The following is a 144179-nucleotide window of genomic DNA, read 5'->3' on the forward strand; positions in this document are numbered from 1 at the left end:
TTTGGCATATGTCGAAGGATATCAAATTCATTTCCCATTCATAATAATTTAATTCAATAATCCTTCAATGGGAGATGAAGTTCAATTTCCATGCATGATAATGATAATCAATCTGTAAATAGGAGATCCAGTTCCCAAAATGCTCAGTCACTTAGTTTGTGTTGGTGTCAGGACTCTGGCTTATTTCCCATTATGTTGTATCACAAAAACAGCAGGTATTGTAGTGAGTTCCCTCAGAGAAAATCCTCACAGTCATGGACATCACACATTTCCACCTGCTCTAGCCACACCTGTTCTATTTGAGCTCTCAGCCAGAGCTTCCTCTCACTGCTATTAATCAGAGTGACAGACCCAGGCCTCAGATGGGAGCCACATTCATGATTCATTAGCACTCCTAAAATAAGGCTCTTCACCTTTTCACAAGGGGCGGTTGTCTACATTTGTGTGTAGCCTTTAAATGTATATGGATTTTTGCATGCCATATGTAAGGACCTGCGGGTGTCAACATGGCTGAATGCAGAAAGAGCTCCGGATAGTGGCTACTGGTTCTAGTAACTGATCCTGGATGATCTTACCTTTACCCCAACAGCCCTACCAGCTCATACTGACCTAGCCAAGGCCATAGGTGAAAGGAGCTGTCCCCAGTACAGGCTATGGTTATATAGCTGCTATGGCTGCTATCTACATAGAGAAACAACTTGCTACAAAAGAAAGCCAGGTGATACTTATGAAAAAAGTCATGTCTAAAACGGAAGAGCAGATGCTTTGACCGCTGAAGGGTTAATAACCCCGGACTGATGCTTTCGACTGAAAACACACTGAGTAGAATTCATTGAACATTGCACACGCCCTTTTTCTCCTCAAAACAAGCTAAGCCATGACACTTTGAAAGCAATGTCCTGCTCTGGAGAGGGTGAAAAGAACTCTTGGGTTCCACCTCAAGCCTTGGTTTCACAGCAGTTCAGGTGCAAATGAAATCCTTGGTATGACTCAATGAGAAGCTTGTTACGTCAGCTTCAGACCTTTGGCAGATTTTCGAAGTCTTTATACTCCATCAGCCCTTTATACTCCCATCAGTGCTAATCCAGAAGAGGAACCAAAGTGCCAATTAAGTGCAATATTGAATACACCCTTGCATTACAGAGGCGGGTCTCACGGGCTGTCTCTCGGCTGCTCGGGTTCATTACAGTGCTGACTCTGGCTCCTTGAACCATGCTCCCATGATCCCAGGTAGACAACCTGTTAAGAGTATTGAAGAAAGCAGCCAGCATTTTTTTTTTTACCATCCAACATCACACAAATGGCATTTCCACAGCTGAAATCATTTAATGAAGAGAACAATTCTCCTCCAGCTGACTCCTCAGATGCATAATTGATGAGAACTGCTCTGTGTAGTTTCTGTCTTGCTGGCCTTTTCTGGAATGGAAAAAAAGGAAACAGAGCATTACTGCCAGCCTTGCAGCCCTGCCTTAGATTTCTCCTCATCACAGTGGTTTCAGGCAGCAATGTGCCTTCTGTTGAAACCAATTAAAGCTCAACCTATCAGAAGGTGTTAAAGCATGTCTGAAGGCTCAAAGGTTAAAAAGTAACAAAATAGCTGTAAGAGTTAAAACTGTTTAAAATGTGTTCTCTTGTTAAATGTGTTAAAAGAGCTGTTATCCTGAAGGGATGTTTTGATTAGTTTTGTGTTGTGTTCTGGGATAATTCAATGCTGTCTAAAGAATAGTTGAGGGAGATGGCTGCTCTTTATATTCCGTGTGCTCAGGGCAACTAGTTGTTTCAGTAAACAGCTGAAAAGAATCTACAGTCTCCCCAAAGGTTTATCTGGTGTAGCACACAGTCTTACCTGCAACATAACCCAACGGCAACAAATATTACTGCACATTTTGAGGGGGGATGCGTAGTCCAGAAAAAAGGAAAAATAATGTGTGATAGTAACATTATGGTTTAGAAGCATGGCCTGCTTATTAGGAAAGTGAAGAAGGCTTGTTTATTGTGTTGTCTGAGCTCACGGTTTTTCCAGCTGTGGCCAGAGGAAGGACGGGTGCTAGCAGGACTAGAGCCGACAGGGGGAGCACATTGGGAGGCCAGAGGACCTGCCCAGGAGATGCACAGACATCCTGCCCTGCCTGACAGCCCATTAGGAGCCACTGTCACCGCAGCCTGATAAGGCGTCCCTTTAATTACAGCTGTACGAAGCAGGGTCACACTGGTCGATGTCTAAAGAACTACTGTGTCCGTCAAGCACAGGGACCAAACTGTGAGGATCTCTACCCGGTCGCCAAAGCAGTCCTGAGCTTTTGCAGCGTGGCTTGAAAATCCTTCACCAATTGCCTTCTCTTTGACACCAGCTATCACAGTATGTTTGAATTGAAATTACGATACAATATAATATAATAGAACTATAGCTTTTTTCTGCGTTAGTGTTTGAATCGTGAATATGTGGAATTATGAATAAAGAAGAAGAGTGTGCTGCAGTTATAAAATCCTCAAAAACATTCTACAGTACATGCTCAAATATCCTGATGGAGTGAATGTTAAAGAGTTCATATTTTTTCAAGATGTCATGCCTTTTACATGACAAATGTTGAGTCTTGTTTTATTTTGATTTGCTTGTGCATTTTACAATAACCCTATTCCTTAAATGCAGCACAAAATATTTCCTGCACCAGCTCTGTAGCTCCTCATATGGACTGAGTGAACTGGAAGGCTGTTTGGAGATTAAGAAAATGGTTCTTCTTTAAACCACATAACCACATAAAACACTTTTCACTCATGAATCTGAAGGCAGTGCTGCTAAAACAGTACGATCATGATAGGTTTTTACCAAATTACAGGCCAACTGAACCACTTAGTAGTTAATCTTCAAAAAGCGGCCTAATTACAACAATGAATTTTAATTAGAAGGTCACAATACCGCCACATTCAGAGGCTGTAAGGCACAATTACGTTTGACACACCAGCTATCAGCATTACATTCAGTGCTTTAAAACTCAGAGAAAGGATATGTCTAATCAGTTGAAGACTGTTATTTAAATGCATTAAAAAATGAATTGAAATGAAAATTGAATGTTTATGGGGGAGATTGTTTATTTTTATCTATTTATTCATTCTTTTCAAGTGCTGAAAACGCGCAAGTCAGGCCATGAGCTGCAGTCACCTCTTCCACCATTATACTCATTTAGGAAGTCTGACTGGATCGCACCGCCTCTCTTCGGCCTTGAGAACAGTGGACTAAAGCTTGTGATTTTGAAATGAAAACCGTTATATGCCGGTAACCCGAGGGCGGGCTCCCTGTGCTCAAGCAGCATTGTGCATACAGGAAAGCTTTCAGATGACGTCTCATGGTGGCCAACACTTGCATAAAAGGTCGCAGGGGGTCAGGGTCTGCCTCTCAGCCTGTTAAACTCAGCTGGTCTGCAAGGAGGCACGGTTCAACATCAACCCAAACTGCACCGACTCCCGAATGACCCGTGCTTTTTCTCAAAGGCAAAAACATTAACGTTTGCAGCGGCCAGTGATGAGAACGGCGGTTAGGAACTCAAGGCGTACTGTCATAATGTGAAGAATGATGAACATGCAGGCTGACGGATACAGCCAGTCCAGGGACTGTTTCTCAATTGGTATTTGTGACAATTGAAGCAGAGAAAGCCTCTGGTGAGTGACAGCTGGAGTGGCCAAGATCTGTGAGTCAGATGGCATTCAGACCCCCCCCCCCCATTCTGAATTAATGTACATACAGTATATTAATGCATGTATTATTATTATTATTATTATTATTATTATTATTATTATTATTGTTATAGATCTTTAGTCAAGCTTTTGACAGATAATGTTATTAGTTTTATGAATCACCATTTGTTTACTTGAAAAGTTACAGTGAAAAATTGTGCAGTTTCTCCCTGTTTTCACATAGTGTCACATGCTCTGAAACTGGAACCGTAGCTTAAAGCAAAGCTGCACACAACAGAACACAGTGCATGTCAATGCCTGCCAGCCTGAGTGTTTATTTTATTCGCAGGCATCTGCAAAGCTCTGTCACTAAAAGGCCTCAGAAACATCATCAGGTGTGACGTGAAAGATGAGATTCAAACCACGCACAAATAGTAGGAAATGTGATTAAAATCAGTCAGGAATAGAAATTATAATTAATGTTTGAATTCACATTTGCCATGGTTTCCACAAACGTTTCATCCCAAAAATTTTGTTGGTCACTAGGTGCTAAGATGGCACTGAGTGAATGATGAGAGAAAAAGATAAGCTGAATGTTATGTGTGTGTGTGTGTTTATGTGGGTGTGTTGGTGTTGTAATGTATAGTATTTTACAGTACATGGAAAGCTGCAGTGTATTCCATGACCTGTTTAAACTGTGTTCATGAAAGTAGACATATTTTGTATATTTTGTAATATTTAAGTATAAAGTGACATACATTAATTATATTTAGGATTTTCACCCTTTAGATTTTTTCAGAACGTTTCATATTTATTTCAAATTGTTTGAGCTTCAGAACAAAGTAATATTAATAAATTGGGTGTACTACACTCTAGAATTAGAAATAACGTAACCACATATCCTATTTTCTTAACAGTCACATGTATAAATAATGTCACATGAGCCCATGTGTTCTTGGGGATGTAACTGTATGTGTCTATGTTGTTGCTTCTTTCAGAATAGCCTTTTTGTGCAGCCAGTATGTAGCAGGCCTGCATTTGTGTGTGTGTGTGTGTGTGTGTGCACGTCTGCATCTGTGTGAGTGTGTGTGCTTGGTCCCTCTGTTAGCATGCCAGCAGTCTCCCTCAGAGGAGATGATAAGGGGGTAGAAGCCAGTCCACAGCAACGCTGATGGCACAAGCAATTAAAAGGCACTCCACAAAACCTGGGTAAGTCGTCAGCTGCAGCAGGCGCTGGGAAAGGATGCTTGCCAGGGTAACAAAATGAGGGGGTGCATTTATTCCCCATAAGAAAGAACCGTAAACAGCTCCGTCAAATGTGCAAGTGGCGATGCCGTTTGAGATCCGCTCAGTGATAAAGTTCGTGCTCTGAGAAACCACAGTGTGTAATGCAAAACCTCTTAAACTGCATTGCCAAACTCCTGCTGTTTCCAGTGTGTCAGTGGGTAGCCTGGAAAAATGACAGCCTGCCAGAATTAATTTTTCTGAGTCACTGATGCCACTTCACACTATCCAACCGGGCACTGGCAGGAAAATGAGGGGTGGGTCAATTATCTGACCTGACAGCCAGTATTCCCACAATCAGGCTTATGTGACAAACTTGAGGACATGAAGTACTATACCCATGCAGAGAGAGCAGTAGAAAGGGGACTCAGACTCTGTCTTTGGCTATGTGAGGCACAAACAGATTTTTCCCTCAAGCACCGACCTTGGATCAGTTTCAGCTTTTGTCGGATGGTTATGGTTTGGATGAGGGGTAGATAAGATGCTCCTGGATTAGTAGTTGAGCCTAAGAAGGACTCTACATTGGTCATTAGTGAATCAATCAGCTCAGCTAAATACTAAGAAATAAAACTATTGTAGCATTAGACTACACCAGCAACTGTTCTGCAAATTTCTAACTGTTAAAGGCCAAAATTTAGTCATAACATTTACCCAATAACCAAACAGAAGAATACTGGTTTAACTTGAACAGAAACCACTAATATTTGATATTTGATAGAGTTTGATACAATTTACAATCTGAGCTTTTATTTTGTGGGATCCCAAGATGATGCGATATCATAAATAAACTTGTAAATCTTTTTATAGAGGATGTCAAAGCTGGAGCTGTCACAATCATCACTTGCTTCAACTGTCAGGTGGTGTGAGTCAGACATCCCATCCCATTTTTATCAGAACCTCTTTTGCCATTTAAAGTGTCAGGCATCTGACATCACACAGAAAGCTAAAAATGTGTACGGCATTTTGTGGTGTAGTATATACATTTAGGGGAAATGGGCCTTTTGAGAAACGGCAAGCGAGGAATTACCATACTTTCGTTTCTTCTTGAGCTGAGGCTCCTCTCCGGCAGCTGGCTCAACTTGAGAAAAGTTTACTTATGAATAATTACTGTAAGCAACTATTTGTGACCGTTCCGCATGCATTAATATTAGATATATTTGTTGTCTTGATGGCAGAATTGTCATAAAAAATGCAGAGATGAGATGGTGGCAACCGGAAAACAGGACCGGGACCGAAAGTCAGGATATCTGGCGGGAATATTCCTGCGGCGCCGATACACATCCGCAGACAGGAAGTGGAAAATCCGTTCCCAGATTCCTTCTTCCTCCGCTCCCTCTCATGTCTCTCAGCAGTGGTTGTACAATATACTGACCTGTAATGTTCTCGCTGTGTTTCTGCAATGTGATAACGTCGGAACCTCACCACCTAAGTGTTCTCTGGCTAAACTGCCTCTGATTGCTACCCCTGAACTGTCCGCTTTATCCCTCTCCCCTGGCAGAGACTCCTCTAAGCTCATTTCCATGCAGAAGCCCTACTTACAGTATTCAGAGGAAGTACAATCCTTGCTCCTCAAAGACCTCCAGTCTTGCAGTTCTTCTGCGTTTTCTTAAATTAATGCCTTTTGGAACTGAGAGAGCAAACACCAGCCATGCTCACAGTTATTGTTCCACACTGCGGATTTCACCCCTGGGGTAATTTCCTATAAACCTATTGAACTCATAAATTCATTCCCAGCTATGTTCTTTGACAGGCCTCGAGCAGTAAAGTAACAGTCTTCTCGGTCCATGCTCTCTGGAATCTGGTTACTCACAAAGAGAGAGGATGGAGCACTCTTTTACCACAGACCACTATGACTCACTGTGCAAAGTACACTTCACAAAACTTCTAGGTAGAAAAAAAAAGATTTGATTTCCCTGTCATTTCTAGTAATGACTTTCTACAACAGAGCCTGCCTGTGGGAAATAGACTCCTGGCTGCAATTTTAAGTGGTTGAGGCTTTCTTTCCTATATCTGCCTAAAGCCAAGATGGGACTCCCGAAGCTGCTATGGCATGCCCCCCCTCTTCTCAGGTGAACATCAATTCCATCTTCTTGTGCTGACTGAAACGTATTCTGCCCTTTAGTGGCAGAGTCATCCTTGCCCTTCAAGTCGTGAAATGTTATCTGGCTGCTTTCTGCTTCTCATCCATACTGTGTAGATCCATTTGTACACTCCCCTGTAGCACACCCGTGCTTACACTTATCAGCCACGGGGAACAGGTGATCACCTGATTCAGCTCCTCTCTTTGGTAAAGTGAGAGCCTTGACTCCATTTTGTTCTGTCCAAAAGCAAACTCTGTCCATCTTTTTCGTACAACTTATAGATAATGTCACGCCCTGGTTTAATGATTGAGATTCGCTATTCTGTTGGATGGGAGAGAGTTAATGTGTCTATTATTAAAACTAATCTCACTGTCATATCCTGTGGAGGAAAAAATTAAAATCCAGGTTTAAATAGACTGGCTTGGGGAAAAAGTATGAACTGCACACAGAACAGTCATGTCTGTGAAGATATTTTTGTTATTTGCAGTAAAATGGGTCCATCGGGCGCTTCCAGGAGTGATGTATGTTGTACTGAGTTTGACACAACAGCACAACAAAGTTTTACAAGTTTACAAGTCCACGATTCCCTTTCAGTGGTGAGGTGTTGGACTGACAGGGATCCAAAGCATGTGAATGGCTGCCATTTGTGTGGGACAGGTAGAGGTGCAGATTCATCCAATTAAACACCCTCAAATACAGCTGACCTGTAAGAGATATCAAGGTTAAGGTTTGATGAGGAGTCTTCACTATATCATGATTTTTGTCTATTTGCTCTCAGTTAATCAGATTTGATAAACCAGATTGACTACAGTTCCGAATTTTACATCTATTAAGACTCTTTTGTGGAAATGTGAGGCTTATGTCTGTAACATAAAAGTAAAGATATGTATAAATGTATTTGTTTCAAGCAAAAAAATAATTAAAATTAGTCATACAAATTATAATCGGTGTAATTAATGAGTACAGGGCTTAGAACAATGTATTCAACACCATATAAAGATGAACTAATTATAACTGCTGGGTAGACAGGATACTACATACAACTATAAAATGAAACTTTTATCTGTTTTGTAGCACAAAAAAATCCACACACATCTCTCACAGAAATATTAAAGCAAGACATGTCAAATCCATATCAGTTTATGGTTTACAGCTACATCAGTTTTATTTAATGAAATTAATAGTGCAGTGGATTGCCTGGACCAGGATTAAGAACCACTGCTGCAGGGTGAATAGAGCTAGAAAAAGATGAGCCTACAGAGGCAGCAAGGTGTACTAGGCTTCTGTTTTCTTAAAGGCCTCATGGCACACCATGCTTCAGAGAGACTGTCATGCTTGAAGCTGGCAAGCATAGACATAGGGCCTTTCTTTTTGGATCTATGCCGCTCACATTGTGATTCACTAGACTTTGCAGCATGTGGATAAGCTGATTTAATGAGCAAGGTGAACAGAATGAGCCATCCAGATGATTTAAAGATTATTTGGTCTGTGCAGTATTGATCTGAAAAGAGACGACAAAACAGCTGACGGCAGTCACCTCACAAATAAAAGTGATGCTGGAGTGTTTCTCTTAACACCGGCAGTCGAAGTATGGCGGGAGGAGGGGACACACTGAGAATGACTGTAATTAGAATCAGTACTGTATGTAGGAGAGGCAATAATTAACATCGCAATGACAGACTCACAAAATATCAATTCTATGGATGGATCAGGCGGTTTGTTGAGAAGGTCCAGTTGGGTTATCCTGGTCACAGTCAAGCCCAACCCAGCAAGGTCAAATAATGCGGTCTTAAATCACTGTTGGTCTGCTTATAATTCAGGTGAAAAAAAGTTAACACAACATATTGGAATTTCAGAGGGATTGTTTATAATTTCTGGGTCATCTAGAGTTATCTGTGGAAAAAAGAAGATCACCGACTTGAAAATGTTGACTATTGACTCATTAAATATGGCTACCCCCCTTGGTTTTGCACTATGAATGCAAAATTCACAAAAGAGATGAAGCTCAGAGTTTTGCTTTTTCCTCCATGATGTTTGTTTCATTTTCATAGTTTTGTAGACCTCCTATTGCAGTTAGAAGGGGATACCTTCTGCAAACGTTGATCTCTAAAACCTCCTGACTGGCTACGACCAAGATGCACCTCATTTCTGAGTTCCTGGAGTTCAGCCACACCATTTCCGCAATGTCATTTTTTTCATTCTGTGGTTTCAAGGTGTTGGATATTTCCCTGGGATTGACTAACCTTAAATTCAAAATGAAATTAACTTATATGTTTACACAGACTGACTGGTGTGGTGACCCCACTATAATCCTAAACCCTGGTTGTAATCAACTTCATTTGAGACAAATGGACAAAACATCTCAAACGCTCTCATGATAATGTGTACCTTTTGTATGTATAAACTGTGCATAATAGTGTACATTTTCTAGAAAAAATTATAGATTGTAACTTTGTAAACAGCCCCTAAAAAATCACAAATGATATAAAACAATACATCAGGAATCCTAAAATAACACACGATTTATGGAAAAGACAGGTGAGTAGTGAAATGTAATTCTGAGAATAAAGGTTTAATGCCCTGCAGGTGATGAGGAGGTGATGCTGCCCCCTACTGGCTAAAGGCTGCCTTGTCTTCAAATACAACAGACACAAAATAAAATCACACACACAAAGAGGAACAACACAAATGTCCATTCATTTACAGCATCACGGTTTTCAAAGTGGAAGGTTCACTGTTTATTACATTTGAAAAGATCACAACACTGTGCATCATTAAACGAACACGCAAAAGAGAGGAAACTTCAGTTTCCCTCTCCTGTAACATTAGTGATACGGGTGCATCAGAACGAAAGCACACACACTTCAACCTTCTCCTTAAGATGCTATCTGCCTGTTCAATCCCAATACTATTTTAAATAATTTGACAAATGTTTCCCGTATCCAGCCTCCTGTGGAAAGTACCTCAAGGCCAAAACACATGGCCTGACACCACCTTAGTCAAACAGACAAAGCAAAGTGCGGTAGACTTGTTTATGAGACAAAAAGTTAACTATTTCATATATGTACAGCTGGGTTTATAGGCTACATGGAGAGTGTTAAAAATAATGACCAGCAGACCAAACCTACCTTTAAAATGGAGAAACTTTCTGAATGGAAAACTGATTATAGCCCAACTGATGTTAATACTGAGTAGTATTTGTATAGGGGATACACACAACAAAAGACCTGGCATTAAAAATACAAAGCAGATGAAAACCCATCTGAAAATCTCCCCGCTTGAACTCCCACACTGTCACAATACAAAGTGCTAATAAAAGCAAGAGACAATGACAAAACAGGAGCCCCGCACGTCGCAATACATGCTGTTATCTCCAGTGACAGCAGTAATAAATAACAGAGGAAAGATAATCTAAAGTGAACCAAGGGGGGAAGCACGGCCTCCTCAATGACACTCCTATAATTCCTATAATGCCTATAATTCAGATTTAGCGCCGCGCGATTCACAGAAATTTATGAATAGCGGAGTCTCTATTACACCCTAAGAGCAAGCCGCTCTTATTAGTGTGGGTTTTTTGGAGGGGGGGCCTTTTAAAAATATCCATGCCATCATCAAAAAGGAGCAGCAACTTGCGTGCAGCAGGTCACAGGATGAAAAACAACAAACATACCCTGTCATCTAGAGAAGAGCAAACAGACTTCAAACCGGCACGCAATACAGAACTTTTGAGTCATACAACAGTCCAGGGAAGACCTTTCCTAGTCTGCTAAAACATACTGGGAGACACACAGACACATGCCATTAAGCTTATTGAGTGAGGCTGCTACACATCCACACACATGCACAGACCCACAGGATTTGGAGGATCCTGCTCCTGTGTTTGAGAGCAGACTCCATGTCAAACCCTTTTCTGCAGGGCATGATCAACAGGAAGAGTCGCCCTGAAACCACCCTGTAGCCATCCAACCAACGAGGTTCTGCCAAATCTCTCCTCACCTAGGTTTAAACCCATAGTATTATCCTGATAGGCAACATTAACCAATATCTATCTGTACATACATTCCTGCCATCTAACAGCTGTTCGTGTCATTGTCTTCTGTCAACGCCTTGAGCAAACACGGACAAGAAAACCAAATCCTCAAGATCACCTGACGTCCCTCCCAGGTGGAGCAAACAAGAGAGCCCAATGTGGCGACCGCAGGCTGCGCTCAGATACTGGGCCTAGGCTGTCAGGGCAGGCCCCGAGACATGCAGCTCAGACACCCGCAGCAGGTGCACAGGCCCAAGGCGGCAGAGGCGAGAGCGGCCAGCCGGGACCTCCGCTTGTACTGCAGGGCCTTTTTCACCTCCTGGATGGACTCGGCTGCGTAGTCAACAGCACGCATGACGTTGTACTCCACACGGTCCAGCTGCTCCTGCTGCTCAGTGGCGATGACCGCCAGGGCGAGAAAAAGGCCGTGGAGCTCCACCACTTGCTCCTCCAGGGCCAGCAGGTGCCGGTGCCTCTCCTGGGCCAGGGCCAGCTGCCGACGGGCCTCCTCCAGGGCCGGAATGTCGGTGCCCACTAGCCGCAGGGCGTGGGGGCCCTCCACGAGTCCCTGGATCTCCTCCTCGCCCAGCTGCAGCCCGGCCAGCTGCGTCTGCCGGGCGATCTGCTCGCGCAGCCGCCCCACGTACTCCGTTTCCCAGGTGTAGTGCTGCGCCACGGCCTGCGTGTGGCGCCGCAGGAGGGCGTTGAACTGGCACTGCCGGATCCGGCCCTCGGCGCTGTCTTTGTGCGGGCCCACCCCCGCCCCAGCCCCCGTCCCTGCCCCAGCCTCCTGCTCCTTCATACGTACCAGAATCTCCCTGACGCCCCTTGCGTGGCAGGAGAAGTCCCCTTTCAGCTGAGCCAGGACCTGCTTCTCCCCGCACACCTCCTCCTTGGTGGTGCTGCACAGGACTTGGTCCTGCCGCCGGTGGATCTCCTCTGAGAGCTGGTCCAGCTTGTCCAGCTCGGCTGAGAGCCGGCACACATCTGTGAAGAACTCCTGCAGCCGGGGCGGGAGCTCCTCGCTGTAGGCTGGGTTGGCGTAGCCAGGGATGTAGACGTCCGCATCCAGGTAGAGCTCGTCGTTGTCCTCCTGGTGTCCCCTGAGCTCCTCCAGCCTGTCCTTCATCTCTGCTGGGATGGGTGGTGGTCAGTGGCTCCGGTGCTCCTTCCTCCTGGGGCCTCTCTCTCCCCGGCGGGCTGGTTGAGAGTGCACGCCGCACCTCACCAACGTCCTCCATAAGGCGGGCACTCTCCGCCTCCCGCTTTCCCACATTCCAGCAAATATTGACAGATGCATACGCACTCAGGCAAGTTTGCTTTCTGCGTCATTCAACACAAGCTTATCAGTTTTCTCTCAGGCAGCATGTAAGGAGGGCACGAGACCGGCGATTGGGCAAACATGAACACGTCAGCGTGCCCGCTTTGGGCAGATGGCACCCTCGTTCAATGATCCAGGATCAGTTAACCCCACCTAGGCCAGCTTTCAGCCACTTTCAGCTGATCCAGTATACCAACCACAGCACCATGCTAAGAATATTCAGACATTGTGCACCCTTATTTTCTCAGCTAAATCCCATCATCTCCTTAAATGTTACAACAGGATGTTTTTTAAAAATACTTTTAAAACATAGCAAAAACAAAAAAAGATGTGCTTGTATCAGCATATGAGTAGAGCTGTACCCAACCATACGAACACTCACTGTAATTAGCAGAAACATTTTGTATATGTGATCTTTCTCTTATCTACAGAAAAACACCACCTTACTTGAAACTCCCATTTGAAACTCAATAGGTTCAACTCAGCACTCAACAGATTAACAGATTAGGAGGAGAAAAGGTCAGCACTAAGACAGCGCATAATGGGACAACAAACATCTCAAAGAACAAAAATCATAAATGTATTAAGTGCTTCATTTTAATGCAGACTTGATTACAGTAACAATTTGTTTTCGTTGAAAGAATGAGCAGCTGAGTGCAGCGAGCGGTATTCATTTTCATAATGCACTCAAATCTGCTTCTGCATGCTGCTTATGAGGAAGTTTCTGAGGGATATCAGAGCAGGTGCAGAATGCAAAGAATGAATACTTTTGTCAACCAATGAGACTGCCTCGGACACAGGACTGCATGCGCAAGTCCATCGTGACCTCACCCAAATTTGCTGACACAGCCCTTTTTTACTTTTACTCAACAAATACCGCCATTTGTGAACCAAATTAGCTACATCCCAAAAGATCTAATTAAGAATCATTTGTGAAATGTTATGCAGGAAGCGCACCTGTTTCCTCTGTCTGCTGAAAATGGGCAGCATAACTATGAAAAAAAAATTCACCCTCTCCTCACTCACAAACCCTCATACTATGACACACTTTGGTGCACAGGGAGACCTTCCTTTAAATTTATTTGAATGCCCAGTGTGATCAAATCTAAACCAACAGGACAGCCTACTGTTCTCAATACATTTAAGCCCCATTCTGTCTTCAGTGTTGCTTCCTCGTGCCCATACCAGTACCGTACACCTTGAGTGGATTCAGATTTGATGGCATCCCATAGACCTGTAGAAGTCTGTTTAATGATATTTCCATATTGCACCCTTCAAACAGACCAACTCATGGAGGTCATGTTTTTTGTACGCATCAACTGTTCATCATCATCTGTTTAGCTTGATCATGCTAAACAGATCTTGCATACAGAACTGTATCGTAAATTAGTGACATCATTGTTCCTTGATAATTTCACTTGGAATATGGGCAGAGATGAGCACATTTAATGTGAAGTTTTGCAGCATTTTATGAGAAGATGTTTTGGCTAATTGATAATCTTTCAGAATGGCAGAAAAATCCATAATGGCAGAGCCAGCAAATGTGGTGACCTATGCGTTCGAGTGAGGCCTCAGATCCAGCCCACTGGTCTCTCCCAAAAAAAGTGTGTGTTGGTTTTAAGGCCATTCTTCAGCAGTGGCAGAAAAAAGAAACTTTAACATTACTATTGGGTACCTTGCACCTTCAGTGTTTTGGCACCCTATTACAGATAATCTAACAGTTCAGAATTGTGACTGCACAAAAAAAAAAAAATCACTATCTGACTTGATGACTTGCTCTGTACCTCTAAAACGCAGTAGGTGGTATTTTTGTTGCCATTTATTTCATGCCTCGCATTGAACCTGGTGCCCTGGAACTGGTCACGGCCTCAGTCTGTCAAAAGGAGTCACGGCCTGCGCAAGAACTGCGCAGATCCACTCATCCCTGATATCTGGATAGGCCAAGTGCAGGTGCAAAGCATGAGTCATCCATATCATTTAAAGATCAGTGAATCTGCACAGGTTTATCTCCGGGTGATAAACTGTAGTCACATTGAGAATGTACTTTGGTACCGCAATAGCGGGCTCAGTTTGAGGCACATTAGTGTGGGTAAATGAGCACTGTAAAATTTAAGAGAAACATAAATCATGATTTGGAGGGGAAGCTTCAGTTTAGTATACAGAGCTGTTCATTATAAATTTCATTCTAAAAAATAACTCATACACATTACATGAAAACCTGACATCACAACCAGCTAATTATTATCCCTGATTTTGATTTCACTTAAGTGGGTATATCAAACCCTGATCTGTATTTAAGGTACGACACTGCAGCAAACAATGTTCTATCTATACTTTGGTAGCATTAAAGAGGGGTTACTTACACAACTCAAATGGTACTTTTCCTAAATAAGTAAAAAAAAAATTAAAAACTTTTAATATCTCAGTTCCCTGGGGTTGCAAAGGTATTACATATCCCCGGAGTCCAGTTCATCTCTTCTGGGAATCAGCTGTATGAGTATATGACGTACTGCAGCTGAGTTTCCAACCACCTGGCACAGTTCAGAACAGCTCGTGACTGCTGGCCCAGACAGCACTCATCTCCAGGAAGGACTTTACTGCATTCGAGGCCAGTGATGTCAAGGTGTGCTTTTGGGTCACAGGGCAGGCCGACCCTGCAAAGTTAACAAAAGGGCTGTTGGCTCACTGCATCACTAGAGCTGTGAGTGTATGACCAAGATCCGTAGCTTGCGAGATAGAATGAGGTGGAAAGCAGAGTCTAATTTCAGATCGCATTGTTTCAGTGGCATTGTTTTGACACTGTTGCATGCTTCGGTCGTGACTGTTCTGTAACCCAGGAAACCAGAACAAAGAAATGCACAACACACTATTTTAGTTTGATGCTGACGTTTAAGAGCTCTAGAGGGTTTTTTTTCTTTTATGGACAGTATCAATACACAAAAACACTCTGACCATGAAAATCCGTGTTAAAGTTACAGGTGTTTCTGGAGAAAAAGAAAACAGGAAAAGGAAAAAAAAAAAAAAAAAAACAGGAGGCAGGTCCACAAAGTGCTGTGACAGTTTACCAGTTTTATTAGTCTACCAGTGAACATGAAAACCAGCTACAAAGTACATTATACACTCAATTAATCAGAGCCTCTATCAAAATGAAAACTTTACAAAAATGTACAGGTCATTTGTCATTTGTCCTTTTTTGCTTACATTAAGAAAAAAAAACCCAACAACAAAAACTCAAAAAACCTAAAAGCCACAACCCTCGTTGCATATAACTATTACATTTGGTCTGCCGTAATGGCAATCGAACTAGATTCCCTGAACTTTTGATTTCTACTAAAGGGTCCTGAGAGATGGGCAAAGGGGAGAGATTTTGGCAAACTAATGTCACCTGGGACGCGGCCCTCCTCACAGGTTGCTCTGGGAAACCCCTGGGCAACTTTGCACCAATGAGAGATGGGAATCATCTGAAGGCGCAGAGACAGCAGGACCTGCACTTCAAAGACAGAAAGCTTTATTGCTTCCGGGAACGTTGGCCTGGAGAGGAATTCTGTCACAAGTGAAATGTCTTGGGAGGGCGCCATCTAGAGGCTGAATGTTCGCAGCCAGCCTGGAAGCTTTTATCTGGTGAAGAGGTCTGCCAATGCAAGTCATGTGTGATTTACGTAGGGGAATGAGAACTCTCAGGTCTGACCCACTAACTAAATAAGCATTAGACCTATGGGAGGTTTAGGAAAAGCCGGTAATACTGGGAGAAATGGAAGAAGCTCATGTTGTACATTCTAAGTGGCTTGTGCACTGCTGATCACAATTACAGGAGTTCTAACAGCTTCAAGTGGAGGTGTGAGTGTTCTGATGCCTGGCTGCTCTGGATTACACAGCGTAAGGCTGAAGAGGTCACATGGCTCAGAAAATGGACGCTGCTGTCGTGTTTAGCACCTTTAACAGAGGGTGAGAGGGTGAGCCTTCGGAATGACCGTCCAGTTGTGGTATGAGCCAGATTACTCAGTCTCCAACGTGTTTAAGTTTGAGCTAGAATCAGGTCTGATTTCTTCCTCATTACAATCACCATCACACTGCCTCACCGCCTTCATGAAACAGAACGTCTGCTACAAAGCAATGTCAATATAATGTCATTATTGATGCCCAGAATGGTATAAAGTCAAGCAGTATCTGCTTTGAAACCAGAGTAACAGCAACAGCTTATATTGTGCTTGAAGAGCTGAAGAGTTCTGCTTGCATGAGACAGCAAGTGAAAGGATGAAACTTTTCTAATCTTAAATGTTCTTCTGCAAGCTACTTACACTGTACTCCATGCAACCCATCTACCGACTGGCCCCAATGCAAAACACCTGGAAATCCGAGGAGCACGGCCATTCTCCCAATATTATTCTGAAGCATGGATATCTGCTAAGCACACTTTTTGAAGATGTCATCCACCAAAAGGTTTTAATAATGCTCTGTTGTTTAGTACCTCTGAAACACTTAGAGATGCATGGAGAGCTCTGACTTACACCACACTAATCATGGCCCTAACAATGACACATTCTTTTCATGGTTCTGAGTGCTCTCACTAACAGCTTTGACTCTGCAATGAATTGTTAGAGAACTACAGAATGCAGCTGTGAAGATAGGCCAACACAAGTTCCAGTTTTGGACCAGCTAAATAGCACTTCAGCTAAGAGATTTTCCATGCCTAGATCAGACAGTTTAGAGGAGACCTGTGTAGTTTACAATTTGGGCATTCTGGATAAAATCATTTGCAGAGTACAGATGGCTTTCAGCTGCCTCTCTCAAAGGCAATTTAGAGCTCGTGGAGTAGATGTTACAGAATTGGACATTTATTCAAGAGTATAAAAAAGGCAGACTCTGCAGGGCATTTTCCTTCAACAAACTTAGATCTTTGACTATATCAGCAACCTTATGATACTGAATCAGATTTTGTTCAAGCCAGGGATTCTGTAAAGACAAACCCTGGAACATCAGGGTAGCCATATTCTACTATGCCAAAACGTGCTGTTAGTCATGGAGATGCTTGTGAGGATATGAGCACACATTATAAAAGCATATATACAGACATGACAGGAAACAGCTAGCAACTAGGCTACTATTTCTGGAACACCTTTTTCCTGTTTCCAAGACCAGTGTATTAACTGTCTCAAAGGAGCTTGTCTTAAATTTGGAGAAGTTGCCTTGAAAGCGTTCAGTTCAACCGCAGAGAACACAGCCCTGGGCCAGGACCTTCCTGAAAGCAATTTCAAACGTGTCCCTGAATCACAGCACATTTGCAATCCGGACGGGCAGCACTGGAGCTACAAAGAGCGAACGAACAGCTGGGCAGGAGTGAATTTAAACAGCGACTTCAACAGTCCAAGGTCAGGCTGGAACGAGGAAGATTTCAATCTGCATTTAGTCCTTGGGCATCAATTCCGTCCCCTCAAAAAGCTCCCCTCCTTTAGTCCAAACAGAAACCCATGCATATTCCCTGAATAACCAAACAAAAAAGGTCAAATATTCCTTTGAATAATACATAAAAACAGCTGATGAAAAGGTAAAAAAAAAAAAAAAAGTTACAAAAAATACAAATACTCTTGATTCAAATACACGCACATAAACAGTTGTGTAAACAAAGTGACTTGTAATGCTTAGATCCTAGAAACAGTCCGATTGTTCGAGCAAGCTAGCTCAACCTCACAAAGCATGTGGCCTGGCCTCCAACGATTCCCCTTCCGGCGGGCGAAAAATGCCCATCACAAACCATACAGCTACATACCAGTATTTGTGATGACCGAGATGGCACACAGCCTACAACAAATGCGCAAATCAGCAGGCCTACGGATACTGATGTTGATGGAGTTGTCAGACTGGGTCAGCGGCCCGTTATGTCCATTTAAAAACAGTGCAGCAGTAACCCTCTCACCCGAAGGTCAACTTGAAAGGAAATATCATTTTCATCACGACCCCATTTTCACCTTTCCCTTGGTCTCAAAGCCACTATGGTTTAACATACGATGAACTATAATCATTCCTCACATCAAGCAATGGTTCTGTCCAGTTCTTGAAGGGTGTCCCCCACATTGCACACCTTGGCTCAGAGCTAGCATGAGGAATGCCTCAGCCAATTTCACAGGCAAGAAACGAGAAACTACATCCATGACTCATTCGGTCCAGAAGCAAAACACTCGAATCCAGGCTAAATGTGTATTCAGCGATTAAACTCCTAGCCATTTCTGGGGGCACACTCTTGCGGTCTTTCTCAGCATGCACCTCATCCAAACTGACTGTTTCTGTACTTGAAAGCAGACACTTATGCGCTCTTCAAAATAATCATATGTCAGCCCAAATAAGATTCTTAAAGACATTTCTGAAATCAAGCACCGACTGTAAATATTAACATAGCACAGCATAGAAAAAAAACAAAAAATGAAACAAAAAAAAAAAGCCATTGTGGAAAAAACAGGATTGACGGGAAGTGGAACTCGAAGGTGTCGACTCTCTGATGAAACCTGCGGGCAGTCCGACTCCGTGGCGGGCAACCTCCATCCGCGAGGGCCGCAGGTGCTCGCGGTTTTCAATTCTCCCTCAGGTCGGGCTGCGTTCCGTCACGTCGCTGGAAGTCATTACTTCGACGGCGAGGAGACGACCTGCAATTCCCTGCCTCTAATCAGCCGCTGATTGCGCGCGCATCTCTGACGGCACAGGGCTGGAGGGGCCACCCTGCCGCGTGTGTGAGACAACAGGAACCACGCGAAGACTGACGGGCACCGGACGGCAACAGACAAGAGACAGTCGTCGGACTGGAGAAACCTGTTCTTGCTCCTTTATTTTTTTGTTATTTTTAATAGTTCAACAAACCACAAAAAAATGCGTGTAGAGAAAAAAATGAAATGACAAAAAAAAAAAAAAAAACCAGAACGAAAAACCTCCCGTACAATCTTGTCATCCCCAGAATGCTACTGCTGGACTTGCGCCCGACTGGCGTGGTGTCAAGAGGCAAGTCCAGGCAGCGCTTATTTCTGAAAAAAAAAACAGATCCCAGAACAAACATAGTAAATTAGGGATAAAAAATACTGGCCCAATATTTATGTCCTTTCCAGCCCCCCGCAATCTTGATAGTGGGGGGGGGTTTGTAAGATAATGCTGGTCCTGGATTGGGCAATGTTAAACATGCTGGTTGGATCGTTTGTTCCAAAGTGCGTGCGACTCCGACTTCTGCGGGGGAACCCAGCCCAACTGACCCCAAGGGGTGGCTGAGGACACACATACGCCCTGTCTACCAATGCTTCAACCTCCGGCAACTGGAGCGGGCAGAGGATCCGAGGGTTTTACAAAGGAGAACCTGTGTAACGAGCACCTTGTTGCTGAGGGTGGCAGGAAGGAAGGAAAACCACCCCGCGCTCCACTGGGGAGACAGGCGGCTGGACCCCACCCACTCTGAGGGACATCCGAAAAACGTCGGGAAGCCGATTGCGTCTTCACTGCTCGAGGCCAAAGTGAAAGGGTGGTATGTACAGAGTCAGCCCTGAACAGGCCCTGGGGCTGGGAGTTGGCACCGTTTGCCAGAAGTAGCTCTCAGTCGCACAGATAACAGTCCGTTGCTGTCGGGACAGCCTGTGGATATTCCCATCCCCACAGCTTCCACTTGCCAAGGAGTCCCGACCCACAGAGAAATAAAAAGGCAGGATGTCGCCGAACCTGACTCAGAGGCTTCTTTGTGTTTCAGCTGCCACAAACAGTTGATAGTATTGTGCAAACTTTGTCTTTACATTTATTATTATGATAGGAACTGATTGCAAAGTGTATAATACAATAGTGTAAAAAATATAAATATTTCTATAGTAAAAAGTGTCGGTTTCAGCATGTGGAAGTGAGAAGTGGCATTTGGTGGGCCTCTTCTAAAAAATCCCATGATGCATCATGCTACAGGTTAAAAATAACAATAAAAAACAATAAGGAAGAGTGCAGGTTTTAATGCCAGTGCCACAATGGAAACGATCTGAGTTTCGATCAACCAGAATGACATCGATTACCAGCACTAAAAATGGAGCTAAGCATTAATTCCTTTATAAAAACAACCACCTCAAATTGTCTGATTCTCCATGATTCAAAAGGGGTTTCAGTCTCAGGGCAGCACACGTGTACAAGTGGCATGGAACTGAGAGAAGTAACAGTAATCAATTAGCATGTGATGACCCTTAAAAGGAAGGATTAAAATTTTTTTGAGATTCTGCATTTCATTCAAGGAATGCGATAGGGAAAAGACTTAAAAGCACCTGGCCTGAGACGTGACGTTAAAATCTCTGAGACCCATTAGCGCACACAAGGGCTGCAGTGACCTAGGTGGCCAAGGGGCTGGGGGGTCACTGTGGGAGGAACAGGCTCACATCCAGAGACACGGGCAGCTAAAGGAAGCACTGACACTTGGAAATGGACAGGAGGCGGCATAATCCTCCCCACTGGAAATAAAGGAAACCAAATAACTGTACTAAGATTTACAAAATAAATAAATAAGCATACATTTTTGGTATCCCTGGGCCTTGTCCGTAGAGGAAGCTGAAGGGTGCGTGTGTGTGGGTGTGATGGTGTTGCGTGGGGGAGGGGTGACAAGTAATGGTTTTAAGGCCTTGGAGTGCAGTAAGGCGGGCGTGGGAGAGTTGGGGGGGAGAGGGGGGTCCACTTTGATGAGGAACTCCAAAGACCTGCGAGGGTTTGTCGGCGAATATGTGAGAGCACCATTGCCGGCTGAAAGGTCGTAAACAGTTTCCTACACAAGCAAATAAAAAAAAAATAATAATAAAATAGAAGAAAAAAAAATCCCTGCAGTACAAATGTAGTCAATCCATTTTTGATTAAAGTGTCTGGTAATCACAACAGGTTGGTAGGTAAGGTGGCAGGACAAAGAGAGAAGGAGTGGGGAGGGTGGGGTCAGTGGTTCCACCCCATCAGATGGCTGACCCGAGCTTTTTCGGTCATGCGGCGGACCCTGCCCGAACGGGACATGCCCAAGTTTAGCGGGTCCTCAGTGGGCGCCAGGCTGTCGTCCTCAGAGTCGTCGTTGTACAGCACAGTCCGCCGGCCCTGGTTGCGGGTGTTGACCCTGGCGGACTTCCGCTGGCCGGGCCTCTGCCTGCCCTGCGGCTTTCTCTGTGCTCCGCCCTGGTCCCGCTCCTCCTCCTCCTCTTCCTCCTCCTCCTCCTCCTCCTCCGGCTCCTCCTCTTCCTCGGGCTCCTCCTCCTCCTCCGGCTCCTCCTCATCCTCGTCCTCATCCTCATCTTCCTCCTCCTGCCGCCTGGCCTCGTCTTCCAGCCGTGCTCGCTTGGCCGCGCCCCTGGTGGCCCCGCCGGCCTCTTTCCTCTGCCTCTTCCCGCCGGCGGGTGCCGCGCCCTTGGCGTTGTGCCGGGGCCGCAGGCGGGGGGCTTTGCTGTAGTCATGGTCTCCCCCGTCCACAAACTCTCCGACGTCCGACTCTGAGCTGCTCTCGCTCTCTGACGAGGAGGACGAGGACGATGAGGATGACGACGACGAAGAGGAAGATGACGATGATGAGGAAGAGGAGCTGCTGGATGCTGCGGACGGTGCCGTCTCCTCTGTCCGCAGGCCCAATCGCCTCCGGGTGGACATGCTCAGGGCTCGGCCGGCGCCGTTGGTCAGGGGGCCATTGCTCTGCAACTCTGCGGAGGGAGGGTGGGGAGGGAAAACACGACAGATTCCACCATTTCACTTCTGTAGAGTTCTGTACTCAGCAATTCCTGACAACCAGCCATTTCCAGTTCACATCAGTGTGATAAGAGTGAAAAAAGTTCACCCTGACACAAATTAGGAATGAAAACCAATACATAATGTCAACATATCAATCAATAACTATCACTCTGTTACATCGGAACAGTGTATCATTACTCAAACGGATGCCACCAATTCAGAGGCAGATTACTTACTGCCTCTCTATTCAAAACAAAAATAAACAAGCACAATGTTCGAGAGCCGCAGCTCAACATTACGTGCGCTGAACAATCTCGGCTAATAGCTGAGCTCTGAGATCCTGTGCCAGGCTGAAGTGCAGTGACGCATGATGCGTCCCCGAGTGGGTGGTACCTGAGGTCTTGATGGGTGTGGCTCGGCTACGTGTCACTCTGCCCGCGCCGGGGCCCCTGCTCCGGCTCCCGGTCCCTGAACTGGAGGAGGGCTGGCTGTCCCCGTCATCCTCCGCCATCGCCGAGCCGCTCGCCTCCGACGCTGTGGGACATCAATGTCACCGTCATCACCGCTGCGGCGGTGGCTTTTCATTTGCAATCCCGCAGGCATCCGCCGGCGGAAGAAAACCGAAAGAAAGAGATCGATTTCATCTCTCACCTTGAGATGACCTTCTGGATCGGCTCCTGGACGCAGGGAGGGAGGTTTTGGAGGCTGACTTTGAGTTAGTCTTCCCTGACTTGTGCTTCCCTTTAGGACTGAACGCGGACAAGAGGGAAAAAGAGCACATCACATCAAGTGTCCAGAAATCAGCTACAGACTTCTAGTCAAACAGGGTAGACAACACCCTGAGGAGTGACGGAGGGGACATTTTGGGGGAAAAAGAGACAGTGCTCATTAGAGGTTGGTAGCGGGGTCTCATAACTTCATTACAGGAGGCTACAGCAGGAGTGGGTGGGGTATATGAAGGTCATTATGGGTCGTTATAGCAGCAGTGGGGGGGTTTATGAAGGTCATTAGTGGTGGCCACAGCAGGAACTTTCCTTTTCTATTGACAACATAACTGTGTCAGCATCCCAAGCCGCCAGGAACCTGGCTGTGGTGCTGGATATAACCTGACCTTCAAAGACAATACAGCAGCAGTACAGAGCTGCAGACTCCTGCTCTGCTAACATCTGTAGAATATCTCTGTTTCTTACTACCGATTCAACACAGCTCTTAGCCCGAGCCCTGACGTTCTCATAGGTAAGCAGTTTGGTGTAGCGGTAATGAGTCGGGCTCATAACTGAAAGTCGGCCGGTTCGACTGACGGTCATCGGGGAGTAGCGGGGGTGGGCTCGTACCTGGAGGGCCGGCTGGTGGGCGGGGAGCTGCTGCTGCTGCGCAGACGCTTGCGGTAGCTCAGCCTCTGCCGGCTGCGCCGCTGGTTCTGCACGGCGGACTTGTAGTCCGAGATGATGGACAGGATCTGCGTCTCGAAGAAGGCCGACAGGCTCAGGGTCATGCTGTAGATCTGGGGGACGAAAAGGGACCCAAACGTCAAAACATTCTAAAACAAAGAGGGGGACTCCGGTGATCCAGTAAGTATGGCCTCCAAATGGCTACCTTATGACAATGAAAGGGGCCTTCGTGGACAATGTAAAGATAAATGTAAACGCATGCTCTAGAAGCTAAAATGCCAATGATGATTGAAAAATTTGGAGAAACTGAGTGCCCGTTGAGACAGCAGAACCAGCATTGGAAACAATTTAAGATCCAGCAGAAAACATGACAGCCTTGGTGCGGGATGCTGGTGACATTAACAGTTAGTACCAAGACAGCCCTAGTTCCAAGCTAAACCTGAATGTCAAAGACAAAGTGTACTTTTATGAAATACATGAACGCATCTCATGTTTTAGGTGCATGTGATGTTTTTTCCTCAAGTAATTCATTTTTGGTCAGCACCTGTTTCCCGAAGTCCTGGAATACACCACTTCATTTGCAATGTTATTTATGTGGTACGAAAATATCTAACAATGAAGTGCACGGTGACCTGATAGCATCCATTTTGTTGGCAGAGGTATTCGTGATTTATTGTCATCATGCCCCGGATCTGTGCGAGACACTTTGAAATAGTGAAGCTATGTCATTTTACTTTTAATTAAACTAACCATAGCAGCAAAACAATTTCCACTCTAATGGATACCTGCAGCAGAAAGGAATTAGTTTCAGAAACTAAAACAGACATGGGATCAGTCTCCAAACAGAAAAGGCCATGACCCTTTAAAACTGAGCTACAACTATACTGAAATGGACATGAAAGTAAAAAAAAAAAAAAAAACAGAACAGAGATAAGTTCATTGCACAGTACGATTTATATCCAGTAACTTGACTGCTGCATTGAGTCTTGGTGCTGGCGGTGTTGCTAACCAAACTCTCTGCCTGTTGATAAATTACATTTTTCCCCCATATGGATTTCATTTCATGACCCACCAGTGCATTAGTTTATTGGCAGAGGCTTGCAGATGCTCTATTGCGTATCTACGACGGTCGCAGTGCATCGATTCAGCTCCACACTGGACGGGACTGACAAATTTCTCTTCAGGTTAGACTGTCCAAACAGTCAAAGCTATGCTCTTTGCTGTGTCAGCCCTTCTTTGCCCATTACTCCTGACTTTCCTCCCTCACATAGCAAGGCTCAGCAGCTCTGACTCTGCTGTGTTTGACTGACTCACACACTCTGAAAGTGTGAGCTTTTGAAACAAAGCAAACAACCCCCCCCCCCACCCTCTGTCCTCCACCCCCTCTCTCCCCCTCCTCCACTGCAAGCCTTTGATCCACGCACTGACTCACTGCGGGATCAAAACCCCGGTCCATCAAAGGAACAGAACCGTAGCATCCATTTTAATGAACGGCTTGTTCAATCAGGTTGCCTCTTCAGAACACACTGAAAGGCCCATTGACGCATGGTAATGTGTCAGCAACTCTAACTCTGCTCGAAACAAACCAACTGGCAAACAACTGTTCCTGTCAGGAAGCCTGCCCGTCTCTGTCCCTCTGTTAGCCTGTGTGCTGGTCTGAGTTCCCAGAGCTCACCCGAGACTTCTTGTTGGGGGTGTAGGCCTTGGAGTTGCTGAAGATAAGCCGGACGTCTTTGGAAAACTCCATAGGGTTCTCATAATTGCCGGCGGCCAGAGTCTCGGACACCGTGCCCAAGTCCATCGGCGTGTCGATGATGTCTCTGTAATCCTGGGAGAGGGGAAGGAGGACCGACCATCAACCACTGTGCTTCTGCTCACAAAACAGATGATTTAAATATTAACCCCCCAACCACAAACACAGATCACTAATGAATTATATCACATTTTATGTGTATACAAGAAAGGGACACTTCCGTAAACTGCCCCTACTGTTAACAATCTTGACAGATGATTAAAATGACTGTTTAAATTTAATATTGCTCTCATCATCTGAATGTACACTTATACAAGCACTGAACAATTGCAGGTTGCTGGTTAGACTGCCTTGGTTGGCTAGTTTAAATGCTAACTAGGCTGAAATGAGCACTTTTTAAATTTCAATTTACCAATAATTTTCATCAAACATCCCCAGTGCTGCTGCACAATCTTGTCAGCCCACAACTACACCAATCACATTTAAGATTGTTTATGATATTACTTATTCAGTTAGAAGCCGATTCAGACTTGAGATATGTGCATGCACACCCTGCTTATGTGCTTCCATGAAGGGTTACAAGACTCCTCCGGTTTTCAGACACGGTCTGCATGAGTACCCATGTGGGAGATGTGCATTTGGGGTGGAGTCTGCCCAACATGAGGGCATGAAGCTCAAAATGACGAATGACACAAGACAGACTGGAGTGTTAAATCAAAATACGTGTATTTTCTCTACACAACCCTTATAACATTGTTGGTACCTATGCAGGTAAGGTCAGGTGCAAATGAACAGAAAATGGAGCTTCCGTATGACAAAGAATTACCGGGTAGGCGAAGAGGTCGACCGGCTGGCGGAAGGGCTCAGAGTCCTCGCTCTCCAGCATACGGCGGAGCAGCTCACGGCACTGCCCGTGCCACGCCTGCACATCCAGCACCACGCCGCGCTTCTTCACCGTGGGCTGGGCCCGCTGCCACAGGGAGAGAGAAACGTCAAAACACTGCGAGCGGAAACACTCCCCCGTCTTCATCAGGGACCAATTACAGTGAAGTACTCCACTCCCTCGCTGTCCCGTTTTCCTTCTCCCGGGGGCATTATAACCCACGTCTCCCGCGTGCAGACGAGACCCTCAATGTAACAGCATCGGTGGGGGGGGCGAGGCGCTTTAATCTATTCAATCCCCTCAGCTAATTCTCGATTTGCATCATTGTTCTCCAGTCAAATGAAATTCACATGCATATATTCATTCTGGAGATGAGAGCCTGAATTAGAACTGACAATTCCATTCTGAAAGTCGATTCCGTCAATTTGGCCATTTGTCGCAGCACTCAGCCTGCTGTCCCACGCTCCGGGTCTGGCATCAATAATGAAGACTAAATGAATGGATTTTCTTCGCAGACGCGGGTGCATGAGAGGATTTTTGAGCACTTTTTTTGAAAACTCACCCGGTGTCCAGTGGAGGTTCCGGGGGTGTCCGAATCCACGTCCACTTCCATGTCCTGCTGACCCCGGAGACATCCGCAATGAGACCAAGAGAGAGGTGATCCCCCCCCCACACCATCACCACCCTGACCCCCCCCCGCCCCAGCCAGCACCATCAGGCCCCCTCACCTCATCCTCAGCACCACTGCTCATTTCCGTCTTCACCTTATGGTACAGGTCCAGAATGTCTGTGCAGCTCTGGTCCCTAAAGCGCGCGCACACACACACACATCAGACTGGACTGTAGCCCATATTTGTATTACCACCCGTTTCACATAGTCTTTATGGGGCAGCTGCAGAGAGATGTGTCATATGCAAGACGATCAAGACGGGGCGAAGGAGGAGTCGTCTTACCCAATGAATCGCAGCAGCACGTCCGTCACCATCTTGGCTGCCGTGACGATGGGGCTCTGCGGCTCGTTGAACGTTCGGGCGTTGTGCTCAATGTAGCGCACCTCCCACATGAGGGCCGATATCCGCCTGCAGGGGGGCAGAATAGATATGGCGTGACGCCAAAGACTGCGAAACGAATTGGTCACTGTCGAATGGTGGTTCCACTTCTGAGGGGAGACCGGGGATACTGGGGTGCCACATGGGGCGGGACCTAACGTGGGGGCAGGGGGCTTGCCTGTAGAAGCGGTTCTCCAGCCTCTTGCGGATAGTGCTGAGGTCAGTGGGGTAAGCCACCACAGTGCAGTACAGTGGATAGTCCCTCAGGTCCACTGGAGAGGCGAATGCTTTGGCCACTTCTAAAGGACAAACACAGACACAGGGATTGTTGCAAAGGGCACCCCTCACTGCCGCCCTTCCTGTTGTCCTCTTCCCAGGTTCACATTTAACAGAATTTTCTTTATACTGCTTTCACTGAATGGAACACTTGGGCCATGTTTAAAGCTGAGTAAAACAGAGGCGGCACGGGAATTACTACACTGCTGGCAAAACTGCTGCACTGTAGAAGTTCAGGACCTTTTTTTCCCCCCAATTTAAAGGCAAGTTCTACCGCTTCCCCTATTTGCAATTTCTCTTTCATTCTTTTAACAGGGAAGGCCCCATGTAAATCGCAGGGGGTAGGCTTACCCAGTGTCAGGAGGTCGTCTATCCCGCGGATTACCCTCTCGCAGTCCTCGTCCCGCGTGTGTAGGCCCCACTCGCCCTCCTGCGGTCTGTACAGGAGGGCCTTCAGCTCCTCCTCCGTCACCGGCACCCCGTCGCCCACCTCCTCCGGGAACGAGGCTGGAAGGAAGAGGAACGGAGCAGATTAATGCACCCAAGAAAAAGACAGTTCACCTGCCTGAACCGCTCCAGTAACCGTAAATGAGCCAACATGGGAAGTGTAACTGACGCCAGCCTAAGAGGTGCCAACAAGGAATGTGAAATAACTGTAGAAAGTGTCAAACGTAGTAGTCTGTTGCTCCGTTAAGTGGTTTCCACTGCGCAGACTGCACAAACAACACCCCCGCCCTGCACAACAAATGCAAATTACAAGCCAAGTTGGTGCATCTGAAGACATTTCAAACTTTCACACTATAGCAATTTCAAATTTCCATCAAAATCCCGACTTGAACAAATTAAAAACAAAAATACAGTTGTATCATTTTGGTCACGTCACATTTCCTGGGTAAACATCATTTTACACGTTATGCCCGTAACTACAGCCTGCTGTAAAATCTTTCACGCTTCCTTAAAATTTTAGATTCCCATCAAAACACCGACCTTTAACTATTTCACAATAAAGGACATAGGTATCATTTTAGTCATGTTACATTTTATTGAGTCAACACTCAATTTTCTTGGTCTACGTTCACACACAGACTTTGGCTCTATTGCAGTAACTTTGCTCTGCGCCATTTTGCATTTGTTCACATGCTCGCCTGTGACGAGCGGGGACGTTCCCCATGTGCACGGGGCACAGATCTCACATTCCAACACCCCTGAGGGCTGTGAGAGTGCCAAGCCAGAGTGGCAGCACTTCAAGAAGCAATCCATGATGCCATAAAATAAGCTGGTGGACATATCACATCAACATATTTTGTGTTTAAATGATTTATTTGCAGGGCTTAGCATCTCTGCACCCTGCACACAGGCCTCAGGTAAGCAGGGTAAATGTATATATCTCCACTACACACAAAAGATGGCTGAAAGAAATGTATCAACACTGTGTATTACTGCACTCCTACATTTTACATTTACTCAGTTGGCAGACGCTTTAATCCAAAGCGACAGAGTAAGAGGCAGCAGTACAACACAAGCAAAAGGCCATAAACTAATATTACATTTGGAAACATTTTCTTGCAGCACAATGCCATGTGTGAGCTCAAGCAACACAATGCCACAACAGTCACTCTTTTCCACATCTACTGGCCCAGTGCGTCTGAGTCATCGACTGGACTCTGTCAGGATCACCCGCTAAGAGACAGCGCTAACGGATGCAGGCAGAGAAGCGGCACGCCTACCCTCATCAGGAATGGGCTCCATGTCCCAGGGGCTCATCTTCTCCCTCTCGCTGTTGTCCCACCTGTGGAGTGCATGGCTGAGTTACTTTTGGAGCCCATCGATCCCCGACGGGCCACTTTCATCACGGTAAGACACGCTCCAGAAAAAAAAAAACACTTTCGTCTTCGCATCATTAGGACATGTGCGAGATGTACACACCCTGAAAGTCTTTTTTAGCTTTGGTGCAAAGATTAATGAGCAACTGAAAGCTTTTTGTGCAGCGGAGATCAGAGGAAGATTCCGGTCGATTAGCAAGGAAGAGCAAAAATGCTTGAGATCAGAGACGAGGGGCTCTGCTGGGGAGGCGTCTGAGAGCCCGGTAATGGAGACCAGGGACTCAGCCAGGGGGACGGACGGAGAGAGAGAGACAGTGTGTGTGTGTGTGTGTGTGTGTGTGTGTGTGTATGTATTCTCTAAGGAGACCAGGAGATACCATGCAGGAGATTTTTTTTTTTAAATCAAGCTGTGAGGATTAGGGTGGGATCATGGCTGGAATTGTGAAGTATCAACGAAATTAGCTTCTGGGCTTTAAAAATGGATACAGGAGTGAGAGTGCACTGTGCACAGGTATCTGTGTGCGTGTACGTGTACAGGTGGGCAAGTCCGGTGCATGAGCACACAGGTACACGTGAGCGCATTCCGCACTGCGCAAGCCTGCGCTGATGTACGTTTGTGCTTGCACTGCGTGTGCCCGTTTGTGAGAGAGACACAGAGGGGGAGGACTGTCCCCCGAGACTCACCGCACAGCGTAGCACTGGAACAGGCTGTCCGGGTACTCCGGCTGGAAAGGCTGCTGGCTCTCCACGGTGCCGAACCACCAGGCGTCGTCGATGATGCTGCGGAAGCGGACGCCTTGAGGAGGGGACGACACACATGTACGCACGCCGGTGAGTTCACGGGCAGCTCCATCCACACCCACCTCACCCTCCCTATAACGAACTGCAGTACCACCAACCGCCACCACGGGCGCTCACCTGACTGCCAGTTGCGCTCCTTGGCCTCATTATAGAACTGCTGCAGCACCAGGAAATCAATGACATCGGGCATGTCGTGATACCTGAAAGAGCAGCAACACATATGTAGTGGTTTTGAGGTCTTGCATTATAGCACAGGCATTTAACACTCTCCATAGCTTGAGAATGCTCATAATTATTAGCATATTTGATTAGAAATGTGAGATGGAACAGTAAAGATGTAACACCATGCCTAACATTACATTATTGGCATTGAGCAAGTCATTTACCAAGGCAAGTCTGGGTTAAGTACCTTGCCTAAGGGTACACAGCAGCAGTGCCTCAGGGGAGAATCAAACCAGCAACCTTTCGGTTACAAGCCCTGCCAGTTAGCCCTGTTGTACTTCAGTCTGATTATAACACACACACATACTGCTAGTAACTCCGCCCCCCACCGCTCCACGAAAAAGCAAGAAATTAATACACAGAAGTTCAGAGGAACGGAAAACGGGGCTGGAATGCGACTCACTTGAGCGAGAAGGACTCGCCGGTCATTTTTCCTGAGATGCGGTCCAGGAAGGCCAGCTTGAGGCAGCAGAGCGTGGGCGGCCCCACCTCGTACTTAATCCCCACCACCTTCACCGACTCCTGGTCCTGAGGAACACGCGTGCAAGCAGGCATGCACACATACAGCGAGACAGACAGACACACACAGGCATTAATTCATACAAACTGACAACTGTGTCTGTGCTATTTTATGTCCACAGTGCAATAGTTGTATAACTAATAGTTGTACATACAATAGTTGTACAGACCCACAGCACTCAAGCACACTTAAACTCATGTTCATTGTTCATATATACCTCATTAATCCTTACTCCCTGCATATGTCCCGCACTACTGTTGTTGCTATAACACTACTGGAAGCAAAGTCAAATTCTGACTCTGACTCTGAAATGCAGCTTCCTTTGCAGGTCCCCTGGAGTAAACCAGTTCCTGTGCCAGACGGAAAAAGGGGCTCAGGCTCTTGTTGGTGTGAGCTCAGCTAAAGTCTTGAAGGCTCTTATCTGGATCACTCACAACGCAGCGGGGCAGCCAGGAGGCCTGCTCATTGGCCCTTACCCTGAGGTCCAGCTTGTTCCATGGCTGTTTCTGAGGATTGATGCTGTAGGAGCGAGCCCTACGCACCGCCCTGACGTAGGCCTGATGGCCCTGTCGGAAGTAGATGAGCTAGAGAGAGAGAGAGAGAGAGAGAGAAGGTGGTCAGGCAGTCAAACTGTACAGCAGTCAGTATGATCATGAACCAGGATACTGTCACTGTGTGCTGTGCCTACAGGCTTCTGTTCTGGCCAAGCCCTTTTGAACCTGATTCAACAAAACATGACCACAATATTAAAGCAATAACCTTTACTGGGCTGATGATAAACCCCAAGCTAAGTGAATGTTAATGGTATAAACAGAGCTGGAAAGACCAACAGAACTGTAGCCAGCCAAGAGCCAGCAATGTCACCATTGTCTGAAGTATGTCCACCACCACTGCATGTAACACCACTGGCTATTCATATGGCCGGGAATCTACTGCTTGCTGCTTTCCATTCCAGCTGAACCAATTTCTCACTGAGCTATAAAGTGAACAGACATCTTCATATCTCGACACTTACCTACCAGGAGACAACTGTGAAATAAACAGCACCATTAAACAAGCGCAGTTGTTTATCTTAATTAAGATGAACCATAAAATGGCAGCTTGCTATGGGGCCAAGTACAAATAATTAACTGGAAAGCCACTCCAATCTTAAGCAAAGTGAATACTAATTAGCATTTAGGGGCAGAGATGAAAATACATGTGATGAGTAATTCACTGCAAATGCATCAGTTTTCTTCATACACACATGTGGCTGCGAGTGGCAAATCTCACACAAGGTGACCTGTAGGGCTCTTATCAACTCCAGAAGCACATGAAGTGGCTGACTGATAACCGGAACTACATGAACCCCTGAATCACCCAATCACATACTTCAATGAAGTAATTTAAGCGTGAAGCGAAAAGAGACCCAGACAAGACTGCAACTAACCTGCCATGACTGTATCCTGATAGAGGACCATTGTGCTGGGGACTAAAATCTTGTATGGCCTTGGTATAGTTTCTTTTACACACTCTACATGGTATCAGCTCTCTAGAATGCATCTGCCTTTATTAACTGTAAACAAAGCGACCAGGAATGATAAAGGGACCCAGTATTGGAGCGACTTCCCCCAGGATGCCATGGCAGATGAAGTGGACTCTGTAACGTAATGTAATGTAATGTAGTACAACTGTATATGTAGTATGCTATGTATCCCAAAATGTATACTGTATATGTAATGCAGTGTAATGTAGCATAGTCTGAACTCTGCAAATGCATGCTGTGTAGAACGCTGCACACAGGATAGCACATCATCTACGGGATGAAGTCACTGTTTGTGCTCGGGGTGGTAGCTGTGGTTTTCAGTGACGCTGCAGATGGGCATGACCCTCACCTCGTCCCCCATCTGCGGCACGAAGGGCGAGCGGCGGGGGATGGTCTCCATGATCCAGGACGGGGGCAGCCATTCTTCGGCATCGCGCCCAGCCAAAGACAAGGACGAGCTGGGTTTCTGCGGGGGGGGGCGGAAAATGTGCGGTCAGGGACGTGCTGAGGGGAGCACGGACTTCACAAGCGTGCACGGTGAAATGGAACACGCTCCCGCAGGTTTACGTGTTCAGCGGCAGTGTAGCATAATGCCAAGAAGCAGGGCTCATAACCGAAAGGTTGCTGGTTTAATCCCCCGCTGGGGCACTGCTGCCGTACCCTTGGACAAGGTACTTGTACCTAGCAGTATAAAGATAACACGCAACGTGCGTAAGTCGCTCTGGATATGAGCGTCTGCTAAATGACAATAATGTAACGTAATGTAATGTGTATGGCTGTCAGTGCACTGGAAGGCTAGTTTAGAGTGTGGGCTGCTGACTGCAGCTGAGGATCACACACGCTTCAGGCAACCCTGTCTGGAGCTAAAAATCATGCAACAAAACCTGCAGCTTATGGCTGCCAGCGCGCAGCTGCACACTGAAGTGGCAACCCTGCACCTTTACCTTTACACACACAAAATCCCCCACGCGGGACGGGTGCGCTCGCTCACCTTTTGCTTGGTCTGTTTGGGCTTCTTCCTCTTCTCCGGCTGCCGCCGCCTCGCCTCCTCTCCCTCCCCCTCTCCCTCCTCCTCCTCCGAGCTGCTGCTGCCTGGGTGACGCACCGGCCTCCTGGTCGGCCGCTTAGGGGGCTGCAGGTTGATGCCTGCGTCCGCCGTCCAGTCCGAGTACTCACTGGAGGACTCGCTGGGAGAAGATTCATTACATTACATTACATTACATGCATTTAGCATAGAGCGACTTCCAGCACAATAGAACATAAATGTATCCATTCAAATTTAAACGAGCAACAGCGCCAGACCAGGCTAACAACACTCACAATGAGTGTGAGCATAACATTATTTGAGTTAATGGGTATAAGTGCTCATGAGTTTGTCAGATGTAATGGTGATATTTCAGACCGTGTTCTGCTGTGAGGGTATGACGTGGAGGACAGCAGGCATTAAGGTGTGTGGTGTGACACATGCGCAAATCCACCTGGAGCTGCTGTCACTCTGCCACTGTGCCTCGCCTTCTGAGGACGCGTCACTGGCTTCAACCTGCTCCTCATCGGGCTGAGTGCGCGCACACACACAGACACAGACAGACACACACAACAAAGCAGAGAAACTGTCAACGTGACTGCAAAACAAAATAAATCCATCAAACTAATTAGTGTCCAATATCTTCAGTGAAGCAGTCTTAACTGAGTTCATAGTTTTTTCATTTTTCATTTGTAGCAATCAGTTTGTATTCCTTTCCAGTTTTTCTATGTGTTATCATTATTATTACATTTACAAAATGTAAGAGCTCATTTTCAGGTAGTCCTTGCGATTGGGTGGGTCATTTGCATGGAGCCTCCAGATAATCAACACAACTACAGCAGAGAAAATGAGCTTCTGTCAGAAACACGAAGCTGCTGTTTGGTAGGACTGCGTGTACAACAAGTGCCCCCTGGTGGAGGGATGCAACACACCACCGGTCCGACCCTCAGATGGTACATCCTGCCCCAAAATAACTGATCCAAGATGAGCTTATGAACCCCTAAACCTAAGCCAAACCATCATGTGGGGAAAAAAACATTCTGATCCAGGATCAGTTCTTCTTGAGCGCACGCACCTCGTCGTCGCTGTCGCTCTCCCCCTGGCTGTCGGCGCTGGCCGTTCTGCGGGCCCTGTCCGGCGGCCGGCGCTCGATGGCCGACCTGGTGTGGTAGGTGTGCTGTTGCTGTTTGTGCCGTGTGCGCCGCAGGGAGCGCATGCCCGGCGCCTGTGGTTCGCTCTGAGGGGAGAGAACAGTGCGACGCGGTTACAGCCAGAAACGCAAAGCCAAAGCGGACAGGGCGCTGCAAACACAGTATCCATCATCCTCAGCAGTTTAAGCTCAACAGGACGCCTGGGAGGGAAAATGTGCTGCAGGTTCTAAGATTCCAGCATTCCCATTTCAGCAGACACGTAACATTACAGACATTTAGCCGAAGCTGTTATCCAGAGCAGCTTCCAGCAAAACAGAGAATAATTGTATCCATTCAAGTTAAATGAGCAACAGTGACAGACCAGGCTGACAACACTCACAGACCAATGTGAGCGTAACACTACTCAAGCTCTACCACAAGTTAACTTGTGCTCTTTTTCTTGTAAAAACTTACAAAGCAAAATGTACATAAGTGAGGTGAAGCCACAGTAACAGCACATGCTAAGGATGCCAAACCACACTGGAACAGGTATGCACAGTGCCACAATCACCGGTGAGGTGTAGTGATCGCTTTTTATTTTACACACAGCATTGCGATGCGGTTTGGATTCTGTGATCTAGGGACTGACACACGGTAGTATACTTTGCTTCCCTTGTCTAGTCAGGTTGTACAAGTTAACTTCTGGTAGGGCTTGAATTGCATTATGCTCACACTCACTGGTTTAGGTGTGCGTTAGCCTGGTCTGACACTGTTGCTCATTCAGCTTGAATGGATATCCTTATGTTCGATTGCGCTGGACGTCCCTCTGGCTAAGAGCGTAAATGAATGTAATGTAATGTAATGTAATGTAATGTAATGCTGCCCTGAATGACAGCGCTGTGACTGGAGAGGGACCGGATAAATGGAGGGTGGAGCCGCGGGCAGTGACGGGTGGGGTAGTGACAGCAGAGAGGACCGGTGTGGAGGCAGCTCTCACCCTGGGGGCACTGTGGGCTGGCTTCTTCTTCCTCTCCATGTTGTACAGCGTGCTCTCCGCCTCGCCCTTGGCCAGGCGACACTCCTCCATCACCCTGAAACACAGTGTGTTGCACGCTTACTTCGCTGTGCAACAGCGCCCCCGCTGGTGAGCTGGGATACAGTTAAAAGCGCGAGGCTCGATGACAGACTGGGCTATGAGCTTGCTCTGCGGTGCTGGATTCAGTTCAACTGCACAAACACAAAGCTCAGAAGAAACAAGGCTACAGCAACAAAGGCTCTACTCAGGCTAATGGAAGTCAAACATCTTTGTATGGCCAGCGCCCAAATAATGGTCCTGTCCTAGGAGTAGCTTAACATTACATTATTACATTACATTATTGGCATTTATTTGGCAGACTTATCCAGAGGGACTTACATAGGTTACAATTTTCTACATTACCCATTTATACAGCTGGATATTAACTAAGATCATTTTGGGTTAAGTACCTTGCCCATGGGTACAACAGCAGCACCCCAGCGGGGAATCAAACTGGCAATCATTCGGTTACGAGTCCTGATCCTTACCACTATGCTACACTGCCACCCCACTGCCTCAACACTGTTAACATTGTTTTAGCAGTGACATCTTATGAAAAATGTTATGCTACAGTTACACTGTGATACTGTTGGGGGGGGGAGCTGAGGTTAAAAGTAATTTCAGTGCTGCTGGATGAGCGCCTCTCCGGTGCGCCACACGCCTCCGCCCCTGACCTGCACACCCCCAGCTGCAGCTCGTTGACCACCACCCTCCGGCTCCAGGCCAGCAGGTCGCGCTCCGTGGCCATCTGGCTGCGGGGGGCGTTGTTGTGCATCTGCCGCACGCCTTCCACCTGCCCGCTCCGCCGAAGGCCCACGTTCGGGGGCGAGCCCATCCCCTCCGCCGGCCCACGCGCTGAAGGGACAGAGACAGCCGAGACCCGCGTCACCCCCGCAGCGTACCAGACACGCTGCAAAATCTCTCTTAACCACCTGCTAGCACAGCAGTCTCAGTTCCTCCTTTTGCTTTCTGCCCTCAGTAAGAGAGGTACATGCTTTTTCCTGCTACATCAGCTAAGCTTATCTCTTATCCAGATCAGCTTACTTAGCTTACAATTTTTACATGTTATCCATTTATACAAATGGAATTTTACTGAGGTAGTTTGGGATAAGTGCCCAAGGGAACAACAGAATTGGCCGATGTAGCAATCAAAACAGCAACCTTTGGGTTAGGAGCCTTACCCCCTACCACACCACAACACTGTTTCTTATGAATCCATTTTCCTTTAACAGAAAACAACACAAGATGCATAAAAGCAGGTCTGTAAAGAACTCACATCCTTGGGCTTGTGAACCTATGCAAAGAAAGCACAAGTGTAGTAAACTACAACACCCATAATCCACTCACCTGCAGGCTCCGCCCCTGAAATCAGGTTCTGGTCTTGCTGGTGCTGTAGCTGTCTGATCAGCCCATCCAGAGGGCTCTCCTCTGGCTCCTCCCCAGCTGTTTGCTGGCCAATCACCTGCTCCACTACCTCACCATCACCTAAGCAAAAACAGAGCAAATGATAATTGATTAGACTCCAGTAACCTCCCAAATATTCTCTTTAATGGATATTTTTAAGGTACATTGCAAGTAGGGTTGTAAAGAAAGTCCAATCCAATTTTAAGATCACACTATTGATGTCCTTCTATATATCATTTTACATATGAAGAATTGACATGTGAAATTTCCAGTATCTGAAAAATTCAAAACATATGCTTTCAAATACACATTTCAAATAAGCTGTTTATATGCAGGCATTTTATTAATTTCCATTCATTTACCATTTACATGCTATTGCACTGTATATTCTGCAGCTAATCGCAGTACAACCATGTGAGGTCTCACTGTCTTTGAGGCAGCATTCAAACCTGTTTTTAGCCATTTGCTGCTGTCATATCATTTTAGCCCAACATAATGTGCTTGTCAGCCACTTACTTTCACATCAAACCAGTTACTACAACTATAAACAGTACCGTCATTTTGCTCCTCTTTGATTAATCCTTTATGCTACTTGAACAATTCAGAATGCTGTTTATGTACTGTGCCTGATATTTTACGGTTAAATGGAGTATTAACAGTCTGTCCCTTCTCATTCACATTTAGAGCATCTTACTCAGATGTTTCACATATTGGGATTGTCAACTGTTCTGGCTGAGCTCTGCTGTTGTACGCAAGGACACGCATTGCTTTCTGCCTTCGTACCGTTTGCCATGTAGCCCAGCTGGGGTACCAGCTGCTCCTCCTTGCAGTTCTCCCGGCCGGGCACGAGGCGCTGGTAATGGGGGGGGTGGGGGTTGCCATCCACATCCACCAGGAAGGGGGGTGGCATGAGGTGGGGCGCTTGCTGCGTCTGCTCGTCCAGCACAAAGTTGTTGGAGTCCCGGATCAGCGGCCGGAAGTCCGTGTGGAAGAACATCTGGTCCGGGATCTGGAGATGGGGGTGAGGGCAGAGAGGATAAGCAGGGTTAGCAGGAGAGAGTGTTTCTGTGGCAGAGCAGAAGACAGCATTCTGGAATACAGCACTGAAGCTGAGTCAGGCACTAAAGAACATTCTTAAGGTGACAAGCCCGGAAAGTTCCGCCGAGTCTCAAGGCCAAACACATAAACCATGAGGGTCACACAGTCAATCTTAAATTGGTAGAAGAGAGGGAAGGGCTCACCTTCTCGTAGGGTCTGCTGCAGCCGAAGCCAAATATGAGCAGGTGCCCGTGGGAATCCGTGCAGGCGAAGTGCTGCCCGTCGGCCGAGAACTTGCAGTCGAAGACGGCCCCGTGCCCCTGGCCCTCAATCTGGGATGGAGGGAACACAGAGAGGAGCAGAGTTATGGAGCAGCTCACTCACTCACACACACACACACACACACACACACACACACACACGCACACACACACACACACACACACACACACACAAACACACAAACACACAAACACACAAACACACCTGGCTGCTGCTGCACAAGAGGGCCTAATGCTTCAGACAGAAGCCCAGACTACACAACAATAGCAATTCCAGGACAGTTCAGTCTCTATCAAAGAGTGGTACAGCAGTAAAGGCACCAGACTTGGGACAGAGGGCTGCAGCTTCACATACTGAGAAGGACATACTGTTTTACACCAAGTCAAGTGATGGGATTACTTTCCACAAACGCTCGGGGGGATAACAGGGCAATTTTTAAAATGTTTTAAAATGTTACCACTAAAATAGATATCCAGGAAGGATGTGCGTAGCTTGATAACATATTTCAAATCAGCAGCTAACAGGCTTTGGGGAGATGCAGCCTTGTCAGTCTTGCAGCTCACGCTGCTGCTCAGATAACTCACCATGTTAAAGTAGTTGCGGATTTTGGTGCCCTTGGACAGGTCCCAGACGTAGATGTTGCCGTCGTGCCCGGCAGACAGCATGATGCGGGAATCGAAGGGGTGGGCCTCCAGGACGAACACCTCATCGTCGTGACCCTAGGGGAGGGACAGGTGATGTGTCGGAGCACTTCTTTTTCACACTTTGGTGACTCAGACTTGCTGGCCGGCAGGGCATGCCTTCCTGCAAGCAGCAGTGACCTAAACACCCTGAATCACTCAGAGTTTCCACAGGACTGTGGGGCCACGCCACATGCAATGCCAAGTGAGTGGCAGAGTGCAAAGTAAATGTAGATTCAAACATAATCTGCGAATGAAGGGGCAGTTGTCAGCGAAGGTAAAATGAAGCTTCTGGCTAAATCTTCATCTCCTGTGACACAATAATGTCACGCCAAGTTAGACAAATCATCACGCAACCTCCCCACAGTTGGTCACAAATTGGGGGAGAGCCCTGGCTGCTTCCTCCTTGGCCGTTTTCGATAAATCAACACGCATCAGTGGTAGCTGATGACTGATGGTCTTAGACCTACAGGTTTGGAACATCTCCATTTCCACCACTTGATGTCAAATCACAACAGGTGACTTCTGACCCATCTAAATAAAGGAGCTCCATCAAATGGCCCGAAGCAGAACCACTGACCAGCAGTCACAGTGACTCCTCAGGGCTTTAGCGGACAATGCGGTATGCTGCTGATCTGGGACAGAGGAACAGCAAAGGCAGGGCCAATGAGGAACAGACAGAGGTGGGAGTGACTGCAACTAAGTGACGTGGGGACAGAGTGGAAAAAGGGCGGTGAGGGGGAGACCCTGACACAGTGACGCGGTGACGTGTGGCTCAGCTCACCGACAGGACATGCAGGAGCTGGCCCGTCGTGGAGCTCCACACTTTCAGCAGGTAGTTGGAGACGGCGGTGATGACAGTGCTGTCCCCACGGTCCCAGGCCACCATCGTCACTACTAGCTTGGTCGTCTTATCCTCCCCAGAGGCGGCCGCACTCCTAAAGAACGCAAGCAGAGTTACACACACACCACACAGACAGAACGCACGTGGAGTTACACACACCTCGCACAGACAGACACACACACCCAGAGCTACACACACCCCACACAGACAGACACAGACAGACACAGACACACACAGACACACACAGACACACACAGACACACACACACACACACACACACACACACACACACACACACACACACACAGAGTTACACACACCCCACACACACCCCACACAGACACAAACACACACAGTTACAAACACACGTTTACACACACTTCACACGGGCATAAATTCTCCCGAACTTGCAGTCAGTTCCACAAAAAACCCTATTGCACTTTACACAGCAGATACTCTAGTGCTAGCATTTATTTCTACACACAAACAATAATTGATGTCACAATCACATAATTCAAACCCCAAAAATCACCGTTACATGCAAAGCTAACCTTCATCAGTCACACACACACTTCGGCGTGCGCACATGCGTACACACACACACACACACACACACACACACACACACACACACACACACACACAGTCAGCCACTCCAGCGCAGTGACGTCACGGTGGTTCTCCAGCTCTGCGTCCACCTACCCTGGCAGTCTGGTGGTCATGTCGAGGGTGAGGGCCTTCCACTCCTGCTGCTGGTAGTGCCAGACCCGGGCAGTGCCGTCCCGACTGCCGCTGACGAAGCGCAGGCTGCAGGCCGAAACACGGCACAGTTAGTGTGGCTAACAGTGCTACATACTGCTACTGCTCAAGAGCACTGAACATGGGACACGTTACACGCCATGTCAAGCAGACTGAGTTGTTCCAGCTTCTCAGCCGGGTATGGCCTTTACTGTACTGTACTCTAACCTGGGGTTCTCTGATGGTACTTGGGGTGTTCTCAGTGATCCAAATTGCATCATGGAAGCATTTTCATTTTATAATTCTCTACTGTACCAGTTCATTTCTTGTTCATGTATATATTCTATTGACAGGTTGTTTTGGTTCAGAACTGCTAATATTTCCTTGAGAAAATTCATAATGTAGACACTGGTGAGGGCACATGTGCAGATCGTAATTTAAACCCTACAAGGTACTGCCCTACAGCGCAGATACAAACTGTTCACCTTGTTCAAATAAGGTATAAATTGGAAATGTCGGAATATATTCGTACTGAGACAGTGAAGCTTCATGACCCCCCATAATGGGTGGAGTTGCCATGTATCGCCAACCACTGACTCTGAAGAGCCAATCAAAGACTATACGCTCCAGAGAAAAACACAAAATGATCGACTCGAACCAGTGAGTCACCAAAAACCAAATGCTTGCTCTGCCCACTCCGGGGTTCAGGCGCTACAACACATCTGCACATCTCAAAGAGGACAAAACAGCAGGCCACACCAGCATGCATGCAGCTGCACCACACCGGCGAGTCTGCGCTTACCCGTCACTGTTGTTGCAGAACTGGACTGCCACCACTTTATCCTGAAAGGCAAAGTGCAAAGAGATAAGGGGAGGATTATAACAGAAGGGAGCAGGGCGGGGAGAAGGGCAGAGAGAGCCTATGGTCCCGGTGGGAGGCTGCAGGTCTCTCTCACCGTGTGGGCATCCAGCTCTGATAGCTTCACAGGCGTCTCAGAGCCCAGGTAGTACACCCTGATCACATGGTCGGTGCTGCCGGTAGCCAGGAACATCCCGCCTGAGACACAGAGAGGAGGCGGAGGTCAGAGGCTAAGGTAGGCCGAGGCAATTTAGCAGTCTGAGCAGAACTGAGATGGGTATTCCTGACAGCAAATTCAAAACAGAAATATTTTACAGAGTAAGACCTATACTGGTTTGGGAGAGGTGGTGAGGGAGGTACCTACCACAGCTGAAGGAAGAGCAGGAGATCTGGACCCCTGGCCGGGACCGCTCGGTGAATTTGACCGGACGGTCACTAATGGGAAGAGAAAAATCAGGATGTTGTTACACCAGCAAAGACAGGAAGGGGGGCCGTAATAATGGCTTCTAGATCTGCACAGAACATGCTGCTCACATCTGAAAGCTAAACCGCTCACTTTCAATGGTGCATGTTTTTCTTGGGAAGAGCCAAGGCATGCAAACAGTTTTCAGGGAAACATCTGGGTAAAAGTTGTGGAGAACTCAAGCCAAGTTATTTTTTTGGCTTGAAAGATGACCAAAGGCTTCACTCCTGCTGTGAAACAGCCTAGAGAACTGTGGAAAACCTTTCACCCAGCTGCAGGGAGAGACTGACGGCTACAGACAGGGTCTTACCAAAGAGTCAGACCACAGATGCACGGAGCCCGAGTGGGACAGCAATGGCAACAACGCAGTACCACATGCAAAATTAGGCTACCGCAGTCTCGTCTTAATCGAGGCTAGGACACATGCGTGGCCGTGGCCTGCGGTGTCCCCTCCCGCCCACCCCCTCTGCACTCACTTGAACTTCATGCTGTGGGAGTGCCACTGCCAGAAGCACACTGTCCCGTCAGCCCCGGTGGATGCCAGGTACCGCGCTGTTCCTTTCACTGACGGACAAAACTACGAAGAGAGAGAGAGAGAGAGAGAGAGAGAGTGTTACACAATGGCTTCCCTAGCAAAATCCACAGGACATTCCCCTTGCTGCCTTACATCCATTAGAAAGCAGACGTCTGTCTAACTGTCTCCTCCTATACCAAAGGGAGAGCATTGCCAGTGTGGGGTCTTGCAGAACAGCCTGTCTGTCATACTAGACACACACCAACCCCCCACACCCTGAATGACAGGAAGTCTTTTCCCATTTCCCTGCATGTCTCTCTGGGGCAGCAGTGTACTTAATCAGATTAGGTACTTAATCCAGAATTACCTCAATAAATATCCAGCTGTATAAATGGATAACTTGTGAAGAAAAAACTGTAACCTATGGAAGTCCCTTTGGATAAGAATGTCTGCTAAATGCCGATAATGTAATGTAATACAACAAAATGCAGTGTAATGTCTCTGCTTAGAGCTCCCTTCTGGTTCGTCACTCTTGAATGGAGCTGGCCTGCCACCCTTCACCACAGGACCGCGCTCACCTGGATGGAGGTGATGGAGGCGGCGTGGCCCTGGAGCACAGTGATGGGGGCGCAGGTGCGCAGGCACCACACCCGGATGACCTTGTCGCAGCTGGCCGAGGCGATCAGCGTGTTCTCGTAGTTGACCGCCATGTCGGAGATCTCGGCGGCATGGCCACGCAGCGTGGAGAGGAGGCGACCGTCGTCCGTCGCCCAGATCTTCACCAGGCAGTCGTCCGAGCCCTGGGGACCGGGGACGGGGGACAGGGGGCGTGTACGTGGATCGTGAGCATTTCGGATGCAGCTCTCTGACTGCCTCACTCCACAGATAGGCTGTCTGCGCACAACCTTAACGCATGCATGAACCATCCCAAAAATATCATGAGCTGAAGGACCCAATCACACTTTCTCATACAGTAAACTAAGCACTGTCTGAACACAACACTAACATTCTCATGTGCACACAATCCACGCAGCCGGATGAATAAAACACCAACACAATGCTTAATGCCACATCACGTGCACACACACGCACACGTGCGCATACACACACACACACACACACACACACACGCACACGCACACGCACACGCACACACACAGTGTGCTCATTCACCAGCACTTCCCTAACATGCCCTCTGAACTACTCACTGACTCACTCACCATACTTACAGTAATACACAACATACTGACTGACCACCACACTAAAATACCTTTCACTGCATTGACCAGACACACAGTCTGACTCTAAAAACACATTCCACAGTGCTTATTAAGCATCTTTTTTTAACACACCATCACTCACAAGCCATATGAGCAACACAAAGTACAAAGAAAAATGAGCTACTCATTTCATAATTAAAACATCTGGCGGGACTTGGTAACGTCACTCAATACCAAGGAAAATAATTTAACCCTGCAAAACTCAGGTAAAATAAAATGAATGACCATGCCTGTGTGAAACAAAATGGGAACCAGACGAAATCATTCACTTCGTAATGTAACCTTGCTCAGCAATCGCCTGTTTGGAGGACTTTGACTGGAATCATTGCATGCACATGGGTTATCCTTAATATTAGCATGGTGGGAGGAGCTTAGGTGCATGCAGCATAACAATTTTGTACTCCAGTGTTAGTAGGTGTGGTTTATACTGGGGGCATCATGTGGCTGCAGCTGCATACAACACTTGCATTTATCTACACTTTAAAAGCAGTGACAAAGGACTCGATTGGAAAGAAAACCAAACCCGTGCCACCCTACAAGGCAGATGCTGGAGCTCTCCTGAAATAAACACAAACTTGGCAGTGTAGCATAGTCGTAAGGAACAAGGCTTGTAAACAAATGGTTACTGGTTCGATTCCCTGCTGGGGCACTGCTGTTGTACCCTTGGGCATGGTACTTAACCCACAACTGCCTCAGTAAATATCCAGTTGTATAAATGGACAACAGGTGACAACAGTAAGCTATGCATGTTTCTCTGAATAAGAGTGTTTGGTAAATGACAATAATGTAATATAATGAATACAATGATAAACGGCTCTACTGGAAAGAAAACCAAACCGTTGCCACCGTACAAGACAGAAGTCAGAACTCTCCTGAAACACAAACAAGTGTCCCTCACACCCCCACACACACCGGTTCAGCCCCCCTGCTGGTCTTCTGTACGCTACACAGCAGCCTCCCGTTCCCCGATGCAGCCGTCCTTACCGTGAAGATGCGGCGGCCAGTGCGGTCGAAGGCCACGCAGTACACCGACGACAGGTGGCCCAGGATGCGCCGGTGCATCTTCATGTGCTGATAGGCGGCGGAGGGGAACACGTGGCCAAAGCGGGCCGTGCCTGTGGCCTGGCGGGCCCCCAAAATGGAAGCTGGAGGGAGAGAGAGAGAGAGCAGGGGTCAGAGCATGAGCAAGAATGACGCATTCTCGCAGACATGAGCTAGTGGATGTGAAAAGGCAGGGGACGGCAACCTCTGCTACCCTGCGAGCAAACAAGCAGTAGTGAATTCCATTCAATTAACCTGTTAAGGACCATCTGACTGTACCAAAGTCTTCACACACCACCACAGTTCTCGGTCTTGCTGGCAGCAAGGTACTTGATTATCTGCGGCTTTTCTTTGCAGACATTAGGTTTACACGTTTTTTGTCGTGCCAAATTTCAGAACAAAAATGTCATGCATTCTGTGAATTTTGCCAAAGACTAGAGCACAAAAAATAGGCTGCATTTCCATAGGTGAGAATGATCAGCTGGGAAACAGATTTTTAACATTATTAACATTTAGCAGACACTCTTATCCAGAGCGACTTACATTGGTTACAGTTTTTGACACTGTTATCCATTTATACAGCTGGATATTTACTGAGGCAATTATGGGTTAAGTACCTTGCCCAAAGGTACCCCAGCAGGGAAGTCAAACCGGCAACCTTTTGGTTACGAGTCTTTAAGCGCTATGCTACACTGACGCCTTATTTCAGGGCCTGCACTTACACCTGCGTTTCCCCATGATCACGAGCATGATTTTGTGCTGCGACCAAAGTCACAAGAGGACAGTGCTTACGACATCCAATCACATGCCAGGAAATGTGTCTAGACCTCAGCTGTATACTCCTTTATGCTCCATGTCTACAGCATAAAAACAGCCTCTCCAATGCAGCTGACACACTCTGTGGAGAGTTGTGCTTGGGTGTTATGGCGTTCCCTATAACCGCAGCCATTTGGCAGCATCTGGGGTTAGAAGCAGTGAGTGGAGAGGAGAGCTCACCAATGTTGGGCGGCCTCCCGTAGGTGAGTGGTGGTTCTGGAGGCCTTCCCCGATGTAGGGCGGCAAAGGCAGTGCCGCTCCATACCGTGTAGGTGCAGCCTGGGGGGTGGGGAAACAGGGTCAGCAAACAAAAAACTGTCAAACCTAGGGTATGGGGCAGAAACATCATAGGAGAACACTTCATCAGGGGGCTCCCTAATGGCTCAGTCAGTTAAAGCTCTGACGGGAGACTGAGCCCTACGGCCCAGGTTTGAACTCGGCCATGTTACTCGCTTACACTTCCCAGGGGAGACAAGCCTAACATACAACTGGCTATTATAAAGCTCAGTGAAAAGAAAATGTGGCACAATGTGCGCTGGCTCAGCCATGGACAGATGATGAGCCACATCACATACCACGTGTGGGGTGGGGCTCACCTCTAGCACTGCGCAGGAGAGACTGCCTGCCATGTCCGAGCAGAGTCCGGACCCCGGGGACGCTTGGCGGGATCTCCTTGTCCAAGAGCGGGCCAATCTGCTGGCACAGACGCAGCAGGTAGTCTGCTGGGATATGCTGGTTGAGGGTCACCTGCACGGACAGGGAAAGAGCGAGAAGCCCAGCACATATTAGTACAGTTTAACCAGTGTGCCCAGCCATACCATGGGCACTGAGCAGGTACACCGGAATTCACTGGCGTAGAAAGTCTTTCACAGTATGCAGATATATTGCTCACTTGTAAGTCGCTTTGGATAAAACGTCAGCCAAATGACCTAAATATACATGTAAATATATTATATATACATATATTATACATACACTCATACACATATATACACGTACATACATACACACAAAGCTACGGTCATTTTGAGTGAGCTGTTCAAAGTATTATCTGAATTACATGCTATTCTTCTCCAGTCCTAGCAATCCACCCTGTGAAAATGTCTAATTGTGTACTGCCCAGGAGCTAGCAACTGTGTCAAAAGGCACAACAGCTAGTCTTAACTAGTGTTCCCCAATCTTGCTGCAAATGCATCACAAATGAGATTAGTGAACAGGGTCTGACTTGCCTGTCAACTAAACAGTGAACTGGAAATGGCGACCCTTGACAGTCAGTGTCAGGGTCCATGAGAAATATATACAAAAGTGAAAGCGAGTTGGTGCAAAGAGAAAAGGTCAATGAGTCATCTTAATTTTGTTCATTTGTGTCCCTTGGACCCACTGGCAACACAGTCTTACTTAGGACTGTTTTTTAAAACACTGAACAGCTCATTAAGGCTGAAGACACAGATGCATTTGTTTGAAGGGCAAATACTGAAACGATGAAAATGTGTTGAGCAAACACAATGAGCCACAGTGGGACACGGCCATGGTGTCCTTGGAAAAGGCACTCAACTTCTACCTCTTTTGTAAACACCTAACTAGCCGAATAAACAGGCAACATGTGGAAGTTACTATGTGACTTTTCACTTGTCTGTTAAGTAAATAAGTAATGTGATGTCACGTAATAAATACCTTTGATTGTCACTCTTCTTTGCAAACATACACCGCGAACAATAAATCTATCATAGAGAGTTTCGGACGAAACAGAAGATACAAGCCAGTTTTCTGTTTAACGTCTCAAACTTATTTTATTAAAGTTGCCAGCACAAAACCCAGCACGACTTCTCCTCTGCATTGGCCTAAACAATGATCTGGGACTGTTGAGCTATATAAAACAAACGCTTCGCTTTTGCTTGGACTAATAGTTAAGTCATACTCCAATTTAGTTAAAATAAATCTGCTCAGAAACAGACGACACTGCTCGCTAACTAGCGACAGAGAATATCTGGACTTTCTCATCACTCAATAAAGCTCCGATCATCGACAAATGTTCCAAGCTAACCCACTGTTGAGAGTACAAGAAAACCATATATGATTTCATTAAAGCGTAATTTGGACATAACGAGCTGATCATCTTGAAAAGTACAGCACGCTTGAGTTTTCAGGACCTATTTCATGTAAACAATAGCCGAGCGAAGACACCACCGCACTGACTCCTTTTGTGCACTCTTCGCCCATACACACATCCACCATTACCCTGCTTGTTGCGTTTAATGAATATTCACACACGTACTGCAGTTAGGCGTCTCGGCGCCGTCAGCCAATCAGAATCGCCCTTCGTTGTTTTCTGCACGTCACTCAAATAGTAACTGGCTTCCGATTGGCTATTCGTACAGACAGACGTTTCTCTCCCCCCACTCCAGCCTCGTTCTAGGTGCCCTCGGATAACCCCCTCCCCCTTGTGCCATACACAATAAGGCGTTCATTTCCACACAAAATACAAAATTCAATCCACTATAACAAAATAATTATTTCACTATATGTTGTCAAAACTGTTAAGGCACCGGTTTTCCGTCCCATAAAATTCACATGACACCGTCTCAACCGACTTAGTAAAATGTATTTTTTATTTCATATCAAAAGTTTATTATAGTTGGCAATATACTTGACAGCGGAGGTTAACTTTAAAGTAATACTTACCCAGTCTTCGAAGTTTCGTTTATATTGTTTGCCGTCCCAACTCCATCGTTTGGGGATAAGCTAAAGAGGAAACACGCGGTAAGCTAAATACGTGAAAGCCCAATGTACAGAACCATATGTTTTTTCTCGTCCCCAAAAGCGCCCCCGTCGATAACTAAAATTATATAATATTAAACAAGAAAAGCGATATCGCGGAAACGAGACGTGAGAATTAGCTAATAGACGAGAGCGAGCGCAGCCTACCTCATACTCCTCCAGCTCCTCCACTAGGATCTGCAAAGCAACACAGTACTTTTCGTTAGCCAACTAGGTACTCTGTATTTGTCAGCTTTAGAAAAGTAAACGATATCATTATTCGACTGACTGCCTTCGAGCCTACCTGAGCCGATTTTTTGCACGGTCCCGACTGGAGAAATCTAGCAATGAGGTAATACAATTCTGAAAATAGAGGAGCGCATTATAAAAGCCATACAGACATTGCTAGCTAGTTAGCTTGCTAGCCAGCTAGCTGCACAAACCTTAAACTGTGTTAGCATCTCCATTTTAATAAAAAATAACACAAATTATAAATGCTACGACACCCACCAGCTTCGATTTGTGAACACCGGTCTTCTGCCATCACTTGATCCGGACGCCGGCTTTAGATCGGTACAAATTTATTTTAGTAAAATAGCCACTTGAATTGTTCCCCCGGCGTTCGGCCTTTTTTCCTTTCTCAGGCTTTCACGACATCGCCTTGTGCTCTGTTAGCGCCCTCCCCCGACCGTCGGGGAACCTGCAGTTACCTCGCCGGCCGCTGGGAGTAATTCCCAGTATCTCTGGCGTGGGGGGAGGTCATGATAGTGAAGGGATGATTCCTGGAAGGAGACATCTTGATGAAGGATAACAAAGTTAGTCTGGCCAAGATTTGCTCTAATTTACACGAACAGAAAAACATTTTGATATTGTACTGTTTGTACCACGTGCAATACGTCACACAACATTGCAAAATCAGATGTGTTGAAAGTTCTGCAAATGAGAAACAATAGGACGCGTTCGAAAGCTGTTTCCATATACGGTTTTGGACTGGAGAGTTACTTGTTGAAGCCCGTGATTTACTGTTTACTGTTTTTTACATATCCAAACATAACCGATTAGGAATGACTAGCACAACATGCATTTGTTTGGCTATATCATAATACGTTTACGTTGGGTCATGCCAATTGCTTTTGAACTTGAGCTGTTAAATATACTATTCTTTTTTTTCATCAACTCAGTGTCAGAAAGCTTGTCATGTTCCAATTTTCGAACTTGACCAGTTAACCATCATACCTTCAACGACAATAACATTAGACATTTTTATTCTAGCAGGGGGGCGCCGGTGCTCAGCAAAATGCGCAGGATTTTTTTTCTTTTTTGGTCAAGGTTGCCATGATTTAATTTGTGTAAGAAATCCCCTTGTATGAGTGAAGGTGATTGGGTTTGTAACACGGAACGGAATGCACTTTGTGAAATCTTTCAACAGTGTGCGGGGTCGGGTGTAGGATACATAGACACTTGAGCAGGATTACAGTGAAGACTGTGAAGAAATTTGAAATCTCAGGCAGTGTGTTAATTTCAGAAAGAATAACATAAGTCTTTGCATCATTTGATTTATTTATGATTTTGGACGAAAGGTCATTAACTCAGTGTCATAGATTTACACATGGCTAACCAAATGAAAATACACACCACAGACAAGGACATTAAAAGAGTAGGAAGGGTCAGTTAATTGGTATTTAGTTTATTGCTCTACTCAAAAGCAAGGCGAAATTATTAAACTTTATTCAGGGCAGGTTAAAAGTAATGTTCTTTTTGATTCCAAAAAAAAAAAAAAGATCAGATATAATCTGTACCTGCAAATAATATGCATGTTTAATGTTTTCAGTGTCACCAGTGTGCATCCAACATTCACACAGAATTTCCAAAGCACCATATAAGCTCCAGAAGGGAATCTCCACCTGCTGTTAACAATGCAAGAAAAGTATTATTGTGTTCTCTATGCTTGTCATTACACCTTCCATGAGCTACTCAAGCACCTGATATAATCTGAAGAAGCCATTTGGAAAGGGGAAAAGCCAATAGAATTTGTGTCAGTATTCTAGAGTGCCCCAAACTGCAAAGAGAAAATTAAACAGTTATTGTGTACAATTTTCTGTCTGTCTCTAAACCCTTTGCATTTCCTCAAGGTTCAGGGAGAAATTTGTTTGTTGTAGGTGAACTCTTTATCAATGATAAAGATATAAATGCTAACAAGTGCTATCCAAGCTTACTCTCTTCCTGGTTCCCCCTGTTTTCTTTATCTCAGACTCTGGTCTGCTACCAAAGTTGATGAGGTCCCCTGGAATTGTCTTGGTACTATTCATATTTTAGTTGCAAAACTCCTGTCACTTTCAACAAAGACCTTGTCTGTTATCTATTCACAGTGTGTCTGTTAGTACCCTCTCCACATTACTTCAGACTGGGAGTAATGTTAATCTGCGTTGGAAAAGTATATGGAACAATATATTCTCATCTGCTAAGAAGTTTCCCACCAGCTCATCCACGATAAATTTGCCCACAAGTTGTATATCACCCCTCACTGTCTTAAATGAAAAAGAACAGATAATAGCTCGTGTCATAGGTGCCCCCTTGAGGCAGTTGGGACATACATGTGTTTTGGGAAGGTCCCATAGTTGTCAATCATTTGGAAAATGACACTTCAGTTCTGTCAGAGCTCCCCGAGACAGTAGTACATCTATGCCTAATTGCTGCCAAAAATCCATACTGAAGGGATGGGTTGATCCTGGTGAAAATTTAAGAGCTATGTGGTTGCGTTACTATTTTAACCTCTTAATTGTGGAAAGCTCCCCGGCTGGATTGCATTAAGTCAGTACTGTGACAATGACTGCATAGTCCACTGCTATGTTCTAATGAAGATTGCATAGCAGCATCTGTCTTTGTTTCTTGATGATTATAATTGTTGTATGTGAAATATATGATATGAATATATGATCTGTGGATATCCATGTATTGTTAACTTCATCTTCTTTGCTGCATTGGTACTATAATGACTGACTGTGTTTCTTTGTTCTGTTTTTGTTTCTTGTTTGCATTTTTCTGTTGTTATTTACATAAATAAATCATTCACAAAAATTCCCACGTGAATTGCAGGTTCCTTGTGATGAATCAAAAAGTGACCAAAAAAAAAAAAACAAACTTTCAGGTAAACTCTGGTGCAGGAGAGTTGTAGGCACACAATCTATTCCTCCTACCTGTAAAATACATTTTGGTGGCTAGGGATTACAAATCACCAGTGAAAACAGCATTTGAAATGAAGAGGGAAAAACACAATAATAATAAAGAATGCATAGAAATACATACAAACATTAAATATTCTGACAAGTTGAAATAATTTTTATAAATGTGACACATATACAAGAATTTTCAACAAAGAATATATTGCAAATGCAGTAGTAGGGGGGGATTGAGCGTGATGTGGCAACCCTACTCTCTGCTGAAGAGCTTCGTTAGTCGTGACGTAATCTGCTACTTACTGTGGTACCCTGTAGTCCTAATCCTAAACCAGTTTTCATATGAGAGTAGTTAAACGGTGTGCTGTGAATCTCGTATGCCACATGCATAAAGACGTATATATTTTATCGATCGATATCTGTAATCGGGTGACCACATTGTCAACAATGTGGGCCACAGGATATAAAATTTGCTGCACCACGCGAAGGTAATGTTATGTCTGCCAGTGGTCCCAACAAAACGCAACCCTGTCTCCTGCACCACCTTTTTATCTCAGTGCTAGGCTAATGTGTAAAATATTTTTATAATCCACATATGAAAACGAATATTTTGTATTAATGTACAGTTCGCGATGTTTATTTGCTTTTTGTTACAATTACACTAGCTTTTCGCACGGATATATTCCTGTCTACCACTTAAACTCCTAAAGCCCGCGTTTTTTATGTAAAGTCACAGCACGCTGTGTAACCCTGTTTGAAAAGTCGAAATACGTAAAGTTTATTATTATAATTGCTCATTTTGACGTCATCGACCAAAAAGAAATACGAGAACATCCATCCTTTCAGCCAATGACTACCACGTTTTACAAGGATATTCTACGTCGCAGGTGGTTCTATAAACCTTTTTTATATTTCGTTTAAATACTTTTCACATGGTATTTATATGTTGTATTTTGTATATACATGTAATGTTTAACCCAGATGTTACCATTGTTGTGAATGTTATATTTTATATTTTACAGTGTAACAAAGGTATTGAGCATTGTGTCAAATTCAGCATTTTTAGACCATATTAATTTGTAACCATTTTGATGTAGTAATCATTGTATCCCCTGTCCCCCTCACTGACTAATTTATTTATTATATAACATATAAAATGATGGAGGGTGGCCACCATACTGTACTGTAGCTGGATAAAAACACAATACCCAGAGGATGAATATGACCAACAGCCACTCACTATTCCCTACTCTGATTGTAGCTTTCCTAGACTGAATAATAATGGAAATACCACTTAATGGCAGTCAACATAAAATAAGGGTCATTGGAAAACACTGTGGGTGGAGTTGTGGAATGGAGGAGAAGGCGAACATAGTTATTGTACTTTTGGGTAGCCTATAAAAAAAATCACACATAGCCATCCAAATGGTGCTACTGGTACACATAATTTATTATTACTTATACATTTATTATAACAATAAGGAAAGTTTTTGTTGTTCGCTATGTACTATTAGGTCACCAGTTCACCTATCTCACAATACCTACTTAGCTACAGCTTAGCTAGCTACTAACCAGATAATAAACTACTAACCAACGTTATTAATCATCGTAAGAGACAAGTTTTGGCAGTATAGCTATAGCTAACTATCTCTTTAATGATCATTGGACTCAAAATAGCATGTATTTGGACATATCCGCAATGTCAACGAAACAGTGGAAAGCTATGTACCGGCACACGGAAAAGAGTACGAAGCAGATGCATGTATTCTTCCGGTTTTCGCACCAGTTGCATGACAGAAACATCATCAACACGCCCACTCGCTCGCAGTGGATTCTCCGGAATGTTGCCTGGTCTATTCACACATGGGCTCACTCCGACATGAGGCGGACTTAGTACTAGGGAGCTGGCAGAACGAAGTCTGTCACATGTCCGGTCCGACTGATTCGGACATTTGCGTTCTCACATACAGCTCCTCCGGCTAAGGGCCGGATACGTTCCGGCGTCCAGTGCATGTGTGAAAGGGGCTTATGTGAGGGACTGTGGCAGTCTTGGATGTGGCAAGCTGTGTGTCCACGCAACCTTATTCAATATACTTTATACTGCTACTCTGTAAGATTGTCTGCTAAATGGCAAAATACACTATTAATATGTAGAAATAAGTAAATAGTATAAATGAGGATGGTAAAATCTACATGGTAAGTTATATAAAGTGCCATTAACAAACATTAGTCAGCTAGCTAGCAAATAAACTTAATGGAATTTTGCCAACTACCTGGTCAGCAAGTCTGGTGGTATGCAATCTGTTTTGTTCTACGCAATCTTTATTATTAGATAAATTAGCTAAATTATTAGATAAATCAGATGAGGGCTGGACATTACTATGTTTTCAATTTGAATACATTTCATGAGCACATAACAGTAAAATTTGTTCTTTTTTACACTGTACAGAGCAATCCTTCATCTAACACACATATCTCATTTCCATATCCATCATCTCTCCTATTTTCCACAAATTTTATCTTTGTACTTTTCAAGTTGCTCCAGCTTTTAAGAAAACATTTCATCAGCATGGTTTCTACATTACATCACTGTTTCTTTGCAAATATTTCATTCTTAGGTTATCTTATGCTCATACCAAATTATTTGTGTGTTATATGTGGCCAAAAATCGTACATGCAAATGTTTCTAGATTTTATGAAAATGTAAAAGGACATTTGCTACTCCATGCCTGTCCATGAATCGAAAAGAAAGAAAACAGATGAATCAGGTGAAGCTGATCCAAGAGGGATGATACACCTGTTTGTAGAGAAAATGGTTGACCTAGAGGAACAGCATATGTCTTTGAGTTGTAATGCTTTGGACACAGCAGATCAGCCACTGGTCTATTGGGATGGTCACCTCATGAGAAGGGCTTTATCACCAACAGCACCAGCAGCTCTGGCTATCTATCTCCACTCTCCCCTTTTGTTGGTCTCTAACAGTACACAGTTTAGATTTTCCCTGTGAATGGTGTACTCATTGAATCAGCATTCATCGACAGATGCACCACACCATGTGCATTGTCCCCATTGCAGCTGTGTATTATCCCTCTTGCATGCCAGGCAAAAGTGAGAGAGTTGACTTGAATGAACAGGAAAATGAGCCACCGGTGGGGGTTACCGCATGAGCAGAAAACAGAAAATTGGGGTAAAGGAGGTGCACCACTGCAGAAAAGCAGGGAAAGGAGAACAGCTCAAAGCAAGCTGGGTTGCCTCCATTTGGAATGGAACAATCTGCATGTTGCCTGAATTAGCTGCAATCCTCTCGTCACAGTACCATCAACACCCACCTCCACAACTGTGCCCCAAGCAAGATAAGACACGTTGGAGAGATAGCGGCGTTGTGTGGTGCTTCAGTGTACAATGAGAGATGCTTACCCCATGTATAGCACACTGATCCTGTATGTAAGTGGGTCATGTTCCTCATGCTCCAGTTGTCAAAAGTTTTAGGCAGTTGCTGGGTGAAGCTGCAAGATCCCTGGCATGGCTGGATGTGCCTCTTGTGTGTCCCGTCTCCCTCGGGGACACAGCCCTGTGTGACAGACCGTTGTCTGACCCCTCCTACGGCACAGACCCTGTCTCCATTGCACAGGCCTCCACAACAAAGGCCTGCCTTTGTGCGTGACGCCACATTCATTCTCCTGGCAATGTTTCGTATCATGACACTGTGTGGGCTGTTCCACCCTCAGCCCTTCCATGTTGTTGCAGCAGATTTATATTTAAGACTGACACATGCTTTTCGACAATGCGCAAATAAAAATATCAGTTTCACGTCCACGTGATCTATAGGAGCACATAACAAATACTGCTGTGAATTGTCTTTCACTGGAACAGTGCACAGTGATTTTCATGTCAAACGCATAGTACCCAGGTTTAACCACAAGCTCCTTTTCATTGACTGTCCCTGGGGAACTGCCAATGAAGGGAGAGAAAAGGCATCGAAGGTGATGTTCACTTAGTCCATAGTGTTTAACACAGGTCAGATAAAGGTATTTGCACCCCCCCCCACAGCAGCTCAGATAGGAGCCAGATCGTTGCAGTATTGCAGTTGCAGTCACACACATCTGGAACCAATCACGCCTTCGTTTTCTGACCTCTGCGACTCTATGTTACGTAATGCTCCGGCTAAGTGTCTCATGCATGTCCCACACCTCAGCTTGCCTGGAAATGAATTCCACCCACCCTCACCACCTTCTCCGCTCCCCATCACCAAGGGCAGCAGTCACTTGCTCCTCAGTCCATGGAGCTATGCGTACCAGTATGATTGATCTTGCTCCGAAAGAGTCACCTTGCTGCTGTCTCTTCAAATGAATTCAGATCAGTGTGACAATACATCCACTGATGTAACTGTGTTAACCATTAATGCAGAGAAGAGGAAATATCTCCTTTCGAAGTCTTCCTCAGATGTTCACCATTAATCATATGCTCAAGCTGTTATTGCCTGACACACATATGTGCTATGTGCTATATAATCTATTTATTAAATTCAGCATTCCATTTCCACCTCAAGATTGAATATTTTTTTCCCATTGAAAAAGTTTACCTTGTTACCTCTTCCACAGCTAAACCTTTCCCCCTTTAGATTTTTATAATTTTGGTATGATTTTGTGGATCACACAAGCGCCTAACAAGCCCTGATATATTTGTGGGAATCAAGAGGTTGTTACTCAATGTTATAAGTTGTTAATGCCCACAACTTACTGATTCTGAGTCTTTACAAGCTCAACGCATATTTGGATCACAGAGGGTGTCCTGTATGCATTTCTCATGTGTTAGAAGCTGTTGACGTTGGAGATGCATACACTTAGTCAGCCCTGATTTCTTATTGAGGGTGTGCAGTGGGAGCTGTGTACAACAGACAAGATGTTTCTGCTGCAGGAAGCAGGTCTTGATTGACCTCAAGCTACGGGTTACCGTACACACAGATTTTGTAAATGCAATCATTGTGCTTACAGAAGATCAAGATCCCTTAGTCTAAATGGACTTGTTTTGGCCACTCCTCATGATCCTATCAGAACCCAGGGAAGGCAGAAACTGCACATGCATCGGTGCTTCTGAAAGGAGCTCAAGATCAACACATTACAAGACCTCCACAGAAACAGTACAGCCGTAAATGCAACTCAGTAGTGCAGGTCTGTATCAAGTACTGTAAATGCCTTACAATATGATTCCCTTCTCACAATGTGAATGGTTACCATTGACAAAAGTGAAATGACAAGAGGCAACTTCTTCATAACAGAATTTGAGTGTGCAAGAAGCTCCAAAGAAGCTTTACTTAATTACAGGAAACTTGCCCACAACAATGTGGGATAATAAAATAATTTTTATCCTACATGACTTACATTTGTTACTCCAGTCTCTGTCCACTATTTCAGGAATACAGTTCATGTGAAGGAGTTAATTCTTTCATTACAGGTCAACTCCTGTTTGCTTGATGCTCTACCAACTGCTCTGAGAAGCCATTGCATTGTTGTCCTTATCCCAGCCATCAGTTTGTTACTTGTTAACTCTGCACCGTACCAGTCTCTCCTGCTGTCAGAATGGCAGGTTGTTTATCCACATCCCAAGAACCAATGGGCTGTAGCTATGTTTCAGGTTGTTTGCACTTCATAATTTCTCTCTGTAGAGCACATCAGAGGGATAGAGGAATTCTCTTCAGTTTCTTTGTGTGCTTAACAAAGGGTCATAAAACTAAGCCTCAGCCAGCTTTCTGAGATGTAAAAGCAGGTGATTAGTTGACATCTGATCCATGCTGGCCTTATTTCACAATCTTTATCAGAAAACCTCTGGAGGGATTCTGGAAGAGACTTGCATATTTTTGTGAAGACCTCTGCTCCTTGTGTCTACTAAGGCTCCCAGCTCTCACAATATGGTGAGTGCTTCCTTCATCTGCTAAACAAGCAATTGGCATCTGATAAACTAAAGAGCTGCAACCCAAGTCTTTGCAGCTCGAGGTAGAAGACTCCTGATGAGACTGTGCTAACCTTTTCTACAGCTTTCTAGCTTCTTTGTGCAAGTCAGAAAAGACCTTTAAGGAACCTTAGCTTGAGTGGAAGATCTCTGAGCTAATTCAGACCCAGAGCACTGCATCTGAGTCTAACCAAGAGGGACCACAAACATAAAGGAGAAAAAGAACATGGCATCCTGTTCAAAGAGGGACAAAGAGCAAGGGATCCAGCCATTCTGTGGCCCACACACAAGAACCTGGCCAGTGATCAAGCCCTACCCATTCACGCAGAGAGGGACCAGCCACATGCAACTTCTATGCTATGTCTAACCAAGGAGGGAGCCATCAAAGACACATCCGTTAGAATGCTTAGAACTATTGTCCATTTTGCTCTGGTAAGTACTATGCTTCATGTTAGATATGGGTTCCTGTCAGATAAAGAAATAATGCATGCATTACTGTATGTAAACAGTAGTAGTATATATTTTAAAAAATCAAAACTCATAGTTACACAATACATTATAGTCATCAGATAAATGTTTCAATAATATGAGTGCAACATAAAGACTTCAGCTCCTAGTCACTCCTCCATATGAATGACCACAAATACACTCTTAGACAGTGTTATCCTGCAATGGCAATTTATTGTTGAACATACACACCTCTAATTGCATTTGCAAGACTTGTCACTACAGGGGTACCTCAAGATAAAATTCTTGACTGACTACCTTTAAATCCCTATGTGTCCTTGGCAAATTTTAAGAACCACTCCAACTGACTTTGATTTGCAGGGGTTTCACTGCTGATCTCTGTACATGGGAGTCTGCCTAGCATTTTTTGTCTTTTCTCTTTTTTGGTCAACAATACCACCTTGTCCTCCAATTTGGCCATGATTTAAAACAAGCTAACAAGATATGACAATAGATACAAAACAGGACAACAGACAAAAAATAGGACAGAGAAAGGTGACAATGACTTTTAAGTTAGGTTTTATTAGGACATATTTACTATGCAGTACAGGCAAAATTTAAACTCAAGTCCTGAAATGAAGCATTGCTTCAGTGCGTTGCTTGGCCGTGAGGCCAATGCATGGTGTCCCACAAAAACTACAGACTTCAAAATGTAATCCACTGCCGTGCAAAAGACAGTGTAGCAGCCAGGCTGTCCACACCACCTGCATGCTGTATCGTATAAATTCCCATCTGGAAGAACAGCAGTCAGGCTTGATGGTTATACACCAATATATCGCTGTTCAATTTTTACTTCAGTGCAGGTAAATCATGGAAAAGTGAAGCAATGACTCCAAAGTAACATCTTTCTTGGCTGCAAATGGAAGAAACAGTCCTGGAAGAGGTAACCTCAATCACTGACCCACAAATTAAGCATCACTGTTTTTTCTTGAGAGCAAACAAGGCCAGCAAAGTAGTTGTGGAGGATTAAGTACCAGCCCCATTCTTGTTTTCTGGACAGCTCGCTATTTAGCTAGTCTTAGTTGAAAAATGCAATCAACATTTAACTCTACTTAAAAATATATTTAAAATAATGCTAAATTGGTTCTCTGGTGTATACTGAAATACATTTTTTGTGGCAGCATGCTATGAATGTGGTAAATTTCAGTTTCATTGGATTTATAATATAATTTGCCATACTTTCCCTGTTTTATGAGTATCATTCATTGACTTTCAAATAAAAAAATGACATTATACACTGTAAGCTTTACTATGTGGGTTTATGCCTACATTTTCCAATAGCATTATACCTTATTAGATCATAACAGTATTCTTTGTTTACTGTACATAGACCTTTAAAGATAAACATTACCAAGAAAGCAGGAGTTCCCTTGCTGTGTTAGAAAACAAGCACTTGGAAATTTGTCTTTATTATGTTATATGTGTAACGGGTGTAGGCTGCATTGTGTATTTTTTTTTTTAACTAGATGTTACGTGGGTCAGCGAGAGAGCGAGGTTTGAACCTGGGTTCTCACTGCTCACTGCCAACCCACTATGGCCAACGTCGTTGCCAGTTGAGCTAAAGGCAAATTGCCCCTAGCCTGTCGGCAACGCTAGTTAACCAGGTCTCAGGGAGTGACGTAACTGCTGCAAGCCCTTGGCTACCTGCTACCTGCTACCCCACAGTCTCTATGCAGGGCTGACACGAGCTACTCACTTCAGCTCTGCCACATATGTACGTAGTATTTAGAGTTGAATTTAAAGTGTCGTTTGACATTTTACACCTTTTTACAATAGCTGTATTAAATGAGTTATGGAATTTACTGACCTGCTTACAGACTCAATCACTGTGATGCACAAGTTTCCTTTAAGGGGAGTTCCTTCACATCTTACATATGATGATCCCCAAAGTCAAAATGCCAAAAATCCAAATATCCACAGTTTTCAGAACAAAGCAGAGGCAAGCTAGTTATATCACTGCCCTTTTCAGCAAAAGATCCAAAGGTTAATCAAAGTGGGGCGCTATAGCTAGCTATGGCATTACCAGTCCCAATAAAATGCAGACATAAGTGTGAAGACTGCATTTATTTTGAAAGCATTTGTATTTTTTCAGTTCTAATAAGGTGAAATTAATGTTCTGAATGGTTCAAATTATCAACTGAAAATAAAATCAAAATCCCCGAATGAGACAGCCCCTCCAGCAACCGCCGTCTCCCATGGAGATGTCACCTTCTAGGTCTTCTACAAACTCAGGAAAACCCCAATTTCACAGTCAAACTGTATTTCTTATTCAAAAGACTCTTAATGGGTCACATAATCTCACCATTTGTTCATCACACATATGTGATGCCCTGCAAAAAAACACTCCAAGCCAGTTTGGTATAACAGACCAAACTGAAGTCATGAAAAACAAATTATCAACATTTCTTCAAACAGAAGGCGCTTCTTTTCTTAACAGAAAAGGCGCTAAAAACATGAATAACTTCTATTTTTATAAATGAGCTTTATAGGGAACTCAAACATCAATCTGCATATTGATGCACAGCACCCATTAAAAATGGATACTACAAGTGTGTTATATATATATATATATATATATATATATATATATACACACATATATATAGACAACACAATAAACCTTAATGTTGCCAGCAATTCCATCCACTTCTGAAACATAAATGAATGTATTTTCCAAAAGAAAACAAAACACATTCTGCTTTGGTAACAAATAAATAGTTTCCAAAGCATTAAATTAAATCAAAATTGATCTTTAAAAAAGATTTTTTTTTTTCTGTAATTGAGTTTTTGAAGTGTTTTGACTTTCTCAAGCTGAATTTTTGTGAATGAACCCAAAGAGCTCATTTTCTACAGAGAAGTAACCCAAAGTGCAACAGAATGAGGAAAATTCCAAGGATTACTTTATTAAGAGACATCCAGAACTCAAGAGTGGGTACACATTGATAACTGCATATTTCCATGTTTCCATGATGTTTGAATATGTTTTTTTTAAAAAAAAAAAACCTTAGAACATAATTTTTAATGGTCTCGCATGAGTTTGACCTCTTACAAGCTTTTTCCATAATTTTGTTTTACCAAAATAATTTTTGACATGGTTATTTAAACAAACAAAAAGTCAGTCCTTGTCATCACTCTGCTTGGAATGTTTTCAGTTTTTTAGGCGATTCCTCTTTCTTATAGACAATTTGTTTTAAAAATCAAAAATTAAGATAAAACCCCCCAAATTTAAAAACAAAAAAAAAAATCACTGCACATACAGAAGGTAAAAAAATGATAGCCTACTGAAGTGAAATGGTTTGGGAAAGGAAACGTAAGATGTGACACTCACAAATATACTACCAGCTGGTTTTCTTTTCCTACACTGAACAAACTACCAACAATCACATAACATCATTTAAAAAAAATCTTTTTGTATAGTTTGTCTTGCTTACTGATGCTTGATATGACCACTGCAGAACTCGCAAGGTCCTCCATATTTAGCTTTGTTTTGTGCTAAAAACCTGTACTGATATTTATAAAATTGTTGATAAAAATATTCCTCTGTTAACAATGTCATGGAGGTTCAGGGGTACCATGTGAGACTTGGGGGCCAATCAGGGATCGGGTGGGGGGTGTGACTGGGAGTGTTGCTACTCAGGCTTTGCTTCCTCCTTCTCTGCTTCTGCTGGAGCCTCAGCAACCTGCAGATGGACAAAACAAGCAGTCAGCACTGGAGACCCACGAGATAAAGAACAAGGAACCAAAAACCATACAACAAACCAAGCCACACAATCAGGCATGATCTTAATCCACAATTTTCATACTAAGCATTCAGTGCCAAGGCAAAAGATAGGATGGGACAAAAAAGACACACAGGAAAATTAATATAAAGAGTTAAGTTCAGTCAAAGAGAGAGAGAGAGAGAGAGAGAGAGTTTGCATGAATACGACCATCCTATAATGTATTAACTGAATATAGAGAATGTAAAGAATTAAGACAATGACATGTTTGTGAGATGTTTAAGGGCATGGGGGATGGGTATTACACAGAAAGACTGAATTTCAGCTCTACACTGACAGCCACATAATGGTGTCCATTGTAACGAAACCTATATACAATTTTGCATTTGCATTTTATGCTTCAAGACGTCACTGTTGGTACTCATCACATAAAGACTTGGTTTGCCAAAGTTCAGGGCTGCATGAATCTCGACCGAACGCATAATAATTAGAATTTCTTTGCATCAATATGCACTTTCAATTTCAGCAATAAATGTATGTTTATGCATACAGAGCAGATACAGAGGTTTATACTCACACAGATCAACCCAATTTGTAAACTTTCTTAGTATGACAAACCTCTTAACATCACATTTCCCCCCTCAAACAATGTGCAACTCAAAACTGGTTTAAATGCTAAACAGAATTAAAACATCCCAGGAAAACCATGACTGTCATCTTCAGAGTAGCCAATTACAACCTTTTGGCCTTTAGGCATATAGTCTAAAAAATGTATGCAATAACACCATTTCCAGACTGTATAAACATTGAGCAGCCATCAAAAGTTGCATAATGATGCTGACAAGGGATATCATCACCTCACAAGCAAACTTGATATGCCAACATTCACTTTAGAAGTAGAGGCTTGTCAAGACATCTAAGTAGCATTGGCTGTTTAACCCACCAACAGCTAGCACTATATTATTGCTCATGGTAACAGCTGGCTTAGGCTAATGCACTTATGGGGGCTGAATTTCCAATGGTGGTCCTGGAGTCTTGAGAGTTGATGGCTTTAAAAAAAAAAATTTTTTTAAAAGTGCAGCAAGCTAAACAGAAACAGTAGTTTCAGTTACCTCAGAGTTTCAGCTTACCAAATTTTACTCCCAGAGAAATGTTAAAGCTTAAGCATGTTGAATACGAATCTGCATGCCTAGCTGCTCATTTCTGTTGCCTTTAAAACATTTACATGTTTTAGCCACCTCCAAAAATGGCAACCTTCTTATTAACTTTTTTCTTTGTATCTTACGCCTTTTTTAAAATTATCAATAGCATGAGCAAAGAAATTCCTCAATCATGTTCAAGGGAAACACTCTGCCTTACACCTTTCAATGGATTTACAGTTGCTTTGTTTATGCCATTTATTTGACACTGTAGCTTAAAAGATTAAAACATTTAACTGTAACTTTGAGAAACACTGTATAGCTGCTGACATGCTCAGACAGTACTATGCTGTATGTTAATAATCAATGGTGTATTGGTCAAGCACACTGGTCAGTACAGCAATAAACCACATCCTTGAGCCACCTTATTTCTAACACATTTAATTTTAACATATGAAGTAGCAAGCTCAAACAGAGTCTCTTGGATTGCATAACCATTGTTTTGCATTGTATTTGTTTTGCACAGCAAGGGAGGGAAATTAAGTGGGTTACACTGTACACTGGTCGTTAAATATTCGTTTCCCTTCTCAGTGTTAAAGCTTGGATAAAACTACGGTGTAGTGTGCAGCTACAGTATTAATTTCAGTTTACCTCATGTTTGTGCTCATGATAGTGTACTAAAAACATTAGTACACAATGACACTTCATCTCTTATGACTCTGCATACCTCATTAGTCTTAGGCTCTCCGTTTTCAGAGTGGTTCTCTTCATTGGTCTCCTCCTCTGCCTTTTCTTTCTTCCCCTTAGTTTTTTTATCCTCCTTCTTGTCGTTTACTGCTTTCTCTTTCTGTGAAGGTAGTAAGAGGAACTTAATCAGATTGATCCTATTAAATCTTACATTCTGATGTGAGTAAGATTTCTTAACATCCAATACTGACACTGAGAGTGTGGTTACGGAGAAATTATACAGTGGAGTAAACAAATTACTGCTGACTTTTGGAAACATGGTTTGCAAGTGGTGTCTCAAACCTGGCCCTGCTTAAACTATAACCTGTACCAGCCAACCTATTGCAAGATGCATGCATTTCCAGATGGTTTGACTAAATCTACAACAGCATCTATTATTTCATCAATAAATATTTCTCTCTACTACAACGATTTGGTTTTCAGAACAAAACATCTTCCACTCCACTTTGAGTGTTAACAGCAGTTACCTTTGATGCCTTTTTGGGTTTTGGTTCCGGCTTTGGAGGTGCTGGTTTCTGTGAAAGGAAGAACACATGATAAGGTCCTCAGAAATCAAAATGTCGCTGCCACTCATCACCACACTTGAAATGGGTGAAAAGTGGAACATGAGCTATGTAACCATTCACCTTATAATTACAGTGACAACTTCGGGTATTTACCATTATTATTTACTATTAAAGCAACTATCAAGCTACTGGAAATAAAACACCCGAGGTTCTATTCTAGGAAAGGTCATGCCATTATTCCAGTTTAGTCAAAGTAAAAGACCAAGACTTCAACTGTTGTAAATAAAGGAAGAGTGCATGAGTACCTGGAGCTGTGGCCTAGCATGTATTGTACAAGTCTAACACCCGCGGGACGGAGCTGTGTTTAAGGATAACACTTCAAGAAGCAGCGAAATGAAATTGCAACACTTACCGCCGATAACCTTGCAGATCTCCTCTGAGGCTTTAACAAAAACGCGAGAGAAGAGAAAGGATAATGTTCAAAACCACATTAAAACATAAAGCATTTCAAAAACACTGCGTTATTCAAACATGACTGTATATCAGAAGACATTAATCTGACCAATGCTGTAAAATTTCTCAACTTCCAGACAGGAAAAGGCGAAAATGCATACCTCCTCTTTTACTTCTCCGTCAGCTCCCTGCTGTTGTGTTAAACGGAGAAAAAAAACAAGGAAAAAAACAGGTGGGTGAAAATATTTTCTACTTGATCCCCGCCTCACTGGTTAACAAATAGTGTTCAGCTAGTCTTCCACTTTATGTCTCCAGCTGTATGTCGAAAAAAAAAATCAGGAAATAAATAATTCGAACTAGTTAACTATCGCTAGCGTGGCTAATACGGATAGCTAGCGACCAAGCATCTGGGCGGGAAGTCCAAACCTGGTCTCTAACAGACCTGCCCACTCGTCAGCACACAGCCTGGCCATCAAGAGATTCAATGTCACATTTATCTTGTCTGATCGCTCTTCGTGAAGACAATAGCTTTAGTCAGCTGCCTATCTAACGCTAAGGTTAGCTACCTAACTTAGGTAAACCGAGAGACCCGCGGAACCGAGTACCTTAGCCATCTTGATTGAAAGCCAGCTAAGAGTTTTGCTCTTTGCAGCAAGTTAGACAACTCGCTGTATATTCTGATAACCGGCTCGTTAATCATGGCTAGCAAGCTTATTAAACTGAAAGGATGCTGTTGTTTGCTAGCTTGTTTGTCAGTAGCTAAGGTTGCCGAACAGTTAGTCGTGGTTATTCTTGAAGACAATTGGTGGTGAGTGAAAACCGTATTTCCCAATACAAATAGGACATTGGGGCTCGCTATAATAAAGAGGATTTAAAGACAAAAATAATGGCACTCTCTAGGCAGTAACTCTAGTGGTATTCGACGTAAACCCCCCAGTTTAACAAGGGCGCTATCTCGAACGAAACCTCAATCCAAACCACATTCTAGCCCAATATTTTTTTTATCACTACACCGGGGGGAGGGGCTGAAATACAATCAACTACACTCCGCCATCTGCCGATAAGAAGGAGTCATAGCACTCATCTAACACCACGAACAAAGGAAAAATAACTAAAATTGTATCTTCGTGAGAATGCCAAAGTAATTTCTTCAGGGGACGAAGAAAAGAAGAATTTTTCATCAATTTCCCTGTGCCCTTGTGAATCCAGCAACGATGCGTGTGTGGTTAAAGCGAAGCATTTGTGTTTGGCCATTTTCACGATGGATAGTCAGAACTGCAAAGCATGGCTGCCTGTGGTTTCTACAGCATGGAGACCAAGCTTCACTTCAGACTCGCCACAAGATTAGGAGTATGGTACTCAAGAAACCACAATGCAGACATACAAGTAAAGTAAAAAAAATAGCACAATTTGCGAAACATGCATTCATTCTTTACAACATTTTGTTTTTTACATTTTGTGTTGCATAACAACGGGGTTTTGCAATTAAATCTCCGTTGTCTGGAGGGAATCACAATATTACGGCTCTGATTTCAGAAGCGGCAAAAGTGTATCCGCATAACGTTACTGTATTGTAAGTAGTTACATACCTTTCTCTTGGGCATGTTGGATTCCTGAATAGCTTCCTTCTTTTAAAATAAAAACTAAAATGCTCTGTTTTGTTACTCAGAGTTCACAGCATGAAAAAGGCAAATCTCCCTTTACACTAATACTGTAGTAAACACACAGCAACATTAAACCCAGCTAGTGGTTGAATGGGGGGGAGGGGTGCGGCTAAATCGAGATTGATGTTGTGTTGGCCAATCGGTGAACGGGCTCGGAAGCCGCAGAATAACTGGAATTTCAACGCAGGGAATTTTTTACGCGCGAAATCCTGAATGTGAGGGGAGGGTTTTCACTCGTTTTATTTAAGAAATGGTGACCCTATCTCGGGAATAAGGTGGGGGTTGTCGTTAGACGTCGGTATAAAGCCGCATTTAATTCTGACCCCGCACAAAATAATGTCGTGGATTAACAGCCCACAGGCGAGTAACGCAGGCGTTTTGATATTGCGGAAATACGAGGAAAGAAAGTACAGCAAGGAAATGTATGCTTAGTCTACTCCCAACATGGCGCCCATCCTTCTCGACACATTCTTGTTTGGCCGCTTAACCAAATTCCTCCTTCTAAAAAAAACTTAGCCCAGCTTCTGAGACTGATTCCTATTGGCGGCAGAAAACTCCGGCTACCTAGCTACAGTAGTTTCTGAAAACGAACGTAACCTTATCTTCGGCACCACTGGAGTCGTGCGAAAAATGGCTCCCCTCGCGGTTGTGTTGGGACACTACAGTACTTCGAACGAAGAGTCCTTGCTGTTCTTGTAGTGAAGGGTAAAATCATTTGTGAGTGATTAGACCTTTAAAATTTCAGAATATGTTATATTCGTGTTACTGCCTTGTGCTGGCCTTGCGCATCCATCTCATGCACTGCACTTTATTTTGCGGTGATAAATCTAAATTATACAGTCATTTTCAGATGACTGATTAGATCGAGTCAGCATGAAAAGATCAAGAGTCTATATAGGCAAATTATATATATATATATATATGATTAACAATTAATAGATGAGCAAAAACAGACTAATAGCGGTAGTACTGTATTTTCTGGTAAAAACAGTGCAAAGAAAAAAAAGCTAACATTTGAATCAGAATGACAGATGTAACCTAGACTATGTATTCATTTTGTTTGACACCCGGTGGGAGCATGACCTCAATGTTCCATTTTCTTCGCTGGAGGGCGCCCTACTTCTTCATGACTATCTCATGATAGGTTTTTTATCAAATGGACCAATTGAAATGCAAACGCGAAAACGAACAGCATGCACATTAAAATAAAACCCAATACATCTAAACCTATTATGTTTAATAAAAGATTAGTCTATTTGGTTAGGTAAAAATGTTTACACTTCTAAAAATCTTCCACCAACGTCTAAATCTGACAGTGTCTGGTTATCGTTGAAAGTGAAAGGTGTTTAGATGTAGGCAAAGAATTGCAGTGTCTTGTTAATGTAGGCTACATGACGGACGACCCGCTATAACTTCGACTTCCCTGACAATAAGACTTGAAGATAAAGGATTCCGACCCGTGGTCATGACCGAAGTTTAATTGGCTGTCAATGATTAGGATATCATCAATTTCCAGCCTGAGTCATACTCAGATGATAATGCCCTTTTCCTAGGACGTAGGCCTATGCAGTGAAAACACGAATGTGTCATGCACCGTCAGTTACTGACTTATATATTACCAGTTGCCCATTTGGAGAGGCTTCGACTGGACGTTCACGGTTAATTACAGCCCACTGACTGACTTTTCAAGATACAGTAGGCTAGTTCCCGATAATCTTGATTCCGACTCGCGAGAAAATGTCAACGAGAAAACAGCTGATAAGATGTTATCCGTTATTCAAACACTGATGAATTCTGACGAACAATTAAGCACCCCTGCTTTTGAAACCACTGAATATTAGACACTTTTACTGTAGCACCCATTCGAAGAAGATAGCCTAGCGTCGCCCAATAAACTGAATAAAACAATGCAACGCTAGTAAAAAGGCGGGGATTTGCCTTTATATAGCCTATGCCTATAGCCTATGTCTATGTCTATATCGAATTCAAGTTCTTTCAGGCCTTTTCTGTTGGAAAGCAGGAACTAGGCAAATGAGGAAATAATGGTGTAAAAATAATCACATGGGTTAGGAGGGATTTTGGTAATCACTTCCTGGTTGAAAATTAATCTCTTTTGGTGTCAACCACGTTGAAAGGTAAACTTGCCTTTAGAGGAGCAGCGAGAGAGAGACAGAGAGAGAGAGAGAGAGAGAGAGGGAGGGAGGGAGAGAGGAGGGACGTTAAAAGAGAAACATAACCACCCAATCAAAACCTACACTCAGTTTTATACAGTGAAACCAGTGCCTGTACGCACCATTGAAAGTTTATACGTTACAATAATTTGTCTTAGTCTACAATTACTTTATTTCTTTACTAGGACTTAGGCTATATATACGGAATCGGAGAAAAGGAGAAGCATCTCAAAAGGAGATTTACAGGAGAAACATCTTGCCAGAGGGATAAAAACAACGATGGTGATAAAAGTGTACATAGCATCTTCCTCTGGATCGACTGCGGTAAGAAAACTTTTTGGATAACGTTAGCAAGTTAGGTTTACTAGCTAAGCGTAACGTTAGGCTATTTCTAGCCACAGCTTGTTATATTTATAACGCATCTCGACAATTGTCTGATTTGCAAAATGATATCTTGAAGAATTCCTGTCAAATTGGCATCTGTGACTGTTTGAACCTTAGCTCTGTTAAAGTTTGTGAAACCCCCAGATTTCCCGTCTGCTTTTATACTTACACAAGTGATATAGCTCGCTAGCTTCCTTTTCATGTCGCATGTATTTTCAGATGTAGTACACATTTGTGCCCGATTGTTGTTATTACTCAAACGTCATGTTATTTAATTTCGAGAACAAATACAATGGAATAGGTTTCCGTTTGCAAATGGATTGCTTGCTAGCTAAATTATAAGTGCGTGATGCACTGGATACTGTTAAACTCTGTACTTGATTCTTTGATGTTTACAGATATAGCCATCGTCCAGCCTCATTCTCCGGAAATTGAATAGCTGCAGGGATCGTTTTTGCAGTTGTTAATCCCTTTGTGCCTCAGAAACTCTCGAGCGAGTGAACCGCCGACCCGAGCCCGGAGGGGCCACGTTAAATAAATATTAGTAAATAGGGCGCAATGCTGCGGTGCCCTTGCCAATACGCTTTACGGGCTCCGAGTGCCTTTCTGTGTCAGTGCCACTGAAGAGGTCCTACATGATTCTGTTACCAGAAGTTGTATAACATGTAGCGTACTGGTGGTAGTTCTAGTGTTTAAGTAGTCGTTGCACACCAACTGTTGACATACAGTCTCTGTAGACACACACATACACGTTTGAAAGAGATGCTTGCAACTAATCGAAACAATTCAGCATGCCAGCCTGGTACAATTCTTCAGTGTAAAAGAGCTAATGAAGAGGTTTTTTTTTTTTTTTTTGAGATGTCTGATGTGGTCATCATACTCATAGAAAACCCGCTGATGTTAGAAAACTCAAAAAGTAAACTAGGGTGGGTCTTCAGTACGTAATTATGGTGTTGTGGATGATCCTCAGGAAAGGAATTTCCGCTGCAACCAAAACTGTCAACTTCTGCAGGAAGTTATCTTTGAGAATGACTTCTTGTAATTTTTCAGAACATCCTACCTAATTTAAGAAGCGTGCAGCCTTTTGGTTGTTAACAGAGATCCCAGGCAGCCATGCTTTTTGTGTTTTTTCTGTCAATGACAGCTGAGTGAGAATGGTGAAGGGGGAGAGACCCTGGCTGCAGTGCATCCCAATTTACAATTAGTTGCACCTTTGTTAATTCCACCCAGTTTCTAGTGTATTCTTGGTGGGGCATTGTCCTGAGGAAACAGAAACAGAGTCCATCTTTACTGGTGAGGGAGTGTGAGGGTGTTTGATCAAAAAGCACTGGGATACATTTGCCATCATATTGATGTGTATCAACAGAAAAATGGTTGGAAAAAGATGCAGTGAAAAGACACGACTATCCCTTTATTTAATGCAGTTTCTTACAACAGTGAAAAGAGGTTGAAAAAAGTTATGTGAAAGTAAAGTAATTTGCAAGTTGTACAGCTATCCCTTTGGACAGAGGAACTGTATCAGCTTGGTACCGTTTGGTTCCTTAGTTGGTTTGATCCCAGTCATGGGTTCTTTGAGACATTTGTCCCAAGCCTGTCTCGCTGAGCAACCCAAAGCAAAATGTTTACGTAGTATGATGTTCAGCATTGAGTGCAGGCAGTTGGTGGTGTTTGTTAAGCAGGCATTGTATAGCGCTTAGAGCAGAATGGATTTATGCAGTTGTGGTCTTCTTCATGCACATTTAGACTGAAATACTTGCCCATCACCACTTGCATTTTGCTTAAGATTAGAATGTCAGGAATCAGGTGCTTCTCTAGGAATTTTTATGTGAGCATGTATCTTCCCTGCTTCATGAATGACTTGCTAAATTTGAAAGTGATGTTCACAGGTGAAAGTCATCTTCATGGCTCAATAGCTCAGCTTACGATGTTAGTTATGCATACATCAGGACCATCTGAAATGTCTGGTCTACTTTAATTAATCAATCAATCAATAAATCAATTTTTATTTGTTGTAGTGCATTCCTACCATCAGGACTGTCACAAAGTTCTGTACATAGCGCTTTTTCCAGAGGGAATTAAAAAAAGGAAACCCAGGCCAATTAGCCAACTGCACATTTTGAACTGTTTTAGTTCACTATTTGCAAAAATCACTGTCTGTTATGAAATAAGTAAATGTGTCTGAGCCAGGTGAGTGATAGGATCAATGCTTATCCTGATTTCTCTGTTATGAAACATCTGGTGTACAAGTACACCCCCACTGTAGGAACTTCAGTCAGGTTTTTACACCCTAACCCTTGTCTTAAAAATGAGACACTATCAGAAGACCTCTCTTTTCCCATTACATACATACAGAGATATAGATATCTAACACTTGAGAAGTTGATTCTGATGTGAGGTATCAATCACATGTATAATAAATGAAAGCTACTTTTTTGAATAAGATAAATAAAATTAGCATATTGCTTGTGGCTGTTTTTGCTTTTGTTCCTGAGTAGACACTGGATATTTGAAAAAAAAAAAACATCTACAGATTCCACCAAGTGCAAAAAATGTTGCGGTTTAATGTGTATGCAGTAGTTGACTTTGCCTGAGGAAAAAAATAAACACATTTGATTTAAGGAAGCAATTTACAGAATTACTCACATTATCCCTCTTAGGCTTCCCCAGACCTGCTGATGAAGAAGATAAACACAAAGGCAAAAGTGAACAATGGAATTCTGACGATAGGAGACATTTATGCGACAAGCCTCTGTCCAAATTCCAGACTACTATGAAACAAAGCATATGTTCTTATTGAGGAATTACAGTGAGTCGGAGTAAATAGGGGGAAACCAGGCATTGTGCTGTTGACATACAGAGCCCAGTCCTGTTAATATTGAAGTGTGACTGTGTAGAGTCATTTTGCTCACAGGAGTGAAAGATCACATTGCTGTTCCAAAGCAGTTACTTAGGGACTTACCCATTATAACTCTAATAGCAGCGAAAGTGTACATGACCTTTGCGCAGCACTCACAGGTAATCAAATCTACACCTCCCTGCAGACGCTGCGAATGACCTAACAAAAGATAATTCAACACAAGTAGTAAAGCTATCCTCCATGGAGTGGGAGGGGGTGAGGTTTAGCAAGCTGGCTCTGTGCACGTTCTCCACCTTTTTCATTTGGAGCTTTCTGGAATTCGATCCTGTCTCCTGCAGTACTCCAGGGAATTCACAGGAGAGCTTGTAAAACACACTGCTCATTTCTGTAGCCAGTACACATAAAAAAACCATTTACACCATTTGACTTAAGTGTGTGAGTGTTGGGTTTTAGCTTTACATTTTAGGTTTTGCAGTGCAGTGAAGTGTGGGAATTTAAAAAGAAGCTCTGTGGCCGAAATGACATGCACATTCTCCATCTGTTAACACTAAAACTGCACAGTCTTCCTCATGTAATAGAATATGAAGTACAGAGATGAAAGAATAAATGTCTGTGAACCCTATGTCTCTGACCAGTACCGGACATCTACCAGCCCTCTTGTTTACCCGTACCCACTAGAGGTTATGTAACCAGGGTGGTCAGATTAGGGAGTGTAATTCCTCTGCTGAAAGTTTTTGGTCGTAGAGGTCTGCAATTGAGAGTGCTTAACTGAGGTAATTTGTGTTAGCTGTCAGAGGCATGAACTTGCATGCATTAGTCTGAGAAGAGACTTGGTGTCAAAAAGGCAATCCAGATCCATTATAAATTGAGAAGACCTTCAGAACCCAGTTTCGGTTATTATCGGGAAGACGACCGTTTGTCAATCAGCTTCCTTTTCTGAGAGCCAAGGAACAGATATAGTGTTTACTGTCACCTGATTGCCCAGTTGCAGCTTGAGACTGACAGAAATCCATGGGGCTACAGCTTATACTCTGATTTTTTGACTGGGCTCTTTGTATTTCTGGGCTGTGGGTCAATAGGAATCGATTCAGAGGCAGTCAGCCAAGGGAAAAGGGCCACGAGACACACAGAGCTCTAAAAAAAAACCTGAAGACATGGGTCTCAAGAGAACCAAAGGGGAACATGCACGCCCATGCTGACAATTAGGAACATGGTGTCATTGGAGCCAGGGCCATCCCGGAGTAACTGCACAGCTGCACCACTTTTAGAGTGTTTGCATCTGACTCTCTGAAAGTATGCAATATTGTTAAGTGGTCCCATTTCAACAAAGCTACCAAGTTATTCCACAGAGAGACCCAAAACTGTCTGCATGCGTCATCTTGAGTACGTGCCCTCGAAATTCAGTTGCCGAGACTTTTCACTTGTTCACTATTGAGTTTAGTTAGCTAAACAGCTTGCATGGGGTGAGGGAGCAGACATCAGACCCTTCCCACAGATGCTACTCCTCCCCCTCCTTTCATTCAGCAGGCATGTAAGCCTAGAGAAGTACTTCTTGTTGGGGCTTGTGAAATTGCGATGACTGAGCCAGAACAGCTGGACAAACTCATTGCTTGGACAGCATAGCTGAGCTCCTCTTGACAGTTTTCCAGGGTTAGCCTGTGAGACTGCTCAAAGAGAGAATTAAAGAGGGTGGTTGGTCTCAACAACACCAGGTCAAGTCAGTTCTACACAAAATGGCCTATTTTCATAGGTTCATCAGGTGTCGGTCTTTGTAAACTTTGTTATTACTTGCAGTTGTTCATAATCAAGTTGTCTTGAAAAAGCCAACTTACTATTCTTCCTATTATTTCTCCTTACTCATCTTCTTGTTGTTCATATTCTGTCTGATTTTCTGTATGTAACTTCTACAGCTTTCCATCTCAACTTATGAAACTTTGCCAATACCTTCAGCTAGTATGGGATTGTGTTCCTTGTGTGTTTTGTGTCACAAGGGGCCTGCTACAGCCACCACAGATGCAGACTGCCTCTCATGCAAAGTATTATTGACCAATGCCATGCTAGGCTTTTCCTAGACAACGTAAAATTTGTCCTCCAACGTTCCTTTCTAGTTTTATGTGGTGCTTCCCAGGCAGTGGATAGTTTTGATGAGTCTTGCCTTTTCTCCTACACAGTTACTTTTGTCTAGCTGTCTTGAAAGCTGGGAAACATCTGCATTTCCTCAATGCTGTTAGATGCATCAACAACAATTTTCTTTGGCAAAAATTCTTCACTATCTGGACTGGCTCGGGAAAAAGCGTTAGCAATTCCCTTCGTCTATCATTTTATTGCAACAGTTATTGTGACAGCAAATAATACAAAACAGTGTTTTACATTAACTGGCAAATTGATATAGACTGTTCTGAGTTCATTATTGACCTTGACCCTTTTGAGCCAGGAACTTTGGCATTTTGAATCCTATGTCATAAGATGTGGATCTTTTCCCTGTCTGATAGCCCATTTAATATTTTCCCTGGCATTTAATGATCTTCAGTCTTTAAACTGGAATTTTTCAGCTGTGTTCATGTCCATTTTAACACTGGTGATAATTCATTCCCTAAATTTCATTCAAAACTAATATGTATTTTCTCACTTCAGTTTGTTGACTATACAGAAATGATCATAACACAAACCAGCTGATGTAACTGTTAGGGATGTTACCAGTCTGTAGATTAATTGGCTGTCAGTCGTAAGTGTGTATTTCGACAGTAAAATCTAATCATTGACAAATTCCCCCCAATCAGTTCAAAATAGAAGAGGACTGTGAAACAGTGTTGGTTGTTATTGGATGATATTCTAAGAGGGGTGGGGCTTTCTCTTGTCCATTTCATGCTTTTCAGATGAAGAGATGGCTAGCTTACACAGGAATAGCCTTTGTGAAACAGCATGTTTTGCATGTAAATGTGATTGATTGCAGACAAATTAGAGCTGTTCCACAAAAATAATTTCAACTCAGGTATTACTGTTAAATAATTCAGTTCTACAAAATAACATGTAGTTTATTCATTTAATTATATCAATATACTGTTGCTATGGTAGATTGCTTAACATAATGTACTTTTAAAATCGGTAACATTTTTAACTGGTCCATGAGAGAAGATTAATGCAGCATGACTGTTAAAAATAGACAAACATGTTGCAGTGCAGTCCAACTGATGTAAGTGGGCAAAATTCTTTTAGCTAGACCCTTGCCTAATAAGTAGAGATGCTGAAATTTAAAGCAACTAGTTAACAAGATAATTGTAAATTACTTAACATTTAAAAGTTTATAAGCAGGGCTTATTAAACAGAGTTATGTGTATGGGTTTTTTTTCTCACATGTACTATAGGGAAGTGCCAAAATAAAGGAAGTACTCGCAAACATACTTTTAGGTGCAGCGGACTGTTCTTAATCAGACTGCCTGCTCACGCCCTAGATTGATTATTGCAGTCAACTGATTTGGAGTCGTTAATCTGTTTTGCCTTGTATCTGAAACCAATGCATGGACATCATGGTTGAGGAGCTTGTACTTTTGACCACACTTGCCCCTAGCTGATGATGGCTTTCCCTCAGACTTCCACACCCCCATCATCTTAACCAATGTTCATTGTGTAACATCAGCAGTCAGCAAACATTTGTCACTGAAGCTCCTGCCAAATGTGCCTCAACAATACCCCTCTCTCAAAGTCACTAAAATCTCCTCCACTAGCCATGGTTGCTAAAATAATGGGCAACTGGGCCTGCTCTAACCATGAATGGATTTTAATTGCTTAATTACCACATCTGTGTGGAAGCACTTGCTTTCAATATATTTTTTATCCCTCATTCACTTGAGTTTTTTTTTTTTTTAATTTTGGAAGCTAACTCTAGCTGACAGCAGCAGTGTTAGATTAGTTTACTAAAAAAACAAATTCTATGATTGCTCTCTCACTAGCTATCACACTGAGCTGGCTAAAAGACTAGGTCTTATTTTTGTGTATCTCATGAGGTTGCATTTTTTTCAGTGAAATTCTTTCAAAAGGTTGAAAAAACATATTTTATCCACCCTCAATGAGTAATCAATAATCACCATTCTCAGACATCAGCTAATTTATGGTCACAAATGTGAACCACTTACTTTTCTTTTAACTGGTTTAAACCTAGTTGCCAGGTGTTATGTTACATAGGTACGTAGCTAATACCCACCAAGAGGAACGATAGGGCTTATCTGTGGTTACAGACAGCAGGCTAGAATTTACATACTTTATATAATTTGAGTAGATGTGTTGTTTTATCCCCAGCATATCCCCTAGATATCCATCTTTACTCCATCCTTGGATGTCCAAGGATGGAGTAAAGCTGATAAGGTAGGCAGGTATTGGGCACCTGATGCAGGCCCATAATTTAGAGCAATCAAAGCTTTAGTTGTATATAATTTACCCAGTTTTACAGGCTAAATTTGCCCATCAAGAATTGGCATTACATTTTTAACTTGTGCAGTAAATGCAAACTAAAGTAAATTAGAAATTTCGGTATATGAAATACTGTGTTACTAAACCTGTATTACCTATATATTATTACACAGTAATGGTGTACAGTAGTTTATAATCCCATAGAAGGGTCAACTGAAATGTGTTGTTTTTTAAAATGTTTTAGTTCAGCTGAAGTTTGAATGGCAAATAAGCACACTCTGTAAGCACTTTGTATTGTTGTTGTGGCTGTAATGTACATGTTGTGCTGGAATTTGCTATGGATAAGGACATCTGCTAAACGAATGTAATGTAATATAATGTTTGGGTTTAAATGATCTAATAGCATAATGCCCTGCTTACCTGTGTGGGTCTGTATTACACTGTCACATGGTGCTCCTTTGTGTCATCACACTGCTCCTAAAACAGGCACGTCTTATTACCCTACAGCTTTGTACTGAAATCACGGTCCATTCTCCATCCGTTTAGTGCCGTTAACTAACAACTGACTGCCATGGAGTTAGAACATGATATAAGGGTAAAATGATTTGTGTGACACTGCAGCTGGTTCAAAATTGGTGAAGAGAAAGGAGGCAAAAACAAAAATTCTATTCACATTGCGAGTGCAGAGTATAAACCTGTCTCTCTGTTTCCACGAGGCAGTGGTACTCATGGTCCAAAACTCTCAGACTGCAGGGTGTATTCTGTGCATGTTCAGCTGTTGCACAGTGGAGTGGAGAATCCGACGCATGGTCAGAGGACGGTTTTCTGTGAAACCTGGTGTACAGTGAGAAGTAGGGGGGACATGGAATTTGGCTCCATTCCCCTGCAAATTAATTTCACTTGGCACTCACACAATGAAGGCTCTGTGACTGTCGGTTCAACAGAGATGCAAGCTGCTCCTCTTTCACGCTCTCCATAGGGGGGTAGGTTGTGGGTGCTGTGTTTGCAGCACGGCACCCTTCCCACCATGCTTTTGGTAGGACAGGGTGACATCAGTGGCTCTTTAATTTAATTTATTGCTTTTGACATGTTAAAACCAGCTGGGTGTTGAAGGGTTAAGGATTTATTGTGGGATCTGAATCAGCAGTTATGAATTTGAAGCCCAAGCAAGGCTAGTAATCCAGACCTTTGCTGCCTTGGCACCTACAGTCATGCCTCTAAGTGCTATCTAATAATGCCATCTGACAGTTTGGACTTAGCTATATATAATCCTACCTGTTTGAATATCTCATTGATTTTGCAGGCTTCGTTCTACTTCTGTTGCAGTCCTCACAGATAGTCGACAGTTTTCAATATGAAGACAGTGGTGTTCTTGAGGTGATGCTTTCACTGAGGTCTGTACAATATTTATGTCTACCTCCTGTATGTATACACATACATATATACACATACTCTATGTGAAAATGAGATATACAAGACTTAACAATAATCCGCATTTAACAAATAAAGTGGTGTAAGATGTGGTGATGTAATTGAGCAGAAAATATTTTCAAACAATTGTGGAGTTATCACTACCTCGCTTCCAGCTGTTTACACACACCCACTTCTGCCATTTCCTGTGTGGGGTAAATTAGTAGTGGGGTTAATTAATAGTAGTATGATGATCATATAACCGCTGCATGAACACAGCATCTAGCAATGGAATTTAATCGTGTGTGCATTTATTGATTGCTCTTTTGTCCATTGGGTATTTGGAACTTTGAGAAAATGATGTGTACTGATGTTTACCAAGATTTTTATCATTTTTAAACCAAGCCTGAATATGACCAGCGGCAAAGGACACCAGTGGTGCTTACCAGTTTGATGACATGTGCAGTCTCAAAGAAATCCCGTTGCCTATTGGGGCGTTGGAGGTGAACATGTTGGGAGTTGGCAAGACTTGGTTTTTGAGCAGCAGGCAGGCATTGCACTCCTCTCTTTTGGCCATATTTGGTCTGCATTTAGCCGTCTGTGTCCTCCCTTAACTCGACAGATCCCAGTTGCCGTGTCTCCTTGTAGGGCCGTTCTTAATTTTTAGGACGACTCCAAACCAGTTGCACACAGCTGAGGATGTACCCACTAGGTGGGGGGCCTTGTCTTCCCACACATTCTCTCTCTTCCTCAGCTTTACTAGCCTGGCCTGTTCTGCCTGCCATTGTGTGTTTTTATTGGCCGCATTGACCTTTTGTTTCCCTTCCCTTTTAATCTTGATTTTGCCCTCGTTGGCTTCCAAATTATTGCCTCAGGATTATGGATCCGGCATTTACTGACAGCCAGAGTGTTTCCCCTGACAGGAGCAAATAAACTCAATTACAGGACTGGGGTCAGACCTCCTTGGAAAGCTCTCCCCTAGGCCTGTTTCTTTGGGAGCACAAAGCACGTAAAGCATTTCCTAACACAGCCTGTTTATTTAGCTCATCCTGGGTTTATAGTAGGAGATCAACCTCAGCATTGTCTTCTCACTCTGGTGTTTCTCTCGCTGTCTCCAGGTGTATCAAGGTTAAAAGCTCCTACGTGAACAGCAGTCTCAACTTTCATTTTTGGTACAGAGGAAGAGCCTCTTATGCGGACTGATGCATTGAATTTGCTATTGTAGAATTTTTGGGACAAAATAATGAGAGGTGTCTAAAAGCATTTTGATTGCAGTTTTTCTGTACTTCATTAATTGCTCTTCAAGAATGTTTATTTCAGAGGCTATTAGGTTTTCTTCGAAGTGTGTTCAGTTCCATAACTAGCTATAACTGTTAAATGCGGCCACTTTAGCAACATTAAGTAGTATTACCTTGTGGTGATTTTTGTTAACTTCTTTAATTTGTGTATGCTAATGTGTATGTATGTATGTATTTATGTGTACAATTAAGATGTCACCTTATTTTTCTGTTTGGGTTGCACAGAGCAGGTAATGGCAATAAAATTGATCTCAGCTTTGAAAGAATACCACCTTGAGAGCAACATACAGTATGTAATGAGTAACACTAACTTCTACCTTTACATCTTTTTCAATATCTTCGTAGTAGAGAATATAATATAGGTTTTACAGTTGATTTATTGTGCAGAACAACATGCAAACACCATTTTGACAATTTCCGATCTTCATATGGTGAACTGTTTGTTCTCCACAGCAAATATCCACCAGTGTTTGGGAGCAAGATCACTTAAGCAATATTATTTCACTTGTATGTGTAAGGCAAGCTCTGCATGTCTCCACTGTGGAGACGGCACAAAGAACTGTTTAGATTCAGACACAAGAATCAAAAATAGATGGAGGAAACCATCTGCCAAAAGATGATAATCTCTGGACACAACGCAGCGTTTGAAACACTAGTCCCTTATGTGATGCTCTACCTTCTCTATTGCCCTTTTTATCCATCTGTTATTGTTTAAAGTGTTACTGAACCCTGACAGCCAATAATGAACTCTCAGGAAGTTCATGTCTCCCAGAAACTCTAGCAACTTCCGCACTTAAACTGTTACAAATGCATGGCCCTTTTTAGAGTTGTTATTCTGGTCATGGTTTAAGACTGAGTCTCGACATAACTAGCACCATAGTCCAGCCAGGCACTTCATTCTTGTACTGCTGGAAGACCTCATCTTTAAAAATAAGTGCTTGTTTCACTTTCCCATACATGCAGTTAATATACACCTGACAAATGTCTTGACTTGGAAGAACAGGCTAAGCCTTTAAATGCATTTTTATAAATCTTCTTCCTGACACTGGAATAATGAAATGCACTGAATTTGGAAAGAGTTGCACAGCAGTAGATTCGCCCAGCACACCTACTTCAGATAGGCCTGCTGTGCATTTGACCGTTCGATTAGTGTTGATGATGCGTGGAAATTTCCAGCCAAGATTGCCCACCAGGCTGCATTTTTGAAACGCTATTGAAATGAGCCTGTGCCACCCCCACCCCCACCCGCTGGGTGTCTGGCACAGTGGGGCACTTGAGATGAAATTGGCCTGGACTCTGAGAGGTTGTTGTCCGTTTTGGCCGCTCCCTCCCCCGTGTGTCTCTGGTCTCTGCCAGTGGAGTACTTGGGCCTTTTTTTCAGTTAATGAGGAGCTGGGGCCTGATGCTGTGTTCTTCACTGAGACCCTCCAGTTAGCCAAACCCCCCTGCCCCACACCCGGCTTACTTCGTTCATCTTGTTTTCTGCTGGACATCTCGGAGGGGAACAGGCTGGCAGGCTGACAGAAGGGATTGACAACCTTTGGCTGCTCTTTGTCTGAGGGCTCTGCAAGAGCAGTACTTCTGCACCAGACATGAATGTGGAGCTATGGAGTTCAACTGACTAAGAAATTTAAAAAAATTTAAATAAAGTAAAAAATGTAAAATTTAATCAATTGTTCTTTTTTTCCCTCCCACCTGGTGCAGGTTGAGCTCTGTGATACAACAGTCAGGACATATAATATAGATTACTGGACAACTAGCAACTTCAGGGTCCAGTGTTATATTAGGTGCTCATCTGAGTTTGCATGTTCTTCCATGTCCTTGTGGGATGTCCTCCAAGTACTTCAGCTTCTTACCATTATAAGCCATTATAAGACATGCTGTATTAGTATTAGTTAATTGGCATCTCTAAATTGTTACCCTAGTGAACATCAGTAAAAAGCATCGTAGTTACTTAAAACATGTCCTGAGGCATTTGGGTTAAGTAACTTGTGCAAGGGTACTACAGCACAGGACCACCTGAGAGTCGAACCAGTAACCACTGGGTTACAAGCCCTGTTTTTTACCTCTGCGTAGTACTGCTGCCATGTGAACATGTATGTATTCTCACCAATGCACTGGTGTCCCCTCGAGGCTGTGGTGGTAATATGTTTTCTTAGTGGCATCATCATTGGATTGAACCCTGTAGGCAAATTGGCAGTTCCGGTGGGCGTCGCCCCAGGGAATTTGAGTTGTTGTGTCTGTACATTTTCATAATTTGGCTAACCTTACAGAGCATGTTCCTTTTTTCTCTTGGCTGTGCGTGAGTCAAGGGACATGTTCTTCCTGCTTACGGTGACATGTTCCGCTCTCAGTCTCAATCACTTTTGAGACAAGTTTCTTAAAGTCACCCTTCACATTAAACCAGTCAGTTTAAATCTCTTTGATTTCATTTCTCTTAATTGCTATCTTTGTAGTCTTTTAAGAAAGTCATTTTCTGTCCTTCTCTGCAGATGCTTTTTAACATTCTGCACTGTGTGGGCAACACATTGCTAGCATTTGAGCAGGTTTTAGCTACCCTATGGTGTAGATCTGGGGTGGCACGTCCTGATACTACTGCTATTTCCAAGTTGCATTTAAATCAGATTTAACCGAAAAGATAGATAATGGTGGCAAATGTAATTTTATCTACTTTAACCTTCTGGGATTTCAGCCCAGGCCTGGTGTCATTTCATGCTACCAGTTTCACGTGCTGTCACAGAGACCGTCATGCTTGATCATCAACACGGTCCATGCCAAAACGAACTATGTTATTTTATTGTGTGCAATATTAGATTCTGTTATGTATGTCAGTAGTGTTTTAAATTATGTTTTATAGTAGTTTGCTCTGCAACTGTGGGGCAACTGATGGTCCCATCCCGATGGGGTCGCTCCTCTCAGACACAATCCCTGTCTGTACCGGTCCCTCTGTGGAATGAACTTCCCACGGGGGTTAGGACAGCGGAATCAGGGGCCATCTTCCGACGCAGACTGAAGACTCACCTCTTCAGACTACATCTTGGTTCCACCATAATCCCCACCCCCTAACACACGCTACTTGTAGTACTTGCTGTTTATTTTACATGTAGTATTACGATGCGTTTTGGACTCTAGTGACTTACGTATGGTAGCATGTGTAGTTGGTTTCTGGGCTGTCTAGTCAGGTTGCACAAGTTAACTTGTGGTTGGGCTTGCATGGTGTTATGCTCACACTCACTGGTCTGGGAGTGTTGTTAGCCTGGTCTGACACTGTTGCTCATTCAGCTTGAATGGATACACTTCTGTTCTTTTGTGCTGGAGTGTCCACTAAATGAATGTAATGTAATATAATAAAATTCAGCAGCAATGAATGGTGTTTTATTGAAAAATAATGTGCTTGTCTCTGCATGAAAATTCTGTTTTGAAATCTTGAAATGGTACTTTATGGATCTGTAACAGCACTCTGACTTTCTCTACTGCCCCCATCCCAGATCAAGAAGCAGCAGCAAGATGTCATGGGCTTCCTGGCGGCTAACAAGATTGAATTTGAGGAGTGTGACATTGCTAACAATGAGGACAACAGGAAGTGGATGCGGGAAAATGTCCCGGAAGACAGTCGGCCGACCACAGGGAATCCTCTGCCCCCACAGATTTTCAATGAGGAGCAGTACTGCGGGGTGAGCGCTGTGCGCCTCTGTTTGTGTGCAAGTTCATACGGGTGAAAGACAGGTATTGTGTTGAAACAGTCTGCAGTGCATGTATATGTGTGGATACTGGTATGTATTTATAGGAAGATGTACAAGCATGTATGTGTTAATCATCAAATGACCTACGAAGAGAAGGAAAGAGAAAGAAATGACCTCTCTTAAAAAACAGAAGCGCTGGCTACAGCACAGCTCAGCATGCCCAATTTAGGCAAATCAATACAACCCCTCTACATCTCATTATAACTGAATATTGTAACACGCCCCAGCAAGTCTACAAGCATGTTTTGTTTATCCATCTGTAATTCTATAATACCTACATTTCTCTTCAAAGCATCCAATTTCAAGGTAGAAAACTGCATCAGCTGCTGAATTGAATCCACAAGGGCTGAACACTGAGAAGAGACCAGCTATTGCTGATATATGTCCCTTTGTGTTTATGTAGAAACAGATTTTCATAGGCCTGCTGCATAAGCACACAGAGAGATTCTGGTGGTAGCCTCACTGTTACTCTTTTTTTGCACCATAGACAGGTATTAGACAGGTAGTAGGTATTTTAACTAGAAAAAGAAACAGACCTGACTATGAGTTTCCTCACACAGTGTTGTGGTCATCTTGAAAGCACAGACTGTGCACCCAAGGCTCTGGTCTTCTCTTTTCCTCCTCACAGAATTACGAGGCCTTTTTTGACGCCCGGGAGGACAATGCCGTCTATGCGTTTTTAGGCCTGACGGCTCCCCCTGGCTCCAAGGTAGGTGGGGTGATAAGCACGCCTGGAGCGACATGCAGTCGTTGTCATAAACAGCAATGAGATCACATCCTGTTAAGCAGACTCATTTGTCAGTGTTGCTTTACATGTTATTGTACAAAGACTTAGTTTAGATAGAACAAGTTGGAGGTGCTGCACAATTTTTTCGAAGTGTTTACTTTTGAATAATGACGTATCGATAGAACTATCTGCACAGCTTTTATCGTTGCTCAGATAAAGCAAAGGCACAAAACCAACTGCAATGTGACCTGACGTTCTGCTGCTCTGAAAACACTGGCTCAGCAGTGTAGGTTATCAAATTCACACCATTCTTTATTGGTTAGCCAAGTGAGTGAGGTGTGGGGTGTGGAGTGTGTTCGACACGCTGACTGGCTGAACATTCTGAGGGGACAGCAGTGTGATGTAGGGGAAGGGAGCAGTGCATAAGCCTTTCTGTTCGGTTCCCAGATGGGCCACTGTTTTCTTGGGCAAAGTTTTCAACCCAAGCTGCCTCAGTAGGAATTTTAGCTGTATACATGGACAACGTGTATACTGTGGAAGCATAGGAGTGGAGCTGCATTTTTTACAGTATGTGCTATAATAGATCTATAACATTGCATATACAGTACCAGTCAAGCGTTTGGACACGACTTTTTTTCTTTATTTTTATTATGTTCCATTTTTTAAAATAACAGCAAAATTATGAAATTTTTTGAAATAATGGAATTATGCAGTGACCAAAAAGTCTTAAACAAATCAAAACAATCCAATATTTCAGATTCTTCAAAGCAGAAAAAAATATTTTGTGAAAGATGCATAGGCATCAACTTCACTATTTATATTTGTCTAAGACATAAATTAAAAGCATTTAAGCATAACTCTTTAGATCAAAATGTCTTTTAATGCATGTTTCCCATTATCTTAATCAGGTGTGTCCAAACTTTTGACTGGTACTATATGAAAGCAGAAATAACATTACACAATAGAATTAACTTTATATTAAATGGAAGAAGCATCATATATTTCTGATATATGGTGTATTTTGATGCATTAGCTATAGCTTGTCCCCTGTCCTTGGGAAGGGAGTAGTCACATATAAAATAGAAGGCGCAAGCGTGGTCTTCATTGTGCCCTGCCACGGAAAGCTCTGGCTACAGAGCAACGGCTATGGAACAAAGAGCCCTGTAACAGCATGTAAATTACATTTAAGCATCGATGATACATGAATGCAAATGAAACTTTCTTATCCCTTTCATCTCCTATCACCCTGAACACGGCAACCTTTTAGCCGTTCCAATTCGCATGCAAATTTCAAACCGCTCCCTCATAAAAGCCAAAATCCCATTTAGGCTTGCGAATTGCCTCGGCCTCTCATGAAGTAAACGCCTTCGCTTTGAGATGCCATCTATGCCGTCTCATTAGTCACACATGTAGGACTGCATAAATGCAAGATGTGCCATGAGTTATGCTGGCAGTTCATTTTCTCCCTCTGCAGTGTATCGAATTCAATTTTCGGCATCTAGGACTAATCTGAGTTTGTTGTTGCGACAGTAATGTTCTCGCGTTGCATGGGTTTCAGACGTTTATTCTGCGTTGCACGGTAATTAATTTCATATTAAAACCCGTCTGATGTCATGTTTGCCATTTTTACACCCCCCTGCTCTAGCACGTGCTCGGAGCCTCTTGCGTTTGCGTCCTGACACTCATCTAGGTCCATAACGTGATCCATATAGGCTGTGGTCGTAGTGATAATAACAGTAAACTTTAAATGCCTCCGCTCCACCTATCAGGATGATGTCCTCGCGGCGTGGTCCTGCAGAGTAATGACCGTGACTCGCCCACAAAGGGAGGATGTTAATTAAGCTGACATTTCCCTCTCCATGCCTGCATCACGCCTCATTGGCTGTGGCAGCCTCCCCAGCCCCGCCCGCGTGAATCAGGGCACCCCCCCCCCCGACATTGGAGTGGAGAGCTGTGGCTCACAGGATGGGGTGTGCCTGTTTTTGGGGGTGGCAGGGTCAGTTTCCAGTTTGTGTGCCCCTTAATTAATCTACCACTGTCCCCTGTCCAAGACCACATTGAGCTATCTCAGTTTCCTGGTATGAACTCAACACAGACAATATGTTTGAAGCATTTTAAGGCCACATTATCGTCTTCAGTGCGGTTTGTTCAATGACGACATGCTGTCCAAATCAGTAGTCAGGGCTCTGGTCAAATTGGAATATTTGCATTGTGTGCTTTCTCTAGAGGCTCAAAGGGACAGATAAATTTCCATGATCAAATTGGATCAAAATCATGCTGCTCTGACTCAATTGGTCACTGACACTGATGCAGAAAAGAGACGTACCTGAACCAATTAAAAACTGATGGATGGATGTACCATCTTGCATTGAGCAGTTGTAGTGCCAATGTTACTAAAACATAATTTGAATTTTGTAGCTGGATTGATGACGCAGGTCACCATGGTGCCTGATGCAGAATATCAAAGAAACAGTAATTGATTTCCTTAAAACAGTCATTTGGGTTTTGCTGTCTTTTGATGATGTATTTGTTTGCCCACTGATTCCATAGTTACACTTTACTTCTCTCAACAGGAAGCAGAGGCCCTAGCCAGACGGGAACAGCAGTAATCAGCAAGTGTCTTTGCCTTCCTCGATCATGAGCGCCATCCACTGTCAGTCTCCAGTACTGCATCGCAACGCCAGCGCTTTCTGGAAGAGCATGTGCCAGAGGACAATACCAGCTGTGCTAACTGCAGACCAAAATGTTTTCGCATTTTTCAGTTCAAGTAACTCATGTTCTCAGATTCATTTAATGATTATTTAGCAGTGCTAAATTTTGCATATTATATGTTCTTAATGTTCAACAATCAACACTTTTTCAGAACTTTTCATTTCTTACCATAAATTTAACTTGGTCCAAGTCGTGCTGATGAATTATTGTCTTTTCCGCAAATTTCAGCACTTTGAATTGTAATAATTTCCTCCACCTTCATACATGCATGCATGGGTGTACACAGGTGTAGACACACACACACACTCTGTTGGCAGTAGCCCATAAAAGAACTTATTCTTGAAGGAATATTCCTAGCACTCAATGTGTAACTGGCTTTAGGTTAAAACATAGGTACTTATGCATTTGTCTGAGACAAGCAATCTGTACGAGTCTTAATACAATCCTATTCTTTGTCTGGTTTGCACCTTTTTGTGTAGATAATAAAAAAGGAAACATGCCAAAAATCCACTTATGTTAAAGGCAGCAGGGAACATATGTATTCTTTTATTACATTGTATGCTTGTCTTAAATAGTAAAGACCAGCCTCAAAGTTAAATAGAGTAATACAAATTTTGAACAGATTTTTAAGTTTTTAGATGACGTTAATATACAATATTATTAATGGGAAACAAAACACATATTTATTGGTTGTGTAATGTTTTCCCACATGAGTTCCTGGGAGGAATTTGTGAATTGAAATGCATATAAAAGTAGCGCTGTTGCAAGGAGTCAGGTCCAATAAAGTCTATCTTATGTATTGATACTGGTGTTCTGTATTGTTTGATATTTCTCCAGAGACATTCATGCCTGAAGACTGCTCCATTTCTATGCCTGGCACACACTGCGGAACACTTTTAGTTATATGATGGTTATTTGGACACCACAGGTATGGGTTTTTTGGCTTAGCTGAACAGCAGAAGGTTCGGGAAATTAGTATGCTGATTCGCAGCCTGCAGTCATGAGAACTGCATTCGTTAGGAGAGCTCCCCATGCCTGACTATTATGAGCAGGCCTGTTGTGAGTCCCTACTGGCTACAATTGATGGCCTTCCTCCTCTGCCAGACTGCCTGACTGGGTTTTTCCCAGCATTCCCCTGATGCAGTAGAGGGAAGGCTTGCCAGAGTAAGCAGGGTGGGGGTAAATTCCACACACTGTTAAACTTCAGAATGACAGCAGTAACAGTGTAACTGACTCAGCTTTCAGAGTTTCCTTTGCTTTTTGCTTTAATGTGGGTGGCTTACTGTACAGTCAGTATTTGTTTATTTACATATACGCAAGTGTGGAGGGATTTTGCATTCTGAATTAGGATATAGCAGTGCCAGTGGGTATATATTTGAAAACGGTTGCATGACAGTAGCTTGAGCAGTCATTTGCATTGATAAGTGGGACTTACCAAGAGTCACAAAAATTGATGATATTAAATGCAAGATTTAAGCTCTTTTTTTTAGTCTGTGGGGTGGCTTTAATCTCTATTCCTTGTAAAAATTTAATATACCAACAAATGTATTTTGAGTGATAAGGTTTCAAGCAATTTTGGTAAATGCATTACTCTGTGGAATATTTAACGTATTATTCCATGCAATCGATTCCGTTTTATATTCTTAACTGTGCATGTTAGAAAATCAACATCCCAGAGTAGTGGGGAGTAACATTTTTCATGAAAGAACATAGCACAGAAGTAGCCCTCATTTCATTGTCACTCGTGTTGTTGCTGTCTTTCTCTGAGGACTCCGGGACTGCAGACTTGCAGATACCAGTGCAAAAGCATTCCAGAACTAACACATTCTTGAGGCAACCACTAAGTTAATTAAGAACAGGCCCCTCCTGCAAGTCAAATCAAAGTTCTCACTGCAAAGGACAACTTTCTTACAGAGGAAAAGACCAGGGTATAAGGTAGTTCAGCTGAATTTACCCGACAAAGTCAGTGCACTGAGTATGTCTGATAATGGACTACCTTAATTCTTTGCCTGTCTACGTCAGGCTCATCCTAGCTGGCAACAGTGTGGTATCTTATGACATTCAGATTTTAGAGTGTTAGCTGCTGGTGTGTATTAGCATGCAAACCTCAGGTTGCTGTGGCTTTTATGTTTTAGCATATAAAACATGGATATTTTAGCTGGTATGCTTTGGCATGCAAATTTCATGCCTTAGTGGCTTGTGTGTTTTGACACTGAGCAGGCAAGCTGAAATGCATGCAGCGCTCTTGTACCAACTGCTCATGAATACAGCTGTTTGTTTCAGGCTGGAATGTTTTTTTTTAAGTACCTGTTTCCGGATTGTCACCAATCAGGAAGAGAAAGAAGAACATGTAGAGCCTACTACTCTTTTTTTCAGCAGCATACAGAGAGTCATTGTCCATCTTCAGCTGTACCTCCAAACTGAGCCAATGGGCATCCCTCCATCACAATAATCTCTTCATGACATCCTTGCTGTCTTAACCTGGTCAGATTTTGTAACATGATATCTCCTGTTAGGATGGTTGAATGGTCATTCTGAAGATTAAACCTCATATTGTCAAGATATCAAAATACAGTACTATCATTTTTGATGGAATTTTTGTCTGGTTCTTACTTCAAAGATGACTCAAGATGTTTCTTTTCCACATAAGTACTGTAGAGTTCCATTACAGTGTTATTGGGAAAATGGTACATCTAGAGAAATATATGTAATGTTTAAAGTGAACTAGTTGGCCACAGTAAGGGCAGCTGAATGGTGTTTAAAATTGTATAGAGAGTTCCCTTGTTAAGATAGAAACCAGCTCAAAGGGAAGAAAATATGCGTGTTAGGTTCTGGTTCCTGTTTTTCCTATTTCTGTATCAGGAACTGTTTTATACCTAAGGAGTACCATACAGTGATATTATATATTAAACAGGACTTGTACAGACTTCAACTTCATCCTCTGTTAATGTCTGATATACTGTTTGAGGGCTTCGTAAGAACATTCAGCTACAGGTAGGTTAGTAGTGACACAGCTCCCAGGGGACACCAGGACACATAGATTGAACCTCCACCTCCAGAGACACTACAACCCACAGACTGACAGGAGGTATAGACTGTGAACTAGCAATCTATGAGGAAGGACCATTGCATTGTAATACAATGTCTGTACTTTTTGTTTTGGCCTCAGGCAATCAAGACAGCGCAGAGCAGCCTAGGCCAAGAGTTTCCGCCCAGCCCAGTGGCCCTTTCTTCTTCCCCCACACTGGTGCTGAACAGTAACGGGGGCTGGAGTTGTCTTGGGGCTGTTTTAGTTTCTGTTAGAAGTACACAGACTCGCAGCTGAGGGGAGCCACAGAGCACAGAGATAGTGACATTTCCCGCAAATTCATCACCACATAGGAAGCCCCACCTCTGTTAATAATCTCCTACAGAAACCTGTTGCACACTTAAGGCAAAGCCAGTGTGATGTCCAAACCAAACCTGTTGCCATTGGGAGTCATGTTAATTTGCTGCTTGTCATTCTACCTTGTTTAAAAAATTTGGACACACCCATGTGGTTGTCATGAAAACTTTATAGACCATCTGTACAGCTGCCTCTACTGGACTGGAGCAATCTGGTTGAACCACCATGCTGAGAGATTACAGGAAGTGTCCCACCCTGGGAGCGAAGTTGGAGTCTAGTCATAGTATCAAGACCCCTGTGCCTCTCCACCCACTGGACTGCAGCCAATCCATTGTGGTCTCTCTGGCCTTTTGTGGTGAGCACAAATACACTGACTCATGGCAGCTTGTATAGCCCAGCCATATTCAGTTTAAAAGAGTAAGCCATTTTCTGTTTCCTCTGTGCCAGACATAGGCAGTAGAAAGACAATAGTAGAGAGGCCAGACTTCTGACCTGGACCACCCTCAAGATGGTGAGACAACAGTGATTAGTTAGATCACTATTTTCCCATGGAATGCTTACAGCTTGGCTCTACTCCTTTCTAACCAGTGGGATGACTTCTCCTCAGCACTTTGTCATCACCCTCTAAGTGGGTGTACAGGAAATCCATTGTGCAGGAAATCCATGGTAGCCTATCTCAGCTGGAAGAAAACATACACTCCATCCTTGCCTGTCTCCTCATCTGCAAGGTTTCCATATTTGTTATTGTTGCATTGAATGTTTCTGCGAAATGCTCCTCCGATGCCACTGTTAGTGTTAATTATAATTAGTTTCTTAGCCTGTCCTGACCACAGGGTGATGTATGGACACAGAGTGGTTAGGATGATGGTTTGGAGGACAAGTCAACCATCTACGTCCATCGCCTCCTGTGTTCTAGCTTGCACCGGTATGCCATCCTTCTTCACTGTCATCTGTCTTTCTTCTCTGGGCTTGACAAATACGATGGGTTAGAAGACATTGGTGGGATTCCTCTTCTTCCATTCTTCTCCTAGAATGTCTGCTAGTTTCCTCAGGAGTTTATCATGCTTCCACCTGAAATGACTTTGTGACATTGCAGGATGTGAGATCTTGCTTCAAGCTCAATGCTTGCAGAGACAGCAGCTCAGATTTTTCTGTCAGGCATCATTGATGTAGTTTGTGATGGAAGCATTCCATCAAATTTTCTTAGTAGGGACTTTATTCAGGAATGGTTCCATTCTGCATTGTTCCTCCCATGTAAAATTCCTTTTTGTTTCCCACCTCATCCATGCTCCTCTCTTGTTGCTCTTGTTGCAGTGTGTGGCCCCTATCAGTGGTATCTGCCTTTACTTAGGCCCTGACCTGTGTAACCCTGGGTCCATTTTCCATTTTCCTTGATGTAACACTTGATGGGATCCACCAAAGTGTATGCAGTCATAAACAGTGGACGATATTGTTCCTGTTAATGAAATAGTACATATATTTGTACCCATGTGGCCCATTCATTCAAGTTGCAACCTTCTCCTTTCTGGTCTAAAATGCTCTTTTACAAATCATGTCATGGTTTTTAATCTTAACTCTGCGACAAACCAATGTTTACCCATAATAGGCATCTTAGAATCGTGGAAACACCATACAGATTCTCAGATAGCAGGTGAATAAATATAACCCTGTATGCCACTGAGCCCAGAATACATTTTAGGAGTTCAGTAGCACAATACACGCAATGCTGTAGCTCTCTCTCTCACTCAATCTGCTAAAGATCGATGAACTTTTCCATCCTCTAGGTCACAAAATGCTAACTGTACTTCAGCTACTTAAATTAGCCTCCACATGATATATTGTAGCTAAGTCACTGTCAAACATGCTGCAAACATTTTAGCGAGGTCACAAGCTATCAAGCTAGTACACAAACCACATGTTTGTTTACACTAAACAGATTTAGCCACATCTGAACTTGCCCATGACTTTTGTGCACCTAATCTCGAGGTGCTCTTCAACCATGGAGCTGGGATGTTGTTGTTCACACACCTCCTACGGAGTAGCTGAACAGTAACAGAAAAATGTTTGTATATTTTATTACTTATTACACAAAAAAACAGTAAAGGCATAGAAGATTATGATGTCAAGGATATTTTTTCTTATTCCAGAGCTGTATTGTAAACCAAACCAGAATTTGCTGCGTGTAACTAACCAGGGTTAGCAATTCAGCCATTGTATGAGTGTGCTACTTCTAGGCATACAGCCAGGAACCTAAAGTAAAGACACACAGTACAGTTTAATGCTGCACATCAATATATATTATATGCTTAATTTTATCAAATGTGCAGATTTAAACTTATTTCAAACAAGCTATTCGTTGTGGAAAGACTCATGTGAGATTTCTTTGCTGCTAATTTAATTACCGGCTGACTAGAATTAACCAGAAGTCATGTATGGCAGAAAAAAAGGGCAAACGTAAATATATTGAAATTATGTGGCTGCAGTGTAATCATTTTGTTACCTTCTGTTTCCAAGTTTTCGTAGCCTCATGTCAGTTTTCATGTGGATAGATGTCAGTATGGGCACGGTGTGAACTAATGGTGTCTAGTTTGTTATAGAAGAAAAAAAGGAACAGAATGAAAACTAAATAAAAGCAATTGGCTTTCATACAGTATGGGTGGAATGCTTCTCACATACAAAAATAGTAATTATATATATATATATATATATATATATATATATATATATATATATATGTAAACAAAATTTAACTGATTTAAAAAATTTGCATAAAGAAAACCAGTTTTAGAACACCTGTATTTAATATGCCTTCAATTAGGCAGGTGTGGGTCATTAACCAATAGTTGGTCCCATCACCCACGATCATGCAATGGCAGACAATTATCCTGTTTACAAAGTAATTGATTGAAATTAGCATGAGCACTGACAAAGCTGAAGACTGAAAAACAAGGATCTTTTAACACAAAAACATTTCACATATGAATACATACACATTTAAATGCAAACTAACCAATTTCATTTTAAAACAATGAATCTCAGGGGTAGGCACTGTATAGCATGAGTGCAGGCTCCTCCTTCACATCTCCTTTTGCCTCTCCCAGTCGCCCAAACCATGAGATGGCCACAGCTGTGGCTCAGCCCCAAGAGTCCACAAGAGTCCATAAACTCACTGTGAAACAGGCATGAACAACTGTAGCTTGGTTCCCACTGCCTACAGAACTGCCGGATGCCAGGAAATCTTCCCTCCAGCTCCGCAGACAGTCAATCACCCCCTGCTTATCCTGTGGCAATGATAGCCATCCCCTATGGCTCTAACCAGCCTCACATGGCTGTCAAGCTGTCCCCTCACTCAGGGGTACAGGGTTGCCTCTTACCTGTCTTTTGGTATTTCCTCTCCGGCCCCACAAACTGCTCCTTTAGTGCTCCTCCTGTGCTCAGCTCTCCCTCCTGACCTTCCCTCCATGTCTCTGAGCTGCTTCCTCTCCCAGACCCCACAGGACTGCACACACCTGAACACTTCCTTTCCGCTCCCCTTCCAATCCACAGTGGTGTTTTAACACTTTTTCCCCCTCCTCTGGTTCCTTAACTTGATTTTTCATGTGGTTGCCATTCTCAAATAGTGGGTCACTCTTGATGTTTAATGGAGTATGAATTTTACTTTGATATCAGATATAAAGAGGGTGGCTGATGCTTCTAACATACAAAAGCAGAAGGAGTAATAAATAAAAAAAAAATCATCTTATTATTCTGGATCCTATATAGTAGCCCATTATAACCATTGTACGCTTTATATATGGACTGGCACAGGAACAGGACATCATTATAGTAGTCTGAAAACAATGTCATATATGTGCCATACGATCCCAATTAAATGAAAAATTAATGTTATAACCGATGAATTATGTTCTTGACCTTTCTCCTCAACACCTCCCTGGAGCCAGTCTCAAATAAAGAAGTTGGCTGAGGCTTGTTTTTACATCTTGCTTTTTCTGTTTGCACAGTTTTCAGAAATACTATACTGAAGACCTGGGAAATCTGAAATCCCCTGTGAATATGTGATATAATTCCCTCCTTGATGGACACCCTGCATGTGCGATCAGATCCCTGCAGCTTATCCAGAATACTCCTGCTTAGCTTGTCCACAGCCTCCCCAAATTTTTCCATGTCTCACCTCTCTTGATCTCCCTCCACAGACTACTAGTAACGGCTTGCAGTCTTTTCAAAAGCCTTGGTCCTGTCCTCTAGGTGTCCTGCCGTCTGTATAGTGTGGTTGAAATAAGCTTTCCAAAGCAGTCAGGAGAGTGGACTGAAGACCCAGCTCTTCAGGCTGCACTTTAACTCCCCTATTCCACCTGACACCCCAGTGCTCCCACTACAATCCTCCCTCCTTTAAAACAATTTGCTCCATCTGTCAGTCTAAGAATAAGTAGACCTATACAGAGCAGAATGAAGTATAAACAAACAATATTTATTGAATAGAATATTTTCTATAGAATCTTAAGATAAGTGAATATTAACATTAACATAAATAAGAAATTGTTGAAAATATAAAATGTAGAAAATAACACTGAGCTTTGGCTTTGCTACCTGGTAATTAACCCAGTCCTCACAATATTATACAATTAGCTTTGGCTATACAATGTAAACATAAGCATATAGCGCAAGTTTCATTTCATGCATGCGCATATGAACGCATGTTTACGCACGATGCGGTTATCTTTTCCGAGCTGCAGTTATAAACACCTTTGCCATGTGGCGTTTATCAAACGCAATAAATAGTTGTATTTCACTCTCACTGTTGTCAGGCACAAAGTCACAGAACACAGCCCTGGAAGTGGCTGGCAAGCAAGCAAGACACAGACAGACCAAGAGATGAGACCCAAGAGAGAGATGCACTGCAAGCTAGCACATCAACTTAACGTTACTGTTATTTGCTGACATCGAACTTGGAGAGGAGAGGACATAAGTTTACCTAATTGCTGTTCCCACAATTCACTTTCATGGTGTTTTTTTTCTTTTCATGATCAGAAGGATAGTTCCGCTTCATCCTCTCATTGAGGCTGTAAACATTGACACCCGCTTTGACACGAGGGGGAGGCGGGGCCCTTGCGTAATTTGCAGGGCCCTACGCAACTTGCGTAGTGAGCGTATAGGGCTGCCCAGCTCTGGCTTTGGGTAAGAGCATCTGCCAAATAACAACATGTAATGTACATATGTATTTGTTCTCACCTTGGACTATCTTGAAGGTGTTCTCTTGTCAAAGCACCCACAGCAGCCAGGGGGTCTGAGGAAGCTCACAGCCCAGGAATGGGGGGACAGACAATCCTTGAATGACCTCTGTCAACTCTGGTGGATTAGATGCTGCTTTGGGAATACTAGTTTTCCTGCTGCTTGTTTCGCATGTTACTTTTTGAATAACTGTCTCTGTCCAAAACAGTTTTTTACTAAGCTTTTTCCTGGGAGACCTTTGTGTTTGCTGGTTTTCATTCCAGCTGAGCTCAATTAATTAGGATTGTTTGAACCTTTAATTGAACATTGATCTGGATTTGAAATTTCTTCACAGTTACGTGCTGTAAGTTCTCTTAGAAATGTGTTGATTTTTTTTCTTCAACTTCAGGGCAGCCATCTCTCAATTTATTAAGCTTTTAATAAGTTTAATTTATTTTTTCACAGCCTTTTTAACAGTTTATTGAACAACTAATTCACCCTGATTAGTCTTAACAGCCTACATTCATGTTTAAAATAAAAGGAATAAGAGATCAAAAATAAGTAGAGAAATACCCTTACTTTTAACTTTGTGAACATCTCCATCTCCACCATCCAGGGTTTAAAGCAGGTAACTAAAGTAAAGTTAAATCCACATGAATATTTGATTAAAAACTAAATCAAACTTGATTAATTGAACGTTTAGTTGACCTCTGAATTTTATAATGCCAGCTCATCCAAATGACATTAACTAAATTAGACACATCCCACCAAGTTAAAGTTCTTAACCCCTTAGTTTGTTTCAGTTAACCTATGGTTCCCTTTTGTGTGTATCGTGTGGGAGGCTGTTGCCTTTTCAGGACAATTTTAGTTTGTTTATTGAGTAATAAGGACTTCAGTGTGTGATAGGGTGGGGAACTGAAATTTTATCCAACTGGTTTAATCCCATGTGGCATGGTCCCGGATAAGAGTGACGGTTATTCAAATGGGTAATTAAACACAAATGACAATTCAACTGGAGGGACAAGTGAACGCAGCCTGAAAAAAAAAGAGAAACTCAAATGTGAATACCACAGTGCTTTCCTTGGCATGTGTCATGAGAGAACTTTCCAATATTCATTGCTTTTCAACATACACTGCCAAACTTTATGGGTTACTAAAGGTGGCTTCATTCATTACTTGCAGTATATTTTATTTTATTACAGAAAAAATAAGAAGCCAGAGCTAAATCAATATCGATTAAAATGAGTATATTAATAAGCCATACTAATAAACGTCTGCCCCCTGCTGTCTAACATGGGTACCCCATGAGACTATAGTTGTATGTGCTCATACAAGCACAAAAGTCATTGTTTGCATTTTCTCATCCAACTTTGATATTTACTACCACCTGAGGCCAATGTATTCTGAAACTATCTGCACAAGAAACAAGCATATAAATACTTATTACTTGACTGAATCTGTCAGCACATAATGATTCAAAATGAATGGTGTGCAACGTTTTAAAAAAAATGCATGCAAGGAGAACGGCCCCACGTAAAAAAAAAAAAAAAGAATCTCCGATTTGAAAGGTCCTTTGGAAAGGTCCAAGACAAGAGCTGAAGCTAGAATAGTACATGGTACCATCCCTTTCTCCTGCTGTGGACAGAAAATATGGACTGTATGGAATAATCTTACGTTTTCTTTGACGCTGCTGACCCCACTTCCTGCCCAGATGCCCCCATTCCCCTGTGAATACATTAGCCGATCCCCAATTCTCAGATACCCCATAATGCCCCTGACTCACGGGTGTGTAGTCCCCAAGTTCATTTCCTCATTTGAGAAGGGAATTTGGACAATGCCCTAAGTGAACCTATACCTATCCCAGCTGCACAGCACACGACTGCACAGTGCATTGATTCCCCATTAGAATGAGAGGTAGACCCAGCATTTATTGACATTGCTGCAATTTGGAACTTATTTATGGGGTGATAATGCAACATTACAGGCACTTAGTAACATGTTGGACACATGAATATCGACCAGACCAACATTGCATTACTCTGAGGTTCCATTCAGAGAAATTTCATTGATCATCTAGAACTGTGTATCGTGTGTGGCCCAGTTTAATTACCCTTCAATGATCACAGCATGGAAGTTCAACTGTCTCACTGTCAAACTTCTGAACTGCAACACTGGACAGATTTTTATTTCAGTCATGACATGGTAGATATCACCTTCCCTCCTCATCACCAGAAACTGCTTTCTGTTCGTGATGTGCCTGCTGGATGGGGGGTAACATCTGCAAGATATCCCCATTGGAGACATTGACTTCCTCTTCCCCCTGCTCCCCCAGCCTGCTGGAGACCACCTGCCTCCTCTCCCAACACCTCCTTTTAAAGAACCAGAACCCTATCCTATGCCCTCCAGTGATGGGCCACAGCATGCTACTGAGCAGGCTGGGCTACGTTAGCTTAGTGTGGAAAAAGGAATACTGTTACTCGGTGGCCAGATCTTTTCCCTCTTTTCCTTGTAAATGGTCATATTATGAAATGAACAGCATTTGAGCAAAAATGCCATTGAGCACAGAGATTCAGGTGGTTTATAGACAAAAACAGCATTAACTTTATTGCACTTTCTGGGAGACTGAAGCCTGACCTAACTCACACCACACACATGCTTTTTCTTTCTTTCTCTTAAAGACACCTTTTTGTCTGACCTTTGTTCTGCACAGGAATAGTAGCACATAATTAGAAATGTAAAATGAGAGGTGCGAAAATAATGACATGATGAAAATGTCACATGATATATATATATATACAAAATAACAACATTTAAAATAATGTTCAACTTGTTTGGATATTGCTTGAAGCACAAATGAAAACTTTACTGCCCCAACAGTCCTAAACAATATCAATACCCCTCTGCTCCTCTCCCCTAATCTGAAGGCCAGCCTGTCTTAATCAGCATTCAGATTAATCTGATAATTAAAATCAGATTAATCAGCACTATTTGTTTGTTTTTGTCCTTGCTTCCATTTTTTTGTCCTTGCCAACTTTTTGTGCATTTTTTACTTTTATTTTCAATTTTTTCATTGTTATTTATTTTGTCATCTTAAACACTTTATATGGTGTGTATGCTGCTGATAAGAAACAGATTCTTCCATTAAACTGAGCGGCTTTGCAGCAATACACAGATGCAATTCTGGGTCTGATTGATAGAACTGCCTCTCTTTATTCCAGCTCCATTCATAAAAGAAGGGTATACCTTTGCTTTTCTGTGTAGCACATTACTATTTTTGTTAAGGAATAATTCTTTGCTGTTTCTCTCTTCAGTTTAGAATGTTTAGCATTCTGTATCCATCTGAAGGTAATCCACTGGAAGCCACCATGCTGAATTATCTTTGTTTCTTGTAAAAACAAATGCTTGTTAGCAGGACAGCAACTACAAGTGTAAGTACAATTTTCTAACTTACAGATGGTGACACTTCCTTAAAATAATTCAGTGCATAGTTATTCAGTGAGTACACTTTCCCACACAAGTGACTTTGTGTCATTAAATAATAATAAAATACACACAAAATATGTATTGAGCATCAAATCTTCAGAAGTCCTGCAGTATACTGATTTGTGCTGTGACCATGAAGCAGTGTATGAGGACAAACATATCCCAGAATTCCAACAACACCTTTATGTTTTTCCTACAAATGTAGAGCAGGGTAAACTAGTGTCTTATCTTTACCCTTCCAGGCATGAATTTCTAGAACAAGTCAAATTGAATGTGAGAGTTGAAAAAAGTGATAGAGCGACACATATTGGATATGACTGAAACATAATCCTGGTTCAAATTCAAAAGTGTTTTTGTATCTATAATAGAAGCTGTGTGTGTGTATTCAAAATCAATACTGGATATAATAGTAATGAACAAATACAAAAAGGATTGTTTACTTATGCAGTAATTATTTTTTGATGGTTTCAACTTGGATGTCCAGGGCTGGAGCAGGTTTTCAATCACCTGTGCCCTCTTCTGTGCAGAAACCACTGACAGGGAAATAACACAGAACAACACAATAGCATCTGCACAGGTAGGTCAATCCCAGCTAATACATCATGTTTTCTTAATGTCTTTGTGGCATGGTGTCAGCCTTTGCTGCTTCACTGCAATGTCACAGCAACAGTGCAAGAATGTTATCTTGAGTCCTCTCTGCTTCTGTTAAATTCTCATCCCAAGTATGTCCCTCTGAAGTAAAAGTAAAATGAATTGAAACAAAAGTGATCAAGGTGCTCTGTAACAATAACTTCTGAAGAACCAGTTTGTTATTGTCTGCAGTGACCACCAGGGGGCAGTCTCCTTGTAAGTAATATTTTTATTTCTGATGAACTCTACCACATAATGGGTCTGAGTCTCCAGTTACATATTAAGCTGTTTCCAATAATTTGCAGCAAATTACAAGTTTTGATATATCTTATACAGTCCTTTCCATCAAATGGTAAACTAGAAAATATTTTCTGTAGTGTATTCATGTGCCCAATATGAAAACCATGCCATTATGATGTGGCTCCACAAAGATCCAAAGGAAACATGCCCTCAGTAAATGGTGCTTCCTTCCAAATTCAGTATGTCAAGCCAACTGCTATGAGTGTAAAAATACAGAATCTAATCTAATATTTAAGACTGAGCCTAAAGTGGCCAAAATCACAATCACTGGCACAGTGACATCCCCTTTGGAAGTACCACAGTGAAGTGAAGCACTTAATTTTTTTCCTTTCCTTGAGCTTCATGGGTGTCACTTCCATAAGTTTCAGGACCACATAATAGGGGTGTAGTATAGGGTACCCCCAAACTGATATTTCATTAATTCTTTCAAGAGATCTGAAAACTTGAAATGGAAGATCGTGTCTGCCTGTGTGACACTAGAGGGAGATATTGTGCAGCACTTAAACTGAAGTGAAATTAAAACACTCAGTCAAAAAATGAAATGGCAGTACATTGTGAGTTTAACTAGCGGCACTGTCAGAAGTACTGTTCACATAAGTATCCTCAGGAAATATTTGTTGAAATATTTGGAAATAGAGAAAAGGATCAGCCTGAGTGGGTAGTCTTTATGATGTCAAACACCTAATGTGGACTAATCAAAGTACCTGCTAATCAAAGTACTTGCTCATATCAACCTGTGTCAATGGATATTGTCAATCAGTACTTATATTATGCACATTACTTTACACTATGCACAGCATGCACTGGCAAATGCATGGTACAAAAGTTGTGGTATTGTTCAGTAGGTAATTTATGCCATTGCTGGGGAGCTAAGAGAATGGTGTTTCTTCAAGTCAACTGTCGCTGCCCTGGTTCGGACACTTCATGGGCAGGAGTACATTTGCACATTGAAATTGAAGCTGCATTTGCAGAGTCTGCATTCTGTCTGTTATTTTTCTTAGACCTTGCAAATGGCAGGCTGCAAAACCAATGGCGAATGAGCCCTCAGTAGAGTTTCAAAGGAGAATTTCCATGTACATAACAAAATATTATGAGATTGGTTCACCCTTCACAATTCAGTTGAAATGTGTTGCCTTTAAGCCATTGTGATTGGACAATGAATTTCAAAAGGCGACTCCCCAGTTCCTAGGGTGGGCATCAGAGACTTGCAAAGAGAAAGATCAATCTTATAAGAGCTTTTTCAGTCTATGCATTTTCCTTGTAAAATACAAGACAAGGTATTGAAAATGAAAAGCTTCTCACTCGATGACAAAACACCTCAGCGCCACTTGCATGTTGCTGGAGCATTTCAAACAACATTAAAGGCGCTCAGGGCCAAGGCACATTGTAAATGTAATGTTGAAAAATCTGACATCAAAGCTTGGCTTCAAACAGTTATTAGTACTTCATCACTCACACCAAGCTGTCACCACAAAGCACAATTCATGTCATTTGAGCTTCAGTACAAAAGCTCAGGGACCAGTGTGCTGTGGGATCAGTTCTGGGTGAGATTATGCTATTCTTCCTTTAGGGAGTTTTTTGTGTTTTATATTCATATCAGGTTTTTTTACACACGTTTTTGCTGGGACCTAAAAAAATAAAATGCTTATGTCCAGCACCTTTAGCTAACCATTGTCCTTCAAATTTTCCCAAGGTTCTTGCATAAATTCCCCTTGGTTAAATATTAAACCTGACCAGATAACACCCTAATCAGAGGACATAATTCAAGGTATATGAAGAGAGAAGATGAATGTGCAGTGTTAACTGTCATCAGCAATTCCCACTCTATTCACCTGCTGGTGGCAGGGCCTTTGACAGGGCTAAGCACATTCATATGTTCTGCACGAACATCCCATCCTGATCCAGTGATTGACATGTGGCTGTCCAGTTCTTGGTCCTGACCCTGACTTTTAAAGTCCCTGCGGTGGTCTAGTTACCTGCACTTAGCTACTGCCAAAATATTACATGCCAGATCTGAGCTGGGTTCATGCACTGCAATTTACTGCCATGCACCATTTCTTACAATTAACATGCATTTTCGAGCTGGAGCCATGTGTCCTTCGGCTAACTCTGCAGAGGAGGTGCAGAATACACTTGTCATTCTTCACCTCATTATTTTCTGCTCTTGCTCCAAGACCCACACCAAGCGGCCAAATAGCTGCCATCTATAAACGGAGAAGGGAGCGCTTAACGGCTCCCTGGTCTCCAACAGATGGCATGTCTTTGCCAAGCTGAGAAAAACACACACACAGTCACCAACATACACAGTCCCTGTGACCACAAGAGCTCCACTCCTTGGGTGCATCCTTGACCGCTTTCACTCTCTCTGGTATCCCCCTGTTGTTTGAAGTCTGTATCCCATACATTCTGGGAAAACTCATTCCAGAGTCCTGTTAGCTCCACTGCCCAAAATAGCAACCATTCCCAGCCTCACTCCTCCACTCCTCCAGGTGACCACTCTGGTTGTGGGGTGTAGCATGGGGGAATGATGGGACACACACACACACACACTGGGGACATTCCTTGTGGCCATTTAGACGGTGTGCTGTGGAGGTGTACATTGTGGAGGAGACGATGACTAACTTTAGAGAACACTCACTGGCAGTGCAACTAGTCCAGACTGAGATCAGAAGTAAGACACACAGTTGGCCCTCTTCTATTGAAACCCATTTTGGGCAGCGAAGCTGAGCTCATTTTTCACTAAGGCTTGTTTATGGTTTTGTCTGTCACAGACAGAATAGCTGGGCTCATTGGCTTGGAATGTGGACCATACGAAATTGATCTTAGCTGATTTGTTCTCAGCATTATCCAGCTCTGAAACAGTCTTTGTGATTGGCTACTTCTTTGATACATTATTGGTTCTGGCAAGACTGAGTACTATACCAGAGGAATATGCTGCATTCATGCAGAAGAATACAGCTTAAGTGATACTGTGAAAGAGGCCTGTGCACTTCTCAAAATTAAATTTTGGGATGCTATAGCAGCAGAAGTATTCAGTTCAAACCCAGAACCCAGAAGAATAAAACAGACGAAGAGAAGGGGTGCACTCAGGACATTTTTCCACTGTTGAAATGGACTTGAATGTCATTTTCTGGTTTTATTTGTTCAGAAAACCACTGTCTAGATACCTTCATCAGACCCATAGTCAGACCAGGTCAAACAGATTTAGATGCATTGACTTAGGTTATGCAGGTGGGCACTCTGAAGAGAGCATCTCCTTTCTGAGGTCCTAGCTTATGCGGCTGTTCAACAATGCAGCAATGCAACATCATTTACGGGGACACATGTAAGACTTAAGCTGAAGTACTGAAGACGTGTCAACCTTGTCCTCTCTAAGGGTCACTGATAGAAGGAGACCATCATTCATAAAATGTGTTAGAGTGCTATTTGAGCACCTCTGATTCAGGGCCTTCCATCGGAATCACTGCCCCTTCATTCCTTAATGTTTCGCATGCCATGATATCCACCTCAACAGCTTAAAATGCACATATTTTACTTTTGGCAAAATAAATGAATGAAGCAATGAATAAAAGCAACAAATGTGACCTATTTATCTATGCTGATTGAAAAGAGGTTTTGTGAGCTTTTGTGCACTAATACATCCCTAAACTTTTTACAATAATACACAGCTACCAGGAGGGGCTGTTTTTTCTTGGACCATTTTCACCGCCCAGATAACACCAACAATTCTTCAACTTCAAAATTACATTGTGCATATACAAGGGTAAGTTATAATTTAAAACACCACAATTCCGAAGTTAAAAGAAAAAAAAAAACACAGTCTGAACCGATTGTCAAACCAAAGTTTAATTTATGCAAAGGTATTGTTCACAAATGTTGAGAAAAAATGGCCTGCATATATTTATTATTATTTTCAAAGCTATTTCATGTACAATGGATATCCTCAGTCAATTGTTGATAGTGACACTTTTTTCCCCACAGTGAATCATAACAGATGTCTATCAGAACCAGACAAATTTTTTTAGCTGATTGCACGAAACACTCAGATTATGTCTGGGTTACTAAAAACTCAACTCCAGATTGTTCCAACACTTTCCAAGCCACAAGAACATTTCACTTTCAAAGTATTTTCTATATATGATGTGAATTCATTTCATAAGTGCAACCACAAGGACCGGTTTTACATTGGAAAACTACCAGCAGACTGCCCCAGCCCTCTGTATAGCTGGTCAATGGAGCTCCCTGTTTCCAAAGGTCTATTGTGATCTATGAAACCCTGCTTGAATGGAGAATTTCAAATCCTATGAGATTTTCACTCATGTTCAAGAGGGCCAATGAACTGGAAAGACATATTGTACAAGTCTAAGAAGAAATGCAACTGTATTGTATTGAGTGGACAGTGGACAAAAAATATATACTGTTGCTCATGGAAAAATGTTCCTAATTTGGATTATGTGCTGTAGTTTGAGGGTATGAGAGTGGTTCTATTTTTTCCCATAGATTTTGGATCTTCAGCTTTTTTGGATTTTTTAAACACTAGTTCACTAGGATTAGCATGGAATCCTCCACTGTGTATTGTTCCATGTTGTGGATTAGTGGCAACCTGGTTTCAGTCTTCTGGCATCAATCCGGCTATGGAATAACTACTTTTGAGGGATACGTCAGTATGACCCTAGAGATGAGCTGTTTAAAGGGAATGGTTGTGTGCATGTGTGTGTATGTGTGCGCGTGCCAGGAGGTGATGGTGCTATTTTAATTTATTTAGCCTGTTGCAGATAACCATGAATAATTTATTGTTGTTAAACATACAGTACATTTTAATATGTTAAAGTGTGTAGGACATGAGAGTATTAGTTTAGTACTGCTAAAAATCCAGGATAACAAATATGGCAATGTAGTCTGGGAGTGGCTGTGAAGTTGGTGAGTTGCCTGGCGTTACATGAAATATGATACATACCACTTATGGCCTTAAAATTCTTCATGGGGTATCCCATTGAATATTTAGTCTTGGTATCTATTGGGACAGAATAGGATGAATCTTGGAAAAAAAATTCTGGTCCAGGAAGTCTGTGGTGACTGTAAGTTATGTTCCATCTACACAGTTTACTGCCTGGTCCAAATTTATCATAAACATGCCAAATTTCTGTTGTAGTAAAGAAAGCTGAAAAACTTTGAATTTCAGGCAGATGTCTGGCATTTGAGGACAAGGACTGAGTGGAACTGCTTGAGAATAATACTGGAGACACTCCAACTCTTCTGCATTATTAACAGGAAAAGCTGACACATTACCTCTCATGGAGCATAGGCCATTGACATCTCCACAGCAACACATCCATCCCTGGCCCATTTTTACCTCTCTCCACACTGTGCATGCTATTTTTTTTGGTCCCTGACTTTTGGTTTCTATATCTAGGCATTCTCTGGCTGCCTCTGTTCAGCTTCCCTTGAGGTCCAAGCTCAGAGTCTATCTAAAGAAGGAAGATGTTTGAACAATGTATGGCATCAGTGTGGCGTAGTAACCAAAAGATTTCTGGTTCGATTCATCCCTGGGCTACTGCTGTTGTATCCTTGAGCAAGGTACTGTACTTGACCCACAATTGACTCAGCAAATACCCAGTTATGTAAATGGATAATATTGTAACCTATGTAACTCACTCTGGATAAGAGTGTCTGTTAAAAAGACAATAATGCAATGCAATGTAATATATAGTCTGTCCGGCCCCAGTTTCCTCATTTCCTTATCAGAGGGGGCCCCAGCCACAGATCTTTTTCTCTGATCTTCCCAAGCCAGAAGACTTTAAGAGTCATATATAGGTAACTGTTGGAGGAAGTCTCCTGATGTCTCCTCCACTAGATCCACACTAGATCCTATTCCTTCTCCCTTCCTGTCTTCATGAGCCAGGAATGGGGTTGAGAGGGTCTTAGTAAAGATCCCTGTCTTATACCTGTCTTTCTTTCCCTTCCATACACTTCTGTACAGGTTATAATACTATGGGAGATTTCAATCAAGTCAATGCACTTCTCTGGTATCCCACAGTCTCAGTAGATTCAGGACAAAGTCTGTGTGTCCATACTGTCAAAGGCTACTTTCTCATAGCGTTGAAGCCTGATTTTTAATTAAATATGATGTCTACTGTGTTCTATACCCACTCTGGAGTTTGTTGAATGTTTCCCATTGCTGACAGGGGCATGATTCCATATGTGATGCTTACACTCACTCAGGTTCCCTCTTCTACAGACCTTGATGAGATGTCCTTTTCTTTTCAGAACAGCCAATCCGTCTTCTGTTTTCACAGGTCTGTCTATATGTGGAATGAAAGACATGGCAGATGTGTCGATATCCCTTTTAATTGCTTCTGCAGGAAATTCATCTGGAGTCACTGCCTTTCTATTTTTTGACCAGGGTTATTTCTCTTTTGATCTCTGTTCTGGTCAGCTTTACACAGAAGGTTTCTGAGATTGGCTCTGTCACAGGAATATCAGGAGAATTCTCTGTTTCTGTTCTATTTAGCAGACCTTCCACCCATCTGTTCACTTTCAAATTCTAGAGGCAAGGACAAACAGTCATCAGCTCACAACAATCATGACTACCATCTCAGCCTCCACTGCATTACAATCATGGTAGGGTATGACTGGTAATCATAATGACATTACCAACAGACGATCCCTCCTGGTCACTCAAATTTGAATTACAAAAATATTACTGCTCATTCCGCACAATCAATCATTTTATGACAGCGGGGTATGGGGTGCCATTTCCTCTATAGACCTTAGAAGCCGCAGACCGCGAGCTGTATCCAGTTTGTATGCCAAAGCATACTGTGGCTCTGTGTTTGGCAAAACCAACACACTGGCCTTGTTACAGTTCTACATCAAACCAGATCAGTCATTCATTCTTTCGTAATTCTCTGAACAGACTTCAGAAACTGACTATGTTTAGGTCATTGGCGAGGTTTGCTACATTAATGAGGTTGGCAGGTCCTTGTACGTGGCTCATGAACTGTGTAGTTCAACATGAACGTCTCAGACAAAGGGGTCTGTTTAAGGCTCAACTTCTCTACCTCTTACTGAGAACAGTTCACAGCTGGAAAATGCAGGAATAAACCCTTATCCTCATCAACCTGTGATTGTCTCATGAACTAACAACCAGATCATTTCTCCATTCTTCTCTCCCTATTTCTCTACCTTCTCATTTTATCTTTCACTATCATTTTCCTAATCACAACATACTATCTTTCCATTGTCATCTTACTCTCTTTTTCCCCCTCTTTCTTCTACTCCTCCTCTCTGTCTCTCTCTCTCTCTCTCTCTCTGTCTTTCTGCCAGAGATGAGCCTATATTCTCTCTTATATCTGCACCATGAGGGGTTCTTGAAGTACTGCTGGTCTATCTCTCTTGCTCTCTTCCTATCTCTCACAATTCATTTTCAGTACAAATGCTTTAATGGCATGATACACATTGTACACATTGCCAAAGCACAAACAACAATCAAGAAGGCATAGAACAAGAAATCAACCAGTCACAAAAAAAATTAACAAGATGAAAAAATAATTGCCAGGGTCACTCAAGTCCTTTACTCCCCTAATAGAATGTTTCGCCTTCATCTAGGAAATTTCAGGCAAATCTTTGCACTTTTCTAGAATTTTTTCACTTTTTTTCATTTTTCATGTCCTTTTTGCAGTTGAAAATAATGTGCTCTGCCTCAACCTCTTTAAGTTGTGATCACAGCCTCACAATGGCAGCTTTAGCTTCTCCTCTTTGGGAAGCCATGCCTGTGTGTCATGATGGCTGTTCTCTGTGGCGAGGCTGAAATCACTGGGCCAATTGCTAGGACATTAGCTGGAGTTTAACCCTCAGGTTTGGACCACTAGACCGCTGAAATCTGTGAAGTGTGGAACTGTAGTTACTGATTTCATTTATTAAGAACACCTGTTTCCCGGCCCCCAAGTAGTTCACTGATAAGACACCGATTTTGAGTTCAAGCTGAGCTCTGCAGCACAGATTCAATCTTGGCTGTGGCATCAGCTGGCTATGACCAGGAGCCCACAAATTGGCTTTGTTCTGCTGGCAATATCGGCGGGCGTGTTGGCTGGGCTTGCTTGTCTTGTGACTGTTTTCCGCAATTTGAGTCACTTTGGCGTGTGAGTGTATTGGTGGATTGTATTCACCACACCCCGCCCTTCTACATGACTCCAGTGGATGTCACAGTGAGAGACGACAATGCAAGTCATTTAGCAATTCCAAAAAGAGGCTTGCATAAAGGGGGAAAAACCAAAAAAAGAACACCTGTTTCACTTCCAACAGCATGCAGTGGCTGCATGGTTTAAACCTGAGGTTTAAAACCCCCTGCTAAAGTCATTACAGTTGGCCCACAGTTGAAATATATGTCAAGTTCAGGTAGTTCATTTTGGAGTCAGGATTTTTGTGCGCTTTTGTTTGTGTTTCTCAAAGAGGAATATAGTTCTGTTTCTGTTTTGTTGTGATTTAGCTCAACCTGGCATAGAATGCTGTGTTGAAGCTCTCTGTTGAGCTGATCTCCAGCTGTTGGTATGTGTAGTTTGTGGTATATTCTACATTTGTTTTCCCAAGAGTAAATGCATGTCTATACAGTCATGCACCGCTTAACGTCCATTCGGACAACGTCCGTTCGCATATATGTATATGTATACGTATAGTCCCATAAGGTTATAATAAAGTTTAAAAATCCTGATGACTGAATGGGATGTAGCTGATGTAACCAGACGTAGTGAAGGCAACGCTTCCTGCATGCAACATGTGTATCTCATGTCTCATGGAAATAAAGCGATTGTGCTGCCAGGCATATAATGGTATAGTACATAGTATACCATATACTATATATAATATGGTGTTCGCACAACGTCCAAATCGCATAATGTCCTATTTCACAGAACGTGAAAATCGTGGACGTTAAGTGACACATGGCCGTATTGACCCCTGGGCCTTTTCTGGAAAATCAGTTCTTTCAGTATTACTCCAGCAAAGACAAACTTAGCACATTTAGGCTTTGTTGGAATAATAAGTCAAATCTACATGAACCAAACATTTGATTTCAGTGACCTCCAAAGTGACACTAGGGTTGCAGATTGTTCTTCAAAGCCAGTTCATCAACATCACTGTTGAACAGAGTTTAAAATGAGTTTAATTAGATGCAGCCCCATCTCACCCCACATTCCTGATTGAATAGGTTGTTTTTCAGTCATCTTTGTGCATTTCTTTCCTGTGTACATTGCTGTAGTGGCATCATAGATTTTCCCTCCTGCATCACTTACTACATGTTTGTACGGTAGACCAATTTGTCAGATTGAATGGAACGCTTGTTGTAAGTCTATAAAGCAAGAGAATATGTTTCCCTTTTTTTGTTTATGTCTGTCTGTTAGGGTCAGTTCTGTGATGATTTGGTAAAAAGTCAATCTTACCTTTACTGACAGCATTGTATTCATTAAGGTGCTTAAGTGCTTAAGTGTGATTAAGATATAATACTGCAAACAATCTCAGATTTCTGCTCACATAAATGCCTCCATAGATCCTATTGTGAAATTTATCTCCATTCCAGATAAAAGAGGTTATAAGTCTTTGATTCCAGATGTCAGGAATAAAACCCACACATAGAGTGGAATTGAACAGATTACTTGGTTGCGAGGCCTGCAGTTTTCCCAGTAATTTCTGCTCTGTGATAGGGGAGACCAAAGGATTCTGGGCATCTTTAAGGGTAGATTCAAGTTTTTTGTTGTTTTTTACTTATATGTTTTTTGTTTTTGATCATTTCAGTGTTAGAGTGTCTAAAATGATTGGTCCATATCTTTCCATTTTGAAGAGACATTTCCTTACTTTATTGTTTATTAAGAGAATTAATTGTCCCAGTTAATCATTAAAGTTGAGGGATTCCTCATTTAAAATCATGCTTTTCTAATGTCTCAGCAATCAGAATAAAACAAAATTTTTCATTAACTTTTTTGGGATGTTTTTGGATATCTTCAGATTGAATATTGTGACCATTTTCTCTACTTACCGGTCCATTACTTCATTATTGTGAGGAAATGTAGTTTCCAGGAAGGTATTTAGAATTGATTTGAAATTATTGATGTGTAATTGATTCCTGGTTTCTAATTACTCTCTCTCTCTCTCTCTCTGTGTCTCTCTATGTCTCCTTCTAAGTGTCTCTCTGTTCCATGTTCCAGTTCAAAATTCTTTATTGGTATGGAATGGCACAGACATTAACAAAACATTAGAACATCACATATAGTAATACCATAGATTAGTAAGAAGATCTGTGTATAGTCTTTCTCTCTGCCTCATAAACACACACATGTCCTTTGTTGCAAACCATCCACGGCCAGCAGTCCATGGATCTCTGTTCTCTCTGCCCATTGCTTTGAGGCCAATCTCTCTACAACACAGTATCTAATATCTACCACATTAAAGCAGGTGTAAATGCATTAACTTTCTCCCATTCTGCTATTTATTTATTAATCCCTCTGTTAGATAGGACACCGGGTTAAATATCAATGCAGTATACCTATGTGCCTCTAGAGTGAGCTCCCCCCCTCCATGTTCTGCAGGTCCTACAACATCATCACCAGCTTGGCAATGGGGGGGGATGTTTGTGTAGTGTGATAAGGCCTTCTGGTCATGAGGAAGCCTCCTCATCATGGAGCGAAATAGGCCACGAGGGCTGGCCGCTGCCAGCTTATGTCGGGGACCATGCTCTGTACTGTGTTTTGTGAGCAGGCAAGGCTAATATTATGCATCCTCCCATAACGGATCTTCATTTCCATTGTAGAACAAAATAAGGTCATATAGTGTCATGATAAGGTCATGATGTGCCAAATCTAACCTTTCACAGAGAGGCTAGCTGACCTGTTCTCTGTTTTTGTTGACATAACAGGTAAAATATTCTGTCACTAGCAAGGCAGTTTTTGTCAAATATCTAGAAATTAGTTAGTGGACAACCTTATTTCTGCCAGAAAAAGAATGTGAATGTTCAAAATTAGCCATTTTGCCAGCTGTTTATGTTCAAGGTATGTTATTGGACCTAGCAAGCTAACAAGCTGGAGAGCTGCCTAAAACTGTAGGGATAATTTACTTTTGGTCTTTGTAATGAAATATTTCCTTGGAACTAATGTATTCACTGTTTATGGGTATTTAAAATTTGCCACCAAATGGGCCATTCAGTTTCACTTCTGGTGTAAATGATGGTAAATGATGATGTCTGGGGCGTATCTGACTGTGAAACCTATTTTGCCCGAGTCTGCCCTTTATGAGCGGTGCTGCAATCCCTTATGGTCGCTACAAACACAGCTGTCTGCAGACTTCGCTGAGATGCTTGTAAAAACGGAGTGTACCTTTAAAGGCTGAGGCAAATGAATGCGTGCCTCTGAATATATTGAGCTGTAATGCAGAGCGTCTGGGCCTGATCCTCGACAGACCTCAAACATCATTAGACAACAAAACAACATCATCAGAGAGAGGAAGAGAAGGAGGCAGAGTGTGTGTCTGCGTGCATGTGTGTGTGTGGGGTGGGGGGTTTGTAAAGAAGATTGTGTAAAAGAGGTAGAGGGAGAGAGAGAAGGGGAGGGAGAGAGACAGGAGAGTGTATAAGAGAAGGACTGTGTATGAGAGAAGGGGAGGGAGAGAAACAGAAGAGTGTGTAAGAGAAGGAGTGTGTGTGTGTGTGTGTGTGTGTGTGTGTGTGTGTGTGTGTGTGTGTGCATGAGAGAAAGAGGTAGAGATGGAGGGAAATAAAAAAGGCTGAAAGCAAGTGACACATACACATAGAGAGGTGGTTTGAGAAAAAGACACAGCAAAAGAGAGGGGTATGAGGTGAGAGAGAGGGAATGAGAAAGAGGGGGATAGTGAGTGGCATGCTAATGTCAGGCAAACAGCAGCTGTAGTCCCTGTAGGAGGAGGTGGCAGCTGAGTGTTTGGTGTAGCTGGCCAGGGTTTAATCCCCCAGGAGAGCCAGAGGCCCTGCAGAGTTGATTGGATTTCACTGCAGTGTGGGTGTGCGTGCGTGTATCTGTTTGTATTCAGAACTGTGCATGCGTGAACTGGAGTCTGCATTCAGTTTTTAGCGTGACTTGATTCTTGTGTGTGTGTGTGTGTGTGTGTGGCTAGATTTAAAATCAAACAAAATGCAACCCACTACCCTAAAACCATTTCATATATAAGACACGGTATCAGATACATTTTCAAAAAATGTATTTTTCAAACATGCTACAATATTTGTTCATTTTGTATTTGTATAATGCATTTTGCCCAACATCCTGATGTAAAAGGCTTCACAGAACTGTCAGTTGCTAGCCAGCTGTATCATGCCTGACTGCCAAGTCCATGGCTATGCCAGTGCTGGTGACAAGTGGGGGCATATAATATATACAAGAGGGGGCTTAACTAGATAACTAAAGAGCAATCACTTAATTTGGTATCTGTATTACACCCTGCTGGATACTGAGGGTCATATCTTGGCAATTTACATTCTTTCATTGCCATAAAGGTATATGGATTACAACTGTATTTGCAACCTATTATGAATTACAATCAAGACACATTGTAGGTTCTGTTCCCTATCCACTTTGTCACAATAGCTCTAGCGAACAAGAAGGCTACCACTGCTTAACTTCCACAGTGATCACACTCCCTTTGATAACTGCACTCTCAGCTGCTGCATGAATGCAACCGTTTTCACCATCATGGTCATTTTGTTCAAAATGTGATTTAATGCTGCTATACTGTATTTGCAACAGTTTTTCTGTGTTCACTAGCTAGGGTAGTTAACATTAACAGCTCTATAACTGGTATTTTTTTAGTGAGTAATAATTTTAATAAAATGAATTAAAAAGCAGATTTTATAAAAAGTGTCCAAACTTAGAAACCTTTTTTTGGAGAAACATTTATGACAAACAGTGTTGTTTTGTTTTTGTTTTTATGTTAAACTTTTTTAACTTTAATGTCTTCATGTGAGTGGCCAGAACTCATATGCACACACAGCGGGAATAAGCATCCTCTTCGTGTCCGCTTAGTGAGCATACTCACTCCCTCTCAGAACTAGCAGCATGCAGCCTCGGCAGGGCATGATAAGACCACTGCAGCAGCTTTACTCAAATGAGCTCCAAATGTGCATCAGCTTCCCCTTCAATCTCACCATCCACAATAGTTTCCGGAAAGTAGTTTGCTACCTATGGAATGCACATACATGCCTGAGCCACACCAGGGCACGTATCTCTGCACACATACGTGTGTTTGAGCTCATCGTCTGAGAGAAGGGGGGAGGAAGAGAATAACAATGAGGGAAAGAGGGAGAGAGGGCAGCAGGGCATATGTGAATTGCAAAGGTGTTTCTCACGTGCTGATATTGCACTCTGCCGATGGCAGTGCGGTCAGAATAGACTGTAACAACAGAAAACGCCACATAACATAATGTTATAACAGATGATGACTTCAGCCTCTTCTGATGTCACCAAGTAGATACAATCAGAGTAAGCCATTAGGGAAGATTTGATGAAAAAATAACCCCAGGGAAAGTGTATGGTTTCTCATACCAAACATTTATAAATCTGAGTGCCATAAGCCATTGACCTGGCATGTGCTTTACGTGTTTATTTATACGCTTTTACCGATGATTCAAAAATGCTTAAAGCATTTTTTTTTACCCGAAGAATGAAGATTAATTCCTGGCTCCAAACACAATTGCTGTCAAGTAAGCTGAAAACCTAGATGAAACTACTGGTGATACCAACACAAGTAAATTGTACATTTCTACCATCTGTACAGTACATAGTAGTAAGTACTAGTAATTGTACAGAAAACTGACATAAACACCTGCACTTTTTGCTTTCTTTGTGATCATAGAGGATGTGACAGAATTAAATCAGACCTTAAATGGACAGTGCACAATACTTGCACGATACTTGTGTCTGGGTAGGAAAGCACACCTCGCTAATGACTTGCACAGAGTCACTGATCACCTGAAGCTCATCTGCCAGGTTGGCTTCAGCCACACTGTGTCACAGCTATAGACAGCTGTTGTCTCTTCCAGCTACTGCTACACTCACTGAAAAAGTGAAGGAAAAACAATGCTGATTTAAAAGTAAGACAGGTGGCTTGTTCAGTCATCCTGTTTGTTTCAAATATAATAGCTAGCACATAACTTCTAAGCCAAACTTAGCAAACCACTGCAAGCTGTGAGAACACCTAGAACATATAACGTTATACTCCTGAGTGATTTCAAACACTGTGATATCCACTTTTATTGTTTGCCTAATCTTTACGGTTTAATAGACCACCAATATCAATAAGATGTTGAGTAACCAACTTGTAGTGATAGGGAGGTGTCATGACTGACTGGATGGCAGTGTGGAATGGTGAATGTATCTTTGAGCACGGCACTTAACTTGAATTACTTCAGTAATTGCAGTACCATATATATGTATACAGTAGTGGTATACCATGTTTTCCTCTCGTCAACATTTTTTTTTGCTTTATTCGCTGAAACAGAGGCTCAAATGCTTATGTAGTCAGAGCAAGGTGTTGTATTGCAGCCACATGAGCTGGCTATGGGTACAAAATTACTTCCACCACCTCATTGGGGTGAAGCACTACATTACGCAAACCACAGACATCGTTTTGAATCACATGTAGATGATAAGTCTTAAAAAAATCCCTACACTCTTATTCACATCTAATAACATAATAATCTTGATGTATCTGTGCAGTTCTCTTGCAGTCTGCACTAACCTATTTTTCCTAAATTGGAGCCTGTGAAAATAGGAGTTGCCTATAGAATGTGGAAAATTCTAAATACAGACATACAATTAGTACATGCAGCTGAAATAATTTAATTTCAGGAGTATGGTAAAAAATGCAAAAAAAAAAGAAAAAATGTTCCCCCCAAAAAACCAAACACATGAAAGAATATATAAGAACAACCACAAAAGCCTTAGCTGTTTGCAAAAATGAAATTCATTTTGATGATAGAGAATTTTCTTTAAATGCAATAAATATATAAAAGGTGAAAAGGACCAGTGCATATGAAATATACCAGTGCTTGCATTTTTATTGTGCATATTTTGCAGAAGTGTCACTCACACAAACATATTTGTGCAGAGGCATTGCACGATGATATTTTGAGTAGGAGATATGGGAGGAGCTGAAGTATGAGGCAAATAAAGAAATAAATAACCCAGCCCCAACCCTTGCACCTGCTAATGAGAGTATGATCAAATGCTGGAAGTGGCTTTGATGAATGACGAGCTACCAGTTTCTTAGTGTGCACTTCAGCCTTTGTTTGTAGAGCAGTCGTGAAGCCACCTGTCACCACCCCCCCCCTCCCCCGCCCAACCCTACACCGGTAAGTGTTATCTGACAGAGTGAGAGGGTCGTGGGGGTCTGCAAAGGGCTTTGTGACATCCATCTCTGCTATTTACATATCAAAGCCAACCCTTACTTTCTGTCTACTGCGTTCCAGGGCATTCCTGAAAAACTAAGGAATGGCAGGTGTTGACATTAGCATTAGAAAGTGTGAAAACCTTTCTGCTTATCAATTTCTGTCAGACTCTGATTTCAAAGGCCTTTTTCATTTGGATAGAGGAGGATGAAGGCAAATTCATCTATAAATAAGGTAACATAATATGATGGTTTAGTATGCCCGGCAATACACAAAGAAAAGCAAGCACTCATTTGTTTCAAGAGTTCATGAGACAGGTCACCTACCAAAGTCAGAATTGGTATTTGAAATGAATTGGAAGAGATAACATATTATGAACAAAGTATATCTATATTGCTCTGCTAAAATAAAAAGATGGAAAACCATTGAACTGTTGGAAATGCAGCCAGACTTATTTTACATTCATAAGCATTTCTCCTTTTTTGTTCTGCACCATAAAGAAAATGATACAAAAATGAATCATAAAAATAAGCTGAGCCTGAGACCTGTCCTGGCATAGCTTCTGCACTGGTGTTTGAGAACTTGAATTTTTAAGTTTCCAGGTTTATTCACATCCTTGATTAAATAGGAACATCAAACAACGTGCACACTGGATTTTTTTTCTGCTGAAAAATGTTTAAAGAAACATTCTTTTGCAATTTTTATATAATTGCATAGAACAGTTGCATTGCTTACAAATAATTATTTTTAATATACCCACAGAAACAAGTAAATTCACATTTGTTGCCACATGTTTATGTGTCACAGTGTGTCCACCTTTGCTCAGATCTGTAACAAGCTCAGTTCACGTTATTTCAGGTTTACTATAAACCCTACATGGTACTGTATATTGTAGATTTCTTCACTATGTTTCCCACAATCCCCCTGGATTTAGCATAAAACAAATGTTGCTAAAAGTCATGCTACTTAATTAGCATAGAACCAACTAAAGTGAATGGTCTCAGACACAGCCTAGCTGTCTGATGCTCTAGAAACACAGTGGCTTTGATCATAGATAATCTCTTGCAGTACATTTAAATATTAACAGAAAACAGACTATGGCCCAGCCCAGCATGACCAACCATTCATATCCATGCTGCTTGTCATGAGTGTTGCTGTCATTCTGTTTCCGTGAGTTCACTCAAATGATGACATCTCACACATACACATATGCACATGCACACGCATGTTTGTATGAGCATAATGGCATCACTTTCTGTATGTTTCTACCACGCACAGACATGCATACTGAACACCAACAGTGCACACACCTACACTGTACAGAGGACCACTGGACAGTTACAGTGCAGACATGTTTATTTAGAGAGCCACAGTATTCCCACAGCATGCTTCTGATTGGCCACATGGCACACAGACACAATATTATTGGTTTAAAGATGTTCAGCTTTTAATATTGTACCACTGCAGTATCATGAGATATTGCATTCTGAAAGTTCTCATAACAGAGCTATGTATACTATATTATCAGGTCATCTTGTCATAGTTCTGTCAAGTTGTCAGTATTATTTTAAGTATTAAATTATATATGAGCATATACAAATAATGCCATCATATTGAAAATAAACATTTGCTTTAAATTTTCAGTAACCTGGCCAACACCTGTAACCGGACATCACTTTCTTAGGAATGTGCTAATTTGATGAATCTACATCATAAAAACTTTGATGAGACTATTCAATAGGCAGAACACCACACTGAAAGTATAGCTGGCTACAGCTGCATTGGGATACCAGTGATGTCTGCAATATTGCAGAAAACCTGCCTGGAGAGTATAGGCATTTGATAGCATCATTAACAGAACTATATCAAACCTCATTCCCCTCTTCTTCTTCTCTGTGGGAGTGGCAGCGTTGGATTAACTTTGCAGAATCAAAACCTATTATCTTTTATCTTTTTTTCAGAGGCAAAAAACCCTGCCTTCTTCAAAGTAGCAACTGATCAAACTGTTGTCAGAAATGGGATGAAAGGCACACTAATAGCAAAACTGAAGTGTGGGTTTCAATAGATATACAGCACATCCACATCCACATAGGTGCACACACACATAAACATGCACACACACACACACACACACACACACACACGCACACACACACACACACACACACACACACACACACACACATCAAAACACATTTATTCAATTCCCATTCCATAGTATGCCAATTGAATGCACTTTAATTGTGCTGATAATGGCTGACTGATTATAGTTTCATGTTTGTAAGGTCACCACAAGAGTTGGTAATTTGATTATATCACCTGATGTCACTATCTTTTATTAAGAACAGGTGATAAAATTTATATATATCTGCTTATGTTAACATTTTTCTCCTGGTGAAGACTATTGCCAAAACACCTTGATTTGTATGTTTTGCCTGTTAAAAGGGCATTTTATATATTTTCTCTGGCTGAGTATCATTTTCTAGGGATCTCTTTCACCATATGGGAGTTCAGTCTTTCTGCAGTCTTTGATCCTTTTTTCTCTTTTGTTTTTGTTATATTATTGACTCTAATTTTAACATATATTCCTTGTTGCAAATACTATCTGGGGCATGACACAGCAGGGTCATATTAAATGAAAACACAGTCACAAACTGACTAGTAAACAACACAAAGAACACAACACACAAAATGACAGCATAATACAGTCATGGTACCACAAATAGCTTGTAATTCATTATTCCTCTGTATCCTCTATATTCTGCAACATCTATATTCAGTTGCACCTACACTCCGTAAGTAATTCAACAACTGCACTTGAATTGAATTTCTTTTGGAAAAGACCCTGAAATGCATGCTCCTTTGCCACCTGAAATTGCCAATTTGGCAAAGAAAGCTACTTTGGTGAGCTGGCTCTCTGCCTCCCCTGTTCACATGATATACTGCAGTAAATGCTACCGTTCCACTGTGTCCTAATTATTTGCAGCTAATATCTTATAGTGCAGTCACTAAAGTTACAAAGGCTAAAGACTAAGTGGATGATATAAACATATCACATCAACAATGGCCAACAGAGTAGTTTTACAATTCAGTTTATTCTAATATAGTGATGGCAATGTGACCAAGGGTTAGTGGCCAGCCACAGTGTTGTTCCAGGTGCACGACCATGCTCAAGTGTCTCCCTCTTCTGAGGCTGCGTGTGTGGGGCTGTAGCTCTTATTATCCACTGACAATGTTTCTGAGTGGCGAGTTTTTGTTCATTGAACACTTGAAGGATGGTGTGTGTGTGTGTGTATTTTGTGTATATTGGAGGGGTATCTTCACAAACCCTGTGTGGGAAGCACCTTGCCCAAACAAAATGATGTGATAATGACATGTACACCATCCACTCACAGACAACAGAAACTCTCTAAGTACTCTGGTGTAGTTTGTGTATTACGGAAAGCTTATTCTGTAAGCTTAGAACTAGAGGGGTTAGAATCAACTTGAAGCAATAAGCAAGTGTAATTAATGAAAATTGAGAAGGCAAAGGATCACAGACTGCTATGATTGCTACAATTTAAAAATAACCGAAAAGGTGTGATGAGGGAGAGAATCACAGACTGCTGTGATTGGACCAGTCTGAAATTAAATGAAAAGCTGTAATGATTGGACAAGTGCTACAAAAGCCGAAAAAGCGAGAGGAGGGAAGAGTACAATGGACCGCTGTGATTGGACGGGTGCCCACCAGGTTGCCCGGGGCTGCTTCGGCCCTGCTTTTTTTTTGCACACGACAGCTCCTTTCTTTAGCCCTCTAGCCCTGTGCGAGGGGAGCACGGTGAGCGTTCAACCGGCCTATCTCTGACAGTCAGCCTGAAGCGGGGCAGGCTTGATAACTCTTGTCAGGCCGGTGACGGGCGCTCTAATCCGGGCTGTCAAAGGGAGGTGACGATCGGGGAGGGGAGGGGAGAAACCTAAACAATAATGCGGGGCCTCGCTTTTCATAAAGCAGAGCTGGACACAGGTGAGCCTCCCCAAACTGTCTGTTCTCTCATAGGCACTGGCCATGCATATTTATTCTGATTCACCCACCCTGAAAGCTTTACTGGCTATCTGAATTTGCTTCTAAGATTGAACCCAGTGTCGTCTGGTCAGTTGGTATAAAACATGTGCACTCTGTAAATGTGCAGCTTGTATGTGCAATTTTCTAATATACTCCAGCTTCCCAAGTCGTTCTCATTAAAGGTATGATCCATGAATATCGTCACTTAAATCTGACCAAGTTACGAGGGAATGGCTTGTCATCCATAATTCATTCACTCTGCTGAAATGTGATGACTAAATGATTAAAATGCACACTTTTTCCTCACATTTACAGCTTTGAAATCCATCCGCCTGTGTGTTATAATTTGTTATGTTAATGCTAAGTTTAAATAATCAAGCTGGCATGTCAGTAACCTGTCACACTATGGAAAATGGAATAGTAACAGCTCTCGTAATTTGTCCTGTCAAACCCCTTTGGAACTGATTACGCCATTAACAAAGGTATTGCAATTACCAGGTAGGCAATTTAGCACAGTGTTCTGCAACATAAGAATTAAGATGAGAGAGAACGAGATAGAGAGCAGGAAAAATGTTTCAATGGTCTGTTTGGTGCTTAATGTTTTAAGCCTATCATTTTACAAGCTTTCTGACCTCCAGGCAATTAAAATAGTGAGATATGTGAAAATTAACTAATGGAGATTTTTCAACGGGATCCGCTGCCTGTTGATTAAGCAAAAGGCAGTGCATGGCCAATTACCAGGCTTTAAGTAGGAAATTACATTGCCCTGCTGGAGACGCCATGTACCTTGAGTGCACAGCCGTCGGGTTCGAACACGGCAGGTCACACTTCACGCAGGCTCCCGAAGATCCTGTTCTCATGCTGTGCATTATCTGGGGTTGGGTGTTTCTGATAGCTGGCTGTCAGCTGTCCCTCTGCTGACACTAGAGGGCACCCTTGCTCCTTTTTACATTATACAGTATACCAAACACATATGCTCATTCAGGTAGAATATGTGCATTCTCTATATTCTATGATCAATTTGCGCAGGAGCCTTTGAGGGAAAACATGTTGCACAAAGGGACATGAGCAGTGTCCATTGTCCAGTGTTTGAATAACTATTCCCCTCTGATGTCCCCAGCGACTTTTGGCTGCAGGACCAGGAAAGGACAGAAGGAATTTATAAGTACTGTTGTTCTGCTGGATAAAATGAAAAGAGATGCATGGCATTAAATAAAACTTTTTTATTTTATTTTGCGCACTCTCCGGTTCCATATTTCTGTACAAAATGAAGCCCTTGCCCTATGCTAAGCACAAATACACAACTACATTACCACTTAAGGACTGATCATCCAACAGTTATTGACAAGAAAACAACAATTCTGGGCATGATGAGAAAGAACTGAACTTGATGCTCTGGTTTTACCATGTACATTTAAATCTCTGCTGTGATGATAACGACAGAGGAGAGCATTTGTTTTTTCCAAACCTTGCCCTCCTGTCAGTCCTTTCACACCCACTGCTCTGGCCTGCTCTGCCCTGCCCACGTCACTCAGAGTGCCTGAGGCACCGGTGCTCTCTGCTCACCTCTGCCCACAACCGGCCGCGTCACTCCCACACCCTCTGTGACATCATCACTGGATGCAGCTGTTTAGATAACCGTCCAAGATCAGCTCAGCCACTTTCAATTCTCGCTCCAGGCTTTTGGTGAAACTGATCCCAGTTAAGTGCTTCGGGGGCGCTATGTATCTACTGTGGTGGCGTGTGTAGATACCACCAATACAAGCTTACCCTCGGTGCAGTTCTGTGCAGTGGAGACAAGGCAACGATCCTGAAAGTCTTCAGGGAGATTCACTGCTGACGATGGGTATAGATTCTCGTGAAGGGTTGCCTGCGTTAACCGCACACTTGACCGTGGGTCTTCCTCATGCAGCTCTGCCTAGGGGATGAACACAGGAAACAGGTGGGTGATGCAGAGCTTAAACTCAAAGCCAGGTCCTGGAGCCCAGACATGCACCTTGCCTGCATGTGGAGCTGAAGCTCGCCAGACTCGCGAGCACTGTAATTATTGCCTCAGATTGGAAGTCGCACCACAGAACCACCCCCCACAGTCCCATAAACAGCGGGCCCACATGGCCGTGGATAACAGCCGATTCCAGCAACAAACTATTTAATTATCTTGTACGAGGCAAGGAAAACAACAACAATTAATGATATGTAAATAACTGGCATGAATCATGAAACAATTAGGGCCAAGCCTTGAAGCCGAGCGCTGCCAAGTTCTGATGGAATGCGCTTCCGTAACTTTTCAGGATTAAAGTGCCCTCTCTGTGGTCTGAGGTCTGAGGGATCACCGTCCATTAAATCAAATACAAACAGGACACACACACACACACACACACACACACGCACACACACACACACACACACACACACATATCTGGGGTGAGAAGTTCAGGATGTAAAGTGTCAAGAAGCAAAAAGGTTGCAAGGAGGAAACCTATTCTGAAATCAAACCACAAAAAGAGGTGCCTTTTACTAAGCAAACTACAACTGAGTGAAATCAGAAGCACACCTTGTAACCAGATAAAACAACATTAATTTTTTTGTGCCTGCTTATGTTGACATAAAATCCATGTTGACTATAAAATATGACTACTCTGTTTTAGGATCATTTTGCATCTATGGGTCCTGGAGCTCTTGCTGAGAGAGAGAGAGGCTTGAACTCCAACACATACAATGAAATATGGGCCAAAGACAGTTCCCTGTATCAAGAAGCTTGAGTCTTGCTAGAAATGGACGTTCCATCATAGCGATGATCATAAGCATTTATCGGAATCTTCAAAGATGAAGAACTGAGTCCTGTCACTTAGCTGTCAATCTCAATTTCCAGACCTCAATCCAACATGACATTTGAGGTTTGAACTTACAAAATCCCAAATGATCTGAAGAATCTATAGCCTAGCAGTTCTGCAGGGAGCATGGATCAAAAAAGACATCAGAAGTACCAGAGTGTAATCCATGCTGGAAGAGGATTTACAAAATAAAAACCACAGGGGTGTGAAACCTCAGATGTGACCCTCATGTTTTATGGAATTAAATTCATTATTTGGGGACAATATCACTTTACTACGTTCAATCATATTGAAAGCATAACTTTTTTAATCTGGAAAAATGATCTGATATGAGTATTTTTCTGTTATGTTATGTTTGGTTACTATTTAATCAGTCACTTGAATAAATATAAAGGGTATTCTTTAGATGGAATGAAATCTCTATGGGGCTTTTGCTGCACAAGCAGGAGTTTTAGTGTTAGTAATTCACATGTATGCCAAAACGTTCAGTTTTCTGAAATTTGAAATTAACTTTCAGTGTTCTGGAGAAAAAAATTACAGTAATATTTGAGAATTAATCTCAGCGACAAATGTGTGTCCAGCCAATCACTTTCCTTGAGTTTGATTTTGTAATAAAAATGCAATTGGGTCCTTTTGAGTAATTATTCTATAGATACAATCTAGTGTTTTCATGAATACAAGGAAATAAAGATCCATATACAGAAGAATGAGTATTCTCATATCAGCAGCAGACTGCATTCAGTCCATGCTCACACAGCCTGCATTCTCCAATGGGCACGATCTCGCATTATGCGACAGAGGAAGTTGCCGGGGCAATACGTTTTGCTGCTCGGCCGATGACACACGAGGGCCATGCGGCGAATGCTTAATTAACCTTTAATGTGCTTCCCCTGTCACCTGCAACAAAAGGAATATCACTTCATTTGTTATGAAATTACGCCGGCTCCGGGAGAGTCATTGATTATGCAAAGGGAAGGCCCTAAAAATGAGATATGAACGAGGAAATAATGTGACTTAATGATTCACAAATTAACCCCGTCTGATCTCTCCGCAGCACTTCGGGGGCTTTAACAAACACCGCCGTGGCACCCGCGATAATAAGTCCGGCTCAGGCACCTATAAACACAGGGGCAGCATCATCCGGCCTGGCAGCAATTACAGCGGCGGGCCTATCGAAATGTCTCACGCCCAGGAATTTGTCTGCGGACTGTTTATCACCTGTCAGAGCGCGGGGTGAAAGGCGCATGGGGGGATCCGGCGTTATTAAGCAAAAAATAGCTTTATTAACAGCGAGGACTGAATTGGCGCCTTTGGACCTGCGAAGCATTACCATGCTTATTAGCATGCAGACTGCTTCCTGAACGGAGGGGCCATGTTTGAGACACCACAGCAGAGGAGAAACTCTTCTTCTCGGCGGGTGAGCGGATAATCATGGCCCTTGACCCCACCCCCACCTCCCCCTCCCTCTTTGAATCAGCTGAGCTTGTCATCATCACCTCCACAAAACCACAGGGATGGAGGGAAGACTCCTGTTTCGTGTCCATTTGAGCCACACAGGATCCTCACTACTCTTGGTGAAAGTGCAAAAGTCATCTGTAGGTACCAATCTTGATGACTGCAATGTGTCTTTTAATGTGTTTGGGGACACCTGTAAGAAAAGGCGATGTTCACTTTGCATTGCTTTAGCAGTTCAGTTTGTTTGTGAGCCAGAACTTGAAAATGATATGTTTTATAATAACTAATATGAGAATGAGGGAATACAAAATCCATTGGTCACCTCCATCATTCCTTAGGTATTCAAAATTAATCATTGTCAGTACAGAGATCCTTTAACAATTACGACAGAAGTAATAGCTCCTGTGGTTGCTTGCATACCTCATAGGTTGTGAAGTCAGTGAACTTACACTCTATGGACAAAAGTATTTGGCCACACCTGTTTTTCAGGGTTTGGGCTAGGCCCCTTATCTCCAGTGAAGGGCAATCTTAATGTTTCAGCAAACCAAGACATTTTGGACAATGCTATGCTTCCACCTTTGTGGCAACAGTTTGGGGAAGGCCCTTTTCTATTCCAACATGACTGTGCCCCAGTGCACAAAGCAAGGACTATAAAGACATGGTTTGATGAGTTCGGTGTGGAAGAACTTGACTGGCCCACACAGAGCCCTGACCTCAACCCCATCCAGCACCTTTGGGATGAACTGGAATGGAGATTGCGAGCCAGGCCTTCTCATCCAACATCAGTGCCTGACCTTATAAATGCTCTACAGAATGAATGGGCACAAATTTCCAGAGAAACACTCTAAAATGTTGTGGAAAGCCTTCCAAGAAGAGTGGAAGCTGTTATAGCTGCAAAAGGGGGACCAACTCCAGTATATGTGTTTGAATACAATGTCATTACAATATAATGGTCAGGTGTCCGAATACTTTTGTCCATATAGTGTATGTATGTTAATGCTCAGACCTGATGTCAATTCAAAACTAAAAATCTAAGTAATTACATGAAAATAACATAATATATTAATCAATGTGACCTTTTAAATACCTACACTACTTTCAATCTACTTGTATTTTGTGTTCACTATTTAGGAAATAATTCATACATAATGAATACATTTAATGACTATTGGGTAATATGTATAACCTCTACCTCTAATATTGTAAACAAGTTCTTGAATTAAAGCCTCACAAGGTTATCGTTAACATTTTTCTAAAAGGCTGATTGGTGTAATTATTATTTTCTGAACTGGAAAATAAATAAATAAATAAACGTAATCAATATTTTCTTTGTATATTTTCAAAGAGACCATTAAGCAATTCCTTTTAAAAATACTTTAAATACTTTAAATTCTTTATGCTTTCCAACTTTTTTAAGCTTGAGTTATTTTTCACACTACAACCCCCACAATCCACCACAAGAGAGCAAATGTCATATGGAGAATAGGCACATCTCTCAGTGATGTCGTCTGAGCAACTCATAGGTGCTTTGCTGGTTGCTAGAGTGGAGCAGTGAGTGGTGCTGTCAGGGAACCCTATCTGATATAACTCATCTTACCCCGGTAGAACAGGAGGAATTATGTTCTGCCACAGCTGAATCCCAGTTTATATCAGCTAATGACACAGCCCCAGACTCTTGGACTCTTTGGGGCTACGACTGCTCTCAGAATGAGTGGCTTTATCCATTGAGCCATGCAGGAGCCAGCCACCATTTGTATTGTTTTTATAATGCAATAGAAAAGTCTCCCTCAGCAAAATGAATTCCCTGTGATACAACTCTTGTCCTGGAGGACATGGTATCTGCATGTTTTTGTTCAGTGTGAGAACCTTGCTTCAACCCATTCAGCTTTTTTCCCCAGCTCCCAGAGAGAAAATACTGGGTTTAAGGTAACAGGAAAATATAAAACAAATAAATAAAAAAATATTGTAATGTATAGAAAAATATCTGAAGAGCAACTATACTTGGCAGCTACAGAAATAGGAAGCAACTTAAATAAAAACTTTTTTTTTAATTAATTTAAATAAAAATGGTAGCATTGTGACTCAGATTGATCAATAGGTACCACTCTGTTCTAATCACCGAAACACCACTGTTCCGGCACCCACCTTAATATGATCCTTGATGGCATTGTACCTCTTTCTCCAAATGCCCAAGTCTGGATGGAACAGGATGACCCCCTCCACCACCCTTCACACGTGCCCAGCACAGCGCTCGGGCCACCAGCACCGCACCAGTGCTGATTAATTGTGACACTGTTCAGTCCTGGTCCTTGTCCTGGCTGCAGGTCGGGCAGCCAGAGAGGAGCGCCTCTGATTTCTATTACACCTCTTCAGTAATGCCTGTCATCACAGCCGGGCCATTATTACAGCTGAATAGAGTTGGAGTGATTGCTTGTTCCTCGTCCTTTTTTTTATGCATAATTGTGATCGAAGGCCATTCTGACAGTTGTCACTTTTTAAACCACCCGGGGTGGGGGTGGGGGGCTAAAAAAAAGAGAACACTCATTTGATTTTGCTTCCTTCCTCAATATGCTTTTTTTGAAATAGTGATTTCTTTCAGTTCTTTAATTGTGTCCTGTAGGGCAGCAGTGCTTTGCTATTGTTATTTCGCTGCAGAAATAGGTTGAGTAGAATTAGCTCACTGTCACCACTTGAATGCTGATGTGTGTTACTGTGGATTGGAGTTTCATTTGCTTTCCTTTCATACCCACTATTATAGCATGCACTGCACAGGAAGAAAGCTGAGTTATTGTTATGACTAATTATTACTATTACTACAACAACTATTACAGCCATTATTAATATAATTGTTGCTTATGCGGCTGCATTTGAATGCTCACATATAATCCTAAATGGCGTGACAAAAAAAAGCACAACTTCACACATAAAAGCTTTTATAAGCAGTTAAAAGATTATGAAAAGTAAACAGCGCTGCAATAAATGTTTTTCTGTTGTGCTCAATAATGTCATGAAAATATATTTACTGTGAACCCAAGTGCAAAATTACAAAGTAGGAAACTCCATGTTAAATAGTTCATAATCATGCACAATGATATTTATTGCTTTTCATGGATAGCATTTGGCTCATTGGCTAAACCGGATATTTCATATCCAGGTTAAAAAAGCAGCGTCACCCATTTTTTGTCTTCTTCCTGTAAGGAGTGCTGTGACTGATGTTTCCATCTGCTGCTTTCATATTCAGACAGTGTGATGCTATTTGTTTTTATTTGTTATCATTTGGTATATAATAAGGAAAGAACAGAGAATAATCTTACTTCAGTGTTTCGAAAACGTGACTCAGCCACCCCTAGAGATACAAAGTAATGAACGTTGCTGGCAGAGTTCAGATATATGTGTTTTATTGAAATGGTATTTGTGTCAGTATGTTTACTTAGCTGAAACTAAATACCTTTCACTATACATTGTTTCTGTATGAGCAGTGATATGTTGATTTTTTTCCATGGAAAGGAATGGAGAGTCTAGTTTGATAAAAGTGGCCAGGTTTCTTGTGTGCTATTGGATACCTTCAGTTTTGAAGTTCTTGCATTGCAGGAAAAGCCCATAGATCACTGTTGAGGTTCTTGTTTCACAGAATGACTTGAGCTGTGTGGAGGGTAATGTGACCATAAAGGAAGTCTTCATGGGACTGTATTAAAGTGAAGACTCAGTAATGTCTTTAAAAACAGAATGAATGCAAAAAGTGGCGTTCAGGTTATTTTAACATTGAGGGAAGTATATATGTATGTGTGTCAGAGTTAAATTCTTGTCACACAGGAGTTGTGTATGTAGCTGTGTTAAGAATATCATAATGCTGGAAGATGTGCACGTATCTGCGTTAAGTTTCTAATAAAGCATTGGTAGCGTACATAAAAGTGATAAATGCTTTAATGCTAGGAGATGTACACAGATCTGTGGTGGGGTTCTTATAACACGGGAGGAGTGTGCTTAGCTGTGTTAAGCATAGTACAACTCCAGATGTCCAGATCTGTGTTTTGCATCACAGGAGTGGTTGTGTTAAGGCTATTGTGACCCTATGGAAAAGTACATATTGTATTAAAGTTGCTTTTATTCCAAGGGAAATATATGTAGTTGTGTCAATGTTCTTTTAACGCCAGGGAATTACTATGGGGCCATGGCTTCTTAGTGTTGTTAAACTACTTGGAGCAGTTTGGCTTGTTGTGGATTGCTTAATAATACACGGAACAGGATTTCATTTGCATTTGAATAATGCTGATATCACCAGTCACAGAACAAAGGGGGTGATATTAAATTTGTAACATAATAAATTCAGTTATTTTCCGAGTAGATGGCTCCTTTTCCAGTAGTGTGGCCATTTACCATCCAGCACAAGCCTACCTTTGTATGGAAATAACACCTTCCTTCCACTCTCTTGCTACATTAGAATTATGGATTTTCCTTATTGCAATACTTATACAACATGCATTGCCTTTTATTTGTCCTGAATATGTGACACAAATGGCTTGAAAGCGCCAATCTTTTTTTTTATTCCTTGACAAATCCTACATTACCATGTGTAAACCCCATCGATAATGCCATAGCTGCAAACCGTTTCCACCTCATTTGCTGACGGAAACCTATTAACAAATTTGAGCACAGCGGCACAGATCTCCATCTGTCCAAGTGCGCAGTGAGCTAACCCCTCTCGCCCCCTCACCAGGCTAACTCCCGAAAATGGTTTCACGCCGAGATTTCCCGAGCACCCGGTGCTGCTCCCCTGGGCCCCGCGAACTGTAGGGGACCCGCTTATTATACCGCACTGGAGAGAGAAACAGCGGAGGACTGTGGAGTGCGTCCTGGCATATTTCATCAGTGCGATATCTCCTCCAACGGCAATGGTAATAATTATACCGGCAAGGGAGAGAGGATGGAAAAGGAGGTCAGTGGGAAAAAATGATACCCGCAGTGCAGCTCCTGATAATGATTAAACTGAGCTCTGGCCTGCGGGTGGCTTGGTATACCCTGCTCAAGCCACTTTACATGGCCATCCCCGGGAGGTGTCATTTAGTCGGCTGCAGACCCATCACTGGTGTCCGGTGTTGGCACAAACAGTCCTGGTTTGGAAGTTTTAGCATCTTTTTTATTTTTCAGCCATGGGCTCCAGCTGTGAACATTATGCCCCTAGTACATTTCTGCAAGGTTTTAAAACGCCCTCAGAGTTACAGCACAAAGGGAGACAATTCCTTCAATGGAATTCTGACCTTGCCTACGCAAATTTAATTTCTACCACATTGGAGCAACATTAGGAGGATGTTACATATTACCAAGGCTTGAGACAGGTGCCTCTGGTGCTGCTGGAACACATTGATTTATCTTCTAAGAGGTGATCAGCCAATACGGTGGCCTGTTGGTTGTTAGGATTTTTACGGATATCACCCCACAAGGTCCTCCAGCGGCAGCAACAGAAACCCTTTTCTTTTTTTTTTTTCTTTTCCAGTCGAGATGCGCCCTGTCTATATTGTTTGCTCTCCGAATGATCGGCGCAATTGAACAAACCAAGATACGTCATTTGCAATTAGGTCCTGCATTGACTTTAGGACCGCCTCTGTGCCCCGGACCGGCCGTGGGGGAGACAGGTTGCTTTGAAGGCGGCTGCCTCTGTGCAGCTGTCTGTTTTGATGTTAATGATGTGGTTCTCCTGCTTGGGGTCCAGCTGACAGAAATGCAGGTGCTGCGCTCCGGGGCCATCTCCAAATCAGGCCTTTACTCCGCACCCCTGCTGTGAACACAAAGGCAAGGCCAGTACCCGCGATAGGCCCGCAGTGTTTCCACATCATTGATGCACCATTGTTCAACTGGAGCTCTGGCTGGGAAATACGCACGACGGTGATATTCTTACTTGGTGGAGGTGAGAGGGGGGACCCAAGAGACCTGAACCCCGCAAAGGCAGACTCACGTGATGCCACATTACATTGGCTGTTGTATCTCTGTTGTAATCGTATCTGTATGGCATCTTGTTGAAAGCAATCACCGTCGCTGTGCTGTTTGTGGGTTTTGATCTTACACAGGACACACCAGAGGAATAGCTGTTGCTATGGGTACGTCAGACCTGAAACACAGTTCTGTAATGCGGTTTCCCAAGACTTTAGCTTTCAGTGCTAGCAACAGGTAAACAGAAGCTCAGAACTGATTCCATTGTTGTTAGTTGGGATGATACATCCCAGTTCCCCTCATTAATCTCCAGTGCCCCTACCACTGCCACATTCAGGTCTAGATGCTGCTGTGTCTGGGACAACATGGGAGCAGCAGTAGCACTTGTGAGTCAGAGTTGTGATATATTTGTGTGTGTATGTGTGTGTATGTGCGTGTGTGTGTGTGTGTGTGTGTGTGTGTGCTCGTGTGTGTGTGTGTGTTTTGGGGGGACAGAGAGAGAGAGGGAGTGGGGGGGGGAATAATAAAATGCCTGAAAAAGCCAGAGTCACGGTAAATTTGACTAAATCTTTGCCCCAAGGATCTTTTTTTTTTTTACTTTTCTCTAGTTAGCAGATTACCTGCAGCTCAAGGGGGGGACCGAATCACATAAAGGAGGTGTTGACAGGGCTGTTGGAGCTCCCTGATTAAGGTTCGCCGTCTGTCTATACATTTCTCCCGATAAGAGGACATGAAAGGGAACTCTGTGAATTGCCACTCTCCCTCTCTTTCTCTCGCCGTCCCCAAATCTCATTTTCCTCCCCAAAACATGTCAAGGGCAGTTGCCTGTCCCCGGGCCTAATCTGGCCTCGGCAAAGAGTGAGTGAGGAGCGGGGGTGGAAGGGGGGCGTTCCCACACGCGCGGATATATAAAAATGACTTACAAGCTGTAATCAAAAGCCGTACACCAGTCCACATGCAGCAAGATTATGTCTCAGCTGGCCGCAACCCGCGCCTCTAATTAACCACACAAAGGCTGGATCGATGACTCCAACACTCCAAAATAAAGTCAGCATAAATTAGAGACAGAAGGAGAGGGAAGGACAAGAAAAAAGAAAATGAGACCAGGAAGAAATGCGATTCACACAGGGTTGTGGGGGTTTCAGAAATAACACTTTCTGAAATCACCAAAAAAATGACATTAACCGGAGGTGGTTTGAGCTGCCTGCTTTGTTTCTGAGATCAGGCCTCTCATGTTGGCTGGTCTCTAGTGCTGTAGTAATGTTCTGATGCGTAAGACTGTAGGCTGCCTTACCAAAGCCTTTCTGGGGTCTGTCCCCTGCTGGTTAAACCAGCTCTGTATGCAGCACTTACATTTGATCTTGATTTCCTGTTAAAATAGAGTTTGGATTACGACCGGTATTGTTTTTAACCATTTATCATGCATTTGTTTGGTTGATTTATACATTTTCTGTAATTCTTACTATCAGTTATTAGTTGAAATTATATGTCAGTTATTAGCTGATTTCGTATTTGACTGAACATTACAGCAAAGTGATAGACAGTGAGACATGTGCTTTGCACCTCCACACACTACGCCCATTGCTTTAGTCACCCTCCCACACTGACCATGAACTCTCATTATACCATATTCACTGTGGATAATAAGGAAAAAAGAGTGATTGCTCGTGTCATAGGAGAGAGAATAACACAGCTCCCAGAGAACAGCAGTCTGAATCATGTCCATGTGTCCTTCTTCTAGCAATGCAGTCTACTGATCATTTTAGTTTCACATTTTAATAGATTCATCTCATGAAGCCCGTGAACAGCTGTACAGTGGGCAAACGTTGTGAACATCGTGAAGTCAGGTTTTGATCAAACAGCAAAGGGAGTTGCGTGCTCCTCTATGTAGATGCAACGCTGTCTATGAAATGTTTGTCAGGCTGTCGTATTGATTGCGTGTCCAGTCAAAAGCAATATCAGTGTTTTTAAATGTCAGTCGACCAACAGTGGGAGGTTTAGAGGGTGTATCATGTCCTTATTCCTTAATATCACATTGCCTGAGTACACTAAACAACACACAAAGCAGAGAGAGAGATAGAAAGAGAGAGAGAGGGCGGGAGTCCAGGCCTGGCAGTTACCAAGGGAACACATCAGCAGGGCGAATGTCAGAGTAGACAGTGCATGACACATACACACACACACACACACACACACACATACACAAACTCATGCGCAAACACACCAGCTCTAAATGTAAAAATTAGCATTGCCTCTGGCTATGTGAGACTTCATTCTGCAATTAATGTATATGCAGCAATAATCTAATTAACAAATAAATTCAGGCTAAGGTACTCTTTGATTGGCTGGCCAAAATTTCAGATTGTTGTCATAGCTGTGTCTTTTGACTTTGCACAACGCTTCTTCAACAACGTGTACTGAGAAGTCATACTAACAGTACAGAAAGACAGACAGATAGACAGGCAGACAGAGGGGAGCGAGAGCAAACCAGATATTCAAACATTAGTAATAAACTTGACACTTGGTACAAATAAGATCATTGCATTATACATTTTACACATCAAAAGTGACGTTTCACACGACATCTATTTTCTTTCTAACAAGAAAGAAGCCTTTTTTTCATCATTCTTAATAATGAAGGGAAGGAACGCAGATATGAGGGGGGGTTAAGAAATTGCTACTTTTTAGCATTCCAGCACAGTGTTTGACTGACAGAAAGGAGCATATGGAGCCAAGAAGATGCTTGCCCACATTTATATCTGAGGAAACAAATATTTGCCTGAAGGGGAGAGAAAAAAAAAAATTAATTAGTTTGCCTCCACGCACAAAGATAAAAGTCTGCGAGACGTATCCATCAAAAGCCGGCGGAATAACCAGCAAAATGGAAATTCTTCATAAACTGACAGTATCCAAACTTGGCAAACACCGTGGGGTAAGCAAGTTACTTGGCATGCAGCGTGCCGTTCAGAAGCAGGAGCCTGCGCGTGCATCCTCTTCCGCTGACAGAAATGAACTGTTGTGTGTGCATCCTTCTTGCTCAATAAAGATTTCTTTAACCTCCCTAATTGCTTTTTAATTACCAGCTCTGCAGACCTGGGACAGGTGAATCAAAAAGAGCCCCTTTGTGAGGTGTGTTGGATGGTTATTGCAGGCATTGAAAGCACTGTGAGCCTGTCTGGCCTACTTCCTGGAGGGCCACAAGTCTGTGGATCTCCTCTAAATTGTAAATTATGAGGTAAACTGAGCATGATGGTGGTGCTCGGGTCATCCAGAAACCCATGGCTAAAGTACATTTATTCTTGGGTTAGATGGGTTGTGGTTGAAGGTAACATATGTACTTTGGGTTGGGCAGGTTGTAGTCAAAGGTCAAATCTACATATACACCTTGGGTTAAATGGATGGATTGGCATTTTTATCAGGTGGGAGATGTCTGACCAAAGACATTGCAGTTAACAAGCCAAAAAATGGAAAAGGAATCCTGACTTACTAGATGTACAGCATAGTGTAGAGAATAACCACATACAGCTACTTTGCAGCGCTACTATCTTAAAATATTTTTCCATTTAATGTACACTTTCTATTATTTAGAAGTGATGCATAACACCATTTGATCTCATTACAAATAGAGGACTTAAATATTTGCATTTATTGTGACAGACATGCACTAGATGTTCTGTGTCGTATTAGCAATAACTATTGGTGATTAAATTATCAAAATAAATTGTTTGTAAGCGAAATAGCAAAATCTCCAGACTGCTTGCTTGTTTTGCTGCTGCCAAGATACGTTATAGTAAATATAACAACCTTCCTGGGTTGCTAACTTAATGCAGATAATTGATGAAATAGGTCCGACCTCCCTGGCAAGACTGCATATCCAGCTGATAAGTTAGCTGCTGGTAAGGATGATACATTGATTAGCTGTATTAACAGTAATTATCAAAAGGATCTGTTTTGCTTAGCATGCTAAAAGCAGCAAACCTGTTTCCTTTTTTCTTACAGACTCACCAGGATTGTTTCTGTAATAAATGGCAGTTGCGTCCAGTGGAAGTGAAGTAACCATGGCACTGTGGATTCAATTCTGTTTCTGTACAGGGCTGAGCAGCTGAGGAAAAGTAACCTGTGGAAAGCATACTTCTTTTTTCTGTTGTTCCTTGCTTTATTTCTGTTGTCTTGCTAAATTAGAGCCCTACTTCACTTTTAAAAGAGTATTGTTTAGGTGAAGGCTTAGGTGGCAGTGTAGCATAGTGATGAGGAGTAGGGCTCATCACCGAAAGGTTGCTGGTTTGATTCCCTGCAGGGGCACTGCTGCTATACCCTTTGGCAAGACATTCACCCCAGAATTGCCTTAGTAAATAACCAGCTGTGTACATGATATGTAAACAAATTGTAACTTATGTAAGTTGCTTCGGATAAGAGTGTCTGCTAAAGGCAATAACATAATGTAAGTGAACCTTTAAGATGTCTTTCAGGCATGCCTGGCAGGTTCAGGTCAGATTTGTCAGATTTGAGTCTGTACTCGCACACTGAGTGATGTTGGGAAATGTTCAGATCAAATTCAGTTTAAACACATGCACTGTGGGTGGCACCCAAGAAGCAGAGTCACCTGTGTCCGAAAATATTTCTCTGTGCCCTATCATTCCCAAGCCTTTTCCACAGGGTTTAGCATCCTGGTGATTTAGTAAGCCTCCCCAAAAAACACCTGAACAACAGTCAGGCCACACAACAGCTCAGGGCTCAGAGCAACCACACAAATTGTAACATATCATCTATACTCATATACAGCACAGCTCTACTGCAGTTCCGACCATAGAGGTGTGATCCTAGAATTGCCTTATTCTACCCCCTGATCCACAGAAACTCACAAATTCACAAGCAAAGGATCTGGTCTTACAGACCCTCTTGAAGGCCACACTCCCAGGCACTTCCTCATCTTCAGCTGAATGTCACAAAATTCTGCTAAAATCATGCTGTTAGAGTCACATAGCGCACACCAATGTTAAACATAAGTTCTTTTTTTCTACTGGATGGAACTGACATGATGTTACAGTCAAGCAGAGTTAGTTGCAGTCATGCTGATGACTCTTGAATATACCAAACATTTGTTCTTCCACAAATAATTTCACTGAAACCAAGAGACAAACTCAGTGAACCAATGATTTTTGAACCCATATAACCTTAAAATTTCCAAGACAGTCAAATGAAAAAGTATGTAAAAAATATGTAAGGAATTGGTGCAGTAGAATTTTGCGGATCAGCTATAATGGAGGAGTATGTGCGGCCCCACTGTAGTAGCTTGGGGGAAAACAAAAGAGCATGGGCCATTTGTCACACACACAGACACAGCTCCCTGGGTTTTACCCACACTGTAATCCATTCAAGGATTTAAAGCCTGACAGCTTGCATTACAGATGTTTACCCCAGAATGCAATATTTGTCTCAAAACAGGAAGAGGTGGAATTTCAGCATCCTGCATCTGGACACTGATTCTTGTCTCTGTGTCGCTAAATGATTCTGTCAAATGATTTTTCTGGAGCATGGGGAGAGTGAGCTGTGTGTTACTGTTAATATGTTCGAAACACGGCATATGATTTCACAAGAGGAGTGATGCCACGACTTCTTCCCACAAAAGACGTGACAAGCTTGGTGACACGCGCTACACAGGAGTGCGTGTCTTTCCGCGCGTGTGCTTTCATGTGTGTGGCACTTATGTCACGTGGTCTTGGAGCATAAGGATTACCGTCCCTATTCAAACTGTGTTAAATGACAGGATGCGCCAAAAACAAACACTGACGCATACACACATCTTTGCTCCTATCTGTCTTCCACAAGCATATGCTCTCCTTCCTTTCACACCAAAGCCAAAGTCAAAGCTTCCAAGCAAAAAAGAGCATAACAAATGTGTGCAAATGTATATTTTGGCCTGACTCACTGTCGTTATTGGGATACTTCAGGTTTATTGTGTACATTACATCATGATGTTTACTACAGTAACATTACAGCTTATTTTCTGGAAGACCAAAGGGTGATCACAAGCAATGGATGGAGAGAAAACCAATTTATCCAGTTGAAAACTCACCAGCATTATGAATGTAAGTTATTATCTTACTGATGTCAAGACAATAAGACAACTTAATTCACTTGCATGTGTCAATGTCCTCACTATTGGACTGTTGCCTAGTTTCTCAAGGGAAGAAGGTCAAATTCATGGTTCTAAAGGGTTACAATGCAGAACAGAGATCATATCACCTTACTACTCTCAAGATGAATACCCACAACAGTAATTGATCAATAAACAATGCTAGCTCATTTTTGTCAGTGCTGTTTGCTCCAAATGATCACTAAATGTCTGCAATAATTTCATCACTGACTTTATTGATCTGGCACTGGCAGCTGGTTTTGTTGTTGAAGACTGGTACCTATTAAGCCAGCAGAACTATTGAGCTTTACAAGATTTTTAAACACTATTGAACTGCATAGGCCTTCTTTTAGCAATCAGCAGAGCTTCAATACCTACAACAGAAACTTATGTGATAGACATTTTGAGGAGTTCAGTGACAAAGCACAAAAGCAATTACTGTGTTAAAATAGTGTCTATTGTTTTTTCCTTTTGCAGATCTATGGTGTATTACATATGAAACATTATCCATTAATATAGATGGACACTAAAATTATTTAGACAACCTTGCCAATGAGCACTGTCCTATTTATGAATCTTTTCTGAGAATTTGGACTCCCCTCAGTTTTAGTCAGATCATTCAGGATCTAAAGTGTCATCTGGAGCCATGCATATGACATGAAGAATTTGATAGGCCCTTTTACATGAGGCAAAATAATTTTCATTTGTTGAGGAGAAATGTTTTCACTGAAATGCCTCTCCAAAAAAACATAGGTCAGCTCAGATATTTCAACAGAGACTGATAGTATATATTATCTGGATTGTATACATATGAAAACATGCATGCACAAATATGCTCACAGTGTTTTATTTTTATTCATTTTAACACACTGAAAATATATAAACTATTAACTAATAAATAACTATTTACATAAATAATTATATAAATATATACAAAACAATAATAAATATGTGCATTTTAGATGATTGCAATCAAATAGATGTAATAATATATCTGTTCATATTTCAGTTATATTAAGAAAAGAAAAACTGCTTTCAACAATCATCAAATTTGGTGCTGTCATCTGTGTGGTCTGATGAGCTGAGAGGGACATGCTTCTGAATACAGTACAGCTATCTATAGTTGGAGATTACATCTTTGTTGCATACAATTCTTGTTTACTGACATATGGTTGAACACCATGTGAGACCCACATTTTGGGTACATAGCAAAAAAAAATTTTCTACATCCTGAAATGACCAAGATATTAAATGGAAATGAATTGGAGCTCTTTTTGAATTAAACAAGGGAACTGCTTGTGGGGAGCCAATTTTATGTTTACTTATGACATATTAAACACATTTATAGTGACATGCCTCCTGTACATAGCAAAAACAAAAACAAAGTTTTCTGTGTACTTCAAACACAGAAAAGATCAGATCACTTTTATTGGTCCTTGGGAAATTAGAAAAGTGACCTTTTCACCTCTGGCCAAGCACAGTTCCTCAGCAAGAGCTAATATAGGCAGTCTCTGTGGCTTCTTTAAATCTTTTAATTCATCACTGAACTCATACAAGGGCATCTGATCAATTCTATGGAGTCATACACATAACATTCCCTGATTAGACTGGTAAGTAAGCAATAGGCCTCATCTAAAGCGCTGCCATCACAGAGCTTGAGTCTGCTGAGAGATGAGCAAGATAACTGACTTTAGAATTTACTTGCTGTGCTTTTCTGACAGATATTTCTGATGGAAAATAATAATTTTAAAAAAACTGTCAAAAGTTCTTTACAGTACTTATTGTATCTTGCAGTTTCACAAAGTTTAATAGACAATTTTGATTTTTAATAGGAGGATACCATACACTGTTTGATATATATGATATATGTCAATTTTAATGAATTTATTTAAACAGGTTCAAATGCAACATTTTAGAAAATAAAGCATTTCACCAGTTATACTGGCAGGTGTTGCATGGGGCATAATTTTTGCATAATTTGTGAAAATGATAAGGATATTTCTTTGTCATGTGTTAAGAATTTGAATTAATCTGAGGAAACTGCTGCCAAAGAAAAAACAAGTATGATGAAGATGAGGATGAATGAAGATCAAATCCAGTTTTAACTTGAAGTAGGTATTCATTGTTTAGTCCAAGCTTCAATTCAGGTGGGCTGTTGTGTGGACATTAATGTGGGACTAATTTTTATATATAATAGCCCTGACCTTCCAAGGGTGTGTCTGTGCCCATTCTGCACTCTGTATACAGTGTGTGAGAGATGAACCTTCACTTCTCACTGTAACTACAGACTAAAGTCTGTAATGGATTTTATTTATACTGTATGTTAGCCTTTGTTGGGTAATTACTGTTTGTGGATCCTCAGTGTCCATCAACAATTGTACCATCAGCTTCACTTTATACTCTTTATACTATGTATGAGGAATTGGCTAGCAAGCCACACCTGTCTGATTAGAAGTGTTTAAATACAGGTGTGTGGCTATACAAGAGAGCAATTTACAAAAAGGAGGTGACTGAAGGTTAGAGGGAACCTTCTCCATCCGTGACTTGTGAATTGAGAAACTTGCTGCTTGCAGCTGCTAGTGCACATTTTCATTAAAAGACAAAAAACCTAAATATTGTCATGAACTAGAACTTTTTGTTCAATGTTAGTGTGTTGTATGAAGCATTCATGTGTCAACTAATTCCCTCCTTAACAGCTGGGCACATTTGGTGCTTCTTAGGCATTGTGAAGAGCCTCTGTTTTGATCACGTAGAACTGAGAGGGCTTCAGCACACAATGCAATAAGGCAATAAGAAAGAGCTAAAATGGTCATTAAACATGGTTTAAACGCTAAAAAGTGAGAGACACAAAACAGCCTCAGGAATTAGACATCAAATTAAGCCCTGATTTTAAATCTGGAGAATCCTTTTCTTTTTTTTTTATTTTTGTGTATTTGTTTCTGTGACAATAAAATAAGGACGCAATCTAAACCAAGATTCTCAGAACCCTAACAGACTTAATTTCTGTCTTTTGTCTCTTTGCCTGCATTGTGGGGTAAGCACCTGCTCAGAAAATAATATCAAATAAATCCCCCACTTGTCTTATGAACATGCATAAAAGCATAAGGGACAAATGGTAGATTTTCTCTTAGCTCTTGCTTTCATTTCACCGGTGTGTATGAAAAGATATGTTTTCAAATCCATTCATTGAACAAGGTGTCAATTGTACTTTGTTTTGCCTATTTCAGGGCCCTCGATTATCACCTTATTTGGACAGAGCGGGCGAGAGAGGGCCCTCTCTTTCTCATGCAAATGAGGCCAGCTGTTCAGCTGAGGCGCTTTCGGGCGCTCAAGGCGAAAGTGGAGGATCTGTCTGCAAATGGAGCTGGTGCTGATATGACGCAATTGACAATCCCATGCAAATATCGCTCTGGGAGAGAGAGAGTGGGAGAGAGAGAGCGAGAGCGGGAGAGACAAGACGGAGAGAAGGCTCATTTTCATCAAAAAGAATTAGCTGACAAAACAAAATAGCCCTATTGTGAGCAGAAGTAGAAATCACAGCCCTGTCGGAAGGGGGGGGGTTTGGGGGGGGGGGGGGGGTGCGCGCGGTGGGCTCAGACTGTCTTCTGAGAAACAAACAAAGCTGGATGATGACGAGTTGTCATAAGAAGGCGAGCGATACGGCCATTGTGAGGGCTAATGTGGATATCTCTATTAATGGTTCGCAAACGCCCGCATTCACAAGGGGTGGGTTTGTGGTGAATGCACCCAGGCTTACATATTTCACCCAAAGAAGCAATTACTCTCAGTCAAACCCACCTACGTGCCATTATCTCAGGGAAAGAGACATCATGAATGTCGTGCATTTATCTGTATTTCTATACATTTATCCCTATTCCATATTCCTATACACATGCTTTATATTTTGAAAATCTGGCGGTAGTTTGTCTGGAATATCTAAATGTTCGAAGCATTTTTTAAAATGGCTCTTCCAGCTGTTTTATGCTTAAAGCACCCTGCTGCCAATATTCACATCAAACTGGATTACCCCTTCATGTAACAGGGATTTTAGAGATGGGACTTAACAGTACATTAAATACATTTTACATTACCCTTTTAAGGTTTAGTGCCTTTCTCAGACATACAGTGTTAGCACCCCAGAAGGGAAAAAGACTCGCAACCATCTGGTTAAAGGTCTTGTGCCTCATTCATATCACACACACACACACACACACACACACACACATATATTCCCAATTTACATCATCTCCCATCAGCACCTCTGTGAAACACTCTGTGATGTTTTGACTATTGAACTCACCCACACCATCTTCACTGATGCACTGCTTGTACTGAGGGGCTGTTTTCATTCACCTACCCCTTCTCCCTGTGGTGAAGTCAGATTTGGGAATAGCACCCATCGAAAGCAGACATACTTATGAATAAGTTTACAGATTCTGGTTGTTAAATTTTACTTACATCAATTCAATCACTCATGGATTCACCACAAAAGCAGTTCCACTACACTGGAAACACTAGCTTGCAACAGCCTATCCGTCAGCACTTCAGATGTGAGGTTGTGGTTCCAGTCATTGTTTTCAGGCCACAGAGCCACACCAGAGCTCAGCAATCACAAATGTACACCTACGTATAAGGATAAGGTTACGTCAGCATGCCTTGGGTGGACACTCAAGTGACAGAAAGATGGGGACGATTCAGGAAACCCATGGTGTGCACCAACAGGATGGATGTTAGAGAGTGTGGTGCAGACATGTAGAATGATATGCTGTGATGTTCAACAGACTGACCTATATGGAGGTCTATGTGTGATGTTCTTGAAAGCAGTGTCCAGTTGCTAAGTGCTTCAGTCATAATGACTGATGGTAAACAGACCTTATGGAATTTCACTGGTGGAGCCCATACACCTGAGAATATTCCAGCCAGGTGATGCATGCTCCTGGTTCAACAACAGCTTTCTTACAAAAGGAATATGGGACAGGTGTGCTACGGGTTGCCTATTCCGTACACCTCGGCCATGTTGAACATTTGCAGCCTCAGATGGCAAGACATTTAGCATCCAAGGTACCTGAGACCAGTGAACAGACACATACATTTTCACCATGTAACAGGTGGGGACAGATTCCCGCAAGACAGCATCTGCAACCTGGTACAAAGCATGTTTAACAGGTACAGAGGTTGCATTACTTCCAAAAACCATTAGCCTTTGACTTTCATAGCAGAACCCCTGCTTATCAGTCCAGCTGATTCTCACCTGCTCAATAAAATAAAATAAACAGCACACCAAATATTTTCCCTTAGCTCTTGCTTTCATTTCACTGGTATGTATGAAAAGATATGTCGCTAAGCGCGCAAAAATATTTTGTGATTTTCCTAATGGTGACTTCATCAGTAAGTTACAAGTGCAAGTGATAAGTTTCTTTTGATACCTGGTATATGGCACAATAAATGGGTGATCATAATCACAAATTATATGTATTATTGCTCCAAGCATACATACATACATTGTCTGTTAGCACATGAATTTTTACAGCACATTCAGTTTGCACTGCTATATATGTATAAGAAAGTGCATATAGCGTGTACTGGAACCAGCCAATGTCTGTTTGATGAAAAACAGTGCTTGGTGATTTTATGGGTGCGAAAAGGTGGTGCTGGGCAGTGAGGGCACTGGGGTGGCTTCTGAGAAAGCCGGAAAGACCCCCTCAGCCTCCCTTAAGGGGAACACTGAGCACTTTTTACCCTTGACTGGGGGGCACGTCACGTATCTCCATCTATAGGCAGGCAGCGCTGACAGATGTGCGCTTTGCTGTTCATTTCCAGCACCCTCCCTGTGCTCACAACCCAAATGGCGCATCCTCTCCGCAGGGAGAGGGAATCAAGGACTCTGCGCCGGCTGCCTACCCGCGCTGACTGATAAATCAAGCTCGGATAATAGAGGGGGGCAGGTATCAATCTCCCCGCGTCTTTCCCACTGGCGATCTCTCTCTCTTCCTCTTTCCTCCTTTCCCCCTCTAGGTTTCTCTCCCCTCCTTCTCTTCATCTCCCCCTTTCTCTCTGCCCCTGTTTTTGTTCCTTCCTCCTTTCCCCTCCCTTCAGCCTAATTCTGCAATCCCCTGATCACTCTCAGAATCTCTTGCTCTCTCCCTGCAAAGAAATTTGGATATTTCTTTTTCCATTGTGCTGTGACCTCCCCCCCCCCAAAACCCCCCCAAAATATTCAAAAATAGATATTGAACCTTTCACCCCCCTATCTCTCTTCTGCTGTCTTGCTCCTTCCCTCCCTCCCACCCTCCGCCTCACTGCGTCTGCCTCTCTTTCTTCCTCTAGTCTGTGTGCACTGAACCAGCACTAATGTAAGGCCTGAATTTACGCACTTCTTTCTCTTCCGTTTGTGAAAGCATTCACATGAGGGCCACTCACTGTAAATGTTTGAAACTGGGCGACACGGGATTGGTGGCATTAAAATATAAAGTGAGAAAAAACATGTATTAATCATTTCAACCTAAAAACCTGAACTCAGGAAACACATTTCTTGTGACTTTTTAAATAAGGATTGAGAAGGGTAAAGTGTGTTTTAGCGACAGCTGAACTGGAGTGACAACCTGATTACTATGTACATGCTATGTACAATGGAGCAAACATTCAGGGATGCAGGGACAAGATGATAGTCACCTGAAAACCTGTATTATGAATGTGTATGCACATGGGTTTAGGTGTAACTGTGCGCTTATACATATGTATGTAAGTGTGTGTGTGTGTGTGTGTGTGTGTGTGTGTGTGTGTGTGTGTGTGTGTGTGTGTGTGTGTGTGTGTGTTTGTGTGTGTGTGTGTGTTTGCCATTGTTTGTGTCTCTCAGGATTTCCTAATTACCTCCAGTGCTGAGGTCATGTTTGTCATGAGGACTGGCTGCAATTGATTCTGGATGTGTTCCAGAATCAGACGTTCATTTGGGCTATTAAATACTAATTGATTCATACGGTATGTCTTGTGATCACAGTATAGAAACATTAAAAATTACTTATGATGCCAATTTTTTTAAGGAGTCAAGCAAAACGATTTTAAAGACATCTCATTGAAATTTCACAGTTGTATATCAGTGTAATTATTTTTGGCTATGAAATTCTTCAAAATCTCATATTTCCACAAGGACTACTACTACTTCTAGTAATAGTTGTAATAACAACCACAACAACAACAGTACTACTACTATTATAATATTTTAATAATTATTATTATTTGTTGTTGTTGTTATTGTTATTATTAGGCCATGGTGTAGGTCATTAAATGGAGGAACACTTTTTTAGGACATATCCAAAATAATGTAAAAAAAATCAGAGCAGAAAACTTGAAGCAATCAAAATGCAGTAGGTTGTTCTTTTTGCTCCGTGTCTGAAACCCTTCATGGACCATTTGATTGACAGGGATTGAATGAGGGGGGAAACTGGCAGCGTGATGTGTGTGTGTGTGTGTGTGTCTGGTGGGGGTGTTCAGTCAAGAACGCTCTGCCACGGGCAGCTGAAGAGCTGGATCAGTCCCTGCTGAAGGTACATGCCAGGGAAGGCGCAAAGGGGAAGGCCTGCTTGTAGCTGCCAGTCAGGTGGTCGAACACCTCGGCGGATGTTCTGGAGCTTAGTGAAGTGTGGTCACCGCAGATGGTGGTCTGCAGAGCCACACAGGCAGGGGGAAACAGGGGAGGGGAGATCAAAGGGCTCGCCTCCTCTGCTCGTCAGCGAACATCAGATCCAGCTATACTCTGGCTGTCCGCAGACACCTGCTCACGCTCCACTAGTGATGCCAAAGAATGAACGCAGTGATAATGAACCGTGAAGAGGTTGTTTTAAATATTGATCATATATATATATATATATATATATATATATATATATATATATGATCAATATTATATTTTGATATATATTTTAATTTTTCGAATTTAATTTACTCCAATTTTTCATGGAGATAATTATACTTTTATAGCATTTTATATGTTTTATAGGCAATTGTTGATAAAAAACAATTCAATCCAATAAGACATTGAAAAATTATTTACAGATATTACAGACATGACTAGAATGATTATCGATATTATGCCTTTCCCTAATTGATAGTAAACTATTGCTTGTTCGGTGAATGTGCAATGACACATACAATGGATGTAACATTAACCAGACAGCTAGCCACTGATGTAGTCTGCCATCTCTTTTGAGGGTATTTAACAAGTTGCTGTAGTAGTACACCCGGTAGCTATAACAAAGGATGTGATGAAACATATGGGTGAAAATGAAGCCTGTGTTGCTGTTTATCAAACTGTTCTTTAAAGTGAACCTATACAAAAAGGCACTATCAGATAGATGTTGACATTTAGGAACCTGGGAGCAGTTAGGCTTAGTCATTGCATGCCAGCAGGGTTGCATAATGCACAGTGAAGTCTTTTTGGAACAGCACAAGACATGTACTTCAGTGATCAGCAGCTGGGACAATGTTTTGTACTTTTGTACTTCAATAAGGACGTTATCACAGGCTTCAAAGTAATTAACGCCAGTGTGATTAGACATGTATGATTAAAGTGACTGTGTGCTCAGGTAATAGAAAATGATTGATTGGTGCTCTGTAGTTTCTTTCTTTGAAATGTGAACATACATGTTTAATTAAAGTTTGTGGCATTAAAATTCAGTTTGGCACAAGGTTATGCTGTCCTTTGTTGTTCATATTCAAATTGTTAGTCTCCTGTGTCTGGATTTGTCTCTATTCTGAAACAAATATCAATGAAATCTGAAATATATGCTGATCATTATGTTGATCCCATCTATGGATATTGAAAAGTAAAAAAAAATACTAACAAGGCTACTACTGTAATCGTCCACAATACTCAAAATACAAAAAAATCACACTGTTTGTAACCCTCATACACTGACCCTAGATCAGTTTTGTTTGGGTTTAGGATTACAGCTGGGTTATTTGCATTCAGTCAGTGTTTGAAGGCAAAATTTATTAAGAGTAACATTCCAGCAATAAATAAATAAATAAATAATAAAAATATCAATTAAATAAATGTGTATACCTGATAAATTATATATCTAACACCAGACTACCAGACACACAAATGTCAACTGACATCTAAACACTCTGAGCCTTCTCCCAGCTTCTCCCATGTGTCAGACGCAAGCTTTAGCACCAGCAGCAGTGTCTTCTTTGGCATTTACAATGTGCAGATTCCTGCAAGCACATGAGAACCACCTTACATCAGCTGACACAATAATGCAAAAAAAAAAAAGTCATGCGTAGCTTGCAGGGAATCCTGCTAAAGTAAATGGTGGTGAGAACATATTATCTTTGATAGGCTGCATTGGTTGCGGCTCAGCATTAATATCACAAAGTCATCTACACTGCCATTATGGACTGATGACAATCAAGAAAGAACCAGCCACAATGCTAAAGGCAGACACATGGGCTCTTTGGTGATTCAGCTTGGACAACCTGAACCTACTGGAAGCCGGTGTCAGTAGAGCAAATACATCCGAACGGGAGCAGTACTT

The 144179-nt window shown here is 42.5% G+C and overlaps 4 protein-coding genes across 4 annotated transcripts; 1 reads left to right on the forward strand and 3 right to left on the reverse strand.

Annotated features, from left to right (window-relative positions):
* Nucleotides 1-11266: 11266 nt before the first annotated feature.
* On the reverse strand, nt 11267-12196 carry LOC118774440 (syntaxin-1A-like). The gene has a single exon (XM_036523786.1). It carries the CDS (start codon nt 12194-12196, stop codon nt 11267-11269), a length of 930 nt encoding a protein of 309 aa, XP_036379679.1.
* Nucleotides 12197-20235: 8039 nt separating this feature from the next.
* On the reverse strand, nt 20236-48900 carry brwd3 (bromodomain and WD repeat domain containing 3). The gene is given in 42 exon segments (XM_036524861.1): nt 20236-21503; nt 21505-21688; nt 21691-22053; nt 22475-22615; nt 22733-22830; nt 23416-23585; nt 25148-25345; nt 26052-26195; nt 26671-26727; nt 26837-26912; nt 27062-27187; nt 27336-27456; nt 27785-27940; nt 29161-29222; nt 29941-30052; nt 30175-30257; nt 30683-30807; nt 31276-31383; nt 32674-32790; nt 33316-33511; nt 33803-33879; nt 34424-34585; nt 35476-35569; nt 36228-36408; nt 36901-37038; nt 37741-37966; nt 38199-38327; nt 38862-38996; nt 39742-39895; nt 40505-40609; nt 41343-41383; nt 41497-41597; nt 41764-41834; nt 42339-42439; nt 42955-43176; nt 44641-44801; nt 45694-45792; nt 46110-46260; nt 48196-48255; nt 48439-48468; nt 48575-48633; nt 48781-48900. Coding segments are annotated over 42 exon segments (5364 nt in total). The 5' UTR covers nt 48815-48900; the 3' UTR covers nt 20236-21307.
* An 11943-nt stretch (nt 48901-60843) lies between these two features.
* hmgn7 (high mobility group nucleosomal binding domain 7) lies at nt 60844-66205 on the reverse strand. Its single transcript, XM_036525487.1, has 6 exons — nt 66056-66205; nt 64628-64657; nt 64426-64455; nt 63975-64022; nt 63488-63607; nt 60844-61582 (listed from the first exon to the last, which is right to left on the reverse strand). The coding sequence occupies exons 1-6, from the start codon at nt 66068-66070 to the stop codon at nt 61532-61534; spliced, it is 294 nt and encodes a 97-aa protein (XP_036381380.1). The 5' UTR covers nt 66071-66205; the 3' UTR covers nt 60844-61531.
* Nucleotides 66206-68267: 2062 nt separating this feature from the next.
* LOC118775112 (SH3 domain-binding glutamic acid-rich-like protein) lies at nt 68268-86609 on the forward strand. Its single transcript, XM_036524840.1, has 4 exons — nt 68268-68625; nt 82146-82331; nt 83029-83109; nt 85701-86609. The coding sequence occupies exons 1-4, from the start codon at nt 68581-68583 to the stop codon at nt 85734-85736; spliced, it is 348 nt and encodes a 115-aa protein (XP_036380733.1). The 5' UTR covers nt 68268-68580; the 3' UTR covers nt 85737-86609.
* The last annotated feature ends 57570 nt before the right edge of the window (nt 86610-144179 follow it).

This window comes from Megalops cyprinoides, chromosome 3, assembly GCF_013368585.1.
Source record: "Megalops cyprinoides isolate fMegCyp1 chromosome 3, fMegCyp1.pri, whole genome shotgun sequence".
Lineage (NCBI taxonomy): Eukaryota > Metazoa > Chordata > Actinopteri > Elopiformes > Megalopidae > Megalops > Megalops cyprinoides.

Coding starts and splice junctions, on each gene's coding strand:
- hmgn7 (XM_036525487.1), bottom strand. Junction 64,456..64,627: donor ACGGAGAAGTAAAAGAGGAG/GTATGCATTTTC, acceptor TTTTTGTTAAAG/CCTCAGAGGAGATCTGCAAG. Junction 61,583..63,487: donor GAGAGCCTAAGACTAATGAG/GTATGCAGAGTC, acceptor GTCCATCTGCAG/GTTGCTGAGGCTCCAGCAGA.
- LOC118775112 (XM_036524840.1), top strand. CDS start 68,581: ATGGTGATAAAAGTGTACATAGCATCTTCCTCTGGATCGACTGCG. Junction 82,332..83,028: donor ATGAGGAGCAGTACTGCGGG/GTGAGCGCTGTG, acceptor TCCTCCTCACAG/AATTACGAGGCCTTTTTTGA. Junction 83,110..85,700: donor CGGCTCCCCCTGGCTCCAAG/GTAGGTGGGGTG, acceptor TTCTCTCAACAG/GAAGCAGAGGCCCTAGCCAG.
- LOC118774440 (XM_036523786.1), bottom strand. CDS start 12,196: ATGAAGGACAGGCTGGAGGAGCTCAGGGGACACCAGGAGGACAACGAC.